This window comes from Globicephala melas, chromosome 3, assembly GCF_963455315.2.
Source record: "Globicephala melas chromosome 3, mGloMel1.2, whole genome shotgun sequence".
Lineage (NCBI taxonomy): Eukaryota > Metazoa > Chordata > Mammalia > Artiodactyla > Delphinidae > Globicephala > Globicephala melas.
The window spans coordinates 78,140,304-78,284,482 of NC_083316.1; the positions used below are offsets into that span (position 1 = coordinate 78,140,304).

Below are 144,179 nucleotides of genomic sequence, written 5' to 3' on the forward strand. Positions count from 1 at the left end.
AGGTGAGCCTATCCCCCAGAGCACTGTTTCATGGCTGGGCAACATGGCTGTGGAAGTAATTAGGTGCCTTGCTGATGGGCTACCTGCCACCTTAAAGGCAATTCACTGTGTCTGGGAATAGTTGTCCACAGAGCACAGGGTCATTCTGTGAAAATTTCCTTGAGGGAAAATGGCCTGAACACAAGGAAGTGATCCAAACAACAATGATGGTGTGACTTCCCTTCTATCACTATTACTTATAAGTTAATATCACCACTACATACTATTTAATCAGTGTTTAGAAAACAAAATACAGGACATAGTTCTGAGGGCATTTTTTCTTATAATTTTTCCATTCCTTCTTCTTAAAATGCACACATTATTGTTATAAAAGTATCTGTAAGCCATGTTTATTAAAATAAAAATATTAACTTTTAATGTAGCTTAATAGCAAATATGTTTTACGAGTATGATTAAATTCTAGCTAATGTAGCTATGGAAAAAGCCTGAATATGAAACATATTTTATTCTACAGAAATAAGGCATGAGCACAGAGCTAGAAATTGGGAGCCAGAGTTCTATTCCAGTCCTGCTAGGTGATGGCTGAAAACAAGGGCCAATGATCAATTAAGCTGTGGAATTGCTGTGCCCTATATTCCATTCTTGGAGATTGACTGTACATGTTAGCATATTACAAACTCTCAGGTTCAGGAAGCACTAAAAGCTACATTTCCCACATTCCCTTGCCACTATGACAAAATAGGTTTTGTCAATTAGTTGCACTACTGCAAGACTGAGTCCAGAACTGAGTTAAGCTGGGGGAGAGGCAGTAGGGTACGAGGCACCTATTTTAGCTAGTCCAGATGTAGAAAGTACAGGTCGACTTTGAAGCCGAGAGTTCTGGCGATGACTTCCAGTCCCTGGATTTACAGTAGGGCAGGGGGTCTCTGGGATGCACAATTGCAGAGGCAGCTTCTTCATTCCTAGATGTCAGCTAAGGCAGTATGGTCCTGGAGCCAGCAGTTGCCATAACAGCTTTCAGAACAGGCTCCCTGATTGTAGCTGAGTCTACACTTGGCAGTTATTAAAACTCAGCAATGTTGGGCTTCCCTGGTGGCGCAGTGGTTGAGAATCTGCCTGCCGATGCAGGGGACACGGGTTCGAGCCCTGGTCTGGGGAGGTCCCACATGCCACGGAGCAACTAGACCCGTGAGCCACAACTACTGAGCCTGCGCGTCTGGAGCTTGTGCTCCACAACAAGAGAGGCCGCGACAGTGAGAGGCCCGCGCACTGCAATGAAGAGTGGCCCCTGCTCGCCGCAACTAGAGAAAGCCCTCACACAGAAACGAAGACCCAACACAGCCAAAAATAAATTAATTAATTAATTAAATTTAAAAAAAAACAAAACTCAGCAATGTTATTCTGAAAGTCATTCCTGAAAGTTCAGTCTAGAGCCTGTTCTTCTAGCTATTCCAATGATTCCCTAAATTAAATCCCTTTCTGCTTGAAGTAACTGAAATGGTTTTTCTTACCTGAAACTAAACCCTTTTGGTACCCTGTGGCTCACCCTTTTGGAAATGTTGCTCTGAAGTGTAAGGTCATGAGGTAGGAGACATATTCATGTCCTTTCCCCTTGACCTACCTAGATGTTCTTGTTGGTAGGTGGTATTTGTTCCCTTATTTTCTTTAGTAGTAAATACTTTCCATAATCCATGAACTCTCCCCTCTGGCCAAGCTGCCATGTCTCTGTGAAGAGCTCAGCCTCCTCCCAGGGCAGGCTAGGTCAGTGCCAAGAATAAAAATGGCACATTATTGCTTACTTCAGTGAGCCACACAGTGCCTGACTGAACGGGCTGTTGGAAATCCTTGAGATTAACATTCAACAGATGGCAAAGGGCTCAGAGCTTCGGAATGTTACCTAACTTCATAAGAAATTGTCATGTCTCATTATGTGTCACAACCTACCTTTGACAGATTGCTTTTACCCTGTGGACATAATGTTTCCCAAATCATAGATAACAGTTGCTTTTACTGCTAAAGAGCCTCCTTTGGGAAATTGCAACAAAAATTTTCCTTCAGTGCTAAAGAAGGCAAAGATATGCTGTTAACTGCTTAAAGTTTTAACTTTTATAAAATTATATTTAGCAAGAGATTTGAAATAAATTCTCATTAATTATAATCACAGAATACTTTCTTAAAATCATTTATAATCTATTTAGAAACATAGCAAACGAACACCCTCCAGAAACACCAGTCACTTAAGGTTCTAACTCACAGGTACAGTTTGTTTCAGGGCACCTCTGCCCCAGGTTGCCCAACCAGGTGTTCACTGAGGGCTGCCATGTGTGTCTTGGTCTGGGTTCTGAGTGTACAGCAGTGAATTTAATTCCTGCCCTTGTGGATTCTTCACAGTCAGTGGCTCTCAAGCAGAAAGTCTGAGAACTTCTAGCTCTAACTTTTCATAACGATTTTCAGGCTTTTTCTGCAAATTATGCTTTCTTTTCCACAACTGAACCTAAATTCTCAGTAGACCATGATAGATTACTTTCTTCCCCTGTCTTTCTTTTTTCTCCGAGGTGAAGGAAGATAAACTAGCACATATTTAAGCTATTCACAAAGTTAATTGACCCTAAAAATGCTACAACTAGAAATCTGCACTTCCCTCAAGGTTGAGGTTTTCCCCACATTGTACCCCTTGTCTTCACAGGGTGGTTCTTATGTAAAGAGGACTGACACCCAAGGATGCTCTGAGATTGACATTGTGTTGCTCAGTGATGTGTTTGCCAGTGTGAACCATTGCAAGAAACAACTGAGAGAAGGGTTGGAGACTCTGAGAGAAAACTTGAAGAGAACTTCACATGGGAACAGGTCTGGGTGAATGTGTTTCTGTGAATTCTTTTATTTCAAAGGTGGAAAAGATTGCTGAAGGAAACTCTTGGCTTGTCACAGAAGACCATTATTGAGTAATAATTACTTGTATTTGCTAACGTTAAATTCGTGGGAGAAAACTTGGAGAGACTGCCCCAGAGGCTTTTTTTTAAAAAGAGACTTCTAGCTAAACTTTCAATGAAATTTCACGAATTTGAGATCCTATGATTTAAGGACTAATTATGTCTTCTCCAATGCACCTTTATTTAATTTCCATCCCTCAGCTGAAATCTGACTCTGAGGAATGCAAACAGGAAGGGCTGAGAAAGGTGCCTCCAAGAATGAAGAATCTTTGAGATACATTTGTCTGATAAACATTCCCCTCAGCCATGTCCTGGGGTCTTTTGCTGAAGTGGCTTTGCTGACATGACACACAATGTCTCTTTGCCCCCAGTGTTGAACTAGTTAGGTCTTTTTTTTCTTTTTTTTTCTTTTTTTTTTTGGTGAGTTCCAAAAAGAAAAGAATAAAAAGCCTTGACATGTTATTATTTATTTTTCTATTCCAATTGTACATCTGCTATTTTTTTTCAGTCTAATGAATTGTGGATGAAGAAAAATGCAAATAACTATGTTGTAAAGGGAATAAAACATTTTTCTTGAGTAAAACAGACCAGACTGTGTGCCACTTCAATTCTAAAATAAGATCAATGTTTTAAAACAATGTCCCAGAACTGTTTATTAATTTAAATAATAGATTCGTTACCAAGCCCTTGCTTCAAATGAGTGTAGAGAGCTAGCCTGAATGTGTCTTTTAATGAAAAACACTACCTTCAGGAATACCAAACACCTACTAAATTGTGGTAGTTAGCAAAGATGTCAGATGAATGGCCTGATGGTAACTATAATGAAGCACATTGGGGTTGGAAAGGCAGAAGGGGAAATGATGGAGTTTCACATACAATTACACGTTGAACAGGGAAAGACCACCTTTAAGAAAAGGAAAAAAAAAAAGAAGAAATGGGAGAATGTGTTTTTCATTTTTACCCATTGCTTCTTCCAAGTTTTCCCCATTGAATTTGTAAACTATAGGGTACATTATATCATTGTTATTATTATTTATCAAAACAGGACAGTTAAAGTACTCTCAAGGCACATTAACAATAAGAGTTAGGTATACGCTTTCCCTGGTGACCTTATTTGGAATCAAAATCTTTGTCCTTCATTGTTATGTCCTAATTCTATACTCCCTGCCCACCCAACGTCAAAGACCCTAATAGAAGAGCTCTCCCTAATTCCTTTTCCTCTCTTCTGTATCTCAGGCAGGCACCCTTCTCCTGGACAAAACATGCCTGAAGCTTTTATTTTGTTAGATTTTCAGAACAAATTTTGAAGTAGAACCCATGGAAAAGAACAGCTCCAAAAACCTTCATTTCCTTGCTCTAATTGTTCCTCAAAACAAGCAAAATCATTTTCTAAGCTCTGTTCCTTCTATTCTTTCAACTCATTAAAAAATGTCATTGAAAACTCTTTAAAGCTGAAACAAATTCCCAGGTAACCACCATCCTTTCCTTTGCATCTGTTCAATGCCTGTTCTTTTTCTCTTCCTCGCAGTGATTTTTCAAGGAGCAATAATGGTTTTCATTCAGCTCAGAATATATTTTATCCCACATTTTGTTTTGCTGAACAATTCCTTGGCAAAAAAAAAAAGGAACATATTTGTAGGAGAATGAGACTTCAAGGCAGACTGACGGGGAAGGATCGTGAAGTCAGGAAAGGAGGAAGATTGTCCATGGATGTTTCCTTGTACTGATATCTGCACGCGGCAGTCATTTTTTCTGGCTTTATTCTCTGCTTCTCAGCACAACCAAGACCATACCACGATTCATTTGAGGGGAAAATTGAATTAAAAATGGAAAAGAAGCAGATATGTGAGTCTGACAGTTGATTTTGACTCCCACCCACTGAGAGAGTAAAGAAGTTTATTGTTTCAGTTGATACCTGGTTTTTGGTGATATATTGTTTGTTGCTGTTATTTTTAAAGCTATTCAGTTACTTTATTTTGCAAGATGGGTGTGGGAAATCCTTTCTTGTCCTTTGGAACTAGTCCATGTCTCAACCTACCAGTAACAGCAACTGTTCTATGTCAGTGACTTTCTGAGCCCTGCTTGTGAATGAAACCTCAGGAGACTTGCCCAATAAGCCCAAGGTACTAGAAATCATTTACACACCAGGGGCACTGTGCTCCTCTCTGCACATACCAGTGTGTTTATTATTGAAAACCACATTGGGGAAACATATTCTGAGCTTTTAAGGAGACAGTGCTAAAAATATGTCATGCTTGTAACAGTTATGTTTGTAATTGGGATTTCTGCCCATTAGCTCTTATTTCTAATTGCTTTGATTTAGAGGTCTTAAAGACAAGAAGCTCTCTTTTTATTATCAGGTCAGATAACTTAAGGCTCTTCTCTGATATATCATCCCTTTAGAACCACATTGCAGGACATGGAGTTGTCCTGACAAGACATGGCCAAGATAAAACATGTCCATGGACTGGGCTGACATGAAATAGGAAGTGGCAAATATATCAGCTGAGGACTCATGACCAAGCACTGCTAGGACCCATGTCCCATTTCCACATACAATAATAGAAAACCTTTTGAGATACTCATTGGACAGTAAGGTTCATGTAAGTTAGCCCAGGATAGTACTGACATTCTCATTAATCTTGACCCATTCTAGAAGTGACCTGAACTCCCCAACTGATTCAATACCTCATTTAAGCCCTCTGGCATCTATAAGAGTAAACTTCAGCCACCTAGGACCATGTCTCCCAAACATACAGTTACCATGTTGAGCATAGCAAGATCTGCCTCCAAATTATGACAGGAGTGTTAGGCTACTGGTTTCTTTAATTCCTTTTCACTCTCCCTGACTGAGAGAGAAGGATATACTCATGACAAAAATAAGGTGAGGGAATTTGATAATGATTTAATGTATTCCTTTTGTGGTACATGAAGCCAATTAGAATTTCACAGTCTCGACATTTTTTAAAAAGTACTGAGGAGTTATAAAATTTCAGAAATTTCTGTTCAATTTAAATGAAAGGACATTATATATACAAAAAAAATTTTTTTTTCATTTTGGATGATGCCTATTGGCCTATCTTTCAGGTCAGTAATTCTCTCCTGCTATATCTAATTTTTGTTAAATTTATCTATAAAGCTTTTAAGTTCAATTATTTTTTTTTTTTTTTTTTTTTTTTTTGCGGTACACGGGCTTCTCACTGTTGTGGCCTCTCCCGTTGCGGAGCACAGGCTCCGGACGCGCAGGCTCAGCGGCCATGGCTCACGGGCGCAGCCACTCCGCGGCATGTGGGATCTTCCCGGACCAGGGCACGAACCCGCGTCCCCTGCATCGGCAGGCGGACTCTCAACCACTGCGCCACCAGGGAAGCCCCAATTATTTTTTTTTAGTTCTATAATTTCCATTCTTTTTTTAATGTATATAAAATCCAACTCCAGTTTAATTTTTCATCTTTATGTCTACTTTTACTGTCTATTCCTCTGTTCATTGAACATATTAATCAGTTAAAATCCTTATCTACTTATACCAATATTTGTTATCACCTATGGGGTCTGTTTCTGCAGTTTGTTTTTTCTCTCAGTTTAAAATCTTATAGCCCTGTCTCTTAGAATTTCTAGTGATTTTAAATTTAATTTCTAGTGATTTAAAGATTAAAACCAGGACACTGTGCATTAAAAGTCTTAGATGCTTCAGCTGATGTTCTCTTTTTCCAGAGAGGTGTACACTTTCCTCACCAAATGGATAGAATAAGAGCTGATCACCCAGGTCACACCCCATATCCGTTAAAAAAAAACATCTGGAGGTGAGAGCAAGGCATCAACACTTTTTAAGGATCCCCAGTGATTCCAGTATGCAGCTAAGGAGCCACCGTTACAGCCTAGTAGTTTCACCAAGGACTTGCCCCTAATCCTTGTCTCCTCAGCCCCTGAGAGTGAATCCTAATCCATGTTGCCTTAGCCTGGCAAGACTATCTACATCTCCACTCAATTCTCTAAGATATTCTGCTTCATTTCATAACCATACCTGTCTCAAGCATCTTCAGAATTCAGCAGATGTTTGGAGGGAAAAGCAGGTCATATCTTGGGTTCAGTTCTCCACCAGGATTTCAGGATGAAACCCAGGATTTCTTCAGGATTGTGGCCTCCAAGTCTCTGCATTGCTTTAGCCCTATAAGCTTGACAAAGTTCTAGTGGTTTCTTGAACCCCAAAAGCTTCCCTTTTCCCAAAGTCCATATTTTCAGCTTCTTCTCTATTTCCCAAATTGGTATATGTCCCCAGGGAAAATGGCAGCAGAATATTAGTCCATCTCTCCATTATCTGCTACCCCACTCCTCACTAAATCCTGACCTTTCTAGCTTCAGCAACTCTCCAATGCCTCTAAGACACACATACACGTGATTTTTTAAATCCAGTTATCTAGTTGTTCTCAGTGAGCATTGGTCAGCTGTTAACTACTTCATTATATCCAGAAATAGAAGTCTCAGTTCTTTTAAAATATTTTACTGTACCATACTCATGATTAACAGTATCTTATGCCCCAATACATAGATAATAATCCGGTTAAAAATTATTAATCATCTACTATGTGTCAGATACTAGGGACAGAACAGTGAACAAAACAAGCACAGTTCCTGACTTTGTGCACCTAGTACCCCTGTGTGAGAGAAATAAAGAAATAATATAATGCCAAGTGGTAATTAAATGTTATGAAGAAACGTAAAGCTGGGTAATGGAACAGTGAATAGGGAAGGAGCTCTTGTTTTAAAGGGTGGCCAGGAAAGGCCAAATGGTGCAGCAGAGACCTGAATGAAGCCAGGGTCCAGCCATGTGAATTATCTGAGATAAGTGTAGTCTAGGTATAGGAATAGCAACTGCAAAAGTCCGGAGTAGGAAACACCCCTGGCATGTTCAAGAAATAGACAAGAGAGCAGCAGGGCTAGAATAAGGGGAAGGATGGTTGAAAAATCATCTCATGTTTTCTTTTTTCTCTTTCTCTTATCGCTCATATGTCATGTTCCTTTTCTAAGGATCCTAATGGGGAAGAGAACACCATTGTCTTTAAGATTCAATTTTTTATGTACTGAAAGACTTCACAGCCATTCTTTTGAGATCATGGCCTACTATGATGTCCTGGGGCCTACACCCTCCACAGGTAAGATTTACTTGTTTTGTTGCATAGGAAATCTTTAAAATGGCTATTCATTCAGTGTGTATTTATAGAGGACTGACCACATCAAGACACAGTCCTGGGCTAGGTATACAGAACCAGGCTGTTGGCAGTGGCACTGAATCACTTACTGGTTTTAGGAGTCACTTTTTTTTTTTTTCCTGCAGTGCATTAATACTGTGTATCCTTATGTTACCAGTTTTTAATTTAAGAAGTACAATCAAGTATTAACTGTGTGTTCTGTATAATGGAGTAGAGAAAGAACACAAAAGAAGTATGGACTTGGCCTGCAAGGAGCTGCCTCTTGTAGCAAGAATTCCAATTTGAGCCTAAATTGAGTTTGCACTGGGATTCAACCACAATCTGGCTAATTCAGGAAGGTAAATGAGTCTCCTATAATGGAAAGGACTGGTTAGGAACAGAACTTTGGTCTAAATTCAACAGATTGTTGAGGGTGTTTAATACTCAGCACCAGTGGACTCATGCCTCTGTCTTTGGGAGAAAGAGTTCAAAAAATTAAGTAAAAACCAGAAGAGCTGTTTCCTGGATGTCTACTAAGGCAGCCAAAGCTCAGGTTGGCACAGTTTTGCAGCCTGAGTGGTAGAAAGCAGCCCCAGAGTTCCTGTGTAAGCAGAGACGGGGCCCAGAGTGCCTGCGCAGCTAAGAGGACCACCCTCACCCTGAATTGAGAAGATGCAGGAGCGGCCGTCTCTCTTTGATGCTCTGGTACTGGCAAGAGCAGTTGTGCCTTTGGCATGGCATGGCCACCATTGGAGCCATGACTGTCTTTGGCTGGACCATCCATGCTTCTGGTAGACGCAGCCACAGAAGTCATCAAACACAGCACAAAAGATCAGAAAATGTTAATGGAAGATACCATGTGGTACAGAAAGAAAGAGCCTGCAAGCACATGGGAGGCAGTCCCCGGGGACTGAAGTAGGATAGGGATTTGAGGGAGTTGGAACTCCTAAAAGAAGTGAAAAGTGATAAGGACAGAGTCATAGAATGGCATTGTTATGGTCATTGTGATGTTATTTTTATCCCTAAGATGTTGTGTTATCTAGGGTAAGATATGAAATAGAGTCTAATCATACTCCTAAAAACGGGGGTAGAGTATCTCCACTTTAGGCAAAAACATGATGGCTGTGTTATGGATTGAATGTTTGTGTCCCCCCAAAATTCGCATTTTGAAGCCCTACCCCCAAATGTGATGGTATTAGGAGGTGAGGCCTTTGAGAGGCAATTAGGTTTAGATGACATCCTGAGGGTGAGGCCCCCATGATGGGATTAATTCTCTTGTAAGAATAAAAAGAGATACCAGAACTTCCTCTCTCAGCCATGGGAGCATGTAGTGAGAAGGTAGCCATCTGCAAGCCAGGAAGAGGGTTCTCATCAGGAACCAAATTTACCAGCACCTTGATCTTGGACTTCCCAGCCTCCAGAACTGTGAGAAATAAATTATTTCTGTTGTTTAAGCCACCCAGTCTACAGTATTTTGTTTTAGTAGCCCAAGCAGAGGCCCAGATGACTAAGTGATTTATATAGCGGTAAATGTATTCTCCAGAGAACTTGGGGCTTGAGTCTAGGCTTCTGCTTGACTTAAAACATTTGTATATTCTCTGTGTGGCAAAATGGCAGAACTGAAAATGCCATAGCAATTTGTGAGCCAATCCATGACCAGTGACCCTGCTCTGGCTTAGCCACAGGTATCAAATATTTTCATTGATCTATTCATTTAAATATTCTATTCAACCATCATTTCTGGAATACCTACCATGTACCATTAAATATTTATAGTGAATTAGGTAGGAGCTCAATATTTTTGCTCTTTTGGGGCTCACATTTGGTAGAGGAGAGATTCTTGAGCCAGTGACTTTTTTTTTTTTTTTTGCGGTACGCGGGCCTCTCACTGTTGTGGCCTCTCCCGTTGCGGAGCACAGGCTCCGGACGCGCAGGCTCAGCGGCCATGGCTTGTGGGCCTAGCCGCTCCGCGGCATGTGGGATCTTCCCAGACCGGGGCACGAACCCGTGTCCCCTGCATTGGCAGGTGGACTCTCAACCACTGTGCCACCAGGGAAGCGCAAGCGAGTGACTCTTAAATATTTCCCTCCTATCTCTGTCTTTGCACAATGTTTCCACTGATAAACTTTTCTTAACCTGTCCCATCCTACACCCTGCCTTGAAAATCTTGCTGAGCCTATGATTTTCTTTTTAATGCTGTGATTTATCAAGCACTTATTATGTGCCATATATAATTCTCATTGCCCTAAAATTAATTGGTAAATGAATCCTAATTGATTTGCACAACAACCCTGAAAGGAAGCTATTTCCCCAGTTTGAATATTTAAAAACTGAGTCTTAGAAAATGTAAGCAACTTGCCCACAGTTATATAGTTAGTAAGTGTAAGAGCTGGGATGCAAATCCAGATCTGTCTCACTGTGTAGGTCTGTGTAGACTGACATGACATCAAAGTTATATAATGGAGAGAACACACTGGGCTTGAGGCCAACTCCCAGATCTATTTCATATTGTCTATGTGAACTTGTGTAAATCATGTAAAACTCTGAAGCCTCACTTTTTTCATCTATAAAACTGAGATGAGAAAGTTACCTCAAGGATAGTTGCAAGAAGTAAAATATGAGATTTAGTTTGAAACCATGTAGCATGTAATTGTGCTTAGCTCAATGAATATTTATTAAGAGAAAATACTTCCGTCTCCTTAGGTCTCACCACAGGCCCATGAAGCTCTTGTGTTTGTGTAAAATGCTTTCTTTCTCTTGTGTGCGGACTTCAAAAGCACAATTGTTAGCCAACCTTTGGGTTATCGTCTTGAGGATCTGAGGTTATATCAGTAGCTCTTGAGCTAAAGTGTCTCCCAGAGGAGCAGAAGTATATTTTTACTCTGGCTTCTAAGTCCCCTAAGTTCTTGAGCACAGCTGTGTGAAATTAATTTTTAAAAGACTGAAGTTATTATGTAACCCTGCTTCTCTCCACTGATGACGAGGAATGGGTTTGAGAGGAGATGAACAGTTCAGACAAGTCCTAGGATTCCATTTAGGCAACTAAATGTTGCTAATAATTGTCAGAGCAAGACTCAGATAATCACATTAAATCTTCACAGGCATCTTAATGTTATTCCCTGCACATCTTACATATGTGCTAGACAACTAATAGTTTGGCCCTGTGTGCCGCAATGCACCCCAGAGCCATGAGGTTTGACAAGGACATGGTTGACAGTATTCCTGCTCTAAATATGATTCTCAGATTAGCAGTATCAACATCACTTAGGAACTTGTTAGAGATACAGAATCTTGGGCTCCACCCCAGACCTAAGTCAGAAACTGCATTTCAAAAGATCCCCAGGTGACTCTTGTGCTCATTAAAGTCTGAGAAGTAATTAGCCGCGGATTAGGAAGCATTTGGGCTCAGATCTAACCTGCAACGTAGGACAGTAGGATGGCAAGAGATGGTTTAACTTCCTAGCTGTGTGACTTTGGGCAACCTACTTAATTTCTCTGACTCTATTTCCTCATTTATAAACTGGAGATAATAATAGTTTCCATATCAAGGGTTGTTAAAGAGCAAATGTGTTAATAAATATAAAGCACTTAGCATAATACTTGATTAATAGCAAGGGAGCCAAGTATTCTAGCTTTTACAAATGATGATGGTGATAAAATAAACTCCTCTAAGTCACACAGTTAGGGTAGAAACAGACAATTATAAGCCTAAAAAATAATTTAAGTTAGAAGCCACCAACTTGGGTTCCTGTCAATGAAGAACCTTAAAGAGGAGGAAATGTTGATACAGAGGTGGCTTTGAGTAGATAATCTCTGGGTCAGCCAAGACAGCTTATCAGATAATAGAAATAGGTCATCAAATATCTGACATACCTATTGCATACCAAAATTTAAGTTAAATTATTGTTTCTTCTATCTTTTGTCATTATAAACCTGAATTTTTATTTGTCTGTTTGCTAAGAAAGTCAGAGAGACTGTCAATAAAAGACTAGAATATGTTTGTTATAACAGCAGTTATGAGAATATTTGCCATAAACAATTCTATCTGCTCATCTATGTTTATCATAGGAATTTGATTTTACTCTCTAACCTGTTGATAAATCAACCTACTATTATATCTCTGATTTGGCCCTAAATAGCTGGACCAGTATAAAAGGACTGTACAGATACTCTTAAAATTAGGAATCCGGATGAAGGCATAATGTTTTTTTTTTTAATGTATTGTACAAGTAAAATAGATACTTGACAATTAACTTTAAAATGTGTATAGTAAAATCTAAATTTGCCATGATTAACAAGTGTGTCATTATTGCATGACCATTTAGTTAGGCAGACGGACAGGTACAGATAGGGGTATACAAAATAGATTCATAATAGAACTTCTATTTGTGTCAAATTGGGAAAATTTAAGTATATTATGATAGAAAGATACTAAACATTTATATATCATACAATTAGAATGAGTACAATCTGAGTTAATGTTGTTTTATGAGATTATAGTATATAATATATATATATGTTTGCTATTTAATCTAGTTTTCCTTCCTCATTAATGTATCGCTGTCATAGCTTGTTTGTTTGCAATTTGACTCAAATACATCTTTTAAAGTCATCTCCATCTTTAAAAGTATAATCAGTTCCTTCAAGTGTCTGGGTAGTAGAATCTCTTCTGCAAAAATATATACAGATAATAACAATTTAGATAATTAAACAGAGGGGATTATATAGGTTATGGTGCACAGAGAATAATGATGTTTAGTTTATATGCCAGATGACATTTGCAAATGGTAATGAAATTTGCTTCTGAGAAATAAACTTCCTCTGCTGATAGAAAATCTTTCTATCATCTGATGAGAAAGATTTTCTTGAACCAGAGTTAGCTCAATTTGAGCTACTCTGGCATCATAATGTTGTAGCTTTCTCTTTTAACCACTTGGGTAAACTGGAATAACTCTCCTAAACACAGAAACTGTTTTGTTTTAAATGCTTAAGGTCTAATCAATCAGAGTAACACAGCTCATTTGTACCACGGGAAACCAGGAGAAGAGAGGAGGGAGGAAAGTCTCACAATTGTCTTTGTTCCTTGGTGTTAACAGATTTAAAACTTCACCTTTACCGCAAACTGTACCTCTGTAATGACAGTGACGAGGCCCAGCTGTGTGCCTTGGCCCTCTTACCTTTACCAAGTGGATTTTGTCAAGGCATCTGTCGTGAGGGTGAAGGAGCTCAGTCGTTTAATGATACATTGGTTCAAGACATCATTTGCCAACACCACCAAGGAAAATAAGTATGTAACCAGCACATGGGCACGACGTGAGCCTTTCTCTTTTCATGTCCCCTTTCTTTATTCTTTCAGGCTCCACCTCTTTCCTTGGTAGGGAGAGGGAATATATGTAGAGAGGGAAAGAGAGAGAGAGGAAGGAGAGAGAGAGGAAGGAGAGAGAACGATGTAGAGAATGAGGGCTGTTATAAAATATGGAACACCTGTAATGCATTATTTCAACTATAACATAATGTTTTGGTAGGAACCAAAGAATAGAAACTAAAATATTCAGTGGCATAACCAAATGGGTTGGTGCAAGGAAGTAAGGCACAGAAAAGGAAAAGGGAGACTACTAGCATGATTTGAATGAGCTGTTCAGTCGTTCAGTGTTCAGGCTTTAAGTATTCTTTCTACTGTAGCCAATTCTAACAGAGCAGAGTTGTCCTCTATAGGAGGGGGAGCCTCAAAAGTTGATATGTGCATGTTTTAGTATCTTTTCTTCACTTTGGTAGCAACAGGCTCTAATGTATAGTAAAGGGATGTGAGGGAGACTCAGATACTGGTTTGAGTATTTTAAGATAAACTTTTGAAAAACAGAGAACTAGAATATATTTGTATGAATTCTCCATTTGGCAGAAATAGCAGAGGCAGGGGGTTTATTATAACATATTTATATATGGCCACTTTCTACATGGAATAAATCTTCTTCAGCTGTGTATAAAGTTGTTACAAATCTTGATTTGTTCATCTGAATCACACCTTCTGTTTACTCTTTGTATATTTTTGTGTTTAATATTGATGATAACATTTGTCACTTTGTAAAAACATACATTACTCCTATATAGTTACCTCCTATTTCTAAACATCTCTAACCATTCTATATATTTTTTCTCTTTTGGTTGAGTAAAAATTTACTAGTAAAAATAGGAAAACTAGTGAATATAGAAAAAAGAAATAAATCTTCTTGCTTTGAGTAGATCCTTGGTCAGATGACAAGCCTGGTTTTGAAATGACTTTTTTTTTTTGGTAGTGGAGAGCATTTATAGATCTGCAAGAAGGAACTTATCTAATAATGTAGCAGAAAAATAATTCTAAGACTTAAAAAGGTGGTATTGTGGGGAAATTGGACCACATATGTTCCAATACAATAGTTGGTTTTCTATTTCAGGAAAGTAATCTTGTAATGTGTATTAAGTATTTATTATGTGTTAAGGATTTTAAAATATTCAAACCATCTGTCAAGTTAACTCCCCTCTAAGTTAAAACAAAACAAAAACAGGTGAAAGTAAGAAGTAAATTATTTCTCATTTGGTTTTAAAAAAAGAGTTGAGGCCATTTATATTAAGAATTTCATTAAAAAAGAGTACTCAAAGATTTTTAAAGAGATGTCAGAAATACTTAGAGGAACTACCCTTAGAGAAAATAAATCACATAAAAAGAGTAATTTGTATATTCAGAATAGTGCTACTAAAGATAATGAAATTTGGGAATGAAGTAAAATTGTCATGATGAAATACCGTTCAAGACAAGTTTGGGAAACATGGAAATACATAGAAAGATTTACATGAACCAATTTTAAACGACTAACATATGACACAAAATAATATGAACACATATCAGAGCTATATAAATATATATGTAATCATGCTATAAAAATGTGAAGTTCATTGCTTATTAAGTCTCCCCCCACCCCCAAATTTTCTTTCATAAAATGTGAAGAGCATATCCTGCTTGAGCAGTTTTCAACCATGGCTTACTTTGGGCACTTGGAAGCATCAGATTGTTAATGTAGAGGTGGACTTTAAGTCTTGTGTCTATTGTTGTCAACCGCTGAGGGAAAATCACAGGAACTGAGTTACTGATTAGCTGAAATCTGGTTTGCTGTTCATTACCAGGACAAGAGGTTTCATCTATTTTTAGTTTTTTCTATTTCCTTTGTTGAGGTAAAAACAAATGATTAATATAATAGTAAGAAAATGCTACTCTGTTTCCCCAAAATTCTATTAGAGGAAATAAATTGCATGATTTTGCAATATATCATCAAAAGAGATGTCTGTGGCTAATGAATGCCAAGGCAGTAAAAATACATATTTGAATATCAACCGCCTTGAAATCCCAAAACTGTCATGTTGGGTTTTTTCTCCCAAGTTTGTTTATCAGCTTTAAATTGTTTTCCTGGTATATAAACTGCAGTTTAAGACTTAATGTAAAAAAAAACCAAGTTTCTTTCTTCACCCTAAATCCCCACCTCCCAAAAATATGTTTAGAGCATATTCTCCAAATTTGTTTTTTATGTATGCTTAATTAAAAAAAAATGTATTTGCTGTTTATTGCTTTAAAATTTTTTCAGTTAATCTATATTGTATCTTTATATCTGTACATTGTGATCTACCTTACTTCTTTTAATGACCACATAGTACAGGACAACGCTGTCTAAAAAAATGGAATGTGAGGTTCAAATACGAGCCACATATGCAGTATTATATATTCTAGTAGCCACTTTAAAAAGGTAAAAAGTAATAGGGGAAATTAATTTTAATAATATATTTACCCAATATATCCAAAATGTTATCATTTCAACATGCAGTCAAAAGAAAAATTATTAATGAGATATTTTACTTTATATAACTCTTCAAAATACAGTACATACTCAAGTCAGACTAGCCTCATGTCAAGTGCTCAATAGCCACATGCAGCTAGTGGCTGCCATATTGAATAGCACAGTAAGAGATGTACCATGAAGCTATCTAACTAGTCCCCTATTGATGAACTTCCAATATTTACTATTTCAAACAATAAAATAAAAAATATACTTTTGTATATATCTTTGAGAACTAGTAGATGTTTTTTACAGAATGAATTCATAGAAGTGAAAAATGCTGGGTCAAAAGGATGGAACATCTCAAATTTTAATTGAGTTGACTCCAGAAAAGGCTATTTAGAGTCTCACCAATGGCGTGTGAGTGTCCCTTTCTTCACAGACTTACCAATGTTGGACATTATAATTCCTTTTTTGGCCAGTCTGATTGGTGGAAATATTGTTTTTGTTTGGTAAGTAGTGAGATTGAAAATAGAATTTCTTCTTCTGTAAATTGCCTTTTGAGCTTGGATTTTTCTCATAACTGAATAAACCTGTCTTCACTTTCTGGGTTAATGCAAGTACGTACAACCCTTCATTTTGTGTGTCTAGATTCCGGAGACTTCCCTCCTCTTACACAGTGGAGCTCCTCACCATATACTTCTGGGAACGGGCGGAGAAGCCCCTGTTCTTCAGCCTGGTACAGGGAATGAGGGCAGTCCTCAAACTTCTTGTTCGATATGCAGAAATCGACGTTGTTTGGCACAGACACTATCATCCCAAGTTCCCCATTTTTGTAAAGGTTAACCAGAAGCACACAAGGTAACTATTTATCTTTTCTACACCCTTAAGATATAAGAAGCAGGTTTGCCATCAAGGAAGAAATTCTGGAGCAAAGAGTAGCTTTATCGGGATTCCATGTAAATGAGAAGGCCCTGATTACTACAAAGTCAATTCCCTTCAATTACTTCTCACAGAACTTTAATTCTAAAGTGTGAATTAAGAGTAATTTGAGTAAAATGAATAGAATGTGGATATAGACAACAAATGAGGAGGAAACTGAAGACTGAATCCAGGGAGGACACGCTTCCTCAGGTGAAAAGGGAAAATGAGATCAAGTCAGAGTTGGTGGGGCAGGAACAATTGGCTGTTTTCTAATAGGTGTGGTTAGTCCTCCATGGACTCACTACCACAGTTCCCAGAGAGTCCTTTTCTTACCAGGGTTCCATATTTAACTCAGACCTTCCTCTCTTCTAACTATACAGCAAATTGAAACTGGGTTTAGAAATGGAGAGCATGAGGCTTGTTTTGCTTTGTTTTAGGCCATTTATTTTAGACCCTGTAAATCCTACTGTAAACGTGTGTGACACCTGCAACGCCTGGGATGAAGTTGCGCATGTGGCGAGACTCAGATTACTGAAGCCTCTTTTCAGGGGAGTGAGAGCTGAGCCCCCCTGGCTTTTCACAAATGACTGGTAAACTGGGCAAGGAGCTACTGTCCTTGCATTTCTATGAAGAAAATAAAAAAGGATGCAAAACATGTTGCCAAGAACGCTCTGGATGAAGGAAACTTGTCTTAATTTAATTCACTACTTTAGTGAACCCAATCTTTAACAAACATCACTTAAAAGGATCTGTCTCAGCCTTTAAGAGAATTTGCTTTGGTGGCCTTGTGACCAAAAAACATTTTTTTAAAAATCCAAGTGGCCACAATAAACAAATAAACAAAACAAAATCCCCAGATCCATTGAGAGAAGATTAACTGAAAGGGTAAAATAGCTCCCATTTTTTAGTTCATTGAAGTTTCAGGTTGACTTTTCAACTCTCCCGGCAGTCTGGTATCTCCCTGGGTCACCTGCGTTTTCACAATTTCCCTATGAAAACCTGCTTGTACTAAGTACCGCCTATTTACTTCCAGACATCATCTAACAGATTAGTACATGGACATAGGGAAATATCCGGGAGATACACAACGGATTGCCTCAGAATAACTTGTTTCCAAATCATTTTATAGCTTATCTGCATCATAACCCAGCGGTCAGAGTGGAGCCATACTTCAGGTTTGCAAGCTGCTCAGTCATGAGCAGGAATAAACAAACTACCCAGGTCATTGCACTATCCAGTTTTGCCACAATTGTTTTTAATTGTTGGGACCCACTGTTTTCTTTTCTATTAAAAGCAATAGCAGCCACTGGTAATGAAAGCCAGGGCCCACCAGAAATAGACCAGAGGAAATTTCCTGATTCTCTTGCACAGCAGCAATTCATCAGCACTGAAGGTATATGAAATGTGGCTGCAGAGTAATGCCAGTGATTAGGCCTCTCCACACAACAGAACTCTTACATATAAATGAGTGCCGTTCCCTTCAGGGCAGTCCTCAGAGAACCTGTATGCTTATTCCAGCGATGTGATTGGTCTGGAAACACTTTTGGATTTCCCCTCCAGGGGAAAATGTTCTTTTGAACATCCTTAATGGTGACAAAATTTGTCCTTTGAGGGTGAATTTTATTTTTGGAAATGGTACAATGTATTCATAGTGAACATCTGTTGTTTTTGGTCTACCCGGAATCCTTTTCCCCAACTAATGGTTGGAGAGACTGCGTTTCTTCTATTGTTCACTCGGTCTCTGAAGGCTCTTGAGGAGAAATAGTTTCAAAAATGCCTTGGGGTAGGCTGTGACAAAGTGAGAGAGTGGCATGGACATATATACACTACCAAACATAGACTAGATAGCTAGTGGGAAGCAGCCGCATAGCACAGGGAGATCAGCTCAGCTCGGTGCTTTGTGATCACCTAGAGGGGTGGGATAGGGAGGGTGGGAGGGAGGGAGACGCAAGAGGGAAGAGATGTGGGAACATGTGTATATGTATAACTGATTCACTTTGTTATAAAGCAGAAACTAACACACCATTGTAAAGCAATTATACTCCAATAAAGATGTTAAAAAATAAAAAAATAATGATAAAAAATCTTTAAAAAAAATGCCTTGGGAAATGGCCACATTTTCCCTATATTGGTAACTGAACCCATATTTACCTGAGATGACTACTGCTCCCCTACTAGGTCCAAGTCATTTAGGTGGGATGGCTTCACCAGTAGTTCCAGGGGGCAGACATGTGACTCGGGTGATTGAGTCAACTGTAACACCACTATGGCACTCGGCTCTGGAATTTGGATTTACACTGCTGGGAAGAGAACTTCTCATTCTGCTACGACGTAAGACTGAAACTGCTGGCCACCATCTTGCTGCTCTGTGGGGAGAGAGCCTGCTTATAAATGAGCCAACACAAAAGAAAGGAGATGTGAGAAATGAGCAATGATACACATGGATGTGCACATATGTACACATCTATATAGTGAGAGAGATCAAGTCCTGGTTTGTGCTCCTGGATCCAGATGTACTTGGAGCGAAAAGTGTCCTGGGGCTTGTTTATGTCAATAAACTCCCCTTTTTGAGCCAATAAACTTCCTTTTTGCCTAGTAGGTTTGATTTGAGTTTCTGCCTTACTAATCCTGACTAATTAGTGATTCCTGACTAATCTGCTAGAACAGAGCCAGGTCTGATGAATGAATTAACTCCTCAAGCAAGGAGTAATGAAGGCACCAAGACACTGCTGACAAATTTCTACTCAAGAAACATTCATTGAGTACCTGCTAAGTATTAGGCCTAATAGTCAAGATACTGAAATAAACTAGTCAGTTCAGGATGGCAAGGTGCTTTCTGCTGACAAAAGAGACTGACTCTTTTTTCTCTGACAAAAGACTCCATTCCCAAGGAGAAGCTCGTGACAGAAATGTCTTTGGGAAAGACAGCATTCTTGAGCATTGTCAGAGCATGTTATTAGGTTCCCAAGGTGACTAATTTTTAAAGAAGACAACAATTATTTGAGGTTATGAATTCTATCTTCATAAAAATAGAATTCTATGTCCCTCTGTGTCTATATATCTCCTGTGGAACATGAGAACACAGGAATTTCTATGTAGGGGGAGGAACAACATGATGGTTAGCACATAATACATAAGTTTATTTCAGATTTGGGAAGGACTCCTGACTGGTTTGAGAGCTTACATTGGAGTGGAAGGAGCAGTGAGTGGGGAAAAGTTTAACTCTGTCACCAGTCCTAAGTCTAGTTTTCTTAGCAGCGTTTCTATTGCTTGAATAGGTTTTTCCTCATGTCAGCTTTCTTGGTCTATTCTTAGTATGAAAAGTCCAGGATAATCTAGAGCAATTTTGCTCTGAAATTAGTAAAGTGAGATTTCTTTGGTTGCAAAGCGTGTGATCCACTCAGGTAAAGAGTAAGTGAATTTACTGAAGGGTGCTTGGGCCAGCAGCTCTCATGGTTTCCTCGTGGACCTCATGCTCTCACCTTTGACTTGTGTTTCTGCCTCTCCTTGCATCTGCTCTCCACACCAACCACCTCTCCTCTTTCTACTGACCAGCTTCCTCTGCTGACTCATCATTCCTACTTCCTCATCACTTCAGCCTGCACAGCGCTCATGAACATGACCCTTCCAACTTCAGCTCCCAACTTGAACTGACAAATTCCTTCCATGCTTCTTAGCTCACATTCCTGAGGGGGACAGACTGATCAGTCCAGTTTGTAGTTTTGAGCCAGATTACCCAGAATCACTGGCTAGCTATGGGACATCCATGATCAGGATGGGGCAATGCCTGTGGAGCCAAATGAGAACACCAAAGAAGCAGGAAACTTTAGGGGCCTGGATGAGTACAATAATGCAGTCCTGGTTCATGTGCTTGTGTCTTTCCCCACAGGACCTGCAAAGTGCCTTAGTAGCTGCCATTTTTAGGTCATCCAATGTTCCTGTTTCTAGTGATACCAATTCTTAGAAATTTTCAAAGTGTTTGTAGGAAAGGCAGGAGAAAAGCACTTCTTCAGTAAGTCAGCAAGTAGAAGAAACCATGATCAGAAGAAGCAACAAGTGATGGCAGGGGGTGGGGTATTATCAAGCTAAATCTTGGGGTGGGGGGCAAAGAGAAAATAAGGGGACTATTTGGAGAACCAGTTTGAGACTAAGGAATATGCCCCCAGGAGGTAGGTCCACAATAATATGCCCTAGACCCACAGCTGCCCCTTATTCTATTCTCCCCCGTCCACAACCTAGAGCATATTAGGTCCCATATAAATCAACATTTAAGGTACCCTATTGTCTATACAAGCTAGTCTAGGAAACTGGCCACCATTTATGACCTTGCTCCTATAGAAGAATGCATCCTCAGGATTGAACAACTAACTGACTTACAAATGGACTTGTGACACTAATTGCTGCTAAAATTGGGAACTGCCTAAAAATAGATAGCAATTTGGGACTTTCACCTGAAAACCAACAATCACTAGAGAATCATCAGCTCGCAGGAAGAAGCTTCTGCTTCCCTTTCCCACAACCTACTTTGCTCCAACGAAGAAAGTGCTACCAGGGTTTAGTCAGGTTTAAAGAAGTGACTTTAACCATGGGCTAATAGAGATTTTCACGGTTTCTAGTAAAGAGATTAAAAGTAATTCCAAATGTTGGAGCCAAAGTGATAAAAAGAGTGGGAGCTCTTTTGGGAGAGAAAAGGCAGCTATATATCTGCCCCTTCTGCTTTTCTCTAGCTTCCAGGAGGGGTAAAGAGGCAACCTTTCCCTCTCCCCTTTATTCTTTTCTGTGCTCTCTCTGCCAAGAGGCTAGTTATATCAGAAGGCCAGGGCTGTGCTGCCTACTAAAGAATGTGCTAGGTAGCTCTAGGCCAAAAGAACTCAAATTTAAGTGTGATCAGAAGCACCTGGTGGAGTGGTAAATAATCCAGACTCTCCTGGAATTTGGCCAGCAGGTCTGGGTGTGGCCCAGGAACTTGTACTTTTAAAGGATGATTCTGGGGCAGTTAGTTTGTATATCATATTTGTGAAAGCAAGCCTGGACCCTGGAGCAGAATCTGGCTCTCCTGCTAAGGTGTGTGTGTTTGTGCGCGCACATGCATGCTTGCTCTGCTTTAGTTCTGGGCTCCAGGAAAGCCTCTTGCTCAAGCAAAAGGTTTTGCTCCTACCTAAATCAGAAGAGCTCAACCTTTTGAATTTGGAGCCAATGCCAAGTTAAGTAACAGCTCCCACTAGTTAGGCCATAGGCCTCTGAGCCAGAACTTCCTGGGTAGAGCAGTGGTTCTCAACCTTGTTGTACATTCGAACTACCTGGGGAGCTTTAAAAAATACTGATGCCTGGGTCCCACTTCCAGAAAGTCTGATTTCATTAGTCTGGATGCAGTCTGGACAGTTGGGATCTTTTTTTTTTTTTTTTGCGGTACACGGGCCTCTCACTGTTGTGGCCTCTCCCGTTGCGGAGCACAGGCTCCGGATGCACAGGCTCAGCGGCCATGGCTCACGGGCCCAGCCACTCCGTGGCATGTGGGATCCTCCTGGACCGGGGCACGAACTCGCGTCCCCTGCATCGGCAGGCGGACCCTCAACCACTGCGCCACCAGGGAAGCCCCAGTTAGGATCTTTTAAAGCTCTTTGGATATTTCTAATGGGCAGCCAAAGAAAACCACTGTAGTAGGGAAAATAATTTTCATTTTCCTGGAACCCTGGCTAAAAACAATCTCAATATTCGCTCTTTAACATGGTAGACACCATAGAAGAAAGATTGATATTTGCATTTCTGCAAGGTAAAACAAAACAAAACAAAACACCAACAATATATAATAGATAATGTCTTGAATAGTGTTTACCTGTAAACATAGTCAAGGATAATAAAAATATTCTTAGTCTGGCTTCTTTTGTCCTTTGGCAAGAAAGAAAGGCATGGCATGATATAACGGAGAACTCTCTGAAGCATTTCAGAGATAAAGTCAACTACAACAATACTCCTGACTTCAAAAGCTTTCCCTAAAGAAACCGAAAGGTGTTAAACCTTTATGTTTTCTCTTTGTCCTGAGACCTAGCTGACCAGATTCATCGTTGATGTAGGTACAGCATTTCAGGACTATCTATGGCTTGATTCTCTTCATTTTCTAGAAATAGGTGAATGAATTTAACAGCAAACATATCAATGGACTATATCTTTTGAACAAATAGACAGCCAAATTCTGATCATGAGAGGAACAATGACTTTATTAAATCTGTAATATTCTAACATGTTCACACAAATTTAGTGACTAGTTTGCTTCCAGCTGTTTTTTTCATAACAATCTGGTGTATTGGGGTTTTGTGAGAATTAAACTATCTCTTGTCAAAATACAGTGCAATTCTGTATTTCAGGATGATGACATTTATCTTAGAGATAGGTTAATGGGACGATGTCTGAGTTAGTTGGATCCCTGCTGAAAAGCTTAAGAAACTGTAAGTATGTGCTCAAAATTAAGAGTTCTAAACTGGGGGTCCTTGGACAGAGCAATGTATGGATTTTGGGGAGGTCCACATACACTCTGAAGCAGTTTGTGTAATTTTGTGTGTATATGCTTCGTTCCATTTTCCTAGGAGAAGGCCCACAGCTTCTATCAGATTCTCAAAGGGTTTATAACCACAAAAGGTTAAGACACATAGCTCCATATATTTAAATAGAGAATCCTCTACTCTAGGCCCCTCCAACACAGTGTGCTATTGAGAACAAGACATAGAAATTGAAAAATAATAATAACCTACTTTGCTCTTCAACCCTGCTCTTCTCAGGGCCAGGATTATAGACATTTATGTGATGTACTGACAGCCATTGGTCTTAGCTGAAACTGATTTGTGATAAATGAGCATCAAAGGGAGCAGCAGTGGCAAAGATTCTGACTTTTGCTTCTTTTGCTGAAACTTCCCTACCATTGCAGGAAGAGTAGGCAGTTTTGACCAGCCAGGAAAACTGATAGTGGCCAAGACAGAACCTCTGCTTTCAGTGTACAGAATGGGTACAGTTTTCTAATTGCAGGGCAGAGAATACATTTAATATTTTCCCAGCTGATTCCTGTTCCTGCATGTAATTAGATGGTGTCAGCTTGAGTTGGTCATTGTTAAAGGCTGCAAATGCAGTACAGATGTACCTACCTTTAATCACACCCAACATGGAAAGTTGTGGCCTTTCTGAAATGATAACGAGTAATGACTTTATGAAAAAATTACTTTAAATAGGAAGTAATTTAATTTTAAAATTTATTCAAATTATAAATATTAATTCTAATTCCTATTTGGAAATTTCTTCTAGGTGATGTTTAGCCTCATTATGGGGAGAAATGTGATTTTTTTGTTAAAACAATATTTTAAATAAAATTTATCTAATATTATATAGCATTACTTTTTCAAGACATTTGAGTAGGGCAGATATATAGCTAAATTTTCCCCTGATGTGAAAAATATGATGTATGAAGTTAATTTTTTATTAACAAGGTTAATTCCAAAATATATGCTCAGTATATAGTACTCAGTATACAGTTTTATGGGGATTCAAGGAGTGACAATTAGCACTGTAGATATTTAGATATGAAGCTAAACTCACATTTTTGTAAACTTTAATGTAATTATAATGGTTTTAGCTTTCATGAAACTTAATGTGCATTTGCCTAAACAAGAAGAAAAAGAAACCTTATTTAAAATTGAGAAAACCATTTTCTTAAATTTGAATTATTGGAGTAAATGCAAGATAATCCTTTCCATGTTAAAAATAGGGAAATACTTGTGTTTAAAATTGACACTGCTGCCATTCTTAAATCTGAGTGACCAGGAACCATCTAAAAATTGGTTTGTATTTGCTTTTGGTTTCTAATCTGTTGATTGATCCAAGCCATTTTGAAAAAGAGATGGCAATGTTTTATCCCTTCTTTAAAGAAGATTCCAGTAATTTAAACTGAAAAATGACACTATGTTTGAGCTACTGGTGGCTTAAGTTCTTGAACAATAACAAAGACAGCTAATAATTCCTTTGCTCTAATGCATGGGAAACAAATCAAATGTGAATATAAGCATTGTTAAATGCTAATGATTTTTCAAAATGTTTTAACCTTTGAAATGACAGTAACTTTCTCCATTATAGATATATGACAGAAGTGGCAGAAATAAAAATGAATCAATTAATCTATTTGCAGGTTGAAAATGAATATGACTGATTGCAAGACTCATAAAAATTGGATATTAATTCTTCTTGAGGAATACAAGTGAGGGTACTATCCTGGGTGATATTTATCCCCGCATGGAAGAGTGGATTGAAAAAAAAATTTATCACTATGACATTTTAAGCCACATTACATTTATATAGTATTTTCATACTATTACCAGTTCAAAATCTTTGATAGTGGGATATCCAGATAAAATCCTCACTGAAGTTTTGGATTACACCTAGTTGAGTGTAAGTGATCTTGTAGCTTACAAAGCTTAGGAAGAAACTCTGACCCCTGTATATTTTTTAAAAGAATCCATATTGTTTATTTAATCCCAAGTATTTTTTAATTGCTATCATGCTATTTTCCCCAGTCCTGGCTGGTGTTCTTTTCGGGGATGCTACATTGACCCATTCTTTTAAACAACATATATAATCTAGCAAGGCACATGTCAACAAGGCTTCAGGATAAAGCCAGGCCTGGAAAATATTTTTCAAGCAATCCTGTCTCCATCCTTTCAGTCTGAGGTGGAACTGTCGAGAGTGTGATGGGAAAATTGTATTGAGTGACATGTTGGGTCCTATAAGGGTCCTCCTACTCTGAGATTCTATGAATGGAATGGGTGGGGAGAATTAGTACAGTCTTCAGGCAGCATCTATAGCTGCTAAAGCCTCTGATGACCTCCTTCTATGAGCTTCCTAATGTTACAGTCCGGCCTCTGCCTGCCTTGGGGGCAGCTGGGACCTGGCCTTGTTAGTGATAGCTGCAAAGGGCCGTGAGGCTCAACTGATCATCACTGGGTGAGGAAGTGTCAGGATCACTGTAGATCTGAGTCAGGGCTAAACTCAGGATTTCTTTCTTTTCTTTGTAAAAACGTAGTTCTTGTCCTGCTTTCCTGGCTTCCTCCAACTCCCTCAGGGCCATTCGTAGCTCTTGGGAGAGAATTCCTGGTGACTCCCGCTCCTTCATGATCCAGTCCAGGGCCATGTGGCTGCGCATCTTTTCATCTAGGGAATACTGGGAATAGTAGGAGATGACTTCCTGGGAGCCAAGAAACAAAGTCCAGAGTGTCAGTAAAGAGCAACAAAGGTACCTGGGCTCATGGCCTTCTGACGCCTCCTTTCCTGTGCCTCCACTACTCCCAACACACCCCCAGGGGTTCTACCAATAACCAAACCTCTCTGATGTTCACAAACTGAAGCCAAATCTCAGGACATACCTTTAAAGGAAATAGAGGGCTAAGCTGGTACACAAAGTAGGGTCACTCCAGGTTGAATCAAAACACTACCACCGGGAATGACCCAATAATGTTCACAGAACAGAGCTCTGACCTTGCTAGAAAATATGTCTTCCTTTGAAAATGCATTCCTATAACAATTGGTATGAACATTATCTCATTCACTGAACTCTTCTGCTCAGCATTATCTCCTTTGGCAAGATAAAAAGGGAAACAATTATACGGAAGGATTCGGACAGAACTGGGTTTGGTCACACCCATTGCAGAAAGCAGGGAGCTTTGAATCAGGACAAGACTTAGACACCAGGAGAATCAACTTCCTAACTGCTATGTTGTTAGCATAAGGAAGATGACAGACTGAATGGCTCACAGAAACTATGGGAAGAACTTTAAAAATGTATTATGGAATATAGGTATTATCATCATTGATATCATAATGGTACCTTCATGTAGGTTGTCTCTCACTTTCTCCAAATAATTAAAAATTTGTCACTATCTGTCAATTCTCATGTTTAAAATTTGCCAATACATTGTAACATCATGTATAAGTTTGATGGATGCACTTTAAGAAGATCTTGTGGAGTGGATGCATTGTTTACTTTTATTTTCAAGAACATATGGTATTTATTTATGACCTTAACAAATTAAAAACAATCATGGAAAAGTGTTTATAACTAACCCGGCATATTTCAAAGGCTTTTTATTAAATCAAAGGAAAAGAAAAAAACAGCCAAAGCCATTGTCAGCTACTCATTTCTTTTCCATCTTTGACATTTTGAAAGCCAGGCTTTCTAAGCAAAGAACAACTAAAAACTCCTGGGGCTGCAGTGCATGGAAAACTCCTACATCCACCCTCATATTGCTGACTAGTAAAGGCTCTGTTTCTCATACAAATTCCTGTTAGCAAACTCTCAAAACAAACTACCATCTTCGAAGTCTAATGGGGTAAAGGAAGAATAAATCTTGAGGGACAGTAGGTGAGAACCGTTAAGTGCATGGGAGAGGGGGTTGTCTTTGCTACTAAAAAAAGGGAGAAGGGTGCTTTTTATAGGTAGCAAAGAAATAGTGAGACCCTGTCTCTGAAAAATAAAGAAGAAACTTCCAAACCAAAAAACGGGAGCGACTGAAATACCAGGTTGTCCACCTTTACAATGATTTCTGTTGTCCCTTAAGGACATTTGGTGGGGATGAGAAAAATCCTCCTGCTACACAACCGACTCTACCTGTTCTCAGTGAGGAGGTTCAGAAGCAGTGCAGACTCACATTTCTTTCTGCCTTGAAGAGTGGGAGAGGGCACACATTCAGCAGGCAGGACAGGTGCATAGAGTAGATTCAGTATTTGACTTAGAAACTAAGTCTGTCTTAATGATCCCTTCATTCTGGCATTCAGTACAGGTATCTAAATCAGGCCTATGCCTAGCCAACATTCTTCTGAGTGTGCATTTTGGGTCAGTCCCTGATGCAACTGGACTGATACATATCCTGGAAGATGACAAGCCATCTGCTCAGTCCATACAATGCAAACCTGTTTTTACTGGAAAATCTCACCTGTCGGGAACACTTTGTTTCACGAAGGGCTTTTAGGCTTCCATTCCAGTGCAATAGTTGGAAAATGGTCATAAGCTCCTATAAAACCCAAATACCTGTCATTAGTCTCAAAGCAGAAATGTGAAGGAAAGTGCCTCAGTGATTGCTGAGCAGGGCATAACTCTGATCCCCAACTATATTTGGGAAATAGAATATACAGTACTGTCAGAACACTTTGAGACTTTTCAAATACCACAGTCCTAGGCTTTCGGAGCATTTTTCCTTCCCTACCTTGCTATTTGGCACAAATTATTAAATAATTGACAAATACCTTTCAACATTAAAAATACATATGCTCTAACAATTATACACCGAAGAGATTATGTAAATATACCAGCACATCTTATAATAATGTACAGGCAAGGCTATTCATTGCATCACTTTTTAAAATTGCCCAAGACTGGGAATATTTTAAATGTTCATTTTTAAAGGAATGGTTAAATAAAATATCATCCTAAAGTGTAGCAGCATATGGCACCCCCAAATACGCCATTTGGGTATATTGATTATTTTGAGCTGTAAATACTTTAAAAACTGCAAAGAGGCTTTCTCTGAACTCCCCTTATCTGCCTAAAGATAGATCCTCCAAAAGGAACACAATTGTCATAAATCCCCTCCCCAGGAGTTGCATCAACCAGGGAAGATTGACTCTTATCACAGAAGTAGAAACTAAAGTCCATTCCACACCCAGACAAACTTTGTCACAAAGTATCATAGCTCCCATCTATTCTTCTGAGGGCCCATTCATCTTTCTTAAAGATTATTTAAGGCCTGAGAGGCCTATATCCCCTCTCTCCTTTCCCTATTAAGATGGTATTCAATCCTGAATTCTAAGCCACCTTGTGGAGGTACTCATTTTTCCCTGGGTACCTCTCACATAAACATGAAGTGTACTTCTGTTTTTCTCTTCTTCATCTGTCTTTTATTACAGGGGCCTCAGCTAAGAACTCAGAAGGGCAGAAGGAAAATGATTCTTCCTCCCTACAACACATTCATCCTACCAGATATGCTGCAATCACAAAGCATGAGAAGGCTCTCTAGTTCTAATATAAAGAGTCTCTATGAGGTGTTGTTAAGTTAAAAGCAAAGTGTCCAACATGTACACTGTGTGCTACTATTTGATTAAAAAGAATAGGAGATGCCTATAAATATTTGCTTATAAACGCCTAGAAGAGTTCTGGCAAGATACAAAAGAATCTGGTAACATGAGTTGCCTCTGGGGAGAAAAAAGGAGGGAGACCTTTCTCTGACATTCTTTGCACCTTTTGAATCATGCGACAATATTACGTATTAAGGAAAACAATTTAAATATATGGGACAAACATATAATGGACAAACTACAGAAATTGTAAAAAACCCCTAAGTTTATAAATTCAGTCAAGAAAATGCCTTAAAATATGGACAATAAGGTTGAACTGACATTAAAACTCACCCATAGTTTTCACATTCAATGGCTAGGGCTGAGCACAGCATTAAGCCTTTCTATCAGCATCATCCTTTCCCTGCCATGATACCCAGGGCAAGCTAATGTGTATTCAACATACTGAAGATTTTATTTTCCTAATCGTATTAGGATTCACAGTCTTCCATTGAAGTTACCTGCATTTTTTTTTTTCTTTTTTGACCAGAGAAACAACTATTGTGGATTAGTAGTACAAACCACAACTACATAATTGTTAGAAAATAACAATACAATTAAGGAACTTCCTGGTCATGAAGCTAGTTATGGAAACTTAACATTTAGACAGATGTCTTATGCCCATTCAAAAAAAGTGGACTTCTATTGCCTTTACGTCTGCTTGCTCTGGAAAACGCTTTCACTGTGAAAATCAGGAGACACAAAGTCACTCTGAGATTCCAGTTATCTTAAAATTATGAGGTAAAATTTAAAGTGATAAGATCATCAGAAAAAATAGCACTATTCTCACGTCTAAAACTGCCATTAGAATGTAATGCTTTTCTTCTTTTCAGTTTGGGATAGAGTTTGGGATTTTGTGTATGTACTACTGCACAGTAAGCACCCCAAGAACCCACAGAGACCTTAGTAAAAGCAAAACCATGTGTTTCCATTAATTAAAATATGACATGGACACCAGCTGAGCTACGCCTCCTGCCCCAAACACTGACCCCACCGTCTGCCCAGGGTCCTAGGTCCAGTGTCTGGGTAACCCACCCCTCTTATGCTAATTTGGAAAAGTGAGAGTGGTTTGTTCCATAACCAAATCTTGCCTAATCTGGATCTCGCCACTATGCTTCTTATCAAAGTAACCCCACTGGGGCTTCCCTGGTGGCGCAGTGGTTGAGAGTCCGCCTGCCGATGCAGGGTACACGGGATCGTGCCCCGGTCCAGGAGGATCCCACGTGCCGCGGAGCGGCTGGGCCCGTGAGCCATGGCCGCTGAGCCTGCGCGTTCAGAGCCTGTGCTCCGCCACGCGAGAGGCCGCAGCAGTGAGAGGCCCGTGTACCGCCAAAAAAAAAAAAAAAAAAAAAGTAACCCCAGTAACCGAGGAAGATAAATTTGTGCTGCCCTTCTTACCGGCCCCTCAAGCCTACTCAGTGAATGCTTTGCAGCCATAAAAATGAATAGGAATGCGCTTTTGGTTCTGATATGGAATAGTCTCTACCGTGTTACAGGAGGGACAATATTTACAAATAAGACATTTTGTCTTATGTTTTATCTTAAGACTCCACTTAAATTTTGTATTCTATTGTTTGCGCATTTTTTTAAAAGAAGAAAATAAACACGACTCCACTCCTTTCCCCACCCTGCAATCTTCATGTAAAGCTGACAACCCAGAAAGATATACTGAGTTTATTCTGTGGCTTCCAATAGCCCTCTTGGCATTGTCCTTGCATCCTTGTGGCCCAGTCTGAGAAACAACCTATTGCCAACAGAGCTCTTAATTCCATCCTCTGACGACTGTTGCCTTAGTAATATATTTTTCTCCCAATGTCCTCTCAGCTCTTATTCTTATCTGTGCACTAAGCCCCCCATCCAGATAAATTTCTTTCATGCCACTCAGCAGTTCTCCTAAGACTTCAGAACCCACAATTCTGTGAACAGAACCAGAAATCTTTCCCATGTGCCTTGGCAACCTACATCTCTCAAAAACTTCCCCCAGAGACCTGAACTGTTTCTGCCTGCAAGAAGAGAATCATCCTCCTCCTTATTCCCCAAATTCCTATTCTACCACCAAGCAGTTTTTCCCTCTGCAGTAATACAACTGCCTCTTCTTCATTGTTGCTCTTGTTCCTAAAATCCCCCAGGAAAGATAACCTTCTGTCTGCCTTCTTACCTTATGTCCTGATCTAGTTCTTGCTCTCCTCTCTGGAGATAATGACTCTCACCATCGTCATATAAAGTATATTGAAATATTTCCACATTCTTCCTGTCCCACCTCTTTATTTCCCCTCATATGACCAAGTTCACTATCTTGAGATCTTCCTGAAGCTGTATGAGTCCTGGGCTCAACCCCAGGAAATCCTTGCATGCCTCACATTGATTCCATTGGAAATCCTTGCATTATGGCAGAGCGGCAAGGAGAGGGTAGCCAGGGACTTCTGTGAGGATTCGTTTCATCGTGTCACCATGACTCTTCACTGTCTGGTCTTCACAGCCTCATTTTCTACCTGTAGAAGCCCTATCACTTTGAAGGAAGTCTGTTTGGTGATCTACCTGTCCTGCTCCTTCCTCACTGAAGTCTGTACTGTGTTTGTTACGTGGGCTGATCTAGAAGCCTGGGTCAACTGGGTGGGCTGACAGATAAACAAGAAGCTGGCCTAGAGGTAGGGCTGGGACTAGGGTGAGGTGAGTCAAGCAAGATTTAAGGTACATCGTACAAGTTCAGGGTCTTTTATTTAAAATTCTGTCTTTATTTAAAATTTGGATGTTTTGTTTGTTATGAAGTTTTGCACATTTATTTTGAGTTTTTAAAATACTGCATTATAATATTAGTTGCCTTGATTACTGAATTTTTTGACGCTCCTTTAAATTTTGTACCCGAGTTCAATGCCTAACTCTTCTTACCCTAGTCTGGGCCCTTCTGGGGATTTGTCTCAGGGACAAGGCTGGCTTCACGAGCTTGTGATCTGTGCAGTCACAGAGGCTCTGAGCTTGGTTTAGTGCGCCGTACTCTTGAAATTCTTAGTAATTTTTGAATAAAAGGCCCTGAACTTTCATTCTGCACTGGCCCCATAAATTATGTAGCCAGTCCCCTTCAGCAAAGTAAATTTAAAATCGAATGGTGAATCAAGCCCTGTGTTTTCTTTCTCTCCAAGGAAATTGCAGTTGTAGCTTTCATTCTACAGCTTTTCTGGTTCATTTTGTCATTCATTAAATTTAAACCAACAACAACTGGGCTCTGTCCTCACAGTGCTTCCTAGTGTTGCCTCCTATGAGAAACAATGTTTGGCCTCCCAGCTACTCCCCGGGGAGAAAATGTACACTGCTTCTCTCTGGAACTCTGTCTGGGAGACTGGCTTGGTTCTGTGATTCATCAGAAATAAGAAAAACAAACAGTGTAAATGGAGAACTTGAAAAACAGGTGGGCACAATCTCCCCACCCAAGAGAATAGATTTAAGAGGAAATTTGTTTATGGGATGAGGTTTTAAAAGGCGACCTGGAGAATTTAGCAAAGATGTAAATAAACAACTTGTCTTTGGACTGCATTAGGCTTCAGAATAAATATATTAACCAGCTTCAGTCAAAGTCTGCCTTGAATCTGACCTTGACAAGACCCAGTGGCCATCCCACCCCCCAAACATCAGGCAGTTTTCTCTATGGGGAGGGGCAAGGCTACCTTAAACAGGCATCCCAGCCTCCCTCCCACGAAGTGAAGGTAAGCAGAAGCATATATCATGTTTCCTCTGAGCTCTGCCTCCTTGATGGCCCCCCAAAGCCTGCAGGCAGTCAGGAGACACCAGTCTTGTTTTTATACGGTATAGTCATCCATAGCTAGATACAAACACACATCTATTACCCACCAGGGGTACTGAATCGCTGTGTTGACTGCAAACAGCCCAGGTCTGTGGTCAATTCCCATTATGTGCAGAAACAAGCTGATGCATTTAACCCAGGCCACCAAGGAATGTGTAGGAACCCAGCAGGCAACCTGGAGCTGGCGGAAGGAAGAGGGATGTGCTTCATGGCCCTCCTCCTGGGTTGCCAGAATCCCTACTGGGAGGAGGGAGTTCGGATTTTTCCTGCCTTCACATCTTCCGCTTCCTTTGTCCCTCATCCAGCACCCAGCCTCCATTTTGAGAATTTATGAAGCATTTCCACAGTATGATTCAAATTATTATTTCATGTATTTAAATACCTTACTACACAGACCACACAGAAAACATGCAGCCCGTAGCAAGGCAATTAAAGTATTACTAAAAGATGGTTGAGTACAGCCTTTCATAGTACTTGGACAGAATTTTAAGAATTTTTTAAAAGAAAATCTTGCCTTCCCTATATTTGGCAGACTAACCCACTGTGTTAAAAAATCATTCTTGATTTTTCTGAAAATAGCTACTAAATCCTATACAAGCTATTATGTACTGGGCCAGGCAACATTCATTGTATAATAAAAGAAGTACAATATTCTTCTGTCAGGGTTGAGGGGGGAGGAATTAACATATATGAGATTCTTCCTTGGGGAATCACCATGCTAAATGTTTTATAAATGTCATATTATATACGCCCCACAAAAAGCCTACACAATGGGTATCATGATGCTTATTTTGTAGATGGGAAAACTGAGTCTCAGAATGGTTAAGCTCACAGGTGGCAAGTGGTAGCACAGGCTTTACATGTAGGTCTGTATGGTTTTTTAAAGTTTGTGTCCCTTCTCCTGTGTCATGCTCTTTCCTTTTATTTTTTTTTCTCTGTTTGACTTTAGATTGTTATGGAAGATTAAAAAAAAAACAAAAACAAAAAAAAACCCTTGACAGTTCCACTCTTTTATTCTATAGCAAGGGCCCTGAAACATTTAATGCAGGGGAGCTACCTTGTCCTCATGTAAAGCCTTTAGGTTAAATAAAGTTGTCAAGGGAATCCATCTGGTAGCCTCTGGCATTTCAAATGAAGCAGTCCTTCTTCAGAAATATATATAATAACAGTTCTCAGCTTTCACTGAGCATTAACCATATGCCAGGAACTGTTCTGGACTTTCTATGTGGTCCCATTTAGTCTTCACAATAGCACAGTGAGGTAGCACCACTACTATTATTGCTACTATTATTCTTCCTGATTTACGTACAAACGAGGAAACAGATTTAGAGATGAGCAGCTGAGCCCACTCCCAAGCCTGGGCTCAGAACCACTGAGCTGCTGCATGCCCCTGTCTACACCAGAAGGTGAGCTTCAGGGTCTCTTCCAAACAAAGACAAACAACATCAAAGGTCAGGGAGGCCACAACCGCTTAAGGAGAAACCTGGATGACTGAGCTCTTCCTAGGGCAGGGTGAAGAAAGAGTATTTTGTGTCAATCAAATGAGAGAGTGATGAGGAAAATTACTGGTTTTTAAAAATGGGCAGGTGGGACATATCCACCTGAGAAGTGGCTATGCCATTGTAGTCAGGAAAAGAGTTTGAAAGGTACCAAAGATGGTATTTGGAAGGTGGTGGCTTCAGGACTCAGCTGTAACACCACTGTAAATTATACCACGATGAACATTTGTGTCCATAAAACTTTATATTCTGACTGCTTCTTGGAATCTAACCTAAAAAAATAGAAATCTTGGCGGGTAAAGTCTCCTCATTATAACATTGCATATTGATTCCTACTGGCATTGATGTATATGGATGGTCAACTGTATTCGTGTTTAATTTTTTAGAGAGTGCACTTTTCATTCTCAATAACTTCTGAAGTTTTGTCTGCCCAGCCCAATATAGGATAATAGGAGTGTGAATTCAGAAATCAGACTGCCTGGGTCTGAACCCTGGCTGTGCCATTTGCTAAGCTGTATGACACACTTCCTTCAATGAAGACATGGCGATAAGAAATACTCACATGTTTATTGTGAGGGTTAAATTACGGTAAGATTTGTTAAATGCTTAGCACAATGCCAAAGCAAGCATCCAATGAGCGTTAGCTATTATTATTCTTATTGCTATTAGTATCATTATTTAATTTGCAAATAACAGGTAATATAGTTCCTCAGCTCTATTATTGCTTGTCAGCAGTGGAATGAAAAGGGTTACAGGTTGCTAAATGTTTTGATTTAGTTAACAATAGGAGATGGCAGTCTTGTTTAACAGAAATACCATAACTGAGGGGAAAATTGTTTAATATACATTGCAGGCACCTTCATCCATGACTTCTGAAAATTAAGAACCAAATGGTCACAACCAACACTTCAAACTGTTTGATTTGGTTTAAGGGGGAGCTTTATACTGAAAAGCTGGTAAAATGTTAATAGGGTCATAAGACTATAATGTTCCCCGCCTGTTTCTTAGCTTAAGTCTTTTACTTTCCTTTAAGAAAGCAAAGATTGTGCCTGTTTGCTTTTTTGTTTTAGCCTCCTGAGGTGCGGCTAAAAGGGAGCACAGTGCTGGATTCTAGCAGGGTTCAATTAAAATGACCAAAACAAAAACAGAGTAGATTATTGGGACGGGGGCTGTTAGTGATGAGTGGCATTCCCCCAGGCTTCTGGGGGTTGTGTAGCAAAACAAATATGTGGAAGGAAGCAGGTACCTGAAATTCCAGCATGGTCTTCCCCATGTTTGACTCCAGCATGTAGTGGTAGGCTCCAATGCTGGTGCTGGGGTCGTCCGCGTCATCCAAAGTGCCCTTGGGAAGTAAGCAGAAAAGGAAAATATCATGGGTTTTTCCTCCTCTTCTTTGGGTGGTCATGAATTAATTCTGTGGCCTCACAGTGAGCCTTCTATTGTCCTAATCCTTCAGGGATGCATCCTACAACACTACAACCATCTCCAGTTGATTTGGGATAAAATCCTTACACTCACCATCACTCATAGTTAAGAGGATTTTGTAATCAACTTGAATCTAGCTTTTGATTAGAATGTTAACTGATTATATACTCAAAAAGAATAATTATCCCAAAGCAGAAATTCCTGTATCTCTCCACAGAGTTTTTGTTTGTGGTGGCATTAATGTTTGAGCAGTTGTTCTCCAAGGCTGCTTTCATCCATTATCGAAATCTTGAAATGCTGACTTGCTCTGTAAGATTCCAGTGATCACCAAGCAAATTATGTAACTAACAGGGAAAAAATCTCCAGTTGTATGGACCATTCATATTTTACCACCATGATCCTTTTTTTTTTTTTTTTTTTGGTGGTACGCGGGCCTCTCACTGCCATGGCCCCTCCCCTTGCGGAGCACAGGCTCCGGACGCGCAGGCCCAGCGGCCATGGCCCACAGGCCCAGCCGCTCCGCGGCATGTGGGATCCTCCCGGACTGGGGCACAAACCCGTGTCCCCTGCATCAGCAGGCAGACTCCCAACCACTGCGCCACCAGAGAAGCCCACCCCCGTGATTCTTAATGGGAGCTTTTCATAATATGCTGGTGTTCGGCCTGGAGACATGGATTTTGGTTTATAGTTTTTCACTTTTGGACCACTTAATCTTTAGGAAACAAGGTGGGTGAGTGATGGGAAGAAATGAAATTCCCCTTCAATTTGGTTAGGGGGAGTGGCATTAAAGAAGCTGACATGAACTCAGGAATGGCATTGGGGCCTGCGCTTCAATATCCCATGGCCTTGGATTCCTGGGAAGGTGGGCAACGGCTTTGTGAGACGGAACAAACAACTGCCCGCATCAGATAGCAGCAAATTTATAGCTTTTGAATGCAATAACATTAACACACTACTGCTGAAATATTTATGTTGGCTTTTTAAATATCCCAGAGGAAATCCATCCAGAAGCCTGCAAACCATATATATTCTCCTTCCTTAGAAATTTCCATGAAAAAATGATAAATTACATTTACACTGAGGGCACCTCCCTGCTCCTGAGTAAATTCCACACATATAAATCAGGCATCATTTTCCTAACTTCTCTTCCTCAAAGGCACTTGAAATTTACAGGGCAGGAAAATAAAGGCTTCCTTTCATCCTCAGAGCAGATACAGACCAGAGCTCCCTGAGGTCTCTCTGCCAGGACAACCACTCTCAGTCCCCGCCTCTCCCCTTATCTCTCTTCTGCATGATAAGAGCATTTATGAGGGGGAAAAGCAGCAAAAAGGTCACAGCTAGTGTGATAACGTCACCTTCATTATCAGTAGCTTCTCCAGAATGACAGAACCTTTATAGTCAGATTAAGGGAATCAGAGAATGAAAATCTCAGATGGCGTTGATCCATGCTAAAGGCGAAGCTAGGAGGTGGCTAATCCCTTTGGTAATGCCAAGTTTCTGCACTTGAAGGACACACAGGGTGACACCTGCCCCAGTTGAGACCCAAGGTTTCCTCCATGGTTAAAATGGTTTATAATTTGGAGGTATGAGGATCAAAAGCACCAAAAATTCATGGGGCAAATCATCTACTGTACTCCTAGACTGCCGAGAAAATGTCCTATCTAAATTTCTAAGACAGAGTTTTTGGCTCTCAAAGCACTTTGTATTTAATTACATCCATTACAGAGATTTCCAAAGCTCTCTGAAAAAAGTAGTTGATATTAAGCGTGATAATTCTAACAGCTAACAAATATTGGGCATATGGCTTTTCCCATATCGAAGCAGTCTGTTTCCTTAAAAACATAGATTGAAGGACCTCACACTGGCTGGGAAATTGGCACTTTTAATAAGCACTTCAGATAATTTTTATGATTCGTCAAGTTTGGGAAAAATTGAGCTTCTTTATCTCTAGGTTAAAGCAGTATTCAATGGCATGCGTTCTCAGGCCCTGAAAGAATCTATGCTCCTAAAACAGCAAACATTCAAATAAACAAATCAAGGTGGATAATTTGATCCACCTTGATTTAAAGCTTGATTAATTGTGATTAATCCAGGGAGGCTAAAGAATATTACTGAGACATGGAATAGGGAGCCACCTCCAATTTCATGATTTCCAGTCCAAGTGTTCTTTCTGCTGAAAATTAATGATTTAATGGGTTAAAAATAAAACCTGCACAATTCTTTTTTTTTTTTTAATTAATTTATTTTTGGCTGCGTTGGGTCTTCGTTGCTGCACGTGGGCTTTTTCTAGTTGCGGCGAGTGGCGGGCTACTCTTCGTTGCAGTGCGCAGGCTTCTCATTGCGGTGGCTTCTCTTGTTGCAGAGCACGGGCTCTAGGCACAGGGGCTTCAGTAGTTGTGGCACGTGGGCTCAGTAGTTGTGGTGCGTGGGCTCAGTAGTTGTGGTGCACAGGCTTAGTTGCTCTGTGGCATGTGGGATCTTCCCAGGCCAGGGATTGAGCCCGTGTCCTCTGCATTGGCAGGTGGATTTGGCAGGTGGATTCTTAACCACTGTGCCACCAGGGAAGCCCAAAACCTGCACAATTCTTTTTTTTTTTTTTTTTACATCTTTATTGGAGTATAATTGCTTTACAGTGGTGTGTTAGTTTCTGCTTTATAACAAAGTGAATCAGTTATACATATACATATGTTCCCATATCTCTTCCTTCTTGCGTCTCCCTCCCTCCCACCCTCCCTATCCCACCCCTCTAGGTGGTCACAAAGCACCGAGCTGATCTCCCTGTGCTATGCAGCTGCTTCCCACTAGCTATCTATTTTACGTTTGGTAGTGTATATATGTCCATGCCACTCTCTCACTTTGTCACAGCTTACCCTTCCCCCTCCCCATATCCTCAAGTCCATTCTCTAGTAGGTCTGTGTCTTTATTCCCGTCTTACCCCTAGGTTCTTCATGACCTTTTTTTTTCTTAAATTCCATATATACGTGTTAGCATACAGTATTTGTCTTTCTCTTTCTGACTTACTTCACTCTGTATGACAGACTCTAGGTCCATCCACCTCATTACAAATAGCTCAATTTCGTTTCTTTTTATGGCTGAGTAATATTCCATTGTATATATGTGCCACATCTTCTTTATCCATTCATCCGATGATGGACACTTAGGTTGTTTCCATCTCTGGGCTATTGTAAATAGAGCTGCAATGAACATTTTGATACATGACTCTTTTTGAATTATGGTTTTCTCAGGGTATATGCCCAGTAGTGGGATTGCTGGGTCATATGGTAGTTCTATTTGTAGTTTTTTAAGGAACCTCCATACTGTTCTCCATAGTAGCTGTACCAATTCACATTCCCACCAGCAGTACCTGCACAATTCTTAAAGAACTCATTCACATTAGCATCTCCCAAGATTCAAATGGCTCCGTACTCTCAATATAGCCAGCTTTTCCCTTCCCTGGTGGGTACTCACACTAGTGGAGGCAACTGCTTCCTGCACACTCTCCATAATGAATTCCTTGGTGATCCTGCGAGAGGGCAGCTCATTGAAGAGGGAGTTGATTAGGGCCACTTTAGCTGCATCGCGTCTGGCCTCAGCTCTACTTAAGCAGCACTTAAGAAGGGAAGGAGAAAAGGAGTCATTAAAGAATTCAGCATCTCACCATTTCGCCCCATCTCAATGGGTCTCTGGACATTTCTATTTATACATTTACTGTCTGCAGCTATTCCTTCATACCCATGGCTAATCCCCTGAAGATCATGCACATTTTCTTTCAGCCCTAGAGCCCAGGCAAATGTCTTGGTTAGTCTTCAAATGTGTTTGTCTTATTTCACAGTCGTTGAATGTCTACTATGTACCAGATGCTTTCATACTCTGTTAATAAATAATAACAAAAAAAATAATGGCTACTATTCTGTGCTAGGTGATTACATTCATTATCAGGGCCTTCCTCAAATCCTTATTTCAGAGAGAAAAAAAGTAAGGAAGGAAGGAAAATGGGAGACACTTTTAACACAATAATTAAAAACACAGGTTCTGGAGTCAGACTCCTTGGGTTCAGATCCCAACTCTGGATTGCCTCCTCTGTAAATGGTAATAATAGTAGTCCCTGTGTTACAGGGTTGAAGATAGGCTCAATTAGTTAATATAGAGAAAGAAGTGAGAATACCCAGCACACGGCCACACTCTATGAGAACATCTCAGGCTTATACTTTTTAACCTTCAGGTTAGGACAAAGGGGCTGCTGTCAAAATCTACTGTTTTTGCTTTTCCAGCATTTATTCCTTACCCTCCTTCTAATAATAGTCCCCTGATTTTCTTGAGGACCACCTTTTCTACCTTGCTCTCAATCCACACAGTTTGGGTGGGACAGGAAGTTTGGCTTTCCTGAAGTTAGGGGCCATAGGCAGCCTATGATTAGTTACTCACACAAAAAAATTCATTTTTCCCCAATTTAATACTGCTCTCCATCCTCTTAGCCTGGCCTTCCTGTGGCTCACACGGGTCTGCTCAATTTAACCCGATTCTTTTCTGTCCTCTCTGTCTCTTTTCTTACCAACTCCTCTTATTCAAGTCTGGTTTGGTGTGGACCCTGGGTCCAGATAGAGGGTGAAGCCCTATGAGAACTGCACTGTCCCTGGAGATCACACATGTTGGAGGACCCCAGCATGTGATGGCTCTCTCCTACAGGCTCCTAGGAACTGTCTAATGTCCTAGATCTTACTCCAGGACTCCTAGTGGGAAACAAGCCCCAGGAAGAGAAGCCCAGGCCTGGGTCCTGATCAACAGGATGGCCAGACACCCTTGCCTCTGCCATTCAGTGACTGTGAGACCTGGGCTGCTTGTTCTTTGGAGCTTATTTCCTCACTGGGCAAATGGGAAGGCTAGGCTCTCTGGTCTCCAAGGTGGCCACTGCCTAGAATGCAAGATTCTCAGAATCAGTAGTGCTTGGTTACTGACATCAAAGAAGAGGGAAAGTACCAAAGACCCCACTTCATTTTGCAGTTTGGGGCCTCAAGGGCTTCATAGCACCACTGGGAAAAAGCCAAACCCTTCCAGTTTGCTTTTAGCACATTCCTGCCTCTACCTCACCTGCCCCATGCTGACCATCCCTGCACTGATCCAAGAACACTCCAAACTCATGTGCTCATGTCCTCCAGAGGCCGCCTCTCTTCTCCATCTCCACAGACCCAGTATGAGTCCCCTGAGGTCAGGCCCTGGCCCCCTCTGATATGCCCCCGTGACCTCCCTAGAACAGTTGTGACTATTAGTGCAATGATCCTGTATGTGACTATGGATTACCTCTTCTTGCCCTTCCCCCAACCTCCAGGCCTGGCAAGTGCCCCTTATATACTTCTTGAGCATCCTCCAGAGTGCTTACTCCCAGGGTCAGTTCTTGGAATGCTCATGTATGGTTAGTACGTGGGCAAAGTAATGACAAGACTTCTGAAATGGTAGGAACACAACACCAAGGAGGAAGGAAAAAACATGTGTCAGGAGCCTAACAGAACAATTAAAGGCAGCTATTTTAACTTAAGCAACACAAAGAAATTTCCAATATTTCCTTTAAATGAAGAATGGAGCTAAATTTCTAAATATGTATGTGAAAGGTGGTTTGGGCTTTTTCTCCTTAGTGTTTAATGACAAGCTAGAAGGCTTTGGGGTAGCTTCAGGCAGCAGCGCCCTTCAAGACCTTTCTCAAGGTTTAGGCCACCTGCATTAAACCAGGGTTGGGGGGATCAGAGGAGTTAGGCAGATAGATTGTCTTTGCATTATGGACTTGGCTGGGAATTTACAGGACATTGAGTTCTGAGTCAGCAGTCTAACTGAAGCTTGGGTGCCACCTCTTCCAGGAAGCCTTCCCTGACCAGTCCCAACTGCAGGCTGGAAGGACCAGCATCCATAAGAGGCACACACCACACTATTGTGTAATTGTCTACTAGTGCTCTGCCCATTGACCCCAGACTGTGAGCAACTTAAGGGCAGAGTCTGTGACTTAATCATCTCTGCATCTTTGCACCTGCAACATAGTTTGTTGAATGAATAATTGAATGCAGCCTAGGAAATTCAAACACTAATGCGCCTGACAAAATATTCAAGAAATCCTCTTAAAGAAGAGAATTCAAGATATATACTTATTACTTTAAAAAGTCCCATTTCAATATACACTTTATAGTATTCATAACCCAGTAACATAAAAATATACTAATATGTGAATTTCAGAGGGAAAATTGGCCATCAAGTTCAGACACTCTGAGAGTACTATTTTTGCCTGAGTGTAGGATATGTTTATTATTCTTTGGAAAATCAGTTCCCTGTTAAAAAGCAAACAAAGTTTTTGCAAATATTACCTGACATCTGTAAAAGCAGCTCATTTTAACAGGAATTTGCTGTATGTAATCTATAATAATGCCATTGGGGTTTTAGAATTTAGAGAATTAGATTCAGATCTGGGCACTCTTAAGAAACTTTATATAACTTTCTATCTAAATAATAGCAATTTAAACCATCTTTCATAGAGAGAGACCTAGTAAACACTACTTAGATAAAAGAAGCTATCTATTTTAAATAAGACCAGCTAAGTACTAGATCAAAGGCGCCACATACATTTACAACCAAATGGCACTGCTTCTGAGATCAAAGTGCTGCAGGGCTGAGAGAACAGAAAGAGCCTCTACCCAGAAAGCATGGAAGAGGACTATGAGACTTAACCAATTTCGAGATTTTTAAAGCAGACACATGTCTTTACTTATTTTATTGTTTCAATGTACAGGATCTTTGGTTAAAATGGGGGAGAAAGTGTACCAATTAATAAGTACATAAAATAAAATAAATTCTGAGCCATCAAAGGCTTTTCTTGCTATTGTCTTTTGCATTTCTGAAAGACAAGTACTTCAAAATGTCTATAATGTTAACCAGCCGCTTTCTTTTAAATTTTGGAGCTACAAATCCAAGCCAGTAAAGCTGTATATTTTTCTTTAGGGATCTTTTAATGGGAACTCTCGAACCATAAGGACCTGTGCTTGGACAAGAAATTTAGCTAAAAGCAATCTACTTGGCAAATCTAAATCAGAGCGTGGATTCTGCTGTAAGAACAGGCACTGTCAGAGTTACCATCCAACAGTGGGAAATGCTGCAAGAAAATAAAATATGGTAAGTGACAGGACGTTTTATTGATGTGTCCAAACTGGTCGTCAAAGACATCAGTTGGGGAGTGAATGAAGTATGATGTTATTTCAAAGCAACTTCCTGCTGGAATTAGACTTCCCAGGTTGTATGGTTTATTCTTGCTGTTTTTCAGCCAGACCCCAATCATAAATACAGACTTGTAAACCATGCCTTATCCGCTAACCATTCTTACTTGTTAATATAGAGAGACAACTTCTGTCCTTTGCACTTTGTGAAAGTACAGAGCTGGAATATTTAACAGTCAAGATTTTACTAAAGTCAGCTGTGGATTTCTTTGGTATGTGGAGACACATGCTTTTCAAGTGGCTAGCAGACCCCACTCAGACATTTATCTTGAGGCTTGGATGCCTTTCATTTGCTGGTAGATTATAAAACACTATAATCATTTCAAAGCCTCTCAACTCTAAAATTAAAGCCAAAAAAAAAGAGCATCTGTGGCATTGCTTAGGAAAACCATTTAAAGGTGGTGGTATCCAGCCTCTGAGATAACCCCCAGTGATCTCTGCCTCCTGGTATTCACACACTTGTGCAGTCCCCTCCCATACTGTACAGGTTTGGTGTGTGCAACCAATAGAATATGGCAGAAGCTAAGGTATGTCACGTTTTAAATTAGGTTATAAAAGACCTTGTGGCTTCCATCTTGGTCACAGTTGCTTTCTCTCCGGGAAGAGTCAGCTGGCATGTTTTGAGCAGTCCTACTGAAACGCACACGTGGTAAGGAACTAACTAATGCCTTCTGCCAACAGCCTTCTGAGTGTGATTGGAAGCTGATCCTTCAGATCTGATCAAGCCTTCAGATGACTCTAGCGTCAGCTGATGGCTTGACTGAAACCTCTGGGACACCCTGAGCCAGAACTACCCAACTAAGCTGCTTCTAGATTCCTGATCCTCAGAAACTGTGTGAGACAATGATAAATTTTGCAGTAATTTGTTACCCAGACATAGACAGCTAATACAAAGGCTTTGCTCACATCAGGCAATTGGGAACTCCCTCAGCCCACCCTTGAGGGAGAGCTCACTAACAGTAATCCTCATCGCTGACTCTATATGCTGGGTGCTGAGCTAAGCAGCTTATGTCAATTGTCACATTTAGTTATTACCACAATCCTATGAAGTTGGTTTTGTTATCCTTATTCCACCCACAAGAAAAACAGAGGTTACATATCCTAAGGTCATACAACTTAAAAAGTTACCAAAACAAGATTAAACCCCATGTCTGTCTGACTTGAAATCCCAGATTTTTAACCACGATACTAATCTGCTTGTCACAGAAATGGTCACCCACCTTGGGATAGAGAAGATATATAATTGGGCTGAAGTCTCCCAGCATCCCCCAGATCAGTACAGATAGTACTTTAGCCCAAGCTCCAACTTTGATATTCCATGGGTCATTTTGACATAAGACACCAAGGGTATCTCCTCCCATTCCCACATGATGAACTCAACTTCTTTTAGAAGAAAAGGCCAAGGAAGAAGCAGTGCACTGTCATAAGAAACTGTCATAAGAAACTGTCATAAGAAACCAGGCCCCATCTCTAGGAGCTTCCCCAAAAGTCACCTCATTAACATAAACTCAGGTGTGGTATAGCCCTTTATTTGTTATAAATAACAAAAGATACCTTTATCACTCCTATCACTTAGGAAGTCCCAGGGGTTTCAGGGGCTGTTGGCAGGGAATCAGACCGCATATATGTTATTATAAATCACAATATCACAACGGTATATCTACCTCTGCTAACATCAAACATGCTAATTTCTCACTAGAGAAATTACTTCTACACAAAAGTCAAGGACAGCAGCATTCAGGTTGAAAAAAAAAAAAATCCTTTACAACTGTTCTTCTAAAAGTAGGCCCTTAGGAAGTATGTAAGTACTTCTAACTTAACTGAGGTCTCAATTTGCCTTTTTGCTCAGCAGTTTTTATTTCTTCCATGATAATTTTCTATGTGTCACACTATGCAACAGAAAGATTAAACCAAGAATGATTTGTGGGTCAGTAGGCTGTCCTGAAATAAAATAGTGGCTAATCCATTTTTTAGGATGTACGGAAATTCTTAAATTAATTGAAATAAAATTTTGGTAGCCACGTACATGTTGTAAACATAGAAATGCCTAGTAAGATACTAGTTTTATTGTTAATTATTGATCACAATAAAAATTGAAATTATTATAAGTGTGTTACTGTTCACAGAAACATTTTCTAGCCAGGATGACACAATTTATACTCTGAACAGTAACTGTCCTGGTAGTCCTCATTTTATTGATAGTTTTTCCCTTGCTTTGTATTAGAACATGTGTTGAGTGACTGTTTCTGGACCCTAAGATTTTTCTGTCCATACATCCCAACTACAATGTTTTCTTTACGAAAGCATGTGGAAAGAAATCAATATAAATGACGTTTCTCCATCTTAAACAAACAACAGACTTCTTAGAATTTTTTATACTTGCATATTAAAGACATCAAGAAAAATAAAGGTCTGCAGATCCTAAATGTATAAAACTGAGTTAGGTACACTTTATTCTGTGTCTACCAATGGTAGCCGAGGAGTTGAAAAGTGCTCTGTAAGGAGCAAGGTTTTTGGAATAAGACCTGTCATGTATTATACATTTGACAGATTTTATCCACATGCAAACTCAAAGCTGAAGATGCCATCCTCCCTGGGGCCAAGGGCAGGTCAGTGTTATTTAGGTGGCATTTGATCAATCGCCCATGGGACCCAAGGGGCTCTCCCAAGCTGGGACTTCGCAGGTGGCAAAACCAAATAAACTGACTCTGTGCGAAGTGAGAATTCTTGCCCAGATCCTTTAGGCTGTCAAGTCTGTCATTCAGGTGGTTGGCAGTGTTTTGCTTTTGTGACTCAGAGTGCAAGTCTCAGCAATTGACTTGCAGAGTTTGTGTGTAAGACCTGCCAGCTCTGGTCAGTGTCACCAACACCTCAGTTTCATCCTGACAGCAAGCCATCAGCACAAAGAATGCCACAAACCAGGCCCTGATACTAATTGTCCCCTTTTCAATTCTTTAAGACCTTGACTGCCCCGGTCTAAGCATGAACATTTGCATGTGTTTCAATTTATCTATTCGTAGATATATTAGCATTTTTTTCCCTTCCAGAGGGTGATGTGAAAAAGGGCAAACGTTGAGACTCAGTCACCCAAGTTAATATCATGTCTCTTTCTCTGTAGGTCAGGCTGGCTGCAAATACATTGGGAACAATTTGGAGCTCTGTGTGTGCTGGGAATGGGGGTCTTTGCTAGGTATGGGGGAGGGGACTGGTCTGGGAGTCCAATTTTCAGAGAAAACTCACCAGTTCCTGTCAACTGAAAGAAACGTTTCATGCACATGGTGGGTCAGAATGTTATTTTTATAATACAAACCACCTGGCCTCCTCCTCGTTTACCTCTGCCACAAATGCTATTCTACACACATACCTAGACCAAGGTCCCTGGTAACTATTACAAAACCATGTTGTTTTGCTCCTTGAGGTTTTTTTCTTTTCCCTTTTTTCTTTTCTTCTTATTCTTTTTTCAACTTAAGGTGAAGACAAGATGAATTGATCAGGGCTCAAAGTTTTGGTTTATTTTTATAGTTGCTTTGATGTAAAAGGACTTGGCTCTGCACGGAGAGGGATGGGGGGGTAGGGTGGGGAAACTTTCTTCCTCATTCAGCAGCTTGTGAGACAGTGAGCATCTTCCTAAAGTTTATCAGCTGAGGCTGGGGGACTCCCCTGGAGATTGTCCCAAGTCTATTTACCAGGGAGACTTTTCCTAAGCATTCCTTTCACTATATGCTGCTGTTCTATTTGAAACAACAATATGTGAATATCTCTATTCACTTTGCTTGATTAAAAAAAAGTAAAGTTAGCAAAGTGTTCTGGAGAATAACTAGGTCTCATTAAAACAATATGCACTTCCAGTTTCACGGGCAAGCCATGAAAGCCTGATCACTAGCTGACATATGACTTTCAAATGGGAAGGGGTTATAACTAACCTTCCTATCTTTGAGTCTCATTAGTTGCAAAACAGGATGCTTTCCTGTGGAGATTTCTACCAGGAAATACCTCCTTTAGAAGTTAAGTTACATTGCATAGCATGTTGTGCATCTGCATCAAGGTATACAACTCTAGAGACAGAGAAGAGGTCATGGTTGATTTCAAACAGTAATAGTTGGCATTAAAACAGCATTAGTGCAAGGCAGTAGTCTCAATTTTACGGCAGGAACTAAATCTCTCTTTGGAGCATGGAATGTTAAGGCTAGACCTTATTTAATAATCGGTAAAAAAGAGAGCATTACAATTCCATTTAGCCAAGTCTATGAATTAATCAAATTTTCTCTTAGTCCTTCTCTCTCGGGAAAAACTTAATTTTATAAACTTACTCTATTGTGATTTAAATATACTTTTAATTCCCTGGACTTTGAGAAGAAGAATCATGCAATGCATGAAAGTATAAAACATGTGTTTTATATCTGATAATAAAGGTGAAGTGTGCTTACTGCCTTAAAAGTGACTAAAACAAAACCCCTATCCTTTTAGGTAGTATGTACCTTGGAAAAGTAGTTTTTCCAGGTGTCTTCACAGGCAAAGGCTTTGGTTTGAAAACCAAGTGGCATAAAAATGGAAGGCCTTTCAGAGACAGAGCTTTGGAAGAAACTCATCTGCTCTGAGTGTTCCCTCTCATACCTCCCAACTGTGTGACCCTGTTACACAATGCCAAATACTGGTTGGAAATGAAAAAAAAAAAAAAAATCAATCAACAGCTTGCCTCTGGAAATATTAAACATCTCAATTTCACACAGCACCTGGCATGATACAAACAGCCTAAGTACCTGACCCCAGTGTTTACCACCTGTTTTTCTGTAAAGCAATTTTAACAATAACAAAATACGTGAAAAAAAGTATGACATCTCATTGAATGAGTGTTCTGCACTTCAAATAAATCGAGCTATCACATCAATGTTTTAGCCAGGTGATACATTTTTTATTCAGTCATAACTTTTGCACATAATCACATGATGTAGTACTACACTCAAAGAAGTTTTACTTTTTATTCCAAATAAGAGTAAAATACATTAATCCAAATCATTCTAGCAGACTATATGGAAGACAACATCAGTGGCTTGAAAACAAAACTTGAATCACAGATCTTTTAATCAAAATATAAAATAAGAGAAAATACTCAATTAAGTTCCCCCTTTTGGATTTGGAAACAAAAACAGCTGCTGAAACAGTGAGTGGCTTTCCTTCTGAGTTCATCAAGAGGGGAGCCAAACGTTGATCTGATGGCCCTTGTGTTGCCCTTATTGTAAAATATGGAAATTACTGCAAGTTTTCATGGTCATGATATGGGGCTAGGGAAGGATTAACTGCCTAGACAAAAATGGCATAGAGAAAATACACCCAAGATGCATGAATTTCTACTTAATGCCTTAGAAGATAGTTTCTTTTATAAAAGACACAATAAGCACTAATGTGTTTCAGTATAACTTTCTAAAAGACAAATAATTTTATAACAGTAGATCATTTTATTTATCGTTTAGAAATTCAAAAGTGAATCATATTTTCACTTCTCTTTTTCTATACTGAAGTAGTTTGTGAAGGCACAGTTAAAAGGCAGGGTTATGGCTGCTTTCTTTCCCTCTGGCTCTCTGTTTTTTTTGGGTTGTGGCGTCAAAACTAACTGAAAATTCTTTAATTAGTCTTCTTGGACACAAGCCTCCCATTTACTTCAGTGGGAGGTTTCTTTGCATAAAACCAGTGGTTTGTGTCCACCAGAGCCTTTTGACTGCTTTCCTTTGATTAATCAGAAAACTAAAGCTCAGTCTGAGTACCACTTTTCTAAAGAATGAATGAGCATAATCTCTTACAGCTTTCATGAACCAGAAGGATTAATCTGGCAGTCCAGTCCCATACTCCACTTCAAGTATTTTCAATTACTTGGCACCGTTGGAGGTGACGTCCACGGCTCAGTAAGAAGGCTACTGCTGGCATAATGGTTTCTCCATGTCCCAGCACATGGTCTTGGCATTAATAATCCATCATGAAATGATTTGCAATGCACAAGGGTGACATTTGATTACGTGAAAGGCATTGCAGGAATGAGCATGTAGGTTCTTAAGGCCAACTGCTGGCAAAAATATGATAAAATGTTATATGGTAAAAATAACATTTAGACGGTTTAGTTGAAACCACTGAAGACAGTTTCTGAACTGACCATGAAAAGTGTAAGGACATTGCTTTAGGAGAAATATTCTTTCTTTTTTTTTTCCTTCCTTTCTCAAATCACATTTTGGGGAGCCAAATAGGTTAAGATTTGGCAGCCAATCACCCAAAGACATTTTCAAAACATATTTGATTCAGGAAATTCTGGATCTTTTAAAGCAAGGATGTTAACAATCCTCCTGAGAACCTTAAAATATGATGATTCAAACATAAGGAAAAGGAAACCCTGAAATGATCAGAGAAATCACCAAGAGGCTTACCTGCTGAAGAGTTCAGCTTTTTAAATTTTGTTTTCTATTTTTTAGAGACTATAAGGAGGATGGTAAATTTACTACATACGGGATGTCTTATCATTTGGAGTAGAAATTTATGAGACAATAGGGAAATTCATAATTCTCAAGGAAGCAAAAACAAAAACAAGAACATTAGAATTTCTTAGACTCATATCCTCTAGATCTATTTACTGATCTGTCAAAAGCATTATATTCTAAGTACATTATAATGAATGTAGTTATTACATATGAACAAACATAATGCATGGGTGTGTATGGCCAAATGTTGGTTATTCGAGATCATGGGTATAGGGTGGAGGGAAAGTTATTTTGCATAAACGAAATTCAGAGAGAATTAGAAGGTTTTTTTAAATCAATAGTTTCAAATTAATCCACTTTCAAAACTTTAATCACAGATATGAACATAATAATATCAGCTGATTTTAATGTTACTGATTTTTCCTTCCTAGCCCACCATCTTGCAGAGTGAGGTGAAATACCTTAGTTGATATATTATGTTGTATGTAATAGTATATATTGTTTTGTATATCTGTCAATAGTGATTATATTTTTTTTAAAAAGGACATATATAAACTTCATTGATTCTTCGGATTTGTTATTCATCATTTAGCTATTCATTCAACAACATTTATTAGGCACTTACTATATGCAAAGCCCAGTACTTGGCATCTTAGGGATATAAGGATACAGACTCTGTCCCTGAGGCCCTTACATTTTATTATAGGGACAGAACATGCACATAAGTAGCTGTAGCATAAGGTAAAAAACATTAAATACTAGAAGAGAAGCAGAGATAACTAACTGCACTGGAAAATCAGAAGAGGTAAAGATTTTTAGTGGGGAGCTTCAGGGAAAATTCATGGAAAATGTGATATCTAAGTGAAGTCCTGGAAGATAGTCAGGGTTTAGACATGAAGAGAAGGTGGCAACAGCACTTCATGAGTCAGTCATAGTATGAGTGTGGAGTGGCTGGAAGAGGTCAAGGCCTGGATGAGGGACAGTCAGGCTGAAGCACTGAGTGTCAGAAAAGAATTCAGGAGATAAAGCTGGGAAAGTTGGGGCTAGTTGTAAAGTCTTTATTGCCAGAATAAGGAATTCGAACTTTAATAAGAAGGTAAAATAGTAGGGAGCCATTGGAGCCATTTTTTTTCTTTTTTACTTTTTATTTTGAAATAACTTTAGACTTATAAAAGAATTGCAAAGATAACAGAGTTCCCAGAAAAAAGTCAATATTATGTAAGTTTTAATGCTTTTTTAATAGTTCATGTAGTATTTTTATATCACACTCCTATGATTACATCCCCTTTCTCATGCTGAGAGTAGTGTATGTTTTTTATTCTTTTTTCTTACTCACAAATGTCTTTCTTGTTTATCTTTTCAAATATATAGTTTTTCATTTTTTTGACCAGGTTTGCCAGTTTTTGCCCAATTTCATATCAGCTCCCCCATAGCTATCCTACATATAAATCAAATCTACCTTAAAACAAAACAAAGCAAAACCCAAAAAAACAGTGAGATCAATGCACAGAAGTCCCTTGATCCATCTTTTAAACAGAATGCTGTCCCTTAGTCTCATACAGCCACAGAGCTGTGTGACTTTTTGTCATGATCCTGCTTGGAATACGGTGGGCCATTTCAATATGAAAATTTGTGCTTTCCTTTAACTCAAAGAAAATTGCTTCTGTTACTTATTTCTTCCCCTTATTTCCTTTGTCTCTTTCTAGAACTCTTATTAGATTAATGTTTACCTCCAGGATTTATCCCCATGTCTCCTGTCCTCTTTTTCCATCTCTTTGTCTTTTTGCTCTAAGTTCTAGAAAATTTACTATTCATGTTTTACTTTGTTATCCTTTACTAATTTGGCTGTGATCTATGTCTATTCATCTGTTTACTCATTTTTTATTTGTTCTAATTATTGTTCTAATTTGGCAATCACACTTTAAATTTCCTGTTCCCTGCTTGCTTCTTTTTTCTTAGCTGTTTTAGGGATACTTATCTTTCCACAATTTTCTGAAGATAATTATTGTAATACTCTTTTACATACTCTGCTGCTTAAAATATTTCTGTTCTTTTGTTTGCTTGCCTTGGCCTTTTTAAAATTTTTTTCTTTTGGATTTCTTCACATGTTTGGTGATCTTTAGTCCATTGACATTCATGGACAAAAAAAAAAAAAACAGATTCATTTAGGTGGCTGGCAAAACCTTGCTCTGTGGCTGAGCAGCTCTCTTTTCCTAGGAGGCCTCCCCTGAATGGGAAGTCTGATGGGAGCTCTCTATGAGTAGGCAGACTTCACCTTGAATGCTCGATGATGGACCTGCAGACTCATGGGGATTAGGGAATCCTTTGCTCATTTGCTGCCTTTCCTCCCCCTCCCTTGCTCCCCATCCATGTCCAAGTGTCTAGGGTTCCATCAAGTTCTGTTCTAAGGCTTCTAGAGCCATTTTCAAATCATCCTCATCAGGCAGTTCACTTTCATTAGTCAGAGGTAAAAATCCACTGTTGACCACTGCTCAGGGTAGAAGGCAAGACCTCACTGGCTGGCGGTGTCAGAAGTTTTGAAAGCAGTTCTTTAAAATTACCCCAGGCTACTGTCAGAGTAAGCTTTCTGAAACACATTTGAATATATCATGCTCCTGCTCAGAATCTTTCAGGGATTTTGATTTTATATAGACTAAAACCTGTTCTTCTTTGCAAAGAACACCCCTTATAGTTTGATATGAGTGCCTACCATCATCGCCTACTGTTTCCCTGTCACAGACACACTTAGGATCCCCAAATTCTGAAAGTTCTTGTGGTTTTCTCTTGTTCCATGCCTCTGTACACACTGTTCCCTATGCTGAGAATGTTATCTCTTCTTTACTGATTGGCAAAGACACCCTCAATTGTACATCTCAGTGTGTGATTGCTTCCCATGAATTCTTTTCTGACTTCCCTAGGCAGACATAGGTTTGTGGGTCTATTTATTAAACTATATCTTCCCCTTACTCCACAAAGGATGTGAAATAATATAAAACAGATACATGGTAACAGGACGAAATAAATGAGTGAGGCACACTAAGTTCAAAGGGAGAGTAAAGTTAGAAATATAAATAATATCAAGTATGAGGTTAGTCCTAAAAATTACACGACAGTAAGTTTTATAGACATACTACAAAGAGATACACTGAAATTTTGCCTCTGGGCTTCCTAGTTGTCCAAGCTAAGAGGGAAAGTTGAGCGCTTCTGAGTTTCACATTGCCATAAACTATAAATGAAGGATTTTTGCCAGTTATTGAAAATTAAGAGAGAGTTTACTGCACTAAAGGGGTACTTATAAAGGTGACTGGTAAATTGAGAAGCTCCAACTTTTGTGCTTTCATTGACCCTCTAATATTACTATGTAATTACTATAATTTTGTACATTTCTTTCCTTAAGGTATGGACCATATCCTCATTACTTGATCCAGTGCTTGATATTTCCTAGTCACTCAATAAGTATTTGTTACGCACACAATCAGATACTGATTGTTAATGCAGACAAATGTTTTTGTGTGAACAGGTGTACAACTAGAAATATATCATCTTTTACACCCATCATAAACATAACAAAGAATTAACCAACTGGAAGAGTCTTTATACTAATTATCAAAATAATACTTGGAATAACTGCTATATATCAGATAAACACATTGCATGTATATTTCATATGATTCTCAACCTACCCTGTGGGTATTATTCCCCATCTCAAAATCAGGGAAATCAGTAAGTTAAATAAATTTCCCAAGGGTCTACAATTATTCAGAGGCAGAACTTGGGATTGGCATAGGTGCCTGAACCCAGCCCTGTGACCCTCAACCTTTGCTATAGGTTCATGCTTTCGTGTGTAGTAGATTGATTAGTATTTGATTACAAATTTCATAAACGTGAAGACTTTCTACTGACGGAAGGGCCCTGATGGAAGGACTTTGCCCAAGTTCCTTTGTTCTTTAAGATTTATTCTAAAATATTTGAGGGAAAAGGCAGCAGCAGTTAGGCAAATAAAATACTATAAAATTCATTTTCCAAGAAATATCAGGGGACAACACCCTAATAAAAAATACTTCCCATTAAAAAAAATGGGAACATCTGACCAATTTTTCTGTTACATAATGGAATGTGGCACAACTTTTTTCATTAGACCCAAGAAAACTTACAATGTACCATTTTATCAAAGGGCTTACTCTGTTTTAACTCAATCAGCTTTCACTGATCAATTTATGGTTGCTTCTTACCTGAAAGTTGCCAAAACAGCTTCCCCCTGGGAGGGTCACATAACTCACAAAGGGTGGTCCAGGAGACGGCAGCGACTCGTAGACCACCACACCTTCACTTGGGAACGCAGCCCTCTGTTGCTGCTTGCTTTCCCAAAATTCCTGTAACATTGACACAACATTCACTGAAAAAGACAAGAAATATAATCAGTTATTAAGGATGGACATACCCTAGCAAAAACAACATTTTATTTGCGGGTTGGATTGTGTAACAAGGCACTTCCAGTTTAAGCAGAAGGGAGTATGTGTATGTTTGGGGTGGGGTGGGGGTGTGGGGTGCTTTCAGTTGTGAAAGAAACAAATACTATTTAACACAAATGTGTTTATTTTTTCATGAGTATGGCTCAAGTGGTTTGGCACCCTAATTCTAACAGCATTGCAGTATATTAAATTTACAAATTAGTTTTTGATAACAAATTTAAAAATCTCACTCTTCCTTCTTTGAAAATTTTCCTTAATAAACTTTGTCCAGATCTATGGTTATCCATGACTCCCACTCCTGTTTCTCATAGATTCTTGGACCTGCAAAGTGAAAGCTAAATTCAAAGGTAAAAGTATGAGCAGTGTAATTTTTTTTTAATTTATTTATTTTATTTGTTTTATTTTTGGCTGCATTGGGTCTTCGTTGCCGCGCGTGGGCTTTCTCTAGTTGCAGCGAGCAGGGGCTACTCTTTGTTGCAGTGCAGGGGCTTCTCATTGCGGTGACTACTCTTGTTGCAGAGCGCAGGCTCTACGTGTGCAGGCTTCAGTAGTTGTGGCACGTGGGCTCAGTAGTTGTGGCTCATGGGCTCTAGAGTGCAGGCTCAGCAGTTGTGGCGCACGGGCTTAGTTGCTCCGCGGCATGTGGGATCTTCCCGCACCAGGGCTGGAACCCGTGTCTCCTGCATGCAGACGGATTCTTAACTACTACGCCACCAGGGAAGCCCCAAGCAATGTAATTTTAATTGGAACTCACCTATTATAAGATTTAAGAGGAGAAAGGCAGAAAGAAGAAAATTCTTTCATGCTCCTTTCCACCCTAATCCAAAGGAGAATGAAAGCAATTGTGTAATAAGCAGGAGGCTGGGGAAAAAAAACCATAAGTGAAACTAATAACATGGAAACCTTGTTAAGGACCACGTCTGTTAGATGACTTCAGAAAACGTAGTAATGGCTACAGCCATGTGTTTTAGATTAAATGACCTATGATAGCCTGTAGAAGTTCCAGATCAAATTAGGTTGGTTTGTTTATCCTGTACTGCAAATTGAATTGTGGAAATTAACAAGGATAATAGAATTGTAGAGGCAAAAGAGACCTTTCAGGTCATGCAGGCAAAGCTCCGCTTGATGCAGGAATTCCTTGCACAATACCACTGACAGCTGCCCATTTGGCCTGATTCTGGACACACGGAAGGACCGGGTAATTGGCACATCTTGATGTAGCCCATTTCAAATGCTAATGGTTTTAACTATAAGAAGGTCATTTTGGGGAGTGTGTGGAAATCTGCTTTCCTATAAGGTTCATGCAAGTGGGCTATTTCTCATTTCTGGGACTTCATAGAGGTTAATCCCCGTATTCATAAGAGAACCCATGACATAATTGAAGGTGGTATAGGACATCTGTTGTTTTTGCCTCCCTGGCATTTGTTGTCCCTCTTTGCAGGAATAGCACGAAAGTTTTCCTTAAAGAACCACCTTTCCTTTAACCAAGTCTTCTCCAGGGTTGAGGATTGGGGATTAGACCAAAGTCAAGTCATTTAGAGTCAATGAGTCCAGGACTTTTGTTGGAAATGTCAGAAGACTGGATTCTCCTTTTTCACTAGAGTTGCTGGGGTTATAGGAGAGAAGTATGGTGCTGCCCAGGCAAGGGAGACTCATGGCTGAAAAGAAAGCCAACATAGAGCAGGGTAGAACCAAGAGACAGAGAAAGAAAGACTAAGTTCTGATGTCATAGCTTAAGCTCCTGAACCAACACATCTGCTTTTACCTTAAACCGTTTTGAATTGGCATCTCACACTTGCGTATAAAAGTGTACTAAAATAGACCACTCTCAGGTTTCCTCAGGTTCTAGATTGAATAGCTTTTCTTCTTTCAAACTTTCTTTTTGTAATATGGTGTCTATGCCCTTTGACATTCTCCTGATATATTTCTGAATACATGTGCTTCAAAATGCTGGGTTTTGTTATTTTGCAGGGAATCAGGAGAGTCACAGAGTTTGACTTGGAGGCAAAAACATTGCACAACCACTTTCTAAGCTGTTGACCAGAGCACCTGGCTCTTTCACTTCATTCCTAGGTCACCCATCAGCTTCCAGTTTTACAAGGTGTAGTTCAGGAAAATTTGCAAGACACCCAGGGAACTGGATGCCTGTGTATATTTAAGAACTGTAGTTTTTAGTATTTAAGATGTGTTTTGGGAAAGAAACTGGAAAATATAAGACTATCAGAGGGGATAATTGAATTAACCAATAAAATACATGCTAAGTGGTCAAGGTGAGCTTGGTAATTACAGACATTTTTCATTCATTCAAAAACATTTGAAGTAATATTTTCCACCAGTTGATGTAACCCAAAATAGAATTAGAACTTTTATTTCCTAAACTGTATTTCTGCTCCCCAACTTCCTCTCTCTCCCATGTCCAGGAAAACAAGTATTTTGTGAGTGGGCTGATTTGTGTTTCAATTTGCCCGTGACCTACAGAATTTAGCAGAGATGTCTTGAAGATTGAAGCCTAAAACCGAAGTCAGTGGTCTGTTGCCCTGATAGTCAACAAGGGCCATTAACCGGCTATTTTAAGTTGGTTCATTGTTGAATGATGTTCAGCTGAAAAGTGGAGTAAGGAGCTGAAGATTCATGCTCTTCTAGGTAAAATGAACACAAGAATTTTGTCACGTAAAACTGTGTGGATTAAAGAGTTCAAAGGTGGGTACTAAGTAAAATTTCTGCATGAATAAATGTAGCAGTTTTCAAATTTTTTATTCTGCAACCTTGGAAGATTTCTTTCATGGTCTTACGTATGTCATCACCTCTAAAGAGTGCAACATATGTACATGCACACACACAATCCATCTTTCTATCTCTATCTCCTCGTGTCGACTGGAAAACCAGATGAATGGAGTGCAGAGGGAAGAAGGCCAGCATGCTGTTTTGAATTTCAAAGATCAGTATATCTGAAGATGCTCTATTTATGAAACACATGCTCCTTTATTTTTTTGAAGTAGCAACAACAAGGTTCATGGACAATGTCAAAGAAAAGGCAAGCAAAGGGTCAAGTACTGCTGAAGAAAATCACCCAAATTTGAGGAAAGGCCTCACAACACAGTTCAGTCGCCAGCTGCAGTTGCACCTTCAGTGCCCAGCCAATGATCCTGCCTTTCACGTTACAAACTTAAGCCACCAAGCGTGTGATATCCCTCCCTACATCTAGTGACCCATCTGCACAAATGCCCAGCTCTACCTTATTTCCTTCAGTCTCAAATGAAGTTGTGTTGCTTCTTCTGGGCATTGTTCTATTAGTAATTCTCTTGGCTTCCTATTTTTAAATGTGTTCTCTTTACTCACTCCTCAGCGGCCATAAGTATGCTCAAGACAACAAATGAATGAATAAATGAATGAATCAATGAATCAATTAAAAGAAACACTTAACCTCGGGAATATTCTGTTTTCTTTTTTGGCCATGCCATGTGGCATGCAGGATCTTAGTTCCCTGACCAGGGATGGAACCCATGCCCCCTGAGTTGGAAGCGCAGAGTCTTAACCACGGGACGCCCAGGGAAGTCCCCCTGCCATTCATTTTTAACCCACCAACAATCTGGCTTTCCTCTACATTATGCTACTGAAACTACTTGGCAAATATCACTAATTCTAACTTTCAGTCCTTATTTACTTGGCCTCTAACTGCATTTGACACAGCCGATCAATTTCTTCTAAAAACTCTCATCTCCCTAAGCTTTTCTGACAGTATTCTCCCTGATTCTTCTTCTGTATTTCTATCATTTCTTCTGTCTATTTTATGGGTTTCTCTTCCTCTGCTCACCCCTCATGTTGATTTGCACAAGAGCCTTATCATTGTCTTTTCTTGCTTCTCTCTCTACTGTTCTTGAATGACGGAACCTATTTCCATGAATCCATCTACCATAATATACTCCAATAGTTCCCAAAACATTCTCTTGTAACTCCAACTTTGTTAACAGATACTTCCATTTGGATGTCACAGAAATTCAACATATTCCCAGACTCAACCCATTTTCTTTTCCGTAAACTCTTTTCCCAAATTATTTAGAAAGTGATATAATCATATACCCAGTCACGTAAATCAGAAACCTGACAGGAACTTTAAACTTAATTTCCTCTCTCCAGATCTAATAAATGCCCAGATTTTGTCAGTTCCGTATCCTGATGTCTCTGATAGTCATCACTTCCTCTCAGTTAATATTGCCACTGCTGCATTGGTTCATATCTAACCAGATATACCACAGTACCCACTTGACTCCAATCACCCTCCCATCCAACCCATCCTCAACTGTTTCCAGGTAATCTTTCTGAATCTTATGGTTAATTAAATCACTCACATCTTAAAATCTTTCTGTGGGTCCTTCATTACCTACAGAACAAATAACTTCTTGGCAAGTCACAGAAGACCCTATGTCTTGATACTCTTTCTCATTCCAAACTTCCTCAAGTCACCTTCCAGGCCCCTCAGGCTCTCATGCTCCCAGGCCTACTGAACCAGAATCTACATTTTAAACAAGATTCTCAGGCAATCTGATGCACACTAAAGCTTGAGAAGTCCTGAGTAGGATAGGACGAAGTTGCTATTCTCATCTCTCTTATCATGTGCCTATTATATGCCAGGCACTAGGCATTTTCTCATTTAATTCTTACAAAAGGTATTATCCACAACATAGAGATAAGAAATAAAAGATGCTCAGGATACAATCACACAGCTACTAAGTCTTAGCCTTGGGATTTTTAACCTAGTTTGGTCTGGGTGTATAGTCTAGCTCTTTGCTCATCCTGAGCCACTCCTAATTATAATGGAATTTAAGTTGTTTTCATGCATGTCTACATCTATTAGAAGCATTTTAGAAGAAGAATAAAGGTTAACTGAATATTTGAATGTCATGAAAGGTATGGAAGATGTGTTGCCTTTGTGAGGCTGTTGGTAGGAAAGGTGTAGGAGGCTCTGCACAAGAATTACTTCACCTACCATTTTCTATGGGCCATTTTTCTGATACTTGTTTTTGGCAGTCAAACAAAGCAAAGGGTTAATATCTGTATTTTTTTCATACAAGTGATATGACACTTTCTAGCTTGGAACTGTCACAGTGAATGAGCAGTCTGTGTCATGTGAACAGGTATCCTGATTAATCTTCAGCTAACACTTTGCTCTGGTTTAAAACAATGTTGTAAATACCCACCAGCTGTGGGCTTCAGAGGGGGGTTGTGATTAGGCCTCCCATTCCAGTCCCTTCTTTCAAGGAATAATGGCTAAAGGAGAGACCACAAGAGGAACAAGAGGAAATGACAAAAGACCGAGGAGGGCTTTGGAACAGGCTTCCTTTGAAGAGGGGCATGAACAAAAGTCAAGGTCAAGTTTCTCTGTCTGACTGTGCCTTCCACCTCAGGATCAGGAAGCTATCGTCTGGAATACATCGTTTGTGGCTATGCATTATTTCTCCCAAAGTTTAGTGAAATTCTTTCTAAAGAGTTTCTACTTTGTCTGAATGGACACTAAAGGAAAAGGGCTTTATCCACAGCCATGACAAGATAAATTGGTCATCCATAGTGAATCTGGACACCAGACAGGAGAGAGGTAGTGAATCCTCAGCTGGAGACCCAGAGAATGCAGATGAATAACAACTTGGCTGATGCTGGAGCCAAGCTGAGCAACTCTCTGACTTCAGGGTTTAATACTACAGGTCATCTATTGGTCTTGCCTTTGTCAAGGTAACTGATGTTTAACTGGTAAAATTACTATAAAGAAATAGAATGTCCAGCAAACACATGAAAGAATGCTCAACATCACTAATCATTAGAGAAATGCAACTCAAAACTACAATGAGGTATCACCTCACACCAGTCAGAATGGCCATCATCAAAAAATCTACAAACAATAAATGCTGGAGAGGGTGTGGAGAAAAGGGAACCCTCTTACACTGTTGGTGGGAATGTAAATTAATACAGCTACTATGGAGAACAGTATGGAGGTTCCTTAAAAACCTAAAAATAGAACTACCATACGACCCAGCAATCCCACTACTGGGCATATACCCTGAGAAAACCATAATTCAAAAAGAGTCATGTACCACAATGTTCACTGCAGCTCTATTTACAATAGCCAGGACATGGAAGCAACCTAAGTGTCCATCGACAGATGAATGGATAAAGAAGATGTGGCACATATATACGATGGAATATTACTCGGCCATAAAAAGAAACGAAATTGAGTTATTTGTAGTGAGGTGGACGACTTAGAGTCTGTCATACAGAGTGAAGTAAGTCAGAAAGAGAAAAACAAATACCGTATGCTAACACAAATATATGGAATCTAAAAAAAAAAAAAAAGGTTCTGAAGAACCTAGGGGCTGGACAGAATAAAGACGCAGACGTAGAGAATGGAGTTGAGGACATGGGTGGGGGAAGGGTAGGCTGGGATGAAGTGAGAGAGTGGCATGGACTTATATATACTACCAAATGTAAAATAATTAGCTAGTGGGAAGCAGCTGCATAGCACAGGGAGATCAGCTCAGTGCTTTGTGACCACCTAGAGGGGTGGGATACGGAGGGTGGGAGGGAGACACAAGAGGGAGGAGATATGGGGGTATATGTATAGCTGATTCACTTTGCTATAAAGCAGAAATTAACACACCACTGTAAAGCAGTTACACTCCAATAAAGATGTTTAAAAAAAAAAAAAGAAAGAAATAGAATGTCAAATGGCTGAGGCTGGGGGTATGGGAGGAAGTGGAAGGAGAGAGAATTGTTGGGGAGATCCTAGGAACAACAGCATGAAATCCAGTTCCTTTTTGTGATTTCTATCAGTTCATAACATCTGAGAGTAAAGAAAGCAATTTAACCTCTGAATTGACTTTGCACATCAAACTTCTTAATGAATTCCATTGCTCCAAATTGTTTTCTCAGACACATGTAATAGACCCTGTTATGGACTAAACATCTGTGTCTCTCACAAATTCATATGTTGAAGCCCTAACCCCTAATATGATGGTATTAGAAAGTGGGGACTTAGGGAGATAGTCAGGTTTAGATGAGATTATGAAGTAGAGCCCCATGATGGGATTGGTGTCCTTATAAGAACAGAGATACCACAGCTTCCTCTCTCTCCCTTGTGAGGAGGCAGCCATTTGCAAACCAGGAAGAGGGCTCTCTCCAAAGTACTGAGTGTGCCAGCAATTTGATCTTGGAGTTTCCAGCCACCAGACATGTGAGAAATAAATTTCTGTTGTTTAGGCTACCCAGTCTATGGTATTTTGTTACAGCAGCCCAAGCTGACTGAGACAAATCTCTTCAGCAATTTTGAAAATTTTCACATCAACAAGATGACAATTTGCTATGCAGTTTATAGACATTAGTGTGGATACTTTTTTCATCACTGTGTTTTAAAATCTGAATAGGACAGTTTTCAGAGTGGTAACTAGATCCCCAAGCAAGTCTTTCATAAATGAGGTTTTCATTTTCTCCTTCCTCAAGCTTTCCCTCTGATTATAAAGTTCAGCATCAAACTTCACAGAAGGCAGTTTACCAATGAAGACATCCGACAATGTGGAACACTTTGACCATCCAACCTTTGACCCTTTCTAGCAGAAATTCTCAATCAGCTTCAGCAAATGCAGTGTCTTTACTTGTCCTGGAACATATGCTGCATATTTTTTCCCTGTGTTTTGGTTCAAGTTCTCCTTCCTATCCTGAGTATTGTTTCTGCCCCTCCCTTCTATCCATCCAATTTATTCTCATAGTTCAGAGGAAAGGCCACGTCCTCCATCACGCCTTGCCCACTGGTTCTAGCCCATATGAATGTACTTTTCTGTGCTCTTATTCCATTAGTGGCCCTATGTCTTAGCACTTAATGTCCTATAAGCCATGTAATAAAATAGATGTGGTGCTCCAGGCTAAATTTATCAAGTCAGACTTGGCTGGACTTACTTCTGGCCAGAGGAATGAAATGCCTTGTGATAACAATTCATCTTATAGAGTACAGTATTATGTTATTTGCCTCACAGCTGACTGATTCTAGAGGGCAGGGACTCTAGTTCATTCCCCTCTGTAGCCTCGTTGGTATCTAGCACAGGGCTATTCATCTAGAAGCAGTTGTTGAATTCATTTGAAATCTAAGAAAACTACATATCTGTACTGTGCAACTGAATGAACATACAGAAGATAGGTGAAGGTACTACGATTCATGGAGAGATCAAGACTTCCTTCTAGATAGGAGGTTTCTTATATGAACCACCATGGTACCCACACAGCATGGATGTGGTGGTGGCAGCCATGGCTCAGATGGAGATGGCTGAGGAGGTGCAGAAAGATGAAGCCTGGGCAGAGTAAACATGTGATTGCTAGCTGCTTGCCAGCTGGGGCTTTACCTTCATGATAACTAGGACTTAGGGAAATCCTGAACAGGAATGGTAAGTACTTTTGTCTCAGAGTGTCAATTCTAATCCATTTATGTTGACTGCCTGGAGCACTGTGTTGAAAAGGATTTGAAAGTAGTCTCTGAGATCAGGAATTGTGTAACAGAACACCACAATTAACCAGCAATGAGGCACTGGTGTATCTGGTAACCCTGTCTTTGATGGTATAGAGTAAAAAAAAAAAAAACAACAAAGCAGTCAAAATAGGCCTCTGTTCATAAAGGCTTACAATATGATTGCAGAAATAATGAATTCATAATATAATTTGTTAACAAAATACTAGACTGCTACATTGTAGAACAGAAATGATTTTAAGGTAATATTTAAAACTTTAAAATTTATGGCACAATAATTAAACAGATTCAAGGGGAAAAGTAGATAAATGTGAACTGAAAAGGTCAGAAAAAAAACAAGCGTAGGGGGACTTCCCTGGTGGTGCAGTGGTTAATAATCCGCCTGCCAATGCAGGGGACATGGGTTCGATCCCTGGTCCAAGAAGATCTCACGTGCCACAGAGGAACTAAGCCCGTGCGCCACAGCTACTGAGCCTGCACTCCAGAGCCTGCAAGCCACAACTACTGAACCTGTGCCACAACTACTGAAGCCTGTGCACCCTAGAGCCGGCACACTGCAACTACTGAGCCCACGAGCCACAACTACTGAAGCCCGCGTGCCTAGAATCTGTGCTCCGCAACAAGAGAAGCCACTGCAATGAGGGGAGCTCATGCACCACAAGGAAGAGTAGCCCCCACTCACCGCAACTAGAAAAAGCCCGCGCGCAGCAACGAAGACCCAACACAGCCAAAAACACATAAATAAATTAATTAAAGAATAAAAATATGCATAGGAGGAGGGCCTAATCTGAGCCACCTCAGAAAAATGAGATTTACACTGGGATGGGGGAAGGGATAGAAACTGTGCTCTCAAAGGAGTGAGAGTGGCATTTGACAAAAAGAGTAAGAAAAACAGGAATGCCTCAGCTGTGGAATTATGTGTGGGAGCAATAGGGAAGGGTGCCATTAGGAAGGGGGTACAATTTGATAAGAGACAGGGTAAGGGGAGTTTGTTTCTTTTAATAATTGGAAATTGATCCTATTGTTCTGGTGCCTCAGCTTTACCCAAGGGGGAGAGAAAGGCAGGAACACAGAGTTCCTTGTCCTTTGTCTTTGCCTGAGGTGATGAGCTGTCTGTAGTGGCTCCATTCATGAAGAACAAGGGCACAAATACTTGGAGAGAATGTGCAGTTGCTCTTATGCATCTGGGTGAGCCCAGGAAGAATGTCTCTCTGGGAGGAGCTTGGGCAGAAAATCTCTATGAGGAGTGAGTAGGAGATGCAGCAAGCAAGAGAATGCTCCTTTTGTAGTCTGGAAGGAGTATGAAGCCACTCAGAGGGCCTTTATCCTAAAAACTCAGAGCTTGTCATTTTCATAGATTGGACACGATGAAGATGCTAATAGGGACACATGATATATGTTTTCATATGGGAACTCTGAGATGGAAAGGATGTAAATGCCCCATGGATTATAGGGGCTTTGGTTTGAACACAATAAAACGTGTACTGCATCTTCTATCTCCACATTTTATCAACAGGCAGCAGTTTCCTTACGTAGTTAAAAGCATGGACTCTGAAGCCAGAATGCCTGGGTTTGAATCCTGTCTTTACCGCTGTAAGAAACCTACCTAGTGCTCCTGTTCTATCTGTAAAATATAGTACTTACATTACAGGGTTGCTGTAAAGCTTAAAATGGAAAATGCTCAGAATAGAGCTTCACACATAGTAAGCACTAGAGTGTTAGCTATTATTTGTGGTTAGAGAAGGTGAAGGAAGAAAGGAAAAGGCATGATTATATGCTTGCATGTTGCATCTTTGAGACTGACTGTTCTTGTATTGGAAACCACGTCATTAAACATTCTAAAAATATTCTCAAATCTGAAAATTCCTAATTGGACACATTGTGCTTTTTAATTTATTTCCAAAATATGTGAAGAGTTCAGAGATGGAAAAAAGAAAGCTCTTTTAATATCATTCACTCTTAAAGTCAAAGCTTCATAATGGACAGAAAATAAATAGATGAAATGCTACATGTCTCAAAATCTGGAGACATGGATGTCTGTCCCAATTTTTCACTTCCTAATAAATGCTAATGGCAATAGAACTGCTCTTAGCAAAAACTACAGAGAGGGGCTAACTCTTATTTGAAATCAATGTTAATGACTGATTGTGCTTCAGGAAAGTAGAAACATTATAGTTCATTGCCCAGTTCAATTACCTAATACCAGGTAAGTCCTGCCGGGAAGACATTCATTGTCAGTAATAAGGGGTCTTAAAAGTATGTTATGAATGTTATGTTATGAATCTATCAGAAAAAAAGAAGCAATTTCTTTATGCCTTACATGAGAAAAAAATTCTAGCTGGGCAAAATTTCCCTTGCCAAAAACAATTAAAGACAAACTGGAAAGGCTACCATTTAAGGATAAACCATTAAGAGGCTTTCAAGATGCTAAACATATTTTCAAATCGATTCTCTGCCTCAAAACAGATGGATTTTTTTGTTATGCAATATTTTAATATAATCTTTTAATTACCCTTAGCAGGTGATATTTTAAAATAAAGTTAATTAGTATTTTCTATTCTAGCAATTCAATCATGTACAACTTGTTTTTGTCAATGTGATTCCCTAGATTTGTTGAGGAGAAACAGGAAAAGGACCCCCAGATAATTTAAGGAGCCAGCTCAAGGCATGATGCCAATTTACCATTCACGCAAAATGGGGTACCTGTGGGTCTTGTGCTTGGCTTGGCTAACTCCAGGACACTGACCAACAGAGCCAGCTGTCTAAACATTTATAACCATCCTCAGGCTTTGACAAGTTTTGACCAGGCTAATGGAATCTTGCTGACACAGCTTGTGTGTCATGTACAATATGTAGGAATCTTGGGCCCCTTCTTCTTTTCTGTAGATACTCTTTCAAAGGTAGCCACAGCCACACAACAGAGCTGAGACAGCTAAGAGTCTTGCTTTGTTCCCAGCATTATTTTCTTTTAGTAACGCTCCAGAGTCAATGCCTAGCTCCTTCAGCAGCTGGGAAGCTGGTTGTGTTTCTTTTGTTTGCTTTTTCTTTTCTTCTGGTCTGGTCCCCATTCTCTACCCTGAACACTTTCTCTGAGGGAATTAAGATTCTTTGGGTTGTTTTTTTTTTTTTTTACAAAATTAACCTCTTGGGAGATTCTCTATAATATGCAAAAAAGTACATCGTTCGTTTTGGTTTAATTTTCACCTTTAGAATTTTAAATTGCTGAACTATAAGTCATTTGGGGAGAAATTTAAATAACACTTTAAAAAATATATCTTTGGAAAAAAAATATCTTTGGATGTACAAGGTAATTTTTTAAGAAGGCAGAGGGGAGAGAATATCAAGGAACAAGAGGGAATCACAAAGACATTAAAATAAAAGGTCATTAAATATATCACAATTGAACAGCAGCAGCAGTAGCAGGCCTGAGCTCCCAAATGTGCTTTATCTGTGCACCATGGTTCAAATGATGTCATCCAATCACAAAAGCTACATAGACTAAAAACCTCATGTAATCCACTTAACCAATTAGGAAGTATATATTGATATCTTTCCCATGTGCCATTGGGCACTGACACTGCACTATATTTCAGAGACTTTGTAGGACTGTTGACTTTAGATAACCAAGGATCCAAGATAACAAAAAACAAACAAAAAAATCAAACACTGTTACTTTGCTGACCAGTTCTGTTTAGTTAGAATGGTCAAATCTGTGCAAATGTGGCTTTAGGCATGTAACATACCTTCCCCGGGTAGAGTCATTATAAGAAAGCTCTCCATGACCCTGCCACAGCTATCCAACTAGGGTTTATGTACAAGGCACGGACAGAGTTTGGCCCTAAAGAGCTTGGTGCACACAGAGTTGTGTGACCCAGAGTTGAGGGTAGACCCTGAGGATGAATATAAGAACTGGCAATCTGAGTCACTGCCAGTGTGGTATATGGGATAATTTGGGCTGCTCTACCAAGGCCAACCTGAGGCAGTGTTCTGGGGAAGTTGCCTGAGGTGGCTGTGTTTATTTTCACAGCCCATCCTTCTTCCATGCTGCCTCCTGTTTCATGGGGCTGTCAGCTTAACCCTGCGTGCAGTTAGGCTGTGATTAAGATGTCAATGGATGATGGTTTAGAAAGTCCCAGTACCATTTATTTCATCATATTTCACTTGACAATGGGAAAAATCTTCCCCCTTTTTGTGAGGGAGAAAATAAACAAATCAGCCACCAGAAAAGTCTGTTGTGCACCTGCTAGGTGCCTGGCCTTGTGGGAGACACCTTGGGGGTTACATAGAAGTGCAAGGTATGGCTTTGCCCTCCTGGGACTTCCAACTTAGGTGTGGACAAAAACATGCCAGCAAAACTATAACTCATAGTACAGAGGCACATGAGAAAAATGTAAACTACACTATACAGCCCATAAGTGTGAAAGGGGTGGTGACTAGATGATGGGTTCCCACAACTGCATTAATGGGATGAGATCAAAATAGGGACCAACTGATTATCATCCTAGTAGGAAAAAAAAAAAAAAGCAACACCATAATTCAAACAGTATTCTAAGGACAGCAGAGAGAGAATGTAGAAAACTACAGGGAGTGTAATAATTGCCTATTTTGTCATTATTAAACTTTCAGTAGGATTCTTTTTTCTTTCCTTTTTCTTTTAAAATAGGATTTTTAAAACTGCCTTGACAGACTAAACTTATATGAGCATTTGAACATGGAAGAAAAGAAATAAGAGCCTTTAGGGTTAAAACACCAATATGAAATGTATTAAATACAGAAGATTCTTTTATGAAAGGCTTCTAAAGTTGTCTTACATTTCTTAAATCAATCTGTAGCACATAATCAGTAAAACCGTATCATTTAAACAGAAAAATCATAACTTAGAAACTCACCCTTGTGCAGCTGTATCCTATTATGGGCTGTAACTTAACACATGAGTTTCAGAAGTTGTTAAAGTTGAGTTCAGGCTAACAAATCTTAACTGTTAAAAAAAAAAGCCTATGGTGAGATGAGACAGCAGACCATGAAGAGGCACCAGATTTGATCACAGGATGGGTGTCACTCATATTTTATTTTGATTTGTTAAATCTTATTTATATATTAAGAAATAAATGTATTAAGACAGATATGGCCATTAAGTGATCAAGAAGCCACTTCTTTTTTTCCATTTTGAAAAATTTTCCTCTGGCACTAAGACTTTCAGTATTTAAACTCTGCCAAATGTATCTTTACTGAAAAAAGGAGAACAGTGCTTATGCCACAGATAGTTGAAATGAAATCTGCATTTTTCTTTTAGTATAAATTCAAATAAAAATAGTTGTGTCCTGTAATAGATAAAGTAAAACTAGCTTTTGAGTAGGCTTTTTCAGTAGAATGGACATCCACAGTTTAGATGCTAAAATTATCAGAGTTCAAATTATTGTAATTAAGATGCCATCATTAATCCAAAATGAGCTAGCAAGCAGTGGAGTTTTTTGTTTTTTGGGTTTTTTTATAACAATACTTCACTTTAAAAAATAAATTTATTTATTTATTTTTGGCTGCATTGGGTCTTTCATTGCTGCACACGGGCTTTCTCTAGTTGCGGAGAGCGGGGGCTACTCTTCCTTGTGGTGCGTGGGCTTCATCATTGCTGTGGCTTCTCGTTGTGGAGCACGGACTCTAGGCGCGCGGGCTTCAGTAGTTGTGGCACATGGGCTCAGTAGTTGTGGCACATGGGCTTAGTTGCTCTGTGGCATGTGGGATCTTCCCGGACCAGGGATCGAATCCATGTCCCCACCATTGGCAGGTGGATTCTTAATCACTGCACCATCAGGGAAGTCCCTGTTTTTTGTTTTTTAACCATGCTCTTTCCAGCACACTTTCTGTGGTGGAATGCAATGCAATACGTGTAGGAATTTTATTGCACAAGTGCCTTCATCCCTCACATCCTACTCCATTCCTTTATGTGAAATGCAAAAACCATAAATGTATCATCAAATTTATAGATTTTAGATAACTACTCTAAAAAGCATGGGATGGGGAAAATACTTGACTCCTGAGAATTTTTCCTCTCTTGCATTCCATACAGCCAGATTCATGATTACTGAGATGTTTTTAATAGCTCTATAGTATGGTCCAATTTTTCCAAAGGGTAAAAATGTACTTTTTGAAGTATTCACCTAACTGGTATAAATACAACCTTTCATGCAGAAAATGTCTCCTCAAATGGGAGAGTTAATGCACTTCAAATATGTGAGAAATTTTTCTTCTAATTGTGCAATGTTTAGTTAAATGTTCCACCGTATTTTTTCATTATAAAATTTTGGGAAACAGTGCAATCTAACACTTCACTTTATAAATCAGTGCTAGAAACCAACATGTTCTCATGGCTTTAATGACAGCTAAGATAGTTTTTAACTATCTGGAAAGTTTGCCTTGATTTTGGCCTTTATTTAGTGAAAGTGGTTTCTCCCTATAGGCATGTATTGCATCTTGCCTGAATGGGCAAAAGGATTCTGACTGTGAAAAATCTGCAATTCTCTCCAGCTTAGTATCAGGAAGTATACTTGTAGCAGATGTCAATATAATCTTTTCCCCAATACAACATGAGGCCATACACTTCCAGAACTAATCTACGATCACTGCTAACTCTAATGGACCCCTGCTGCTTACACTTGAGCGTGACTCCACCTGCCTTCTCAGCCTTGTCTCCACCTCCCCTGATGCATTGTTCCTGTATTGCCTGATCTGCCTTTGGACAAACTGTTCTCTCTCCTCAAAAATGCCCTTCCCTTATTACTCTCCTGTTACACTCCTGTTCAGATATGCCTATTTAATGAGCTCTCTCCATACACCCAGAAGAGTCCATTTCAGTTCCACCTCTGTTTTCCTAACAGATACTGCCATGACAGCACAAATGACATGGTAATGTAACACCTCTGAGAGGCAATGTCTTGCAGTGGCTAAAGGGGAGAGGTTGGAAGATAGAATTTGAATCCTGGCTCTGTCATTTTATTAGGTGTGGCCTTGGGCAAGTCACCTTAACCTCCACAAGCCTCAGTTCTCTCACCTATAAATCAATAGTACCTATGTTATTGGCTTGCTGTGAAGAGTAAACCTTCTTAGCATAGTGCCTTAATCACATGATGAGGGCTGACATCTTAGCATTACTATTAATGCATGAAGAAGGATCCGAAGATGGCAGATAAGCATATTATGCTCTTGTAATTTGAAGGGTTAACGCTCAGAGTAGGATCTGAAAGTGCAGACATCTTGAAATCATGGGGCGGTGATTTCCTTTGGGAAAGCATGTGAGAAATTGTTAAACAGGGGCAAACAGATAGTAAGCTCACACACAAACTCTCAAAAGAGCTGACAAGGGCTGCTTTCAGGATAGCTCATCTTTGATTGTGACACATGACACATGAAAAGAAACTGGATGTTGCACAAAGCCAAGAATGAAGGGCAACATGGATATATGCCTTAATTTCTCTACAAAGAGATTCTGTCTGGTGGTAGAGACTCCCAGAGATACCTGTTACAAAATGGAGACATTTAGGTAGTGAAGAACAGTCCAGTGTCAGCTTAGATGAGCAAATTACAAACTGAGAGCCCACCTCATTTAAAATTTCTTTCCGTTATTTTTCATTTGAAACGCAAAATAGAGAAAAAGGGAAAAAATGTCATGAAATTTATTTCCTTTCAGGAAAGAAAATAAAAAACAAATTACAACTTTTGCCAGATGAACACCTGTCTAAAACAAATGAGAGGTTTAATACATTACAAAATGCCACTTGGAGGGCCTCCTTGGCTGAGAAAAACATTCATATTTTATTTCCTTAAATGAATGTAACTATCCCCATGTGCATCGGTCTCAGACCAGAAAACTCTCTGGGTACTTTTCCTGACCAACTTGAAGAGAAAATTCAATTTACTATTGCTTGTTTTTAAACAAATCAAAAGCCAAGGGAGGGCAACAAATTAATCAAATGATCGTTTACATTCCTTGTATTATATGTTTCTGAAGAATAAAGAGAAAAAAACTGCCTTTGCATCATTGAAGAGAAATTTAGAAAAACACTTTTAGAATATTATTATTATTTTTTTATGCTCCTTTGTTCAACTGTGCACGGTTTTAAGCATTGTTGAATTGGCTTTTCATCTTGTAGGAAAGCAAGGTAGCAATTTTTCTTAAGGAATTGACAGTGATGTGTTCAAGTGCTTAGCTCTTTCCTTCTGGCAAAAAGAGACGGGCCTGGGGTGGGGGAAAAGGAGCCAAGAGTGACTAGGAGGAAGGGAGGCTGCTTAGAACCTGCTATTCAAGGTTGATAGCAGCTTTTTACAGGCTGTGTAAAGCAGGATTGTGGTGGCAGCAACTTATGGGTGTGCCAAAGAAAATGAGTCCATGTGCTAAACCCTGGCACATGCATGGTAGGTTGCTGAGGCAGGGCATAGGCCCTAGGCAGACTTGTGATGTCTGCCCCAGAAAGTAAGTGAAACTGTTCCCATTTATTCCATGAGGATGGTGAGTGGTTGGATGTTTGGATATCATAAAAACCCCTGGCACAGAAATCTGCCATTTTGGCTTACTTTCATTTAGTCATTTTTCAGATTAGAAACACCTGAAGGGAGAGGCTCAGAAGTTAAAATTCACACCTATTAAGCCATGCAAGCAGTTGCAGAGTGGCAGCCCATTCTAGGGTAAGCAGGCAATGCTATCTGATGAAATTTAAGTTCTATATTAAGGAATGAAGTATATAAAACAGGACACTTTTTTGCTTTTCCATATAAAAGAGTTCCCACAAAGGCCTGGATGATGGAACCTAACGTATGTTTTATTTTAATCCTTTTCTGTTTTATTCTCTCTGGTAAACTAAACAATTGCTGGGATTTATTTCAGCTCAAAAAGTGGGCCATATAATTTCAGATTAAATTTCTTAAATTCACAATGAACTCAGTGAAAAATTTCACCTCTATTTCCTTTTACTGTTTCTACTATCCAAACCCTTACCATATGATCCCTGGTCCTCTACAGTTCATCCAAAGTCTTAGGCAGGTCAAGATCCTTTTTACCCTTCACTAGTGAATGCAGTGCTATTGTAGGAGAGAGGCATTCTTTCCTCCCCTTTTCACTTAAAAAAAATGCCAAACCTGAATAGACTCCAGGCTAGTCTGGGGGGAGGGAGTGATTTTTATTAGTTCTAACATAGCTATTGACACATGCTTGAAGACAATATTTAAAAGAAAGCAAGAAACTAAGAAAGCAAGAGAAAGAGTAAAAGGAGTAAGAAAGCAAAATAAAGAAAGGAAGAGAAAAAAGGAAGAAAGAAAAAAGAAAGAAAGAGCAGGCTTTCACTTTATGCCTTAGTGGGCAAATGGGTTACAATTTAATTTCTAAGAAGAACATTTTATAGAATAAAATTGCCTAACATTTCTTTCTCTTCATCACACATATGAGAAATATAAAATAAAAGGACATCTGGAAACGAACATTATTCAGCAATCAGAAAGCAAAAATACAAACCATTGATGTTTTGATGGAGACAGACATACGAGATTCACAAAGAAGAAAGCTGTAACTTATTGAAGTAAAAAAAAAAAATCCATATGCATTTTACCTTTTGGGCAGTTCCATAGCAAAGTTCTGTTTCAGAAGCCCTTTGTAATATGAAACCCACTGTAGATAAGATACAAGGTGAAGATAGTCTGTTTTGCAGCAGCAGGAAATCAAATTGGTTCCAGAAACAAAGTTACATGATAAATGGTCTAATAGTATTGCTAGAATTGGAAATCTTGATTGAATTATTTTTCATAACCATTAAAAAAAGATTTTGAAATAACTTTGCCATAGCTGTTTAGATTTTTTTGGGGGGGAGGGGGAGGGCGTTGTTGCAGAAGTGGGAAGACATCTCATTTTACTGGCCTTTTAAACTAAAGTGTTATAATTTGTTATCAAAATTTAAGAGCTCAGTGATGATTTATTAATTTGTTTGCAACAAAAAATTTCAAACACAATACTTTTTAAACATAACTCATATATGGTATGGAGGATTAAACAGGTTAAAAAAGATATAATTTATTATCATTTTCAAGTTATTTTTAGTTTTAATTCTAGTACCAATCAGTCTTATTTATTTAAAAATCATCTGGAAAAGTTCATTAAGTCTTAGGCGAATCTTAGATTTTAAGACAGACTTCTAAACGGTTAACAAGATGTATCACTGACAAAATATCCCAGCGACTGATACCCGTAGGTGAAATGAAATTATTCTGTCTGAAGTCAGGAACAAGTTAAATACCACTTAGACCACAGCACACGACTACAGAGATTTAGGAGAAAACATACTTAAATAGGATGTGACTAGACATTTAGGACTATTTTCTAAAAAAGTCAAAAAACGTTTTTCCCTTCAGTACTTACAGTCTTTGAAGACTAGAGCCGGGTCTCTGTGAGGCAAGACTTCGGCAATGATGTGTCTCAAGGATTCCAAGGTTCTGTCCATCTTGGGTCTGCCTGTGCGAGCCTGCTGCACAGTGTCCTCATGCCTGAATTCTTGCAGTCCTGGTCTGAATTTGTGCAGCTCATTGATGCACAGGATTACCAAAGAATCTCTTTTAACATCTGCCAATCAGACATTTCCCAGAATCTAAAGACCCCTCAGGGGGCCCTCCTCCCAGGCTCACTTATCTTTGTTGTATGCTGAGCTAATTAGCTCAAAAGGCTGGCTGACAGGCAGGTTCCCATTGCTTCCTTCTGTTAAACACACCCACCTACAGGCTAGCTGGGGAAGCTCACTAACCATGGGAACAGCTTTCCTCTCCAACCAGATTTTGCCTGAATGGTGTGCAGCTTTCTGACTTACATATTTCTTTTGGTCACTCATCTTCTAATGTGCTGACTTCAGGTATATAGAAGCAAGAAGGTTATTTCTCAAGAAAGTTTCCTTAGTAGCAAAGGAGTTTCCAGCTCAGGACTTCCAGCTCAGAATCAGTATAATCTAAATTCTTCTCGGTAAAGAAGTGCTGTAAAGATTGTGGATGTAGCCAGGCACCAGATCATGTATTGTATCTGAATCCAGGAACATCTCTTTGGGAGCCAAGTGTTTAATTTTTTCACCCACCCAAATTATAGTCACTTTTGATGGGCAGTGGCAAATAAAATCTCATAGTCTGTGTTTTGACTTGCTTGGGAACATTTGTTTCCTTCTTTATCCTTCGAGGCAAATCGTTCCCAAGATTGACTTTAATGAATTCTGATATCATTCACTTCCTTTCATTTCCTTTCAGGATAACTTTTTATATTAAAAATTTCAGGAGAAGTAAAAATATATTTTTCAAAGAATATAGGTGGTTATGAAAATATCTGAAGAAAACAAAGCTGCTTTTTCTACCGATGTCCTACACTACTCACAACAATGTTAAATAGTCCTTCCACAGGAGACATGTCATAGAATTCTACTGCAGTAATAAGGATTTAAACCAGATATAAAAGAACTGATTTTAGTGGCTGTAACCTATGTTAGTTGTTGATGGCTTGTTGAGGACTTCCTCACTTTTATTTAAAATATTTTTCCAGGGTAGGCACAGGAGATCGCTTTCCAATATTCTTTCTAATACTCAGATTCCATAATTATGTTGTACTATATGATTAACTGAAACCGGTTCTTTAAAGACTATATAAAATGTTTTCCATGTGATCAGCTTCTTCGGCTAGTTGGTAGAAGCGGTGGGCTTAATTAATAAAAGGAAACAGAAGGAATGAGGCTGTAATAGTAATTCCTATTATAATGACCATCACCTAGTAAAATGCCCACAGAGAGTATGCATATGCCACACACAACAGACATATAGGGTTGCCCCAGAATGCAAAGATATTATAAAAAAAGAAATTGAAAGAAGTCACACTTCTTTCATAGGGTCCCGAAGTGTACTTTACATGGGCTGTAACAAATAGGAAATCATCAATGTCCTTGCCATCCAGTTCATAATTTAAAGGAGAAAATAGATGGTTTGTAGACACAAAATTATTATATATTGATTGGATATGAAGCATAAATGAATGCAAATATTTTCAGTGTGATACTGAGATAGAAACCAAGATATTTTAGGTTCCCATTAGAGGAACAAAAAAAATAATATGGACTTCTCAGGGGAGTGAGACTAATAATATAAAAGTAGAAAAATTAGAAATAATTCTGGGATTTCAATCAATAATGGACTTTTTATGGGCTTAAATTTAATTCCAGTAGTACATAAAGTATTTTGGTTGTGTAGTGTGGTGGAAGGAACACTGAATTTGGGATTAGTAAAATCTAGGACTTGATTTTAGTTATCTGCATAACTTTGAAGAAGTCACTTATCTTCTCTGGACTCAGAGTCCTCATCTAGAAAATTAGGGGTTTGAGCCAGATGCTCTCTTTCAGATCAAACATCTATGATACTATGGGTATATTACAAATGAACACAAGTATTATCATACATTTTCTAGCCTTCTGGAAAGTCATATATTTATTTCCTAAAAGCTAGACTATCTTCAAACAAATCACTGCTATTCTCATAGTCAACTTCATACCCATTCATCAATAGTAAGGGACACATATTCATAGAGTGAATTAAAAGGTACTCACCACTAAAGCTAACTAAAACGAAGGGTAAACATTTATTAATAAAACTTATCTTCAACCTCTGTAAGATTTTTTTTAAAGGCAAACTGTGAACATCTGCTTAGAGAACCCCAAAACAGTTTTGCAAAGATAATTTCATAAATATAACATGATCTTTACTGGGTTATATTTTAAGAAATAATAATAAAAAAAGAATTCTAGAAAGGTGGATATACAACATTCCAATTGGATAGTATATTTTCTTCTTTCTCATTAGGCCCAGCTCTTCAGCAGATGTTTTCCGAAGCCTTTGCATATTCATTTCTTCCTTGTCTGCCCTTAAAGACTTCTTACCTTAAAGTGCTATTGTGAGACTATCTAGAAAAACAACTCAGTGGTTTCTCACCATTCTCTCTGATATAGAAAACACCTGATGAAGATGGAAGCGCCTGAGAAACCCCTGTGCAGTGTGCCTGTTTTAGTACATATTCTACAGTTCACACATTAGATTTCACTGTCAACTGCAACCATCTCTAGTCATATGGCAAAAGCAAAATCAAAGTATTGAAACAGGGTAGATGACTACAGTGAAAACCAAAATGATATTTTTAGAAATCCTGTTAAGGGTACCACTCAGAAATATGAGAAATGGAATCGAACTGACATATTCAGTGTTCAAAATTGATCACCCAATGGTAAAAGTGGAAGGCTGAGTGCAACAGCACACACAAAGCTCCCAGAGAGTACTGATAATAACACAGATGAGTAATATTCTTGTTGTTAATTAGTTCATTACAGGTAAAAACTGATAAGGAGGCAGGGGCCACCAACTGAAATAACATCCAGAATGTTAGAAAACATAATGCAGCGATGAATTAGTACCTCCACTATCCTCCTTGCTGTGTCACTTCATACAATGCTTGGCCCTGGAGGAGGAATCTGGGGTAGGTGAAATAGGAGAGTTGGCCTGTTGATAAGGCTACAGTGACCTTGAGAGTACAGGTCCTGAAAGATTTTAGCACAAGGTATGCAAACTCCAAAGAGTAGGCATTAAGTAACTGAGTCTGAGCTTATTTAGAACTATTCAAAACAGAAACAATGGGGAGCAATTGACAGCAGCTCCTTCCAAATTCCAGTGGAGATGGGTGGGGGAACTGGTAGGTCCTAAATACCAGATTGGCCGGAAGAGGGTCAGAGCCCTGTGCAATGTTGCTGGGGGCTTGGGGGAGGGGGAAGAAGGGCAAAGCTAGGAAGAAACTGACTTTGCAGGGGTAATGACTAATGACTGTTCAGTGTCAGCTTTGTTTAGCCTCAACTAGGAAGAGGCCAGTAGGAGGAATGAAAGGCTGGTTAGCATCAACTTTGTTTACTCTCAACTGGGAAGGAACAAGTAAAAGGAATGAAATGGCTTCTCAGCGTTAATTTGTTTACTCTCAACTGGGAAGAGACCAATGAAATGTTTGAATCAAGGAAGGTATTAATGAGAGGGTCAGTTGGAAAGGCAACTTCAAATTATCAGACAAAAGTTTAAAAACACAGGCAACGTAAAAGAACTTTATCTCAGATATTCGTTCATTGATATTTTGCTAAATTCAGGAAATCATTATTAAGTACTAATCTGCTGAACTACATGAATAATTAGAAAATTGATAAATCTCCCATCTACAGATTAAAGGAATGTACATTCTCTCATTTTTATAGAAAATTACGAAAAACGCTTTCCTGAAATAATTTCCCTCCCCACCAGATAAACACACTAGTCTTTGTCTTTGCCAGGGCAGTCAGAGAACCAAAAAGCACAATGAAAGTAAACCCTTCATTTATCTGCACCTTCTGTTTCATATAATTTGGGGATCCTGAATGAGCCCACGTCATCTTGATTGTTTTGTGTAACCAATTACCCAGTCCAATCTTGGTATTTTGTCTCCAAAGAGAAGTAAAATTGATTCTTCAAGAAATACTTTAGAGGCCAAAGATATCATTGGAGGAGGCTTTGCTAGTTCACGGGTTAACACTTCCAAGATAAACAGAGGTATTTAAAGGTGCAGGAATTTGGATGTTCAAATTTACGAGATTGGAGATAATGATGCCAAGCCCTTGGGTCATGAGATATGTGTTCTATGAAAACTGAATTGATTACTTAACTGTGGCTGGCTGACTTCCAGCATAATAATGTATTTTGAAAAGAAGAGTTAAAAAATTTTTTTAGCTTGCTTTTAGTGGACTATGCCAGTGGCCTTTACAACAATGTTTTATCTTTAATTAATGTTTATCTGATTATTGGTTCCTCTCCCTCTCCTTGCATTTTCTCACAGGACCACCACCCCTACTCCCCGCTTTCCAGGATAGGAATTTACTGGTTGTTGGGGAAAAAACATATAAGCTGTGGCTATAAAATGATCAGATTCATCTTAAAAGAGTTATCTGAACTCCAGTTAAACAAAGGTCAAAACCACCCAAGTACACTGGTTTTCCTATCATTCGCCTTGCCTTGCCGGTAGCATGAATTCCATCTTTTCTCTCACTCCCAACCTTATTCAGTCTATGTGACTTTGGAAAAGTAATTTTACGTCTAAAGATGTTTTCCCATCCCTAAAATAAGAACTCCAGTTTTATGTTTTTATCTAAAAATAAAAATAAAGATGTGGTCTTCTATAAGGGGCATGCTGGGGGGGTGAGACACACACCCAGTTTACATGGACTAACTAGAGCTACCCTCTTCCTTCTTTAGATGAAGTCATGTTTCTGGGGTATGAGTTGTATGAAATGTTTAAATCTTTGCAACAGTGAGCAAGTTAAAATGAAAATCTAGACTATGAAAAAAATTATATTTGATTAAAACAAACCTAGGGAAAACGTTTTTGGCTATAAACAAATGACAAAACTGAGATTAGTTGATGGCAATGTTAGGTTCAAGCAAGCCAGTAACTTCACTGCTCTATATATTTTAGATGAAGCTTCCTGTAAAGACTGCATCATTAGTATACTCTTAATTCAATTCAGGCCACACTTATGGATATGCTTACATTAAGATAAAAGCCTTGTGCCCATCCATTTCACACTATAAACTATAATTTCCATTTCACTTCCTATGCAGTCACCACCAGAGCAATGCACTTAGCATGCATCCTGCTGACACAGAAGAAACATTATTTCTTTTCAAATTTGTTTAAAGAAGGAGGGATAGGAAACTGTATAGAAAGGGGGCTTATTTTTCCACAAATTGAAAACTGGAGAAAGACCAAGTGAGACAAAAATATATTCTTATGATCCTCTCAAGGTACCTCATTAGCCTTGAGCTCAAGGAAAAAGAACTACTCCCCCAGCACCACCCTGCTTCCTAGGGAAAACGTTTTTGGCTATAAACGTTTTTCCACCTCCTCTAAACCAGAAATATTCCACTCAGGGCTTCAGTCTACTGAGATGGGTTTCTTGGGCCCGTGAGAAGATGAAAAGGCCTGTTATGGAAAAACAAGTGAAAAAACCCACCCACTTTCTAAAAATGGAGGAACTTTGTGAAAGATAGGACTCAAAGCCTGGACCTGGTTGTGAGGACTTTTTCTCGTATCTCCACGGCACCAGGAAGACAAGTCACAGTCTGTGGATCTTAGTGACTTGTAGAATTTAGACCCCAGAGCCGGAAACAAAGGTCTAAACCACTCGAATACAGTGGTTTTCCTACCATTCACCTTGCCGGTAGCATGAATTCCATCTTTTCTCTCACTCCCAACCTTATTCTGTCGATGTGACTTTGGAAAAGTAATTTTACATCTAAAGACGTTTTCCCATCTCTAAAATAAGAACAAGGCAATAAAGACTATAACTCTAGTATGATAGGATTCTATTCCAGGTTGTCTTAATTGGAATACTTAGGCTGACAAGACAACAAGATAACACTTTAGATTCTAGTTTTCCTCCAATTCATTGTCTAACATTGACAAAGTTCCCTTAGTTCTACTCCCTCCTCCCTTTAAAATCAAATAATTGCACTGCTTAAAATCTACAATCACTCTTTTTCCTAATACATCAAGTTAAACTTAAAATTTTTCATATATAGGATGGATAAACAATGGTCCTACTGTATAGCACTGGGTACTATATTCAATATCCTGTGATAAATAAGAATGGAAAAGAATATGAAAAAAATATATAACTGAGTCACTTTGCTGTACAGCAGAAATTAACACAACACTGTAAATCAACTATACTTCAATATTTTTTCAAAGTCATCTTTAATTTGGACCTTTGCCACACAACACTTTCCCCCATGTACAGTATAATAAGCATATTACATTGATTTCTGACTTGTGAATTTTCTGCATGATTTCCTCTTAGCAAGCTCTTTCAGTCTACCTGTTCAACCAAATCCCTCCCCCTTGCCCAAAACAACTCACCAAAGCACTCTGGCCTTTCACTTATCTACTATCCTTGGAATTTCCTCAGCACTACATCAGTGGTATCAGGCTCTTTAGTATAGTCTTTGTATTCTCATGTAACTGCTGTGTGTTTGTTCCCGTCTCTCCAAAAGACCTTCAGTCAACAAAAATTTAAAAACCTGTGTACTCCTTCCCCAGATACCACTTTACACAACACCAAACCACTTGGAAAACTGATGTGGACATGTTTCTTGGTTCCTAATGCAGGCCAAACCTCTTCTACCAACAGCAGAGTTATAGTAAGCAGGGTTTTTTTTTTGATTCATTTATTTCAAGTGATTTTTTTTCTAAACGGAAGCACATAATACTGTGACAAATGTCCTAAATAACACATCTATGAGCATGCTCCTATTTATGGGATTAAACCTACAATAATTTGATTCTAAATGTTACATAAAGTTAATTTTAATGTCATCATTATTTATAATACTAAGGTAAAAGAAAAACCTAAGACCTTTAAAATATATCAATATTAGTCTTTTTGAGTGTTGTGGGCTTTGGAGTTATTCCCACACTCCCAGTTATTATGCAACTGTGCAGCTCATGATTATTCTGAACTTTACCTCATCCCCAGACATTACAGTTGCAGAGTACTTCATAAAGCACATCAAGGGCAAACTAAGATATGGCCTGATGCTCTCTAGGAAGTTGTTCTGAGGAAGGATGAAGAACAATGAAGATGGTGAGCCTTGGCCTACCCAGAGCACTGAATGTGACACGAAACAAACCTACACCTCAGGGAAGTGCTCTGAACTCAACCCCCTATCCTGTGGAAATGGCTGATAAAACTATGAGGCAGCAGGTTTACCTAAGTTTTTTAATTAGGCAACTATGTGTTTTGTCAGAAAATTTACAGTGCACTTAACTAAAAGAAGGATTATCTTGAACTGCACTAACCTTCCAGTTAGTACCCTTTAAAGATCTTTATGATTCTGGAGAAAGCTCAGAAGCCATCTGTACACCAAAGAACAGACTGATGGTTACCAACACTGCAAACCTGGCACAAATACAAACTGCATACCTTGCAGGAAAAGCTTATTTCAAGGGAACACCAAGTAGACAATGGAAAGCTGCAAGCAAAGTATCTGTACGTCTTGATAAAATCATAGTTGAAATACCTTGAAAAATGGAAAGATTCCTCTGGAATCTCCCTTTTGGTAACCTTAAGTCATTTGAACCATACACTAAACATACAGTCAGCCCTCTGTATCCTTAGATTCAGAACCCGCTGAGATGGAGGACCCACCGTCTGCGCTTTTATTCAAGGGACTTGAGCATGAGACGATTTTGATACTCACAGGTGGTCCTGGAACCAATCCCCAGGGGATACTGAGGGACCAGCATCAAGCACTGTGCTAAGCTCCTGTAAGGTGTTATTTCATTTACTCTTCAGAACAACCTCGAGACAGGGACCATTAAATGTCTTCATTTACAAATCAAAAAAGCGAGGTTACAGAGGCTACAGAAGGTACCTGGGAAGTGGTAAAACCAGGATTTAAATTTGAAACTCCCAGATTCAACAAGTGTTTTGCGTCATAGTAGTTTTACTATATTAGTAGTAGACTTAAAAATTTTTCTTATTGTTCACTATGGATGTTTTAAAATGTGAGGGTTAAATCTTGTCTGATTAAGGCAAAGTCTCCAATTTCTACATGATGGCTACTCAAAAACATCTTTTAAAAATCATTGTGATTGGACCCAGAATAATTTGTTTAGGTTTGTACATTTGACTAATTTGTTCTGTAACTCACAGGAAATCTTAGGCTATTAAGGGTAAGCACTGTTTATTTGCCTTCTAAGTTCCTCAAATAGTAGTTAAGCTTTTTATGTAATAGGTACCCAAAAGGTGGACTGAGTCAACTGAATAAAGCTGAGTAGGGTGAAGTCATATAGTCTCCCAAATTGGTTTTGAAACTTTTAATATAAGAAAATGTATTCCAAAATAAATATTCTGTGGTTCTATTATGCTGTCTTCAACATTATGTTATCAAAATGCTTTAAAGTAGATAGATTATAAAAAATGAATAGGGCTTCCCTGGTGGCACAGTGGTTGAGAGTCCACCTGCCGATGCAGGGGACACGGGTTCATGTCCCAGTCCAGGAGGATCCCACATGCCACGGAGCGGCTGGGCCCGTGAGCCATGGCCGCTGAGCCTGTGCTCCGCAACAGGAGAGGCCACAACAGTGAGAGGCCCACGTACAGCAGAAAAAAAAAAAAAAAGAATACCTGAATTTAAAGATATACCTAAAATTCAAAGCTATGCAAATACTTTCAAAATTAGTATAATTTTCAAGGGAATTAGATGTGATATTTTCTTGCATCTGTATTATTACAGTGATTTTATTAGATAGGTCTTGTGAAGGAACAGTAGAATTAATTTTGCAAAGGTTAAAGGGAATCTGCTGTCTTTGTCAATCTTGGAAAAGAATCTGCTGTTGTATCTCCTGGCCAATGCTAACTACAGAAGCAAGTAATTCAAAGACATCCTGGCTGGTGACTGTGGGGTGACACTGCCATCTAGTGGCCATTTTCCACTGCAAGGGACATCCCTCTTACGGGCCATGCTGTTGCTGAAGAGACTGGATTATCATCAGGTACATGTACCTAAGAACTCACTTTCACATCTCACTGGATTATAAAGTCTTTGAGGGAGAAACCATGCCTTATGTATTTTCTTTTTTCCTGCACCCAGTGAAGGGAGTATAGCTGAATGTGGGGCCTAATTAGGGACGATGACCCCCAATCCAGTTGAAAATCTACCTATAACTTTACAATCAGCCCTCACACATCCAGATTCCACCAACCTCAGATCACGCAGTACTGTAGTATGTATTTATTGAAAAAAAATCTGTGTATAGTGGACCCTCGCAGTTCAAACCCACGTTGTTCAAGGGTCAACTATATTTGTTATCTTTGACATGAAATATGTTCTTGACTCACCCAGTTAAGAATATCAGAAAGAACTGTTCACTTCTCATCCCTTCTACTTCCCCCCACCCTTAAGTCTTCTACTTCTGTTCAGGCTGCATAAAAACTGGAAACTGTAAAAATCATGGTGTGACTATCTCAAATTTCTGTTCCCATGATCACATTACCAATTTAAGTAGCAGAAAATAAAAGGAGACATAGCTGGTTTACCCTTAATACAAGAGACTAAAAAAATATATGGCAGTGAATTCTTCCTGTGGCTAAATAAAATGCAACCAAGTCGTTAGCAGATTTTCTGAAAGATAAACATCATTGTAATTACCATTCCAATAGCTACACTTTAAAGTGCTAGACATTGTTCTAAGTGCTTTCTGTGCACTGTCTCATATAATCCTCACAACAAGGCTACAAAGTAGTTATAAATCCAATTTTAACACTAAGAAAACTGAGGCAGAGAAGGAGAAAGAGGGAGAGAGAAATAAGACTTGCCTAAGGTTGTTTCCACTAGTAAGTGGAAAAGCTGGAATATGAAACCAAGCAATCTACCTGTTTGTGGTAGAGAACAAAACCAGGCAAAAACAGTGATATTTCGATTTTAAAAAATACTCAAGGGCTTCCCTGGTGGCACAGTGGTTGAGTCCGCCTGCCGATGCAGGGGACACGGGTTCGTTCCCCGGTCTGGGAAGATCCCACATGCCGCGGAGCGGCTGGGCCCGTAAGCCATGGCCGCTGGGCCTGCGTATCCGGAGGCTGTGCTCCACAACGGGAGAGGCCACAACAGTGAGAGGCCCGCGTACTGAAAACAAAAAACAAAAAACTCAAATATTCCTAACAAAAAATTACTTGGAAAACTGGGTTGCTTTAGCAGAATTACTATAGTTATTCTTTAGAAGACATGTACCGAATGAGTCAAATTTATTGATGAAAGAGGGTTTACTTATCTATTTATATATATATATCTGCCTTGGTCCAAAAAATACTAAAGGTGGCTTAAAAAGGGATCATAGTAACTTTTTGAAAAATATTCAACTTCTTAAATATATTACTCTCCCCAAAAGCTAGCTGCTTCCAAACTTGATTTAATATTTTGCATGTTTTCTCTCCGTTGCTTTGTAAATATATTTGCTTCTCCTTTCTGTAATCGTCGTCTCACAGCTGATTTTTGCTGTTTTGTCAACTGACGCTTCACCTTCTGTTTCACCAATTCCTGGAAAGATTTCATGAATTAGTATCACTGATAATGGAACATTTTTTTTTTCATTTTTTTTAATGGAACATTTTGATAAGGAGTAAACATTCAATAAAACAAAGATTTACACTGCTAATATTTTTCAAATTTCTGTTAAAAGCATGAGTTTTAAAAAATTCCAAACACTGACAGTACTATATTAAACAGCAATAAGAGAAAACACCAAACTGTTATAAAATAGGAGGAATTAAATTCCTAACAGAAATACAGATTACAGCAAGAAGTAGCACATAGTAGTGAATAGTCACATTTCTTTAAATAACAAATCATCATAGTGCCACCTAGTGTCTATCAGGAAAACTGGGAAAAACCAACCAACCATAACCCCCAAACCCAAACCCAACAAGATGGAAAGAAAACAAAAACAAACAAACAAAACCAAAACAACCTGCTTATTCCTTTGCTTTCTAGGTAAAAGGAGGCATGGTTTTGTAGTGGAAAATTATGTTTGAAAGCATTTACTACTGGTCAAATATACACAAGAGTGCCTTCATAACTTCAGGTGTAGAGATGACCTGATGGCAGCAGTTACTCATGGAACAGTCCTCATACAGTTTCTGGGAGAAACAGTATGTTTTCACACGGTGAATGATCATAAATTCAAATTATTTCTTATCACTTAAGACACAGGCTGCCAATGTCAAATGACTTACAAGATGAAGAATAAAATCTGAATATTCCGTTCACATAATTTTTTTTTCCTCTGAAGCAGCCTGTTTAATTGTGTATAATCTTGCATCATCCAACCTCTCCTAAAAAAAGAGTGAACGCTGAAAGGGTTGAAGCAAGGGTCTCTTCTTAGTATGCTCCACCCCATGCTAGGTACAAAGAAGCTTTATTAAAAATCTGTCAAGTTAAAAAATTAAAGATTAATGGATTTGAGAGGTAAAAAGGAGCTAGAAAAACCAGTCTGCCTAACGCACTGTTTCTTGGACTGTATATGTGAAATATAAAACTCTGGATCAGATAAGTTAAATGCAGACTTCAGATATTTTACATAGTTAGGCAGACAGGCTTTAACAAGTTATCCCTCTTTATTTTAGTCTAATGATTCTCAGTGGGAGGAAAAGTAAAAGAAGATAAAGCGAAACAGAAGAATAAAAATGCAAGTTCCTGCAGAGACTGATATCCTAGGAGATGCAGTTCCAGGAAGGCCAGAGTCTTAGAAGCACCTGGTTGCTATCCCAGAAATTTCATTACTGAAAGCATTAAGATTGGCTGAAAGTTTAACACATGAGTGACTGGCCTCTAGGACTTTTCTCTACCCTAGGAAGCCAGGCAACTATCACAGCCTCCTCACCCCAGCAGGAGACCAGAAACCTGAATCAGATCAGCATAGTCTTAACTATCACCAAGAGAACAAAGCAATACCTTCAGAATTCTGAAGGTCAATTATTTCCAAACCACAACTCTAATACTTAAATTCTCAATCAGGTGTGAGGACACGATAAAAAGACATTTTTAGTAATAAAAAGTCCTCTCCCCCACCCAAACTCACTCAAAAAAGTACTAAAATCCGTTCTGCCACATAAAGAAGTAAACTCAGTAAGGAAAAGAGATAAAACTAGGAAAGAAGGTACCCAACAGGAGACTGAGACAACAGTAGAACATGCACCACATTTAAACTAGAGGAGTTCAGACAGAGGCCTCTGGGATAGTTCCAAGAAAAAAAAAATCAATTTATTTTCTAAATATTCTGCTTGAACTTCCCCTTCGTTCTTTACTTCAATGAGACCATAAGATATATCAAGCAGCTAAAGAAAATAAGGAGGTAATGAATCACTATGCATATACCTCCTAATTCAGAACAATTTACAAATCCTACAAGGTTAATTTTCATGTTAAAAAGTGGGAGAAAAATCCACACTAGTATATTTTTTTAAAAAAATGATGAAATGCGAAATAAAATACAGTTGATCCTTGAACAATGAGGGTGTTAGGGGCATTGACCCACTGTGCAGTCAAAAATCTGAGTATAACTTAGAGTCAGCCATCTGTATCAGAGGTTCCTCTGCACCTGCGGATTCAACCAACCACAGATCATATAGTACTGTAGCATTTACTATTAAAAAACCCCACATATTCAAACCAGTGTTGTTCAAGGGTCAACTGTACTTCTGTATTATTTCAAGGAGTACATGAAAAAAATGAATGAAAATCATGTACTTTGTTATTGTTTTGTTGTTTGTTGCTATTGATGGTGGCCATGTATGTACTTTTTTAAAATCAATATACCTTAATGTTTAGCTGGAATTTAATTCTGTTACATATGAGAAAGAACAGCATTCATAAATGGCAACTTTGCCAATAAATAGGGAACTATAAAAGTATTTTAAAGAGGAAAACAGATTTTACAATTTCAAAGAACACAGAGCAAATCTTTTAGTTTTGCAGACACGAAAACAACAATCATCAAATTAACGAAGGTAATAAAAGTTTGTTTTCTCCTGACCCTTTAAAAAAAATGGAATACAACCTCAAGGAAAATAGTATGACCAAATTCCCAAAAGAATTAGAAGTTAACACGGTCAATTTGTTTCCAATGATTAGAGGGAAACCTTTTTGATTAAGCTGGCTAGAGAGATCTTTTCCCCCCTTAGACTAAAGGCAAATCTGTATTTTATAATCCAGTTTATTATAGGCTTGACCCCATTTGAAATATAAGTTCCTTCTGTTAGCTGTAAGTTAAATGGCATAAAGACAAGACCTAAAGACAAGGTTAGTGTCATCATCTTTATATACAGAAAAGAGCATAACTTAGAATTTAAGAAAGTAGCAGGAGTAATCTAACTTTTCTTTATATGCAATTGCCAATTTTACAACACTGTATTGGGTTGGCCAAAAAGTTCATTCGGGTTTTTCTGTAACATCTTACAAGAAAACCCTAATGAACTTTTTGGCCAATCCAACAATTAGATATAAATGCACTTATGTTTTGAATCTGATAAAATCAAAGAAAGGAGGGTGAATATATCTCAATAAGTACAGAAAAATATCAAAGCCAAGAATGGACAGGCAATCATAAAGTGAGAGAAATTCTTAACCAAGACAGGTGATAATACTTAAAGGGAGATATTATCTTCCATCATAATTAAAAGATGTTTCAAAGATTTCACAGACTTAAATTTTATGTTCAGAAAATCAGGTAAATTATGAGGCCATCAGAAGAGTATATAAAATCAGTGCATTTACAGAATTTTATTCTTTTATTTTGGTCTCGCAAGTTCCAAATGTTTCTATTATTGAGTAAAGATACCAGTACTACTAAAAGTGCACTATATTAATAAAACAGAGTACTGTTATTTTTAGCTTATTTTTTGATAACTGATTTAATTTTGTAAATGTCCCATATTACCCTCCACAGGGTGTACATTTTAACTTGTTAACAATATATCTGAACTTAAAAAATGAGAAGTTCAGGAAAAAACAAAGTTCTTTCCCTGTGAATTCACTTTCTAAATAATAATTTGATTTCCTCCTTTCTACCTTCTAAACTGACTTTCTTCTTTTGCTCATTTTAAGTAAAGTTATCACTAAAAACTAGTTTCAATGGTATTCAACTCGGTACCTTCAACCAGAAGGAAAAAACCTACCACACCAATTATGTAATTTTATCTCTGCTTAAAATCTACAAAGGAAACAAACTGATTCTTCCTTCCGGGTAGCCAGGAGAAATGGCCGGCAGGCATAAAAGCTCATTGGTAGGAGCTGGACTATACGTTCATTATCCTGTCCAGAAAATGTCCTTTATGAAATTCTTTTGGACATTTGTTGCTAAATGTCCAACAAAACCTTGAGACACTGAAAGTTTTACAATTACCTATTTTCCTCTTTCAAAATTTAAGAACAAGCTAGCTAGCGAAGCTCGTGCATTTTCACATTTGAGGTGCAGTGCTGTCACTAGCTGAGTAATCTTGAGCAAAGTCATGTAACTTGTCTGGGTCTCAATTTCCTAATTGTTAAAATGCAGGGACAAGATCACATGAGAATCTACAAAGTCCCCCTTGGATTTAAATTTCTATGATTTTCATCTTTTAAATTCAAGCCAACTTACATGCTGTTTTCCCTGAAAGCTCTGATCGTTCCAGCTAAAAGTGAAGTGAACCCTCTCTATTTACTAAATTTGCACTTCTTATCAATTTTATACTATCAACATGTGAAGTCCAAATGGCCAAGGTGGTCCTGTACATCATCTAATCCTCAGAGCGCCTAAGCTTAATAATCTGTCCACAGTAGTGCTAATAAACACCTGGGAAATGTTGAATGAATAGTTACCGGAGGAATTGTTGAACAGCTTAACACACTGCCCACAGAAGTAACACTCAGAGTTCTTGTTCTATGTTGATTAGTATCTTCCATATTTTCTTCATCTCTAAAATTAAAATCAAAATTTAGTTAATTTTTAAGTTAATTATGCTTAATTTATATCTTATTACTACTTTGAAATACATAAAGCCATATTTCATCAAACTACCCTAAATCTAAAAGTTAAATTTTAGATCTTTTGCTAATCTAAGCTGAGGCTGATTCACTAATATTTGTCCAAAAAAAAAAAAATCTTAAAAGAAAAATAACATAACAGTAATTTTAATTGTACATTAACAAATAAGTACAGAAGGTTCAAAGCATGAGGGAAAATTCACTGTAAGTAGATATTTTAAGAGAGCACACTTACTACATGTTTATTGGACTATACATTAACCAAACATATATTAGATGAATAATTATTAAAAAATACAAATAATTCACCCATCTAAAACCTCATCAACTTATCAAGAGATCTTATTAACTATTTGAAAGTAATCAGTTTGAATTTGAAAGCAGAACTGCTTAAAATTGAATAAATAGGCTGTCTAGCATAAGGCAATTGTAGAGGGTTCTTTGAATTTTAACTATAAAAGAGTTATTTGCTTTCATTTTGCACATGATGATGCAGAATATAGCTGTCATGTCATTTGACAAAAACATTCATTTACCAGAATCAAAGTCTAGGTCTCCAGATTAAAGTAAAAAACCAACCAACAGAAGTCTATACCTGAAAGGCCTTAATTCTTTGTTTACTGATGACAAGGCAATCATATGAGGGCACTCATCTTCATACTCCTCAGAGCCCATGAGGATTCCACCTTGACCTGTCTTATCATCTTGCCTGGTGTCATGTTCAGTTCTGCTATTCTCCTCAGAAAACTCAGTTACAGAACTGTTTGTAACAACCTGCCCTTTTATTTCTTCTAAAGGCTGATTGAATTCAGTCATTTCAAAACTATGTGCATCAGCACTGTCCTCTGACAAACTGTCTTCCTTTATTTGTTCAAGGTCTCCAGATGATCTGTAACAGCAGTCAACTGATTCACCGTTAGAGTTCTGTCCATTTTCAATATCTGATCTACAGTCCTTTGCTTTTTCTGATATCTCTTCATCAGAAAATGAGAATTCAGATCCCTCCTCTGTTTCAATATTTTTATCATCTGGACCTACTGGATGAAGTAGTTCATCATCTGCCTGCATTTCCTTTGTGTAGCCGCTGGCAGAAACCTCTACATCAAGAGAATCCTCCCTCCTAGGAAAAGAAAAGAATGTTATGCATTTAGAGAGCGAGAAAAAAATCCACCTGACATGAATTAAGTATTTAGTGTTCTGATAAATTACGACTCTCAAATGAGTTTAATAGTTTATATATTTTAAAGGTTTTTCTCTGCCTAAAAGGTAATACTTAAATCACTTAACTACAGAAATGTAAAGGACATAGCTGGTTGTCATCTAAGAATAAAATGACTATGAGGGACTTCTCTGGTGGTCCAGTGGTAAAGAATCTGCCTTACAATGCAGGGGATGTGGGTTCAGTCCCTGGTCAGGGAAGTAAGATCCCACATGCCGCAGGGCAACTAAGCCTGCACGCCACAACTACTGAGCTCTCATGCCTCAACCAGAGAGCCTGTGTGTGGCAAACTATAGAGCCCACACGCTCTGGAACCCGTGCACCTCAACTACAGAGCCCACATGCCCTGGAGACTGAGCACCACAACTAGAGAAGAGAAAACCCGCACGGCACAACTAGAGAGAAGCCTGCATGCCACAAGGAAAGATCCCTTATGCCTCAGCAAAGATCCTGTGTGCTGCAACTAAGACCCGATGCAGCCAAAAATAAATTAAATAAATAATGAATCTTAAAAAAAAAAGGAATAAAATGACTGTGAAGAGCAACAGATATTAGTAGAAAAGTTACAGAAACTTCAGTTGATACTGACTTAATAAATTAACTTTCAGAGGAGGCTAAAGATTTTAAGTTATGTCAATCATCCCAAATCAGAAAACAATATCTTAACTACGTATACAAAATGAGAACATTTGGCTGTGAGAATTTACATATAATTATGTTCCATGAATCAATTAAATATAGCTCCTACGGTGACTAAAGGAAAAACACAATTTCTGATAAACACTTGGCTTGATTCCTTAAAAATGGGTTATTCACATAGCATCCTATATTGAATAAGCGTTCTCGAATTTATAAGAAACTAAGTAGGTTCCTCCTCCAAATTCAGTAAGGTTAATGGACCACAGGTAGGCATAGTTTTTAAGTTTCATTTGTATATTATATAGCAATGATACTGAACAACAATAATAATGAAAATTTTTTAGATGAAAGTGTTAACTTTTAGAACTAAATAAATCTGGTATTCAGAATTCTATCATTTTATGCAACATAGTATACAAACCTGATATCACTAAAGGTTGGGAAAAGCTCACTTTCATAGCTGAAACGTTTCATGAAGAAATCTCTGATGCATTTAACATCTCTGTCAAAATACCTGCAAAAGCAAGAATCATTTTTTATATAGCCTTTGTTGTTCATCTTTTTCCTTATTAGCCAAAGACAACATCCTTGTTATGACATTCTTGTTGTTACATGAAAGAGAAAAGGATGTTACTCAAAAGAAAAAAGAAACAAATCAGCTGCTGGTGTTTGAAAAACTAAAAGCCCAGGAACAAGGACTATAAGCTGTCAATGGCATACAGTTCTTATGGTTAGAAAACTCAAGGTTTTCCCATACTGTGAGACATATATATGAATCCCAGAAAAAAAGATAAGGGCCTGCAGTTTGGGGGCAGATTTCTACTTTCCCTCTCTAGTTTCCAGTCTGTCTGATTATAGTTCCCATCAGCTTCAGCTATGTTCACTAGAACCTCTAGTCAACTGGGAAAGGTGAAGACAAAAATAAACTAGTGACTCATAAGAAAAAGTTTGGGGACTAATGTTATGTTTATATTATCTTTATTACCCATTAGCTAACATGTAGTAAACATCTATAGGATATAACTAATGCTGTGGCTTATAAATAGTTATCTGGAGATATGTTAATCTGGACTGAGAGTAGAAGGACCTCTGAATATCAGGTTGCTTTTTAGGCTACCATAAAGCAGCCAGAACAGATTGAATTCTCTAGAAGGTTTCCAGAAAGGGAGAATTAAGAGACAGGATGACATGGAATTGAGAGAACAGGAGAAAAAAAATACTCACTCTTAATTTGATTACACTCAATTGCATCATAGAATACAAACACATAAAGGAAAATATCCTGTCATATTTCACAATTTGGCTGTTTAAATGGTCAAGTAACATGAGAAATAAGATTATCACAGTATATGAAGTGATTCTGCCGTGTGTCAGGGATGAGGTTTTACGTGAATTCCTTTCTCTTATCAAAATAAAAGCTAAAAACAACATGAGAGATATTACCAGTCTGGTACCTGAGTTCAGTACAAAACCGTAACTTTCATCAAGGCCATAAAAAATTATTAAATTATGCCTGGTGAAGCCCTCTTGGAGGCAACCATGAAGCAGAGAGAAAAGGGGAAAGGCAGAGAGGATGTGGTTCTAGGGTTCCTCCTTCCATGTCCCTACTTCTTCTGAGCAGGCTTTTGTTTTAAAAATTGGGCTTCCACCTAAACGTTTGTTTGAATAAAGAGTTCCATGGCTGAGAAAGTTTGACTTTTGCAAGTCTGTCAGGTTACAAGAGTAATTCAAATTCTTTTGATGATTTATAAAAGTAGGCAGTTTCTTCAGATTTCTAATATACAGCATTATTTTAATGAATAGGTTTTAAAAACTGTATCAAAGTGCATTTTTTTTCAGTTTTAAAATACCGAGGAGTAAGAAAAATTCTTAGGGGGAAAATCAGAGCATTTTGACAACCCAATTTTTAGACTCTTAACATCAGCCACTTCAAACCAGTTATTAACCCCAATGACAGTATGACAAAGCTGAAAAATTATTAATAAATAAAAGATGACTGCATCACACATAAACACAGTTACATCCAGAATATACCATTCAGCATTGGTATGAGAAGTTGAAACCATCTGTGGAAAATCGATCATGGTGATGTGGTCATCTTTATCCAAAATGAGATTGAATTCATTGAAATCTCCATGAATCAGCCCATGATTTGCAAGTTTAACAATTAGTTCCATAGCTTCATCATATACTGATGCAGGATCTTCAACATGGTGTATCTGACATCTGAAAGTGTTAAGTGTGAAAATGGTTATTTGTCCTCATTTATGATTTTAATGAAAGCAAGCATGTGTGTATTTACATTTAAATATTATTTCCATTTCATCATGCCTCCCTAGCAGTTTTCTCTTCAATCCTATCAGCATACAGATATAACAGCTTAAAAAAAAAAAAAAAGACACAACCCATTCAATTCTGTATCTTCTTCCCAGTACACCACATTCTTTCTTTCATCTTAACAGCCAAACTCCTCTATTTGTGCTTTCTCCAATTCAATGAGCACTCTAATGAGCCCATTTCAAGCAAGCTTTCATTCAACCTTGTTCCAATGAAATAGCTCTCGTCAAAACTACCAATGACTTACATGTTGCTATATCCAATGGTCAATTCTCCACCTTCATCATTATCTGGTCAGTTAACTTCTTCCCCCTCCTTGAAGAAGCTCCTTTCACCTGACCCTTGGTACACTAACTCTTCAGGCTGTCCTCTTTCTGCACTGATCATTCCTTCTTAGTTTTTTTAGCTAGTTCTTCAGCTTTTCCCTGACGTATAAATTTTGGAGCTCCTCAAAGGTTAATCTTAAGACCTATTATCTTAACCATTCTTGGTGATCTCATACAGGCTCATACACAGACTTCAATCTAGACTTCTCTGAGCTTCTGGGCATCTCTAACTTACCATGTCCCAAACTGAACCTCTGATTCTGCCCCACCCTCTAACTTCAAACTGTCTTTCTGCAGTCTTTCCCATTCTGTAAATGGCAACTTTATCCCTCCAATTATTCAGGCCCCAGATCTTGGTGTTATCCTTACCTGCCCCTTCCTTTATATCAATACAATCCCAAACAAATCATGTAAGCCCTGACTGTAAAACATATCCAAAATCTGACCACTTTTCATCACCTTCACATCTACCACTCTGATCTAAACTACTATCATCTCTTGCTTGCATTATTACAATAATTTCCTAACTTTTCTTCCTAATCCTGTCCTAGTCTCCTTTCAGTCTATTTTCAATACAGCAGTCAGAGTGATACCATTAAAACATCAGTCAGATCATGTCTCTTCTTAATTCAAAATCCTTCAATGGCAGGGAGTTCCTTGGCAGTCCAGTGGTTAGGACCTGGAGTTTTCACTGCCACCAAAAAAAAAAAAAAAAAAAAAAAAAATCCTCCAGTGGCTTCCTGTCTCAATCAAAATAGTCCTTATACTATTGCTACAATGGCAATCACATTAGGAAATATAAATGTATCAAATCAACCTTAAAGTTACTGAATGTTATATGTCAAATATATCCTCCCCACCAAAATAAATAAATAGAACATCCTTGCATGGCTTACAAATTGTCTGCTGCCTCTGTGATCTCATCATTTACAATTTCTCCCCTTACTCACTCAGCTCCAGCCACAGTGGCCTTCTGTTTCCTGAACATGCAGGCATACTCCCATTCCAGGAGTTACGCATTTGCTCTTGCCTCTGCCCGAAATGTTCCTAGATATCTGCATGATTTCCTCTCTCCTTTCAGGATTCTGCTCAAAAATCCCCTTATCAAGGAGACTTTTCCTGGTCACTCCATGTAAAAAGCAGCCTCCTACACCCACCCACCTCAACACTTCCTGTCCCCCTTACCCCACTTTATTTTTATGCATGGCATTTACCACCATCTGATGTATCAAATATTTCCTTGTTTAGCTATTTCCTGCAAGTTTCCTTCCATCAGAAAGTAAGCTCTATGAGGGCAGGGACTTTATTTTGTTTACTGGGGAGCCTAGAACAGCGCTTGGCACATACTAGACTGTTTATTTACTGACTGAGTCAGAGAGTATAAAATCCATATTGTCGGGCTTCCCTGGTGGTGCAGTGGTTGAGAGTCCACCTGCCGATGCAGGGGATACCGGTTCGTGCCCCGGTCCGGGAGGATCCCGCATGCCGCGGAGCGGCTGCGCCCGTGAGCCATGGTCGCTGGGCCTGCGCGTCCGGAGCCTGTGCTCCGCAATGGGAGAGGCCACAACAATGAGAGGCCCACATATCGCAAAAAAAAAAAAAAAAAAAAAAAATTGTGGTAAAATCCATATTGTCAGAATGAAACTGAATTTTCAATTTGCCTTTAAGTCTACTACTTTATGTTAATTTCTAACCTCCCAGAAGCAATATTCCATTTACAAAAAAAAAATTATTTTTTAAAATTGAACCTTATAATTATTTATTAGAACTGAAGGTTCCAAGAATTATACTTACAGAGGATAGCCTTTTATGAGTTCCATGACCACTGCATGGCGATTATAATCAACTGGCTTTGGAACTGGAAATTTCCTTTCATACAATGCCTAAAATATAGCAAAACAGGTAAAAAGTAATGAAAAGGTCATTAATTTTTAGGGAACAATAAAATTAAGTGTACCTGTCCACAACCAGAAAAAAAACATGTAAGCCTTTACAAAATTACAGTTAACACATGATTATTTATGCATGGTTTATTCACTGCACAGAATGAGCTGTACATAAAAACAACACTGTAAACCAGTTTTTGTAATTCACTTTTTTTTTTTTGTGGTACGCGGGCCTCTCATGGTTGTGGCCTCTCCTGTTGCGGGGCACAGGCTCCGGACGCGCAGGCTCAGTGGCCATGGCTCACGGGTCCAGCCGCTCCGCGGCATGTGGGATCTTCCCGGACCGGGGCACGAACCTGTGTCCCCTGCATCGGCAGGCCGACTCTCAACCACTGCGCCACCAGGAAAGCCCCTGTAATTCACTTTTTTACCAAACATTCATTTACTGAACATTTACTAAATATTATACACTGTGCTAGGGTTACAAAAATGAGTGTGAAAATGTCTCTGCCTTCAAGAAGTTTCGTCTCTTACAATATGTATATCTTCTATTTTGTAAGTTTCTGTCATTTACTGGGAGTGTGCTTAAAAAATTCAAATGGAAATAAATTGTGATTTAGGAAATATTCTGTCTTCTGGCATATCAGGAAATGAAATATTCCAATATATTAGGCATTTCAGTTTATACAGCACTGACCTTTTTCTTCAGACCACAATATACAATATAAATCTATTATGTGACAGGGCCTTTGTCATTGATACCTGAATCACGCCAACAGTGGTTCTAGTTCTTGCTACCACGCCAAACCTTTCTTCAGTGTACCAATACCAACTAAGATGCTTGCGTCAATGCTCCATTTTAAAAAAACTACAATGGCTGTAAATATTGACTTCAGTCTGAATAACTTTTCCTAGTTTTCAAAACTCTTTAATCCACTTATCCAGTCCTAGTTCTCTCAATACTCTGTCCAATAAACACTCTGGAGTGTGATCAAGACAGTCACCTTAGTGACTGTCCCCATACACACAGGGCTCACACGAATATTCATGTCTTTGCCATTCTGGTTCCTTTGCAAAGTACACTGTCTTATTGTCTTTTCCTTACAGACAAATCATATGCAACTCCATTACTCTACTCAACTCCCACTCACTTATGAAACCTCCTTCATCGATCATTCTACTCTACAGAAGATTCTCTAAACTCAACATATAATTTGACATTTAAACTGTTCTGTTTTAGGTGTGTTCATGTTATCTTTCCAACTTTAAGACACACACTGCACTCGTTATTTCTTTGGTATCCGCTGTTCACCTCCCCCAACAAAATACTTAATATAGAGGTAGGCACACAGCTGACACTCAATATATGCTTATTAAGAGGGTTAATTTTAAGAGCTGTCTACTCTACTTCCTACCTTCTTTGGACAGGAACTATTTCCCTCTCCCCAAAGATTGTCTGCTTGGCCATATATTTGTTATTTTTAAATCCAAATGGTTTTGAACATGCTTTGGCAGCTCAACAGTATGTAACAACTCTAACTATTGTCATAGTGGTCTAGCCCTTGTACCATAGCTTAACCCTTAAGTTATAGCTCAATCTTATCTTATTTTCGCTTAGGAAAAGAGAGAATAAATTTAAGAAGCATATTTATCCACAACCAGGCTCTATTCCTGTGCCTTCATATAAAAACTCCAAGAAGACACTTAATATGGTTTGGGGGAAATGTGTAACAATTCCTATTAAACTGCCTACTTACTATCACAGGATACAAACCATTGATATAACACAAAAAACACAACATGTATGGTATTGATATCACTTACTTATACTGACTAGAGGATTCTTCCCTCAGGATTACTAAAAATTTAAGCACATGAATTAAAATAACCTACTCAAAGAACATCAAACTGAAATTCCCAAGAAACAACAGGTCATACGCTGGAGTGATTTTTAATAATTCAAAATTTTAAAAAGATAAGTTATAACAAATAAATCCTACTGGAGAGAATAATAAGAATGCAGTTATTTTCTAATTTAAATTATTAGTGAAGACAATTAATTTGGTTATTATTAAAGATATTTAGTAAATCTATGTTGAACTTAATTTAGAAGGTAAAAGGTTGAAAACTAAAGATTTTTACCATTTCTAATATACATACAAATTCATAAACTGACATTTCTTCCATTGAGGGAAAAAAAAATACCAGTCAACTTACCTGAGAGACTAAGGTTTCTACAGAAGGTAATTATCTGGTGTTTTCAATTAGAGACAGACATATGCATAGACAGGTATAGATTTACATTCACACATACACATTTGTGAGGCAATTACATCACTATTTATTTCAGGCTACTCTATCTTGTTAATATTGTAGAATACAAGTTGCCTTTATGCATTTATAACAGCTAAAAATACCTCTGCGTAGAAGGAAACCACGAGAAAAACAAATACCAGAAATAGTCTAAAGAGTTAAAAAGTGACTGTTAAGGATTGGGACTGGGAGTAGGGAGATGCGGAGGCAACAGACTGATGCATGTCACTACAACCTTTTAACTACACATATTGTTTGGTTAAAAATATAGAATTAAAAATACCTTCATATAAGCAAATTCTTTCATGGCAGAGAGACGAGATAAATAAAGCCAAGACATGTTATGCCTGTGTTTATGATAATCACGCTTGTTTTTCAGATTTCGAAAGGAGGTTCTTCCCAGTCTGTGAAGCTTTAATGCAAATTGCTGCCCTTCTTCATTTGCAACAATGTAAATATCTAGAGTCAAAATTTTAAAAGGATCATTATTATATTTTTATTCCAGTAAATTTAAACAATTCCAATTTTCTAACTTTGGTTTTATTTGTTCCAAATTTTATCTTTCCTAATAACTAGAAATAGTTACCATTCAGCAAAATTCTTTTTATTGTAATTTTAATTACAATACAAAATGATGACATGTATTAATATCTACTACAAAAGAAAACAGGGATGCAAAGGTGTCAAAGGTTACTGCTTCCAAAGATGCTCAATGCTCAATTCCATTTAGTGGGAATACATCTAATTGTTCCTTAGTGTCCTACATGTACGAGCAGTGATTAATAATATCTTCCTTTTCAACATAGGACTTGTCTGGTGGTCCAGTGGTTAAGACTCTGCGCTTCCACTGCAGGGGACATGGGTTAGATCCCTGGAACTAATCCTGCATTGCCATGCAGCAGGGCCAAAAAGAAAAAAAATTCTTTCTTTTCAACAATGTGAAGTTCAATTCTTAAATTGCTTCAATGAATAAATACTAAGTATCCAAATATAATCCTATAATAATCAGAATGGAGATCTTCCCATAAATATTCTAACTATCAAACAAGTTGCTATTTTAATACTAACATTTAGAACATGTCCTAATTACTCATGAGAGAAACAGCCTCTCATGTTCGTGAGATTATAAATTGACACAATTTGGAAGGAAATTTGGTAATATCAAAATTTTGAATGTGCATAACTTTAGCGCTAATAATTTAATTTCTAAGACTGTAATACTTGGCAACTACAAGAAAGACACCTCTGCTAATATGAAATGATGTCAGGGATGCACCAAGTGGAAAAAAATCAAGGTGTAGAATTGTAAGTACTGTTTGCTTTCACCTATGATTAAAAAGATATGTGAATGTATATACATACATCCTCAGTACATTATACACTTGTATTTACATAGAATATTTCTAGGATATGTACAATATTAATAGTGATAGCTTTGGGAAGTAGGAACAGGAGATGGAGACCTGGGTTAGGAGTTAAGATTCACTTTTTACCATACTCGTACTCTGTTTTGAAGTAATGAAGTTCTTAAAAATTAAAAGAAAGCCATTTTTTTAATTGAAAAAAATTGGACATAAAAAAATTAAGAGGAAAAAGAGGTGTTTCATTACATCATTTTATACATTCTTACACACACACACTCCCGTATTTAGTAAGTCTAATATTACTTACTAAATATATACCATACTCTGGATATTAATATAGTAGACATACAAACCATATGAAGTACCAAAACAACCTCCTTTGGAATAGGTTTCCTAATAGTTCTTTTACTTCTAATTTTAATTTTTCTTTTTTGAGGTACTCGGGCCTCTTACTCTCGTGGCCTCTCCCGTTGCGGAGCACAGGCTCCGGACGCGCAGGCTCAGCGGCCATGGCTCACAGGCCTGGACGCTCCGTGGCATGTGGGATCCTCCCAGACCGGAGCACGAACCCGTGTCCCCTGCATCAGCAGGCGGACTCTCAACCACTGCGCCACCAGGGAAGCCCTAATTTTAATTTTTTTGCTCTCTCAGTTTAAAGTATGTAACTATACAGCATAAACTTTGTAGGACAAAAAGTAGTGTATAAGAGAGCACGGCATAAAGAAAATCTTTCTCTGTTCTTTATTTTTACCACACATAAAAAACAACTACATAGGTATTTGTTTAATGCTATTTTAGAATTTTTTTCTGTGGTTCTACACATATCTAACTTTGCCTGTTGATCATACTGCTGTGATGGAAAGTGTGGTTTTTATAACTTCCTTGTGATACTTTTTTAAAAAAATATTTATTTATTATTTTTGGCTGCATTGGGTCTTCGTTGCTGCGCGTGGGCTTTCTCTAGTTGTGGTGAGCGGGGACTACTCTTCGTTACGGTGCACGTGCTTCTTACTTGGGTGGCTTCTCTTGTGGAGCACAGACTCTAGGCGCTCAGGCTTCAGTAGTTGTGCACGCGGGCTCAGTAGCTGTGGCTTGTGGTCTCTAGAGCACACGCTCAGTAGTTGTGGCACACGGGCTTAGATGCTCTGCGGCATGTGGGAACTTCCTGGACCAGGGCTCAAACCCATGTCCTCTGCATTTGCAGGCGGATTCCCAACCACTGCACCACCAGGGAAGCCCCCTTGTGATACTTTTAAAAATTATTACAAATGTTCAATTTATCAGATATTAAAATAAGAACAAATAAAGTATTTGCCAAAGATTTCAGTTATTAGAGGAAAACCGATTCTTGGTATAACTGAACTTTCAGTGATAGACTTATGAAAAAACAGTAGTTTACTAAACTAAGGGTAATTTCAAAATCTGTATTGCTTTCAAGCAACTTTTCAATTTACTGTTTAGTTAGAAAAATAGAAAAGATGAATCCTTTCTCAAGGGGAAACATAAACTAAAGCAAATAAAATGCACTCAATAGTACTATCAGCACTTACCAGATTCTTTGCCAACACCCATCTGGTTTCCAACAGACTCAACCACCTGTCTAGAAGAAAGTGTTTTCAAAGCTAGGTAATCATAGCCTGCATTTGTCAACCGATAGCCCTGGACAGCTAGAAAAAATCAAATGAGAAAGACCATATTTTAGTTACACTGTACCATCAAGTCACATCAGGTCAAGAGAAAAATTTAAACAAGGGAAGTCTTAGCTGGAAAAACACTAGCTACCCAGGCTTACGAGTTTTAGCATTTCTTGCTGTAATTTTTATTTCTTCTCTAGAGCAGTGTTACTCAAAGTGTAACCTACAGACTGATACCAGTCTATAAATGTTTGTTACTAGTCTGTGACAAGTTATAGAAACTAAGTGGTTCAAAAATTTTTGTATCAATTTGACTAAGTTATTTTATGTCTTCAATCTAATAAGAAGGAATTTGTGCCTGTATTTTGTCAGTTTTTTATTTTTCTAGTAATTATTTTTATTATTTTATAAAGGTACGGATCCATAATAGGTGGAAAAAGAGAAACTCATCCCTCACCACTATGGTTTGAGAGGTAATGCTCTAGAGTCCTTTGGCAGACTGTACTTGCCAAAGACAGCAACAATATCTTAATCCCACTTGTTCTTCTGCAACTGGAACTTGCTAATCCCCTATGAGGAAATGAAGGCTATTTCTCTAGCCTCCTGGATCTGGGTGGGTCCTGTGATTGCTCTGACCAATAGAACATGGTAGAAGTGTACTGTGTCAGTTCTATGTCTAGTGCTTTCCTAGTCTGGCAGCTTCCACCTGCTTTTTGGAATACCTGCTCTGGCGGAAGCCAGTTACAGGGAAAATCACAAACGGTGCCTCAAATACTTACTTTTGGTTCGCTCCCAAGCTATAAGTTTATGTTTTACTAGTTCTCTTAAAACTTTATTACAACCACCATGTTTAAGGCTGGCTATAGAAGCAACCAAACTGCAGGGAACAATTTCATGGTTCTTCATGCCCATTTCAACCTGCAATTGAAGAAATCAAAATGCAATCATAATCAACATAGAGCTGTTGTCTACCAAAACCTTGTGAAAAACTTAACTTCTCCGTCAAACTTTCCTGACCATGCAGTTTCCCAACCAATTGTGAGACATAATTATTACCTTCTCTAGACATATTTTAAATCACAATTTGGTATATAATCATTGATATTCATATTCTCTCTCTCTCTCTACTATACTATATGCACTTCAAGAGTATGAATTGTGAGTGCTTAACATAGTTACTAACATATGGTATGTACCAAAATACGTATTGACATCCAAATATTTGTGTTTAATAACTACAGATATTCCAGGTATTTATTAAGAAGGCATTTAATGAGAAGATATGAAAGGACCTGAAATGTAGACCAAAAGTTTTAGATTTTATACTAAGGAAAGTAGGAAACTCATGAAGATGCTTAGGCAAGGGAGATTTAAGGGTTGTTTTAAGGATGTTAATCTAGCAGGAATATGCAAAGTGGTTTAGAGAAGGCAAAAACTGGAGGTGCTGTATTGGAGAACTAAGACAACAGTCTGGGCCAGAGAAAACAGAAGCCAGGACAGGGAAGAGGTGGTGGTAATGGAGGGAAAGAATTAAAGAAATTAGTATGGGAGGGATTGGCACTGGATGTGGGAGGGTAAAGTGAATGAAGAGTCAAAGATGAAGTGAAAAGAAAGAAGAGGCTTTAAGATAGTAATAATTATTATTATTTTAATGGAGTTTGGGAAAGGACTGAAGGGGTAGACAAAGTTGATTAATTCGATATGAGCACAGAGTCTGAGGTGTTGGAAGGTCCTTCATGGAAGGTACTTCAGATGAAGATGTTTAAGGAAAATTGGAAAGGCTGATCTGCACTTGGGAATGAAGTCATAACTACAGGGAAAAAATCGTCAATTACTTGATGGAGGTAAGAGATAAAGTCATACATAAAGTGGATGTGATCATTAAGCGAGAGATAATGGAAAAAAAAGGAGGGATAAGGGACAGAACTTGGGGGAGGGGAATTCACACTGAAAGGTAAGGGCAGCCAGTCAAAGTATGATTATTGATGTAGGAGGTGCCAGAGAAGTAAAGGGAAGATGGTCAAGGAAAGGTGGCCACTGATACCAAGACTAGTAACGCTCAACTGAGACTGAAATATTTAATGAATTAGGCCATTCCTTGGTGAGCTTCAAAAAGAACTTAAGAATTGCAAAAATAAAGTTTTGGAAGATAAATCTGGCATCGTTTTGATGTCCCAACCAAAACCTCACACTTTAAACTTAACTAATCTTCCATGCTTTGTTCTGTTTCTCCCAGCCTCTAACATTCTCTTGACTCCCCTATTTCTGTCAGAGGCATTAAGGAGTGAGTTAATGTGCTGAGGAAGTGGAGAAGGAAGGTATCCTTTGACAGTAGGTATTTAGAGAAAGTGTGGCTGAATTTCAGAATCTATGGGAGGAGAAAGAAGTGTCTTCCAAATTTTACACTGAATTTGCATTTGATAGTTTATTCCTTAAGAAATGCCTATTTAAGCAAAAAATAATAGCTCCTAAATAAATGTGTTTTATTCTGCAAATGCCTAATCTATGTGTTGATCTTTGTGCTATAAGACTAAGACCATAAAATCCGTTTTTGTCACTTCCTTGCTTAACAACATTCAGTGGCTCCCCTATACTTAGAATATATTCAAAATTCTTTACCAAGCCTGCATGACTATCTGTAGCACATGATCTGGCTCTCACCTTTCCCAGTTACATCTCCAACTCTTCAGTCTCTTGCTCACTATGCTCCAGCCACACTGGCCTTTCTAGTCTTCAGAAATTGTTCCTGCCTTGGGGCCTTTGCACTCACCACTGTAGCTTCCTCTCCCTTCAATTCTTTCCCAGGACTTCACTGGACCGGCTCCTTCTCATTCAGCTGTTATGCCCGCCCCGCATTCTTTCTTTTACTTAGCAAATATTTATTCAGTACCTACCAAATACCAGGAACTTTATAAAAACAGACACGATTCTTGCACTCGGGCAGTCTTCTCTGACTAAACAATTTAAAAACAGTATTCAGGCTCCCTGCCTCCACCATGAGGGGTCTCTATTCCGTTATTCGCTTTAACATCTTCATAGAACTTATTATCTTCATATTATCCCTTATTTATTCGTTTACTTGATGATTTGCCTCCTTCGTCTTGTCTGTCCTGTAACCCGTGGAATTCTCTAAAACGGTTACTACATATCCGATAAGTATGTGTGGATTGAATGAAACTGAAGGAATGCTATGTGACTCAATCTGTGAGTAGGGAACTCAATGCTATCAATTACTCTTCAGGATTCTTAAACCCTTCTCAGCTGGTCAGAAGCCCAGGATCAGAGAAGCTTCCCAGGCTACAGAGATTCGATGTGGCTCTGGAGAAGGGGAGCAAAATAGCAAGGAAAAGAGGGGTCGGTCTTTGCTTTACATGGGGGAAGATAAAAAGCTTCTGAACAAAGGCTTTTGAAAAATCCGACTGTCCGGTCTTTTCCCCATTCCCAACCTCGGCCGCGTTCCAGGGCCTAAAGCGCGCTCAGCTCCCAGCAAACTTGGAGGAAGAGGAAGAGCACGCGCGGTAGAAAAGGTCAGGGGAGAGGGAAAAATGGCGAACTTCTTACCGCGGTCAGGACCCTGAAGTCATCCCGGCTCATGTAACGCAACTTGGCCACATTCACCTTCCCCATGGCGGCCCCGGACCCAGGCCAGAATCCTGTTTCAACAACCAGACAGCGATAAGAAAGCTGACATTCCGGCTTCTCCCGCGCCTCACAGCGGCCGGGCAGCTCGCGCCTGCGCAGCTTATACTACAGGTCCTTGTTACTAAAAAGAGGTACCGTTCTCACTGACTTGGGGGCAATAAAACGTCTTCTGAGTCTTATGAAGCATATAGTACGGAACAAAGCAGAGTATTTTTTTGTAAAGTGATTTTGTTATGTGGCTTAGTCGGCGGACTCTAAGTGCTCTCTATCATACGCCATTTATTTTTCATATCTGTCAGGACCGGCTGCCTAAAGGATGCGACCCGCCTCTAAGAGCAGAGTGGTAGTTTAATGGGAGGAGCACGTTTAACAGCAACTCCTACTTTAGGCGAAGTGACTTCCACTAAGAGATAGAGAAAATGAACCTGAGCCGGACGCCGGACAATCCAGGAGGTTAGAAATAGAGTAACCACACTAGCAGGCCCCTGTCTAACTGCGCATGCTCAGGACAGGGGCGGACGTAGTTAAAGAGAACTCTGGCATCTGCTCACTACTTGATTTAAGTTGGTCCCCGAGACTCCGGAGTGCGCCTGCGCCTGCTGGGGGGTGGAGCCTGGAGTGACGTGTGGGGGCGGGGCTGTAGCCGGCGTCTCTCCCGCGCTTTTACAGAAAAAGTGCGCATTTTGACGTTTCCGAGCTTACCTACGTGGGTTGTCAATTGAGGACCCGATTTAAGGGCTTTAGGAGAACTGCCGACACCCGCCCTGGGACTCCAACCTACGGCAACAAAAATGTAGCCGCAGCGGGACCGTAAACAGCTTGCACCCCGACAAAGAGGGTGCGTACTCTACTATACTTTCTTACAAGTATAACAAAACTTGTATGATAATGTTTGCATTTATATCTCGTTTCATGAGCTATATTTTAAACCTTTAAAAGGCATGGGCTTACCTGGTGTTGCAGTGGTTGGGAGTCCGCCTGCCGACGTAGGGGACATGGGTTTGTGCCCCGGTCCGGGAGGATCCCACACGCCGCGGAGTGGCTAGGCCCGTGAGCCATGGCCGCTGAGCCTGCGCGTCCAGAGCCTGTGCTCCGCAACGGGAGAGGCCGCAACAGTGAGAGGCCCGCGTACCGCAAAAAAAAAAAAAAGCAGTTATTTTGGTTCGCTACTCACGTGAGGTGAGGGTGCTGCATTTGCTCGCGGAGGTTTGTGGGCCACTGCTGTTCAGCCTCTCCCTGGGTCTAGCCTCAAAACCTTTAGTATAAACTTTGGAAATCAGTCTTTACAAAGAGTTCCTATCCTTCCCCCGCCTCCGGTTTTTCACTGACGCGTGTGCTGATTTTCCTCTTCTCAAAGGCCCCACTGGGTATGTTGCTCTGTCCAGACACAGAACTAGTCCTTCAATAAAACATGCACTGGAATTCTAAGGCAGGCAGTTGAATCTGCCCTATCTTTTCAGCCAGGATAGTTAATATAATGAAATAGAGAATAAAGAAAGCAGAGCAACCCTCTATTCCCTCAACACAACCTTTGCCTTCTTTTTTTACTTGAATTCAGTAAATTTTTGATTAACCAATCTCAACTAATGGAAATCTTCATTGAAATGGAATTTTTCTTTCTGTAATTCACATAAGACATAAAAATGAAAAGTTTTGGGATTTCCCTGGTGGTGCAGTGGTTAAGAATCAGCCTGCCAATGCAGGGGACACGGGTTCAACCCCTGGTCCGGGAAGATCCCGCATGCTGTGGAGCAACTAAGCCCGTGTGCCACAACTACTGAGCCTGCGTTCTAGAGCCTGCGTGCCATAACTACTGAGCCCGTGAGCCACAACTACTGAGCCCGTGTGTCACAACTACTGAAGCCTGTGTGCCTAGAGCCCATACTCTGCAACAAGAGAAGCCACTGCAATGAGAAGACTGTGCACCACACCGAAGAGTAGCCCCCACTCACTGCAAGTAGAGAAAGCCTGTGTGCAGCAACGAGGATCCATTGCAGCCCAAAATAAATGAATAAAATAAATAAATTTATTTTAAAAAATAAAAAGTTTTTAAGGAAACCAAATGACTAACTTATGGAGCAAGAATGGGATGAGAAACACGAGTCATTTGGGGTCTATTTTTAATCTAACACTTTAGCAGACATTATTAATCTATTGTGACACAAACCTTAGCTTACTTCTTAACTCTGCTCCAGGCAACCACCACTAATTGATTGGATTTGGCTAGAATTGCTGTCCTGGTTCCGGCATATTCCCTGGGGATAATCACACTGAGCCCAAATATTTTATACTTTCAATATTAATATATATTTTTAAAACATCTTAATCAAACCTTTGAAGAGTAAAAGTGATTCAAGTACTGTTCAGTGTTCTGCTCTACCATACCATGCTTAGTAATGACAAACAAAAAATGCACAATATTCTTCATTCACTCATTTACTGTTTCTCTGTATGTCAGAATTTTTTCTCGATCTTGGGGAAACTCAATCCCAACCCTTAAGCCTTGTGGTGGAAGAATATGAGTAAAAAGTTAGAGAATAGTATAAGAGGTATGCAAAGGATTTACCACATCATTATTTCTTCCTTCTATACTCTGTCTCCTACCCCTCTCCCCTCCACATATGGGGCTTGTCCTCAAAAGCTGCAGAGATCTTGACTGTCCAGAAATTAAAGTTCAAACTTCTTAAAGTTCAGACTTCTTAGGCTGGCATTTAAAATCTTCAGTAATGTATCATTACTTCCAAGTGGCATATACACTTGCCTAATTGAACTACTTTGTTTTTACCTTGTACAACTCCCTTGATTTTCTGTCTCACTGCATTTTCTCTTCATCTCTAATGCTCACTTTCCCTTCTCCTTTTCTTTTTATTCTTTACAGTCACTGTATATGTAAATCCTACCTGCCATTCTTAAAATACCATGCATTCCATAAAGCTTTTGTTTAATATCCTTATATTAGTTTCCTAGGGCTGCTTAACAAATTACTGCAAACTTGGTTGCTTAAAACAATCAAAATTCATTCTTTTACAAAAGGTTCTGGACCATGCTGCAACCAGAGTGTCTGAGGGAGAATCTGTTTCTTGCCACTTCTGGTTTCTTCCAGCATTTGGTGACTGCTGGTGTTTTTTACCTTGTGGTTGCATCACTACAGTCTCTGCCACTGTAGTCACGTAGACTTCTCCAGTTCTGTGTGTGTCTCCCTCTGTCTGTGTCTTATAAAAATACATGTGATTACATTTAGGGCCCACCCAGATTCTTAACCATATCTGCAGTTTTTTTTTTCCATAGAGGGTAAATTCATAGGTTCCTTTATATTATGAAAGGGTTGGACTTGACTTGGTGTTCCTAAACTTCTGGTTAATGTAAGTCCCCATCTCAGCCCCATAATCTCCATTCTGCTCTGGTTGAGAATCACTCTCTTCTGTGTATGCCTAGGAACCAAGAATATTTGGTTAACATTTGTTTTATGAAAATAATATTTTTTTCATATTGATGACTTTGATAGCACCATTTCCCTTTGGAACTACTGGACAGGTGATCAGTCAGACCAGGTTTAGTCAGAGGACAGAACCTGTATTAGTTATTTAAAAAGAGAATTTAATATTAGGAATTATGAATTTGGCATAAAGCTAAATAGAAAACTGAAAAGGGGAAAGGAGAATAGTAAGACACCACAACTACCAGGAGGACAAGATAAGGATTGGTTTGGCAGGTGTTGCACACACTGCAAACTACATTCACATGTTATTATGGAAGGGTTTTGCTGCTGGACTGAAGAAGTGTTGGGACAATGCTAACAAGAATGGCTTACTGAAGAAGCCTGGAGGAAGCAAATGAGATGCGGACTGAAGGAACAAGTTGATTCTTTCCCCTTCTAGGATTCCTTTTCAGCAGAATCCAACATGGAGGCAGCTGGCAAAACAGAAATGTGGTTTACAAGGTCCCAGCCCTGGCGTCAGAAAGTATAACGTAGAAGTCTGGGTTTGGACTTCTAAAAGACAGTAGCTTAATAACTGACACAATCTCTGAGATGTTTTTGAGATTTAAGATTCTGTTTGCCTCTTAGACTTCCACAGGTTAATACTCAATTAAGAATCTTTATGGTTTGCTTTTTTTTTTAATGTACTTTGATACAGAGAGTAAATGTTTCAGATTTTTGATCTTCTATTTCATTGCCTTACTTGAATTAATGAATGTCCTTGCTTTAGTCCTGTTCTTGTTTTGTTGTTGTTGTGTTTTTTTGTTTACAAGAGTTAAAAATAATCCCATTATCCTAATAGAAATTTTTATTAAATAAGGGCTTTTGGTTTACCTAAAATAGTGTAATTGTCTTGGTTCCAAATTAGAACACTTGGTATATTATTCCAGGTTACTCTTTCAAATGATGGAATTTTAAATGTTTCCACACATTAAATTTTACATAGTTTTATTACTTTTTCTTTGAATAACGAATCTGAGCTTTAAAAGTATTCTTCAGACTATGGGGTATTTAACTGGCCCTCTGTTAGAACAGCTTTTTTTAGTCTAAGCTACTGCCGAACTTCCAAACTTGGTTAAACATTCTTACCATTCCTCTTTTAACGTGGCTTAATATGCTAGTCTTTAACATGAAAACATTATTTGCTCACAAGGAGTTCTCATGAAAGCAGACTTTATATAAATTGTGATACTCAACTTTCAGTAGGAAATGGTCAAATAAATATAGAAGATTAAAAATGAGGTGTTCAAAAGTGGAATGGTTGTTTAATTAGCTGAAGAGTACCTAAAAATGTTGACGTAAACTGACATACATGAAAATGTATTTAGTCATTTGTATTTATCAGTTGAAACTTTATTATAAATAATAATCTATGAAAAAACTTTAAAAAATATTTTGTCTTTAAGCTATTATATATCTAAAACTTTTATTTTTTATTTAAAATTTGATTGTCCCAAAATACACATTCTCTAAGATCCCAGTTGTGAAAATGAGTTCTAGTTAAGCTAATGAAAAGCAATAACTGTGCCAGACCCCCAAATACTGCAAATTCTCTCCCATAGGTAAATTTATAAACACCTCAACATGCTTTCTCAAAGTTCAGCCTAAACAGGGCAGTTCATATACTGGGTTCTTTCATCATAGTTTTGGGAAGACCACTGGTCTTGAGACATGTTCAAATGGTTCTACTTTTATTACCGCAGGTGTCCCTTTTCAAACACGTCTCCCAAGTATAAGATTGTTTAGTTATCTTGGAATTTGTAACTTTGTTAAACTGCCATCTATAGTCAGAGGACATCTGGAAACTTTGGAATTAGCTTTTTAAAAAGTAACTATGAAAAAAAAAAGTGACTATGGTAATCCTAGTCACAAATTCTCTGATACTCCAAATGCATTTATTAATCTACTAGGGATTTCTCGCCAAAGAAGTCAGAAGTTGGCTGTAACTGATCTGTGGTTGCCGCCTGAATGTTAGTTCATGTTGAATTGATTTGTTTTTCTGAACACATCTTAACATATGTTAAGCCTATATGGAATAAAGCTCACACAGTGTAGTTTAGCCAAAAATAACCTGTTGGCTGGTAATTTTTAGAACTTTCACTATGTCTAAAAATATTAGAGGTGGTGTCTTCTAATACTTAATACATGGCCTCTTTATAGTCACTGAATGAATTGATTATTTAGTTTGTGAATGAACAGAACGCTTCTCTTGAGTTTTTCCTCATAGCTCCTGCTCTAGGCATTTTCCTACCTGTTTAAGTCAGGGTAGGTAGATAAAAAAATGAGGTGAAATGAAAACTATGCTATTTTTATTGTTTTAATTTTATTGGCTCTGATGAAATATTTCAGAATTTGAAGGAATTGAACTGAGGGTCCTAGCTCATGTAAGGATCTTTTCTGTTGTTGTTTTCACTATTTCTCTACATCACTGAAAGTAGATCTCAATGATCTCAACATTAGTTTCTTAAATGTCAAGATAGATTATAATTTATGCAGGTTTAAGATATTTTTTTTTTTCAGTACGCGGGCCTCTCACTGTTGCGGCCTCTCCCGTTGCGGAGCACAGGCTCCGGACGCACAGGCCCAGCGGCCATGGCTCACGGGCCCAGCCGCCCCGCGGCACGCGGGATCCTCCCGGACCGGGGCACGAACCCGCGTCCCCTGCATCGGCAGGTGGCCTCTCAACCACTGCGCCACCAGGGAAGCCCTAAGATATTTTAAGACTAAAGTTTTAAAGAAAACTTTTTATTTTTTAAAATATTCTGAATATAGCATTTCATGTTAAAATTTTCAGTAATTTCCTTTTCAATATTAATTTTTAATTTTGAAATTATTTAGAAGTGATTATTAGCAGAATCTGCTAATTATCGCCAGTGTCTTTTCCTTTTAGCAATAGAAGCTGCTGACTTCCAGCTGGGTACATGGCCCCTGAGCTAGAGATTATATTTCTGAGCCTAGTTAGAGTTAGGTGTGATTACATGTGTAATTTTTTTCCTATGGCATGTGAGTAGAAATTATAAACATAATTTCTGAGTCTTGCCTTTAAAATGTTGGGTATGTAGATCCGTCTATTGCATTCAATTCTCCTGAAGGCTGTACTTCGACCATCACAGTAGTGAGCCAGCTTCAACTATGTAGGTGAGGGCAATACTCTTAAGGGGATGTCCGAAAAACAAAATGGAAGGGCCCTGGTCCTAGGTGACCCCATGGAGCAAGCTGTCTTCTCATGAGGTAAAAGTTTATTCTTCCATAAGGTAGAAGTTTATTGCTCTCTTAACATGAGAGAACAATAAACCTTGACCTTATTTGAGCTGCTGTATTTTGGGGTCTTTTGTTATAGAAGATTAATCTATACTGTAACTAATACAGATAGGATTTTAAGTGAAAAATTTTCCGATGACTTGGAGTTTCAAAGGAGGCTCTAGGGGCCGAGGCTCTGGAGGCCAAGGCTCATAAATGCTAAGTATCTACATTCTAAATTTAAGCACTAGTCCATCTATGCATAGTTGGAAAAGGGGGTTTTCAAAACTCATTTCTGCTGTCATTAACGTATCACCTTCCTAGATATAAAAAGGCTGAAAGATGGAGGCCTGTATTGAGTATTTCTTGTGATAGAGATGTCAGTGTTTAATGATGTTTCCTCTCCCACCTTTCCCAGAGAGAGGAGAGTGGTGCTGGCCTCTACCTCAAGTAAAGTGATGGGGCCTTGAAGAGACCCATTTAGAGAACTTCACATTTGGCACTGAAACTTTAGAAGATATAGGGCCTGGCAACTGTCTCACTCCTAAGAGTCTTAAGTCAAAAGGTTGGCTGGAGAGGTCTTCGTAAAAACTAAAGGAGAGGGTTATATTGAGGTCATCCTGTGCTTCCAGAGTTTGGTTGGGTGGCACTCAAAGGGGTTAAAGAATGTTGCCCATTTACAGCAAGTGACTGAGTGTAAAGCCTTTATGGACACCTGTATCATGCCAGGTGGGTCTCTTTGTCGTCACCACTTGCTGAACATGAGCTTCAGGATAACGTCATATTCTATAATGTCATACTCATGGGCTTTGCATTAGGTTTTATTGAAGACAGTGAAACTTATGAATCAGTCAGAGTTTAGTCAGGAAACAGGAACCATATCAATTATTTTAAAGGAAAAATTTTTTAAATTAATTTATTTATTCGTTTTTGGCTGTGCTGGGTCTTTGTTTCTGTGTGAGGGCTTTCTCTAATTGCGGCGAGCAGGGGCCACTCTTCATCGCGGTGCGTGGGCCTCTCACTGTCGCGGCCTCTCTTGTTGTGGAGCACAAACTCCAGACGCGCAGGCTCAGTAGTTGTGGCTCACGGGCCTAGTTGCTCCGCGGCATGTGGGATCTTCCCAGACCAGGGCTCGAGCCCGTGTCCCCTGCATTGGCAGGCAGACTCTCAACCACTGCGCCATCAGGGAAGCCCTAAAGGACAATTTTATGTAAAGAATCATTAACCAAGTATTAGAGAACAGATAACTCCTTTAAGTCGGGGGGTACAAAAAGGAAGAGGTTGGTATTTTAAAGTCTTAGAGGTTTAGAGGAGGGGTCTTGAGCTGGGACTCAGACCTCTGAGGTGGGGTCATTGCTGGTACTTTAGGAATATGGATGCTGGACTGAGAACTCTGGTGAGGGCCACTGGCCATCTGGTACTGGCATATCTGAGGGACACAATGAAGGTGGTTTTGGGAATGAAGCTGCAACCCACTGCTGCTTTAGGATCAACTGTTTCTGCTGAGGGTAAAGTATCATTGCTGGGAGAAGCTGACAGAAATAGGAAGCATACAGGGAGAGGCCAGTTCTTTTCTCCTCTTCCCTTCCTCTAGCTTTCTTCAAATGACCCTATAGACAGAACGCAATAGGGAGCCAGGTGTTCCTTTTGGATAGGATCTTGGTTTGAATGATTCCAGACCAACATACCTACCATGAATTCCATATTTTTTTTTTTTTTTTTGCCGTACGCGGGCCTCTCACTGTTGTGGCCTCTCCCGTTGCAGAGCACAGGCTCCGGACGCGCAGGCTCAGCGGCCATGGCTCACGGGCCCAGCCGCTCCGCGGCATGTGGGATCTTCCCGGACCGGGGCACAAACCCGTGTCCCCTGCATCGGCAGGCGGACTCTCAACCACTGCGCCACCAGGGAAGCCCCATATATTTTTTTTATTTTTATTTTTTTTGGTACGCGGGCCTCTCACTGTTGTGGCCTCTCCTATTGCAGAGCACAGGCTCCGGACGTGCAGGCTCAGCAGCCATGGCTCATGGGCCTAGCCGCTCCGCGGCATGTGGGATCTTCCCGGACTGGGGCACGAATCCGTGTCCCCTGCATCGGCAGGCAGACTCTCAACCACTGCGCCACCAGGGAAGCCCCATATTTTGTTTAGGATTCACACATTTTGGTCAGCCATTGGAGGGGTGTGCAGTTACTTCCCAGATGCGGCCCTGTCTGTTCTGCTGTCATAATCTACTTTAGTTTTCTCAGGAACAAGTCATTCAATAGATGACTTTGTCCCCCAGCTGCAGGGAATACATGAGAAGTTTTCCAGGTTTTTTTGGTCAAGTCCCTCTCTTTAGGCTTGGGGTAAAGTGAGGATATCACCCACACCCTCTCTCGAGTGGGTCAGAATTACAGCTTTCTTAATGGAAATCCTCTTTGCAAATATTTTCATAATCCTTATCAACAAAATTCTTTATAGCCTTGATAAAGGTGACTTGTCTATCCATTTCTCAGCTACCTATTTTGAAATATTGTGGTATGAGTGGCCCTGGTAATAGTGAAGAAGCAGATGTTGAAGATGCATGTGGAATAAGATTGTTTCATCAAACTCTAAGTGGAACAAAGCAATATTTCTAGATTACTATGTAATCTTATGTAATTTAAGTATATATCTAAATTAATTAATTTAATATTATTAATAGGTGTATGGGGATTCCATTTACATAAAAGTTTATATATTCATTTTGGAAAAAAAACCTTTTTAATTGGCCTTGCCCTTGAAAAAATAGGAAATCACTTTATATTAAGGGTAGCCTTATATCTAGACATATACAATGGCACATAAATGTGTCATAAACCACAATTTAATCAGGCAAGGAGCCATAAATCAATATTTTCCTATCCTCTTGATATTTAACTATACCAAGTAATACAACAGTGGGGTCTGTACCACCATTTTTCATACTTCTGATGAAGAACATGTAACACAAATATATGGTTAACATTTCAACAGTTCTTGCCCATTGAATTGCTTTCTAATGGTGGATTATATATTTCTAGCGTTTATATGGCTGGCATGTATTTTAATTTTGATGAGGTATTTTTTATTTTTGGATATTGTATTGCTGATGGTAGTTTATTAGCCTTTAAAATGTCCTTTACATAGCGACATTTCTAATTTACCTTTTACTTGAGACGTTAGCTTACTCATCTGAATCATCATTTTTGACTTTGATTTAATCTTTAAGAATTTTAACATTAATAATAATTTAGAAATATGCTAAAGTGTTTATTATTACAGTTATCTTACTGACTTAAATACTATAAATATGTGTGTGTATCTATATTTCTGGAACTTTCAGTTGAGTACTTTCTTTTTTTTTAAATTTAATTTTATTTATTTTTTTATACAGCAGGTTCTTACTAGTCATCAGTTTTATACACATCAGTGTATACATGTCAATCCCAATCGCCCAATTCATCACATACCCCCCATCCCCCAGCGGCTTTCCCCCCTTGGTGTCCATACGTTTGTTCTCTACATCTGTGTCTCACTTTCTGCCCTGCAAACCAGTTCATCTGTACCATTTTTCTAGGTTCCACATTTATGCGTTAATATACGATATTTGTTTTTCTCTTTCTGACTTACTTCACTCTGTATGACAGTCTCTAGATCCATCCATGTCTCAACAAATTACCCAATTGTGTTCCTTTTTATGGCTGACTAATATTCCATGGTATATATGTACCACATCTTCTTAATCCATTCGTCTGTTGATGGGCATTTAGGTTGCTTCCATGACCTGACTATTGTAAATAGTGCTGCAGTGAACATTGGGGTACATGTGTCTTTTTGAAGTATGTTTTTCTCTGGGTATATGCCCAGTAGTGGGATATCTGGGTCATATGGTAGTTCTATTTTTAGTTTTTTCAGGAATCTCCATACTGTTCTCCATAGTGGCTGTATCAATTTACATTGCCACCAACAGTGCAAGAGGGTTCCCTTTTCTCCACGCCATCTCCAGCATTTGTTGTTTGTAGATTTTCTGATGATGCCCATTCTAACTGGTATGAAGTGATACCTCATTGTAGTTTTGATTTGCATTTCTCTAATAATTAGTGAGGTTGAGCAGCTTTTCATGTGCTTCTTGGCCATCTGTATGTCTTCTTTGGAGAAATGTCTATTTAGGTCTTCTGCCCATTTTTAGATTGGGTTGTTTGTTTTTTTAATATTGAGCTACATGAGCTGTTTATATATTTTGGAGATTAATCCTTTGTCCATTGATTCGTCTTACCCTACTCCTGGGTATATATCCAGAGAAAACCATAATTCGGAAAGATACATGTACCCCAATGTTCATTGCAGCACTATTTACAATAGCAAAGGCATGGAAGCAACCTAAATGTCTATCGACAGATGAATGAATAAAGAAGATGTGGTAGATATATACAATGGAATATTACTCAGCCATAAAAAAGAACTAAATAATGCCATTTGTAGTAACATGGTTGGACCTAAGTCCATACTGAGTAAGTAAGTCAGACAGAGAAAGACTGATATCATATGATATTACTTATAAGTGGAATCAAAAACAGGCTACAAATGAACTTACCTACAAAATCGAAATAGAGTTACAGATGTAGAATAAACTTATGATTACCAGGGTGTTGGGGGGGAGGGATAAATTGGAAGATTGGGATTGACATATACACTGTGTATAAAATAGGTAACTAGTAAGGACCTACTGTATAGCACAGGGAACTCTACTCAATACTCTGTAATGGCCTGTATGGGAAAAGAATCTAAAAAAGAGTGGATATATGTGTATGTATAACAGATTCACTTTGCTGTACACCTGAAACTAACGTAACATTGTAAATCAAGTATACTTCAATTTAAAAAAAAAGGAAAAAAATGTTTTTCCCATTAAAAAAAATTGTTGGAAGATCCTTTTCATTTGTCAGAATTAGAGTAATGATTTGTTAATGTAGGTCTATTTTAGATTTTTCCTTAGTCCTAGGGTTTGTCTCTTCTTTTAGATTTGGTTCTTACTGTTAAGGAAGACCCTTTTGGGAGTTGCAAGTGGAGTACCTGAGAAATTCTACAAGATCCTTCCATTCTCTTTGCCCTGAACTTTTTCTAGCTTTGTGCAGCTTCTCTTTTTTTCCACTCAGCTCTTGGCAGCTACCGTCTGCTAATTCTCAGGGAGTCTTATCTTGAAATGCATGGTTCTGGCTGTGGCCAAAGTCCTGAAGGAAACTACTATGCATAATTCTATGTTACCTCCTCACCACAACTCCCTCCCCTGTGAATCCTGCCCCATAAATTCCAGTTGCTGCAATACTCCAATCTCCAGTCTTTGCCTTGTCAGCTCCGTGAGAATGACAGTTTTTACTTGAGCTCCTCCTCACTGCACCAGGTGCAGAAAGAGCCCCAGAGGCTCACCTGATTTGTTCCCTTTTGTACTACAGGCTGTCCAGTTTATAAAAGCAGTAAGTCATATATTTTGCCCAGTTTTATAATTGATAAGTCCAATACTAGTTACCGTACAGTGGCCCAAAGCAGAAGTCTATGCTCCTGCAAATCCTTTATATAATTATCTTTTTATCTTTTTTTCACTCAAAATCTGAATGTTAAATGAGTACATAAAGTCTTATAAATCTTTTTTTTTAATTATTCTGCTTTTACAAAAGCTAGAAGAGAAGGGAAAACGCTTCAAATCATTCTGTGAAATCAATATTACTCTGATACCAAAACCAGATGAAGACATTACAAGAAAAGACAACTACAGATAAGCATCTCTGTGAATGTAGAGCCCAAAATTTCTCAACAAAATATTAACAAACAGAATCAAGCAAACTTAGGAAAAGGATTATACACTATGATCAAGTGGGGTTCATCCTAGGAATGTGAAGTTGATTCAATATGCAAAACCCAATCAATAAAATGGACCATAACAATAGACTAAAAACCCATGATCATCTCAAAACACAGAAGAAGCACTTGAAAAAAATCCACATCTTTTCATGATAAAAACGCTTAACATATTTGGAATACGGGGAACTCCTTCAAACTGATAAAGGGCATCTATGAAAAATTCAAGGTTAACCTCTCACTTAATGGTGAAAAACTGATAGCATTACCCCTAAGATTAGGAACAACTGAAAGATGTGCACTCTAATCACTTCTATTCAACATTGTACTGAAGGATCAAGCTAGGGCAATTAGACAAGCAAAAGAAATATAAGGCATCCAGATTAGAAAGAAAGAAGTAAAAGTATCTGTATTCACAGATGACATGAGCTTGTGTATAGAATATCTTAAGGAATACACACACACAAAAATGATCAGAACTAATAAATGAGTCCAACAAGATTGCAGTATACATGATCAGTATGCAAAGCTCGATTCTGCATCTATTCACTAGCAATAAATAATCCAAAAATGAAGTTAAGACAATTCTGTTTATAGTAGTAACATCAAAAATGAAAAAAATATTTAGGAATAAATTTAACAAAAGTGTAAGACTTGTACACTGAAAACTACAAAACATCATTGAAGAAATGAAAAAAAGACCTAAATAAATGGAAATATTCGATTGGAAGACTTAACATTGTTAAGACGGAAATCCTTTCCAAATTGATTTATAGATTCAATACAATCCCTTTCAAAATCCCAAATGCATTTTTTTTTTTTTGCTGGAATTGACAAGGTGATTTAAAAAATTCATGTGGAAAGGCAAACGACACAGAATAGCCAGAAAACCTTGAAAAAGAAAAAAGTTGGAGCACAGTTTTGAATTTCAAAACTTACCTCAAAGCAACAGTAGTGAAAACAGTGTGGGACTGGCATATAGACTGATATATAGATAATGATGTAGAATTGAGAATCCAGAAATGTGCTGGGACAACTGGATATCTACATGCCAAAAAATGAAGTTGGACCCCTACCTCACATCATATATAAAATTAATTTAAAATGCGTCAAAACCCTAGATACACCCAGTTAGTGTTGGAGAATTTATTGTTGGTATGGGAAAAAATCCACAGAGTTCGTGTCAGAAGTGTCAGGAGAAAGAACTACACAGGTTTCTTTTTGGGATGATGAAATGTTTTGGAATTAGATATTGGTGATGTTTCACAACTTTGGAAATATCTAAAAGACACTGAATGTTACTCTTAAAAAATTACTCTGCTGTGTTAATGAAAAAGCCAACCTGAAAGAACCAGTAGCCAAAGTTGGAATAATCTGAGCAACACAATAAATAACAATAGTATGGATTATAACCCAAAGAATAAAATAAATATCTGTGAGTCCATACTGACGTAAATAATTAAGTAAATAAATAAATGGAGAAGGGACAAATGTTCCTTACAAAAGAATTTCAAATAATAAATGTAAAAGGAATAAGGGAAATAGAAAATCACAATTAACATACCACAGTAATAATTGCTGCAGGCAAATCTACTGATGAATGCTAAAATTAGTGGGCAACACTTTAAGGAGAAACAGGGTATTTGCATAGCCTGGAAGTATCTCCCCCCAAATATTTATTAATTAATGATTTAACATATATTCACAAATGCTTTGATACTCCTTCCTCTAGGAGGTTGAGCTTAATTCTCCCTCTTCTGGGTGGTCTGGATTTCAGTGACTCATTTCTAATGAATAGAGTATGGAGAGGGAAACAGTAATTTTATAGTAAGAAACCTGGCTGACATTACCTTAATCACATGATTAAGATTACCATCACTAGTTTAGTCATGTGGATACCATATACCTTGTGGTATGATGTGATGGTAAGGGCACTTCACCTCTCTAGTATTCTCAAAAATTCCTAACCCTGGTATTATCATGAGAAAACATTAAGCAAGCCCAAATTTAGGAACATTCTGCAAAATACCACAAGAATGCTCTTCAAAAGTGTCAAGGTCATGAAAAAGCAAAGACCAAGGGACTCACAGATACCGGAGGAGAATAAGTAGTCATCAAGACTAAATGTAACATGGTATCCTGGCTTGGATCATATGACGGAAAAAGAGCATTGCTAGAAAAACTGGTGGAATCTGAATTTTAGTTAATAGCATTACGCCAATTATAACTTCTTAGTTTCTATAAGTGTACCATGCTTATGTAAGATCTTAGGGTTGGAAAATTAAAGAAAGCTATACCTTCTTTATCATGCTCTGTAAACCTAAAATTATTTCAAAATAAAGTTTTAAATATTACTGTAACTTGCATGCTCTGTAATTTCTCCTTTTCTTCCATTGGATAAATTATTATCTTCCTCCCTCAAAAAGGATCCACTTAAAAATAATATGTGATTGGGCTTCCCTGGTGGTGCAGTGGTTGAGAGTTCGCCTGCCGATGCAGGGGACGCGGGTTCGTGCCCCGGTCCGGGAATATCCCACATGCCGCAGAGCGGCTGGGCCTGTGAGCCATGGCCACTGAGCCTGCGCGTCCGGAGCCTGTGCTCCGCAACGGGAGAGGCCACAACAGTGAGGCCCGCGTACCGCAAAAAAAAAAAAAAAAAAAAAAAAAAAATGTGATTGGCCCTGAATTTTGTGGGCTATTTATTATTCTTATTTAAAAGAAAGTCTTTACAATCCTCATCAATCTAATTATTATATTTTAAAACCTATAACAATATACTTTTGTTTCTCTGATTCCAGAATATTATATTGTTTTGTTGAAAAATCTGAATGTTATAGAGTACTTGATCCATCGAATAATTTTAACATATGTTTAAATTCAAGTGTCATATTTCAATTTATTTTAATTTACAATATGATGTAGATTATTTTGCCTTTCAATAATGACAAAAATCAGATTAAACTAATATTATGCTATGAGGGTTAATATTTATTTATATTTTACCAATTTCCAAAACGTTTTCGAGTTAGATTACAGTAAAAACATACACAGAGTTATTTAAAAGTCATGTTTTGGAAAAATATTTAAGCACCTGGAAAGGTAATTGTTATATTAAAAAAGTTACACAGAGTTTTCACAATATTTTCATAGCTTTGTAAAAGAGAATACGTATCTAATCTAGAAGAACATATACTAAAATTTTAAGAGGAATGATTATCTTTGAATTGTAGTATTTAAAAATTTTCTTTTCCCTTTTCTGCATTTCAGAAGTACAATGTATATCATTATTTTTGTAATCAGAAAAACATAATGTTATAAATGTACATGCACACATACAATAGGATAGAGGTAGGAAATAGCACAGAGAAAAGGAAGTCAATGTATTTTGTTCTCCTGAATAAATTAATCTAAAATTTACAAGATTTGTTCATTTCCTGAGGCTTATAAAACAGCTACAAATTGTTCATGCTTAGTGCTTTAATTAATACATACACATTTGAACACAGATGAAAACCTTGTATATGTCTCCATTCACACAATAGACTCACACCCTGTTTTTGGTTCAGTGAATCCTCAATTCTTAAAAAAAAATACTTAAAAATTTTTTAAAATTTATTTGTTTATTTATTTTTGGCTGCATTGGGTCTTCGTTGCTGAGCATGGGTTTTCTCTAGTTGCAGTGAGTGAGGGCTACTCTTTGTTGTAGTGCACAGGCTTCTTACTGCAGTGGCTTCTCTTGTTGCAGAGCACGGGCTCTAGGCACATGTGCTTCAGTAGCTGTGGCACGCGGGCTCAGTAGTTGTGGCGCACGGCTTTAGTTGCTCCACAGCGTGTGGAATCTTCCCGGACCAGGGCTCCAACCCATGTCCCGTTCATTGGCAGGTGGATTCTTAACCACTATGCCACCAGGGAAGTCCCAATATACTTTAAGTTTTTAATGGCTGGCTGGCCATTTATATTGTACAATGACACTCCACTTAGCCTGTATCATAAGGATAATTTAGAGTTTTTAAAATAACTGAAGCTTAAATTTCAGAGCTTTTGCTTTACTCATTTAGAAAGAAAATATTTGTACAATGTTTGACTTCCATGACTTAAATCCTATTTGAATCTCAAATATTAAACTAAACTGTGATGCATTGGCACATTGTTGAATATGTTGTTTTATTATTCATTAAAATCGAATGCCTTTAGGACTTCTCTGGTGGCCTAGCGGTTAGGATGCTGGGCTCTTTCACTGTGGTGGCCAGGGTTCACTCCTTGGTCGGGGAAGATCCCACAGGCTGCGGGGTGCAGCCAAAAAAAAAGAATAAAAAACAATTGAATGCCTTTAGATTGTATAGAAGAACCAAAAAGAAGACAAGATCTGGTCTACTCTTTCTAAATTGTCTACTAGCTTTTACTTCTCGCTGGCTATCGTATCCACATATAATTTATTATGATCTGGTTTACTTAATCGTTGGTGTCTACACATAACTCTGCTTGTCCTGTCATAAAAAAGTTCATGGATTTTACAACAGGCCTTTCAGCTTTTTTTTTTTTTTTTTTTAATTCCAACTTCTAGAGAACAGTGGAGATTGTCAGAGGTCTGACCTGAGTTAAGTGGGGGCATTATTGTATTTTTATATTTAACTTAATTAAAAAAAATGACCAAACACTTTGAGACTAGTGCTTGCTTATGATCTAAAAACAAATTTCTTACATTTTTGGCAAGTCTTTATTGCAGAAGGCTTTAGTTGAGGTATAGTACCTTTAATTAAGCACTCACTGTACTTGGCTCTTCCGTGGCAAGGCACTTAACTTCTCTTGTGGAGATGATAACGCATCTAAGGTTTTAAGAGGATTAAATGAAATGTGTATGAAAAGTGCTTAATACAGTGCCTGGAGCATAACAAGTGCAAATGTTTTTTATCCAAGAAAGGAAGAGAAACTGAAAGAAGGTCAGTATGGATGGAGAAAGGCAGAATGCTGTGCCACTGGAGGAGGAAAAGTAGGCAAGGGTGAGGTCAGGCTGTGTTACGATTTGGGACTTTATTCTAGGGCAAGGTGGGAATCACTGAAGGATTTTAAGTAAGGTGTGACATAATCAGACTTGAATTTTGTAAAGAACATACACCACACTGTTTGAGACTGGAAACTAGAGGAGCCGGGTACATATTCTTTCTTTTGGACTATATGTTAATGAGTTGAGTGTCTCTGGTTTAAACCTGTGGTTTTAAATCCTTCCCATGAATTTACAGCAGGATTCTTGGCTTCTTTTCTTTTGATGTAGTCATAGTACACTCGCATGTCGTGCAGCTCCTGTGTTGTTGGTATTTTATGAACAAGTTTGTCTGTGTAGGGCCACCCACATTTGGTAGAGAATAGGCAGAATGCCAAGGAGCAGGCCAGCCTTTTATGTGACTCTGCAGTATGATGCATGGTACTTTTGACTTTCTTCTGGCTTCCTGGATTCTCAGGTAATGCCTGCGTTTTACATGGAAGGTAAGTTTCCTTTCCAGGGTTTATTACTTTAACTCCCAGACAAGAAATGGCAACTCTGGGGCATAGGTGCTACCATTTCCCTATTCCTCACTGATCTTGGATTTTTTTCCCTCCTTGGAGTGCTGGAATCTTTATAAGAGCACTCCACGTAGCTATCAAATTGTTAGAGTTAGCAAGAGCGTTAGGACTTACAAACATTCCTGATACAGACACTTGGTTTATCATTGGCAACTATGTGATATCATCTCACTGCTGCCTTACTCTGCATATAGGTCCTAACTGTTGAATCTATGTCTGAATGCATCTACCATAAATGCCTTTGTTTTTACTATCTTTTGGTATGCAGCCCTTGGCTTACTTCTTATAGCCATGGAAGGCTTGCCCTATCACATCTGGGATGTCTGTTCTGGTCCCTCCCATTAACTCCTTACTTTATTAAACTAGTTTCATTCTATTGCCCATTTTCCAGGTTGATCATATCCAGTTGATCCTGAGTATCTTTCTTCAGGGGTAAATTACATAGGAAGAAACTGAAGTATTAACTGGTGAAATAATATGTTGACAGAGATTTGCTTTTAAATGCCCCAGCAAAACCACTAAACAAGAGGGGTAAAACCAAAAATGAAAATGACAAGATCAAAAATGAAAGAATGTTGATACTTGCTAAAGCTGGGTGATGGCTACATTATACTATTCTATTTTGTGTATGTGTGGATTTTCCATAATAAAAAGTGAAAAAGAAAGACACATGGAGGATTCGAACATAATAACTTTCAGCCAAATAGAGGTCCTGGACAGATGGGACAGAGGTGTGAAGAGCAATTTGGTGATGGCCACAAAGAAGGTACTCTGTGTTTTCTTGACAAATTGGACAGGCCAGTCATGTTGTCTTCTAAAACATGGCCCTTTTCTGAGGGATTTTTTTTTTTTTTTTTGCGGTACGCGGGCCTCTCACTGTTGTGGCCTCTCCCGTTGCAGAGCACAGGCTCCGGACGCGCAGGCTCAGCGGCCATGGCTCACGGGCCCAGCCGCTCCGCGGCATGTGGGATCCTCCCGGACCGGGGCACGAACCCGTGTCCCCTGCATTGGCAGGCGGACTCTCAACCACTGCGCCACCAGGGAAGCCCCTCTGAGGGATTCTTTATGGAGATGACTATTCATTGTTCCATTTGACTCTGCTATTCTGGTCATAGCTGACTGACCCAGAGACGGGGTCTTAAACAAAGGCATGTATCTGTATAGCAGAGTGTCTCAGTCTGCACACTATTGATATTTTGGACTGGATAATTTTTCTGTGGGGTGCTGTCTGTACATTGAAGATGTTTAGCAGCATTCCTGACTACCCACTAGATACCAGTAGTGCCACTTCCCCTACTTCGCAGTTGTGATAATCAGAAAATGTCTCCAGACATTGCCAGATGCCCCTGGGGGGCAGAATTGACCCTAGTTGTGACCCACTGAAATATGTGAATAATGTGAATTTTTAGTTAGGCTCCGACCTTGTGGGTGCTGGCTGACTTGATTTGAGTATTTAAATGCCGTAATTTTTCCATGCTATATTAAAAGGCTGATTGTAAGTATTATAAATAAATAATAATTTAAAAATAGAAAATTTCAGGTCTCCTACATGTATGTCTCCCTGTAATAACATAACATCGTTTATGTTATGAGTTCCCCTGGTTTTTCATCTTAATCATATGCAGTCTTGATTTTTTTGCATAAAATGTTCTTAGGATCATTATTTCCACAATCTCTGCATAAAATTCTTTATTTTACAAAATCTTTTGTACATTACTTTTTTCATCATTTACAGAATACTCTTTATTTTTTTCTGATTTTTAGATATAATTATGTAATGCTAGTTTTTACTTTAAAATTAGTTTGAATTTTACAGTGTCTTTGGAAATGTAGCCTTTGCTTGGATGGGAGAGTCTGATAAATTTTGTGGTTCTGGGCACCGTGTAAATGAAACATTTTCAGGTGCTGTAGTATATAAATAAATGAATGTTTTTCCTGGCTCAGTTTTGTACTGTAACTAGCCACCAGCTCTTGTATTAACTTATTCAACTGAGTGGAAGCGTACTAGTACATACTTCTGATTTAATAAAATCCTCAAAATAGGTTTTTGTGCTAATATATTTATAACATTCAGGTGTTTGACACAGGAACATAAATTACATGTACATAAAATTGGTTCAGGGAAATACTGAAATGTGCTGGGGAGGATATTAAAATATATATTTGAATACTTATTTTATAATTCAGCTTGAATATTTTTCAGAACTGTTAGAGAGTTCATAGCTCTATTATATGGTTCATTTTTCTCTGTTAAACATTTATAATCTTTTATAGTTTTTATCATTTCTCTATTTTTCTTGAAGTGATGTTATTTAGTTAGTCTGGTTGTGTAATTTCTTCTTTTTTGGAGCACACACAGAGATCTGGTTACTAAAAAATCTGGGTGATTATTCCCAAGAATCTTATTTATCAGCTTTTTATTATGCTTTCCTATAGAAAATTGTATAGTTTATGGTTATCTTGCTTCTCAAGAAACAAATCTGCTGGTCTACTTAGAATGGCAGTATATTTGCATGTTGTGCTAAAAAATATTGGTCACCTATTTGAGATTTTATAGAGACAGTGCTATTAAATGCATTATTTTAAAGATATTTAAATTAGCTGAAGGATCATCTCTGAAATTTAAACATGCTAATCTAATTTGCCTCTTAAAACATTAAAAATATGTTCATTGAGTGCTCACTAAATGACAGTGTTCTTTTTTTAAATTATAGTATTTTATTTTATTTATTTTTATTATTATTTTTAAATTATTTTATTTTATTCATTTTATTTTTGGCTGCATTGGGTCCTCATTGCTGCACCTGCGCTTTCTCTGGTTGCGGCGAGTGGGGGTTTCTCTTGTTGCAGAGCACGGGCTCTAGGCATGCAGGCTTCAGTAGTAGTGGCATGGAGGCTCAGTAGTTGTGGCTCACGGGCTCTAGACTGCAGGCTCAGTAGTTGTGGCAGACAGGTTTAGTTGCTCTGTGGCATGTGGGATCTTCCCGGACTAGGGGGTCGAACCCATGTCCCCTGAATTGGCAGGCAGATTCTTAACCACTGCGACACCAGGGAACCCCAACAGTGTTCTTTTTGATCTTTCTTTTTGATCATTGTTTCTAACAAATTACCTGAAATATTTTTTGAGTAAGAAAGAGTAAGAAAAAATTGATATGACTAAAAAGAGGATTAATAGAGAATTAATTGGAATAGAGAATCAGTAATATACAAATTAAGAAAATTGTTGATTATGCATCTATTTTTGGAATGATATTCACATAACCAAGTCTTTCCCCTCCTTCAAATCTTCCCCTAAATATTCTCTTCCCAATGGGACCTGCTCTAACCAACCAATATGAAATTATAATTTCATCTCCACCAACCCTGTAGTCCCAATCTTCCCATAGTCTGTGCTCTCCTTTAATAGCACTTATCACTTGCTGATATATAATACATATTTATAATGTTTATTATTAATCATCTGTCTCCTCTCCTCCTTTCCCCAACGCCCACCGAACATCAACTCTTTAAGGAATTTTTCTCTGTTTAATATGCTTGTCATGCAGGTGCCTGGTGCACAGTGCTTCAGTGCATTAGAAGAATCTTTAATTGTCTAGAATCATATCATGCAGGTCTCTGCTAACTGCCATTTCTGCTTGTTTTGTTGTTATCATCACTTCAAACTAAGAACTCTGAAAGAGATTGAATTATGACCTGAATGAACAAAAACACTTAAACTCAGTTTGGTATGGATTTTATGGTTTAGTTTTGTTTTTAATTATTGTTTCTTCAAAATGCTAATAACTACCACCGTTTTTTGTTTTTTTTTTTTTTTGCGGTACACGGGCCTCTCACTGTTGTGGCCTCTCCCGTTGCGGAGTACAGGCTCCAGACGCGCAGGCTCAGCGGCCATGGCTCACGGGACCAGCCGCTCCGCGGCATGTGGGATCTTCCCTGACCGGGGCACGAACCCGTGTCCCCTGCATTGGCAGGCTGACTCTCAACCACTGCGCCACCAGGGAAGCCCTAACTACCACTTTTGACCAAATGCTATGCCACATATTTCACATGTGCTTTCTGCTAGTCCTCTTGCCCTCTTTAGTGAGGTCGGTAGACAGTGTTACTCCCATTTTATCGGTGAGGAAACTGAAACTCAGAGAGGTTAAGTAATTCTAAATGTCAAGTTTCTAACCTCTGGGAAAATGGAATATCTGACCATGGTGAACCTGTTCCCCACATAGCAACCATTAGCTGAGTTGAGTAACTGCACCTTTTGGACCATGCTCCAGTTTGCCATAGTTCCCATCATTCCCTCTTCTCCCTGCACACTGACATGTAATCATTGTGCATGCACTGTCACTTTTTCTTATATTCGGTCTGTAGTCATGAATTTGCATCCCCTACCACAGAAGGACTGTTCATCCTGCAAAGCCTTTCCCTGGAACCCTTTTCCAATCTTTAGTGTTAGGCTTTCTCTTCCCAGTGCCTGAGAAGCTCCTAGTCCATACCTCCTTTTAATACTTGCCATTTTTCATGGTAAGTGTTCAATTGTTAACTTTCATTGCTAGACTTTTTTTTTTAACATCTTTATTGGAGTATAATTTCTTTACAATGTTGTGTTAGTTGCTGCTGTATAACGAAGTGAATCAGCTATATGTATACATACATCCCCATATGCCCTCCCTATTGCGTCTCCCTCCCACCCTCCCTATCCCTCCCCTCTAGGTGGTCACAAAGCACCGAGCTGATCTCCCTGTGCTATGCAGCTGCTTCCCACTAGCTATCTATTTTACATTTGGCAGTTAGACATGAACTTCTTAAAGTAAGGATCTTGTGTTGTATCCTCAGAAGATTCAGACACTTAAATAGTGCTGAATTTTTGCTTGTTTGTTGACAAATGAGATGAATTTTAAATGTTTCCTGGAAAATATAAACTCTAGGATACAAGTGAATCTTTAGGAATCTTAAGTTCCTAATGAGGCTCTAATGTTCGTCAGTAAAACTCATTGAGAGGTTCTTTGATGATTGTTGCAGAATAAGACTGGGCCTAGGGAGAGGCAAGAAGGACTCCTAGGCTGAAAATTTAAGGAGGCAGTCCCTCTCAGAGTCAGGTAAGTACATCCTTAAAATTTTATGCTGGAGGAACTTCTCTTCTTTTGCCTCACCATACTCCCAGCACTGCTTCTGAATTTTATATTTAATTTATATTAAGTATATAATTTATAATTTTATGTTTGTATGTATATATAAATTTCTAGCTTAAAAATAAAATATTGGTCCTAATTGGAAAAGCTACAGAAAGAGGAGTGTAGATTGGTTTTAAAGGAAACATGACTACAAGAAAAGATATTTTATTATTATTTTTAAAAATTTATACTTCTGGCTGCTTTAAAGATGTTCTCTTTGTCATCAGTTTTAAGTAACTTGATTATGATGTGCTTGTGTGTAATTTCTTCATGTTTCTTCTGCTCAGGGTTTATTGAGTGTCTTAGATCTATGAGTTTATAGTTTTCACCAAATTTGGAAACATTTCAGCCTTTATTTCTTCAAATATTTTTCTGTCTTCTTTTTTTTTTTTTTCCGGTACACGGGCCTCTCACCGCTGTGGCCTCTCCCGTTGCGGAGCACAAGCTCCAGACGCGCAGGCTCGGCGGCCATGGCTCACGGGCCCAGCAGCTCTGCGGCATGTGGGATCCTCCTGGACTGGGGCACGAACCCGCGTCCCCTGCACCAGCAGGCTGACTCTCAACCACTGTGCCACCAGGGAAGCCCCTGTCTTCTTTTTGGTGACTCTAATTACACACATATTGGGTTATCTGAAGTTGCCTCAAAACTTACTGATACCCTGTTCATTTTTTTTTCAGTCTTTTTTTCTCTTTATGTTTCATTTTGGATAGTTTCTATTGCCATGTCTTCAAGTTTTTACTTTGCTGTTTTCTTCTGCAGTTCCCAATCTGCTGTTAGTTATATTCAGTGAATTTTTCATTTGAGACATTTGTAGTTTTCACATCTAGAAGTTTGATTTGGGTTTGATGTGTCTTTTACATTTAAACATAACATGCTCAAGTTTCCTCTAGTTTCTTTATGTATGGAATATAGTGATGGTAACTGTTGTAATGTCCTTGTCTCTTAAATGTACCATCCGTGTCATTTTTGAGTTGGTTTTTAGTGATTAATTTCTCTGCTTTATGGCTTGTACTTTTCTGCTTCTTTGCCTGCCTGGTAATTTTTCATTAACTGCCAGACGTTGTGATTTTAGTTTATTGGGTGCTGTATATTTCTGTACCTAAAATAGTCGTGAGCTTTATTCTGGCACTCAGTTAAGTTTATTATAAATACCTTCATCTTTTCTGGGTGACATGAACATTTAAGGTGGTAAATGGAAATAAAAGACACATCAGGGAATAAATCTGTGGGAAGAGAATTGTCTTAAAAACCAAGAGGATAGTTTTAACAAATAGAGAAATTAAACATGTCACATGCTGCTGATAGTTCAAATGGGATAAGGACAGAAAACAAGCTACTGAGTAAGGTTGTTTATTTGATGTAGAGAATATTCTGTAGTCTTGTGAGCAGAAATCAGATTATAAAGAGTTGAGAAGTAAGTGAGGGAATGGAGAGGGGCAGCAAGTTCTTGCTGCTGCTGCTGCTGCTTTTTCTTCTCCTCTTCCTCCTCCTCCTCCTGCTTTTACTACTTCTGCTTCTGCTTCTTTCTCAGATTCTCTTTCTCCTTATATTTTTCTCCATTCTTTTAAAAAATAGACTAACAACATTATGATGGAATATATTCTGTTTAAAAAACATATACTTTTTAAAGTTCAGATATTATCCAGAGGATAAAATACCTTTACTTCAGGAGGTTGGTTGGTAACTACCAACCTTTATTTAATTGGGTATATTTTTAGGGGACGGAAGAATGGATATTCTTTAGGTTTCAAACTATAGAGGAAAGTCCTAAATAAATTTCTCATTGTTACTGATTTGGGGTTACTGTGTGCACAGTTTCCTAGTTCTGGTCCAAAATAGTAGCCTCAGTTCCTTTCTATATAACACACTGTTATAACTTTATATTAGCATTAGCCTTCACTGTTAGCAGTAAAATAGAGCTTGACGACAGCCAGAGAAGACCAAAGCATTCCATTATAGCTTTCCTCAATACAAAATAAAACAAAATTTAAAAAATAGATATGATAGAAGTAATACAAATGGAATTTCAAAAATTTTAGGGGAATTCATCAGATGTTGCTTTCTCTTAAGAAAATAGTAAAGAAGATTTGATCATGGTCTTCAGTATGGTGTAACCACATAACCACATTAAATCTAAGGATATAGATTCACTGGTGGTAGAAATAGTCCTGAAAGCATCATTAACAAGTTTGGCTTCTACCTCTTTTCTGTTACTTCCTAGCTGTGTGACCTTAAGCAAGTTGCTTAAATTCTCTGATCTTCACTTTCCTTACTTGTAAACTATGGTAAACGTTGATCTCCCAGCCTCATAGACTGTTCATTATAAACAGATGAGAGCAAATGATAAAAGTATGACATCGTAAAGTATTAGATGTGTTATTCATGGTATTTCAAGCATTAAATATCACCAGTCATCACTGGAAGTCATTGGGTTCTAATTATTTTATTAATTTATTTTATCTTTTATCTTATTTTATCTTAATAGCATTCAGTTATAGATTTTTCTCCCCTAAAAGTATAGGACAGGGTTATTTTAAGATAACATTTCTACTTGAAGGAGCTATGGGCACTGCAGGGCTGTTCTGGCATGTGATATTATTGAGGAAATTATGGGGACAAATTTGAGGCTTTGGCCACTTTCTTGAGATCCTTGTGATCAGCCACTTACAAAATAGAATGATAGTCCCTATACTGTATACACTGTTGAGAGAGAGTAAGGATAATGTTAGTGGAAAAGAAATATTGGTTGTCATTGCTTTGTTGCCTGTGTACATTTGGTGAAGAAAGGAAAAGTAAGGAGGAAGGGAGGGGTGATATTAGTTAGAGTGCTTTCCTGGCAAATGCTTTGTTCTTGTGCTGCATTTTGTAACAGAGGGTATTTACTTTGCTAATTTTCTGTTTTATGATTTGTGCTTTATAAAGCCCATTCATTTCTAGTGCTTTGCAAAGTTGCAAAGAGTATTTACTCTACTAAAAATGTAAATAATAAATTCATGTATTATAAGAAATTGAGAACTTAATGTTACAGAAAAACTGCAGGGTCACAGAATGTTATGAGGATATGTTTAGACTAGAAAATAACATTGGGATCACACTTATAGAGTAGACCTTATGTGTACTGATGTATTGTAAATTTTAAAAAGGTAGATGCTGTTACGGATAATATGAATGGTCTATTTTTTATTTAGAATTTTTCTGGGAAAAATATCCATGATCTTTACCAAGAAACCTGTTATTCTGTTGATCTGGCAGCAAAGTGTGACTCATTTGATTTTTTACATGATAAGGGCAAAAGTGTCTGGAAAGCTTTAAGTCTATATCATGGTACCTTGGGAGTCAGGAATAACAGAATTTCACAAGTCAAATGAGATAGGCACCATAATGTCAATATTTGTGTACTGATAAATGTGAGTTGTGAAACTTGGCTCCAGTTACAAGATGCTTTAGGGCTTTGCACTTTAAAATTACATTAGTAATGAAAACTAACAAATACAAAATTTCAATTTTTTAAAAAAAAGTCCTACTCAACTTGTACACTTTTTGAGAAAACTAACTTTAGATAGTTTTGGCAACTGCTGATTAAATATTTGAATCTGGTTTTGTGCACACAGAGCACATTTTATTCATTACATTAACCACACAGTAAATAAATGAATACCACAGTCATTTACTTTGCTTAGTGTAACTAAAAAGTTAAGTATTAAGTGTGCAATAAATATGTAGAAATGGAAAAGTAATGAAGAATACTATGTACAAAAACACAACATTTTTGTATCTGACCATTATATTTTTCTTGAAATTAAAACTGAATAATCCTAATTTTATTTCTTATATAATTAGATAAAACCTTTTGGTTTCAAATATAATTTTCATCATTCCTTAATTTTCTTGAACTATTTGTTTATTATTCCTTTTATTTGTAAGTCAAAACTTGTGCTTAATTGTCCTTGTTGATAAGAAAATTTTTAAATATTGAGAGAAACTTTAATTGGCTGTCAGTGACTTCAGATCTTTTTCCTTTTGATATAAAACTATTCTAGGTATTATTACAAATGTGAAGGTAAACAGCTAAATCACAATTTTAACTTTTACATAGAAATAATGTATTACCTGAACTTTAATCAAGTGGCACTTATCTCAGAGTTGTTTTCCCTTTTTTTGAATGTTTTTTACATATATTTGGTGGGTACGTATTAAAAGGAATGAGAAGTATGCCTTTGGTAGACACCAGGGCATACATAGATTATTTTAGTCTTCCATTAAAACTGAAAAAATTAGAATTTCAGATGATATTTTCAATGATAATTAAATTTCATATTTTTTGCCTTAAATTTGTTATTTTTCACATAAAAATGGGAAAGTGAGTTATTTGGAGGGAAGGTTGGTAGCTATAGTTACTAAGTACAAATAAAATGATGCAAAATTAAGTAATATAAACATAACATAAATCTAAAATTATATTGATGATAACAACGTATTCAAGACCTCAAAACAAATTTGCATGTAATATTTTATTCTGTGTAGGAACCACAGTTGATGAACTTTCCTTTAGGCTCATTATGTAACTAAAAGACATGTCAGGAAGTTGATGCTTACAGAAAAGTTACAGTTAGACACATTTCCTTATTTATTTTCATTGGTAACCATTATTGGAATATAACACATATATGGTATGTACCTTTTCTGCAGTAATTATGAAGAGCTGTGGTTCAGAAGGCCTTTTTGTTTCAAACATTTATAATACTTTTAAGAAAATGTGAAGTAAAAAGCTCCATGTTTGCTTTTCCTTTCAGGTTGAGAATTGGAAAATTTAGCCTGGTATGAGGTCAATGATCAGAATATATTATGTTTTAAAAATTTCCCATGGAATAGAAATGGAAATGATTTAGTATGAAAAATATATTTCAAAACCATTTGACAGCGTATGTCCAAAGTAGAGGTGAACTTATGGTTAAAATAGTGAATCTTAAGCTTTAGGGACCCTAGCTTGAGTGGGCTTTTTTAAAGGCTGACATTCTGGAAAAAAAAGACCAAATTAGCTTTCCTGTCTTCATACGAAATGATATTTCAAATGATTGATATTTTAAGAAGTGGTTAAATAGTATAGAGCCAAAAAAATACGAAAAAATGTATTATGGCAATAGACAGATAATAAAAATATATTTGTCTCCATTTTTGTGAAGTTTTTGTTGTATTTTTCAGCTTTTAAAAATCTATAACTTGTTGTGATTTCTTTTCTAATTTTAAACAAATTTTTACTTTTTTACAAAATTTTATGTTTGTTACTTTTTTCATTAAAGAGAGGCCCCCATATTGTAAAATTTCAGACCTCCCAAAGCCCTCAGACCAAAGAAGACTCTTTGCTGTTGATAGATTTAAGAGTAATGTAATTTTCAAAGTCAAATTCAAGGATGAGGTATATTTATTTATTTATTTATTAAAAAAATTTTTTTCCCCATTCTATGGGTTGTCTTTTGACCTTCTGTTTTTAAAAATATTTGTTTATTTATTTATTTATTTTTGGCTGTGTTGGGTCTTCGTTGCTGTGTGCGGGCTTCCTCTAGTTGTGGCGAGTGGGGGCTGCTTTTCCTTGCGGTGCCCGGGCTTTTCATTGTTGTGGCTTCTCTTGTTGCGGAGCATGGGCTCTAGGTGCACGGGCTTCAGTAGTTGTGGCACGTGGGCTCAGTACTTGTGCCTCGTGGGCTCTAGAGCGCAGGCTCAGTAGTTGTGGCGCATGGGCTTAGTTGCTCCGTGGCATGTGGGATCTTCCTAGGCCAGGGCTCGAACCTGTGTCCCTTGCATTGGCAGGCAGATTCTTAACCACTGCATCACCAGGGAAGCCCTATATTTATTTTTAAATAGTTTAATTTATGTGGATTTTAGTTGTCCAGCGTAGTACCAGATAGGCCATTTTCAAATCAATCTCTTTGATATCACCATGAAACACATACCTCTGTTTAGAAAAGTAAACAGAAGAATTATTTCACATTGCAGCTTCAAGTTTGTATACTATTTTTCCTAATGTAGATATGTTGTTTGTTTTTCCAAAAGTAAGATATTTGTTTTGATAATTAAGGGTGATATTTTCTGTTTTTATTCCAAGTTAAGTTCCTTCACCTTCTTTTACTCCCTATTTTACTTTTTCAGTTTGAAATTTTAAGAAATTTTCAGGAATGGAAAACCTTTAAGAGTGTAAAAGGTTTTCACAAAATGCAGAGGAACTAGTCTTCTTGAAAAGGCAGAGTTTTTCAAGTTCCAAGTATAAGAATCCTTTCTCTGTTTTGAAACTTAAGAATATTCATAGGCAATTTGTGACTTTCAAATGTTCCTTCTCTTATATTGTTAGTCAGAGAATTTCTAACCATTGCATTTCACCTGTGTCTCTTTTCATTTCTTTAAATAAAGTATTTATTGTCATTCTAAAGAACATTATTGTGGAGCTGTACAATTTTTAGGCTAGCTTGCTAAGATGGGGAAATCTCTGCAGTATCTTTAGGATCTAAGCACACATTTCCTTACTAGACTTTTTGGAGGCTTTTCAAGGTAGTTGGGGCCCACAGCCAGACTGCCTGGGTTTAAATCCTGGCTCTGCCAATGGTGAATTTTGGCAGATTATTAACCTGTCTATGCGTCTCTTCTTCGTCTGTAAAATGCCAATAATAATCATACTCCTAAGATAGGTTAATATATAAAAAAGTGCTTTTATAGTATGCGACATGCAGTAAATACACAATAAATGTGAGCTATTATTATAATGGCTCAAGAACAATAGATAATTTGGGGACCTTTCGTTCTCAATAGGGGATAGTACCGGGCCTCCTTTCTTTCCAGGATGCTTCGGGTACGTTTGGAACACCGATATCCATTGTGTACATTGTTTAACCTGTCATGCAGTCAGTCACACATAAAGGATTTGATCATATTTGGGGAGACCTTTAAAAGGCATGATTAATTTTGAAAATGATTTATTGGAGATAGTTAATATAACATTATTACATCTTCCAAGCTTGTGTGAAAGGAAATCATGGATAGGATTTGGATTGAGAGCTGGGTTGTGACACTAATCATTGACTAATTTTAAACATCTCTGCTCCAAAATGTTTTTTTGTAGAAATTTCTGGTGTAAAATCCTATTCTCTAATTCTTTGTCTGGTCAGTTGCATTTCTGCTTAGTTATATCAGACAGTTTCTTAAGTGAGAGGGTTATTTTTAAACCCTGTTATGTGAAGACAAATTATTTGGCAGTAGACAAAAATGAGGTGACTGAGTTGGGGGGAAGAAGGGATTTAGCACTTACCAGGTAGGTTTGGAGGAGAGGGTGGGAGAGGCTGGAGGTAGAGCAGTGATGGAATTTGGGTCAACTGGATGGATAAAAAAATAGAAGGGCTTCTGAAGTGCTTGCTGATTGCAAGTTTAGAGTAGTAAGCAACTTCTGCAAATGTCAGGAAAAAGCAGAAGGGATGTTCTAAGAGTTATTCAGGAAGAGTTTCGTTTCTTCTGTGGTGGTGCTGCCACATCTGATAACTGCTGGTGAAGAGGGCATGAAAACAAGCCAGGATTGATGTAAGCCTAGCCAATTTGGATTCCATGATTCCATGAGTATAAGTAGTTTGTGTGCTAAAATTCCTCATGCCCTGGTCAAAGAATCTTTGCATTCAAAACAAGTGACTGAGAATTTTACAATATGGTTGAATCTCAAGATGCAAAAAAACTATGGTTCCCAGTTCCTTTCCTAAAGAGCAGTTTAATCATTTGCTTATGGAAAATCAACACAGAGAGGCAAACCAGAAACTTATCTTGGCAATTTCCCTTAATAGTTCATTAAAACCTCTCATCCTGCTATCTTGTGACATATTAGTAGATCTGTAAATATTTAAGACATTTATAATGTGTAAATATACCATGGTACCTTGGAGTAAGACAGAAGTGGGAGGGACATGTCTAATTATGAAAGTCATGTGAGATAGCTGGTAGATATTTGTTGAGGAAGACAAATGCCATGTTACACAAAGAAATCTTCTGCATCATATAGTGTGTTTAGACCCACATTGTAAAATATTCTTCTGTGTATTTTCTACAAGTCTTCTACAATGTCGAATCTAGGCTAAGAACATATAATGCTCTATGCTGTTTTCATCCATTTGCTTTAGGCTTGGGTTTGTACTTCCTGTTATCTCTCATTTTAGGAAGTAGCCTGAAGCAACCAGATCTTTGTTGCTGCCAACCCTGGAGAGGGAAAAACAAAGGAAATAGTTATATAATCTAAGAAGGGAATTTAAAGAGACCAACAGTTTTTAAGCTGCTTTTTTTCCTCTCCTTTCCTTCTCTCCCTCCCTCTCTTCTTCTCTTTTTTCCTTCCTTCTTTCCCTCCCTTCCTTTCTCTTTCCTTTTTTGCTTCCTTCCTTTTTAAAACCTGGAACTGTTTAAGTTTATATGGAACTCTAACAGATTAGAGCAAGTCTGCTCTGGTGGAAACATGGGTGAGGCAGTGCCCATAACTCTTCCTGGTTGTGGTTCTGGGGAGAATAATTTGAAAACAACTGATGAATTATATTAAAAGCAGAGACCAGAATGTTTAAACAACTCGATTCGGCTTCTGACTTTGACTCTTGGGATGATGTGAGCAGGCTGAAAACTCTTCTGGTAATAGGGAAATTCATGACATGGATTGCCAAAATAGCCATTGAAATTTTAAATTCTCTTGTATTTCTTACTTGCTTTTAAACTCCCTAAATATTAAGTTTGAATATGGTAGCAAAATTATATGTGTCAGTTTTGTTAGCCACTTTTCTTTATAATTTAATATAAGATCATATGTATTTTACATACACATGGTTCTGTTGTTTTAGTAGCTGGGAAAAAGTCTGGTAGATTTAAATCTACACATTTTAAGAAAACTAAAAACTTTCCATTTTCTAAGACAGACCTTTATTTCATGATTACAGTGCAAATAATTGGTTAAAGGTTTATAAATTAATATACCAAAAATTAAAGAGTTTACCAAACTCTTGAAAAATTCTAAATTTATTAAAAAAAAATTTAAACACTTCTTATACCAAACTTATTTTCTATTTCTTTTCTATACCCTACAGAAGAACATAAACCTGAAATTAGCAGGACAGTATGTATATAATGACATTACATTATTATGAAATAGTTATCTGCTCTAGAGAGCTCTTTTTCCTCTAGAGGGCAATGCTTTACTTTTACATCACTAATCCAGAGGAAAATTTAAGCACAGCTTTTTTTCTTAAGAGACAAAAATGGTTCATTTTGCTCATTCTCTCTCTTTTAAAATACATTGTATAGCTGAGACATTTAACAATACATGCTTTTAACCAGAAAATATCCAAGATAATTAGAACTTTCATAAACTAATATTTGATTTGGATTTTTAGGGAAGATTTCTTTGGCTTTCCTTTTTTATTTTCTAAGGAAAGCATTAGAAAAAGCTTGACCTATACTCTAAATTTAGATATAATTGAGTTCTCTTTTTTAAACGATAAACTTTCTTTCCCTCTTAAAAAAAACATTTTGACTTAAGGTTCCAGATTTGTCACTTGACTTGCTAAAAAGCAAACGAAACAAAAAGAAAAACCCAAAATTAGAACTAAAAACTCAGACTCTCCTCTTTGTTCTACTTTTCTATTTGTGTTTTTCATGCTATTTAAAATTTTAGGCGATTTCTCTTGTGCCATAGCTTTCTTTTTTGTGGTATTTCCACAAAACAAATGGATTTGTTAAGAAAACAAAAGCCTTCTCCACCCCCTTTAGCGCACTCTTACTCTACCCTCCTTAAAAGTGAAACCAAAATATATTAGTGTGGTAGACTGAACTCTAAGATGATACTTAAGATTTCTGGCCCCTGTGCATATATACCTTCACCTAGTTATTCAATCAAATCTAGGTACTGCTGTGAAGGAATTTTGCAGATGTAATTAAGATCCCAAACAGTTAATCTTAGAGAGGGATTATCTGGGTGGGCCTGACCTAATCATATGAGTCCTTTAAGTATGTGGTTAGAGATCAGAGACAAGTCAGACAGATGTGAAATGTGAGAGGAATTCAATTTGAGAGAGATTCTCCATTGGTGGTTTTGAGATGGAGGGGTCCATGGTGCAAGGATCTGGAAGTATCCTTTAGATGCTGAGAGTGGTCTCCAGTGGACAGCCAGCAAGAAAACCAGGGCCTCAGTCCTACAACCACAAGAAACTGATTTCTGCCACAACCCCGTGAGCTTGGAAGTGGACCCTGAGCTCTGGATGAGAAAGAAGCCAAGACAACACCTTGATTTCAACATCATTAGACCTTGAGTAGAGGACTCAGTCAAGCTGTGTGCAGACTTCTGACCTACAGAACGGCAAGACAATAAACGGGTGTTGTTTAAAGCCTCTGAGTTTGTGTTAATTTGTTATGCAGCATAGAAAACTAGTACAATCAAGGTAAATAAATTCCTTTAACACTGTGCTCACAGAGTTGGCTTGAAAAGTGGAAGCTCTCATATGATATGATACTGAAACAGTAGTGTTCAACATTTGAAGATCTGCTATCCTTGTTATAGTGATAGTTTGCTGGCCAAAATCCATGCTCCCTTTTTCCTGGTACCATTCCCTACTGGGTTGACTTCATGCCTAACTTCAGAGGTGAGACTCAGCTTAATCTATTAGAGTATACCACCTGAAGACAGCACATGTATTCTAAACTGGTCCATATGAATAAAACAGAGGAGGATTTTGGTGAGAATGTTGGGGCACATACTCTCTTTTCTCCTCTGAGCTTGGCGATGTGAGTATTGAGGTTTTTGGCTATTGAAGCTCCAAGGGAGAACCTGGAGTTTTGAGGAGGCTATTATATACAGCCTAAAAATTAAACTGGAGGAAGCAAAGCTAAGAAAAGGATTCTGATGAGGTTTGAGGATGGCGTCATGCTGTATGTGAATATAAACCTATTCTTGACTGTTCAGTTATATGGGCCAATAAATCTTCCCCTTCCGTTAAAAATTTTTTTGTTTAAGCCTATTTGCATTGAGTTTCTTGTTTCTTTCTACTGAAAAAATATCTAAATTAATAGACCAGTCATTATCTCTTTGATTGTCATGATACCTTTCTCCATCTTTCCATAGAATATGTTCTAGACTAGTAAACTCTCATCATCTGGATATATTTTCTTTTGTTTTTGTCTAGTTTTAGGTCTAGAGGTAGAAATTGGTGAAAAAATTATAATAAAATGTTATAAATTTATTGTTTTTATATTTTAATCCAATTGAACAATTCAGGAAAATAAGTATTGTGGCTCCCATAATATTCCTATTGTAACACATATTTGAAGACTATTAACTTATTATTAGCTTCGTCTAAAACTTGTCCTTTTAGAAATTATGTCAATAAAGTAGAACCCATTTTGTTTAAAGGTTATGTTTCAAGTTAGTGAAAATGTAAACCATACAATTCTCATTAATTTCCATTATAATTCTTTTGACTGAAACATGTTGGAGATAGTTGCACATGAAAAAAATAATTAATATTTGCCCTATGTAAACATGAAAACAGTTGGTTTGTGTTGCTAAAATTAGTATTCAGTGCCTCTTCATAATCTCAATCTTACTAGCAGAAGTGAATAGAGTCAGTGATACAAAATGTGATATTGCAAGCATAATAGTTCCTCTTTAATAATTTAAAGTACTTTGAAATGTGTGTATTTTAAATGTGTGTGTGTGTGTGTGTGTGTGTATTGAAAACTGTGGGTTTTCATTTATTTGTTTACTTGCTTTTTATACTTTAAGGTCTTGTCTTTTACTTGCAGGCATTAATTTTCCCAGAATATAGTTGTGATAACAGACCTCCCTGGTCTTAAGGTTTTCTTAGATGAGCTAGCCCTTCTAGGAGGGTATCTTAAATATTAGTGTCTTAGCAGGTTAGAGTTGACTCAAATAGAGTATAGCAAAAAATACTTCTTTTTTTTTTTTTTTTTTTTTTTTTTTGCGGTGCGTGGGCTCTCACTGTTGTGGCCTCTCCTGTTGCGGAGCACAGGCTCCGGACGCGCAGGCTCAGCGGCCACAGCTCACGGGCCCAGCCGCTCCGCAGCACGCGGGATCTTCCTGGACCGGGGCACGAACCCGTGTCCCCTGCATCGGGAGGCGGGCTCTCAACCACTGCGCCACCAGGGAAGCCCTACTTCCATTTTTATAAACACTTAAAAGTAATTTGGGAATGAGTAAAGTGTACATGAAATATCAGGTATTTTTAGATTTCTTAAGGAAAGACCACAAAGGAAATTTCCAGCATAAGAGATACATACTTTAAATATATGAATTTCAAAATGGAATTTAACTATTCTTATAAGAGGAGGTAGAATACAAGTTGAGTGAAAAAGATCAATTATTGATATAGGAGGAGCCTACTAGTTTTTTTTTTTTTTATTGCAAGGATGGACTTATAAAGGAAGCTTTAATTTAAAGAGGAAATCTAGGGTGAATTGATCTTGAGTGGCATGACTGAGGGGAAGTATGGTAATGGATATAATTGAGAACATGGAAAGGAAGGGCAGAGGAGGAGCAGAAACGACACCTAATGTGTGTCTTTTATATCAGGGAAATTGCATAAAGAGGTAAAAACCCATAGCCAAGAGAAAAACATGCTAGATATTTACTGTGGTCAGAGAACAAGGGGTCATTGGCCAAGTTAATGGATCAGATAATGAGATGGATGTTGTATTATTGCTAGAACTGCCGTAACAAACTACCACAGACTCGGTGTCTTAAACAATAGAAATTTATTTCCTCACAGTTCTGGAGGCTAGAAGTATGAGATCAAGGTGTAGGCAGGGTTGGTTTCTTCTGAGGGTCTCTCTTTTGTCATCTTCTTCCAGTGTCATCACATGGTCTTTCCTCCATGTGTGTCTGTGTCTTCATCTCTTCATATAAGGACACCAGTCATATTGTATTAGGGTCCATCCATATGACCTCATTTTACCTGGATTATCTTTTTAAAGGCCCTATTTGTAATACAGATACATTGTGAGGTATTTGGGGTAAAGACTTCAATATGTGAATTTTGCAGGCGTGCGGGGGCTATGATTCAGCCTACAATAGACATGTTTACTTCAAGTTTGCTATGGACCTAGCCTAATATGGTGGCTGTGGGAATTGAAGGGAATAGCCTGGCCAATAAAAAGAAGAATCATTAAGATGAGTTATTTAGAATGCAGGATAGATACATTTTTTTAAACTTTTGTTTTTATTTGAACTTTTGAAAAAAAGGGAAAACCATGTTTTGAATAGGAAGCTATATTTGAACACTTACTGAATATCAGAACGATAACTTTTCTAAGAAAGCACACTCTCTAGTAGGTAATATTATAAAAATGTGTGAGTTGTCAATGGAAATAAAAGAAAAAGAGAAGAGAAAACTTAGCTCCATGGGATGACTTCAGTGAGGAGTGCTGTTAAATGTCTCAGATCTTTGTAAAAGCAGGAAAATATCTGGGATTGTGGAATGCCACCTAAACTAAGACAATAGAAATTATGAAATGCTGGCCAAAGAATCATTGAGAAGAGGATTTGCCAAGAAGGAAGTCATTAATATCTTCAAGGCAATACTTTCTTTTGTAGTGACACTGTGGGTGTGGGTGTGGGTTGCAGTCAGTGTATGTTGAGATGGAGAGGTGTTGTAATTAGGGGGAAGGGGTTCAATTTTATCCTTCACAAAATTCATCACTATCTTTTCTGAGTTGTCTAATACACTCAGTTGTTATCTATAGCTTACCAAACATTTTGAGCTATCCTTATATTTCAGGAAAGCTATAGCTCATACTTAAATGATATTTAATTATCAAATTGTGATTGAACCAAAAGCTGCAGTTGTGCTTTTCAGTGGTTACCTCAAAATTCAATGCTTGGATAAGCAGAAAGAACATAGAAATCTTTATAGTCTCAATCCATGTCTAATTTTTTGGCTCCAACTCTTATTCAGATCTGTTTCCAGGACCTTGGGGATAAACATTTAAACCATGTTTTTATTCCCTTGAATAAGTGGCAGTATAAATTTTATGGTAGAATCAGTTCAGACGGAAAGTACCACAGCCAGGTATGGGATTACTATTCTGAGAGTGGTGAACTAGAGCCAAGGTCTTTAGGGAGGGGAGACCCCTGTGCTAAGACATGGCCATGATGGAGAAGACTTTCTCCAGCTGAGAGTGATGCTAGAGGTCCTAGTGGTATGGCACTTTTTCTTTAATGAGAACAAATTAAGTCTTCCTGGATATGATTTTTAAAAATTATTATCTGATTTTGTTGTACTGTAAAGTATCTTCAGTAGAATGATTTCCTTCTTTTAATTTTCACTTTTATATTTTATTCATTCACTCCACAAGTTTTGTGGAATGTGCCAGGCACTGTTCTACATGCTTGGTGAAAAACTATGAATACCTCTGCCAGAGTAGAGCTTATATTCAAGCAGAGAAGACAAATAATGATCAATATGATAATATATTAATATATTATAGTTACATTAATTAATATATAATTTATTAATTTTAAGATAGTATATATAGTTAATAAATAAGAAAAAAATGCACCCTGCTAGAAGGTGATAAGTGCTATCACCTTCTTTGATCTCAAATAGGCATACTTTATATTTTCCAGGTAAACCTGTTGGCAAACAAAATATATGGTATAAAGTTATAATAGCCAATTTTATAACTATGAGCTAATGAAACTTTGTGATGCTATTTAATGTTTATATTTACCCCCTGCAAGCAATTGATTTTCAAATTTAGTAACTTTCTTCCAAATAATGTAGCTTGCATCTATTAGTGTGCCTTTTAAAATCACCAAGTCATTTGCCCAGTCTTCTGGTTAACCCGAACCTCTGTTCCATGAGATCTTTGAACATTGAGGCCTGATTGAAGGCTCAGGGTGCTTTTGAAAATTCACCAAATATAATTCTCCCTTCACCTGACAAGAAATCGGGCAGATAAAAGTGCCTTTATTTTTTCTGGAGTCATGGTACAGCAGAGCCTTTACTGTTCTGCCCCAAGAGAAAATGGTTGCCTGTCCAAAAAGGGAAGGAAGAGGAAACAAGGATAGCTCTACTCAAGTCTTGCATTTCTCTTTTTCTCTCCAGAGTCTATGTATGCATTCTATTTTGAAATATTTCTATTAGAGAAAACAAAAATCCTGATTCTCAGTGTCTTGACTGGGAAAACAAATGTACAATTTGTAATCTGTTAGTTCTGTAAAGTTGAAATCACTGGGGACAGATGTATTTCAGAATTCAGATTTTTTTGCCTTTTTTACCTTTTTAGTACCTGTGCCAGATATTTGCTTTGCAATGCTCTTCATTTAAAAATTTTAACCCCAGTTACTGGACTTTAAGATTATTAGTGGTTTTTTACTTGGGGCTTATAATTCTTAAGAGACATCTTTTAGCAAACTCAATTAGCATTTTACTATTGAGCCATGAGTTTTTATACCTTCTAAACAAATACTGGAAGACAACTCAGCATTACTAGAATTTGTAAAACATTAGTATATATGTATATATATAGACACATATATACCTTCAACATGTAATTGAAACCTTGTGTTGCTCTACAATGTTTATATTTACTCTCTACAAGCAGTTGATTTTCAAATTTAGTAACTTTCTTCCAGATAATGTAGCTTGTATATATATGAGTGTGTGTGTGTGAATATATATACACATATATATGAATTTATAAATATATATATCAGTTTATAAATATCCTAAAAGGCTTAGCTAATTTAGGTATAACATATTGAGTGGGTAAAGTAGGAAAAACCAATGATTAATTTAATAGTTATTTACTTAGTTTATCAAAGAATGCATATTGTTTTGGTGAACAGTCAAACATGAGTACTTTTCCCCCAGATTCAGTTACATTAAATAAAAAGAGTAATTTTTTTTTTTTACTCTTTTAAGAATTTGTGCAGTTAAGAGTAAAAAATCATGTATGCCTAAGTAAGTAAGTCAGAAAGAGGAAGACAAATACCATATGATATCACTTATATTTGGAATCTAAAATATGATACAAATAAACTTATTTATGAAACAGAAACAGACTCACAGACATAGAAAACAAATTTATGGTTATCAAAGGGGAAAGGGAGTTGGAGATGGATAAATTAGGAGTTTGGGATTAGCAGATACAAACTACTATATATAAAATAGACAGGACTTCCCAGTGGCACAGTGGTTAAGAAACCACCTGCCAATACAGGGGACATGGGTTCGAGCCCTGGTCTGGGAAGATCCCACATGCCGCGGAGCAACTAAGCCCATGCGCCAAAACTACTGAGCCTACGCTCTAGAGCCTGCGAGCCACAACTACTGAGCCCATGTGCCACAACTACTGAAGCCCACATGCCTACAGCCCATGCTCCACAACAAGAGAAGCCACTGCAATGAGAAGCCTGTGCACCGCAACGAAGAGTAAGCCCCCATTTGCCACAACTAGAGAAAACCTACGCGCAGCAACGAAGACCCAATGCAGGCAAAAATACATAAATTTATTAAAAAATTAAAAAAAATAGACAACAAGGTCCTACTGTATAGCACAGGGAACTATACTCAGTATCCTGTAATAAACTGTAATGGAAAAGAATTTTAAAAATCATGTATGCAAGAAACTTTTGGGAGCAGTAGTAATTTTATAGATTAGAAGACAAGAAGGATATGTTCTCATTTACTTAGAGTTTGGGTCCTTGGCTTTCACGTCATTCTAGGTAATTCTAACCACTGAGTGTTTGTGTTTGCTAATGAACTTTTAGCCTTTAAACTGAGATTTGTCTCTGATCTTCAGAGAAGTTCCCAGATGTTCCCTTATCATAAAAGTTGGTATCTGAGAAACGTTTTCAGAAAATATATCTCCTCCACCAAGTCTTCTAATTTCTTTAAAGTAATTCAACCAAATAATATGGCCTATTAAATTGTTTCATCTTAATTCAGGGACAAAAGAGGAATGCTGCTCTGGAGGTCGCCAGTATATACCAAATATTTTCTTCTCCTTTGCCAAGTGTGCAGTTCATTGTTTGGTCACCTGTGTCTGTCAGTTTAGCACATTTAAGGCAGTTCTCAGCACCCCCATTCTTCTCTAAATCTTACATGGAGGCTTCAAATATTGTCTGGCTCATTATTTCCCAATGAAGGTTAAGCCCTTGACTGTCAGACGGAACCCTTCGCTAATTAGAGCCCTTGCTTTGGCACTGAACGTGTCATGTCTGTGAGCCTTCCCACTGCGATCAGGGGCACGTTGCTCGCTCGCATTAAGTAAGTGTCCAGTGCCCACAGATCTCCGGGAGAACTGCTTGCTATTTTCTACATGACAAATTTTTAGCTTGCTAAAATTCTAACTCCTCTTAAACAGGCTTTAAGTAGAATTGGTTGAGGTATTCCTCAGTTCACTAAGAAGAGTTTGCTTAATACTACCCTGTTTAACCTCTTCAGTTTTGATGAAGTTGAAT

The 144,179-nt window shown here is 38.2% G+C and overlaps 2 protein-coding genes across 2 annotated transcripts; both read right to left on the reverse strand.

Moving 5' to 3' along the window:
• Positions 1–25,094: 25,094 nt before the first annotated feature.
• LIX1 (limb and CNS expressed 1) lies at positions 25,095–73,257 on the reverse strand. The gene is made up of 6 exons (XM_030848313.2): positions 72,801–73,257; positions 53,659–53,822; positions 39,181–39,321; positions 35,534–35,629; positions 27,813–27,890; positions 25,095–26,068 (listed from the first exon to the last, which is right to left on the reverse strand). Exons 1-6 carry the CDS (start codon positions 72,880–72,882, stop codon positions 25,781–25,783), a joined length of 849 nt encoding a protein of 282 aa, XP_030704173.1. The 5' UTR covers positions 72,883–73,257; the 3' UTR covers positions 25,095–25,780.
• Positions 73,258–81,625: 8,368 nt separating this feature from the next.
• Positions 81,626–103,484, reverse strand: RIOK2 (RIO kinase 2). Its single transcript, XM_030848354.2, has 10 exons — positions 103,316–103,484; positions 100,534–100,672; positions 99,671–99,787; positions 97,040–97,215; positions 94,352–94,440; positions 91,929–92,120; positions 90,316–90,408; positions 88,632–89,156; positions 87,872–87,968; positions 81,626–83,554 (listed from the first exon to the last, which is right to left on the reverse strand). Exons 1-10 carry the CDS (start codon positions 103,379–103,381, stop codon positions 83,390–83,392), a joined length of 1,659 nt encoding a protein of 552 aa, XP_030704214.1. The 5' UTR covers positions 103,382–103,484; the 3' UTR covers positions 81,626–83,389.
• Positions 103,485–144,179: the final 40,695 nt, after the last annotated feature.

What these genes read in the sequence shown, in the direction of transcription:
- LIX1 (XM_030848313.2), bottom strand. Translation starts at nt 72,882, where the DNA reads ATGGACAGAACCTTGGAATCCTTGAGACACATCATTGCCGAAGTCTTG. An exon ending in AAGCAGTTGCCTCCACTAGT is followed by an intron (nt 35,630 to 39,180) that starts GTGAGTACCCAC and finishes TTACTTCCCAAG; the next exon opens with GGCACTTTGGATGACGCGGA. An exon ending in AAACAAAGTGTTCCCGACAG is followed by an intron (nt 26,069 to 27,812) that starts GTGAGATTTTCC and finishes CTTGGCTCCCAG; the next exon opens with GAAGTCATCTCCTACTATTC.
- RIOK2 (XM_030848354.2), bottom strand. Translation starts at nt 103,381, where the DNA reads ATGGGGAAGGTGAATGTGGCCAAGTTGCGTTACATGAGCCGGGATGAC. An exon ending in AGCTTGGGAGCGAACCAAAA is followed by an intron (nt 99,788 to 100,533) that starts GTAAGTATTTGA and finishes GATTTTTTCTAG; the next exon opens with CTGTCCAGGGCTATCGGTTG. An exon ending in GGGTGTTGGCAAAGAATCTG is followed by an intron (nt 97,216 to 99,670) that starts GTAAGTGCTGAT and finishes TTTTGACTCTAG; the next exon opens with ATATTTACATTGTTGCAAAT.